Below are 144179 nucleotides of genomic sequence, written 5' to 3' on the forward strand. Positions count from 1 at the left end.
ATCCCAGCTTCAGTTGGACCAATAAGGGAACCTATTTTATTGCAGTGAGAATTGGAGCTAACGTTTTATTAGCTCGTTCTGAACACAACACGTTGGCCATCAACTTGTATTATTACTCAGGTGAGAACGTGCCCTTAGGACCCTCGTAACATGTTAATATCCTTTTTATACAATTTTGTATATTTGTTTTGATCGCTCGTAATGTTTTTAATAACGTCTAAAAGGGTTTTTAAGTTTTGCCGTTTTCATACTCCGTGCTTACGAAACTGATGCTTGTGGATCGTAAAAATAAAGTACATGCAAGACCTGCACAAAAGGAGATACAAATGTACTTAAACCCAGAATTGTTTAATATTTTGTAACATGAAAAAAACCTATTTCAAAAAATATATTTTAAATTTTCATAATACATATTTTTTAATTTACTCAAATATATTTCAGTTACTTATATGTTAAATATAATGGAAAATATAAGTACCCAACTTCTCATGTCACAATTTTAATCATAGTTTTATTTAATTATAATGATGATTAAATAAAAAAAAATATATTTAATATCCGTAGTGTGAACAATTCGCTGTTTGTCTATTGTTAATAATTTACTCATCAAATTATAACTATCATCCATCAAAATGTTATTTCATGATCTCTCTCCTGAAGTATATGTATGTGAAATAATTTTTAATCAATCTTACCTATCGGAGGAAGCTATATATGAACATAACATTTTCTCAACTGACGTCGGGACCATCAACCAAACATCTAAATTATCAAAATTACAATTTATATCATTGCGTGTGCATATGAATGTGGAACAAAAAAATATATTCAACGTATTAAAACTCAAATAAATAAGGTTTCATATTTTTGGACAATTATTGATGTTTAAACATCAATCTAAACTGTATATGTAACAAAATGGTTTTCTTATCCCTCCCCCTCATCTGATACCTTAATGTATAGAGGGTCAAGACCTGTAGAGTGAACGTCCCCTGTGTGCTTTCTTTCATCATCACGAATTGTAGGGGTGATTACCCAAACCATTACTATAAATTCGAGGGTATTTGATATAATTATCTCCAATTACTTCTATCACTCTCTTTGTACCTTAGATAAAAGTGTAAAATGTGACTCAAGTATGAAAGTGTGATTAGATTGAAGATATTTTCGCTTAACTTCTTTAATGTTTTGAGTGTCGGCTGTAAAGTTTATACAAAGTTAACATGCATATTATGAAAGTTTTTCTGAAAGCAAACAAATACACTTAATATTATTTTTTGACATGTCATCAAAGATGAAGAAGAACATGGAAGTCTGGGCATTTACGGGGCTGACGTCCGTCATAGGCTGGTTTAAGAGATCATTTTACACATGTGTAACATTCACCAATTCTACCCGTTATTGACAACCACACTACTCAAATTCTGGGATGTTCTATATATATGAACCAATATTGAAAAATGTTCTTGAATCACTAGAACTTCACTACACAACTATTGGTGAGATAAAAATAAGTTTTTTTAGCAGAAATTCTTTTATTAGTATGTGAGGTCCGCATCCTGGATTATAATCACATAATGAGAAACGCCACAATAAATCATTTTCATTTTTATTATTTAAGCTTATAATTTGACCAGATAATTTATTTACAACATTTTGAGTGTGTCCAAATACTTGTTCACAAAATGCCCAGATTTCCATGTTCTTCTTCATCTTTGATGAGATGTCAAAAAATAATATGAAAATTACTCCTGTAATTGGAGACAATCCAGATTTTGTAAACAAGCATTTGGACACACTCAAAATGTTGTAAATATACTTAATATTTTAAATAAGTTAACACAAATTGTTAAAATTACAGCTGGGAAGGGTGGAAAAACGCTGAAGATATAAATAGATAAAATATAACGGTTTTAAAAATATATAGGGTTTAGTAAGTTAAGTAAAAATATATAAATTAAGTAAATGAATGGAAATGTGTCGAATATAAAAACAACTGCCAAACATTGAAATAAGTACGATTTATAGTTTTATGTGTCTTTGTTTTTAATATAACTATTAGTTTTAAAATGTATGAAATTGCTTTTAATATACACTGACGAACAAGTATCAACAAATTACTGGTTCTAACTTCAAACTTTTAATGTACCATTCTAACGTTGTGTTACATCTTTAAGAGCTTAATGATATCTCAACATACGAGTAGATGAAAAAGATTTTAAGATGGGAACAAGAAATTCTAAATATTTACAGGGCGTAAGACTTGCATCAGTTGATTTAAGTGATAATTTGTATACAATGTGTAAAATTTACAATTTAACTCATAGTTAACAACCATATTGCTTAAAAGTCGTCTTACACAAAGGTTTTATATTTCCGATATTATTTACAGTGCTGTCGTTTTTCGTTTGAATTTTGAATTTTTAAACCATGTTGGCGTCGTGAATAAGTAGTAAAAAAAACATTATCTTAAGCAAAATTGCTTAAATAAAAAAAAAGTAATGTAATAAAACTGTCCAAAGGGCTGTTTTCTAAATATTTGATGAGCAAACTCACGAGAAATGTACCGTAGCGCGATGATGTCAAGAAGCGATATTCCTATACAAGAAGTCCCGTCAGAGTGAGGCGAGCGCATGAGTGGCCGGACTTGCGAGTGTGTCCGGGACATGTCCAGTTCGGGCATAATTAACGAAGCACAAATAGTCCCAAGTGCTAACCTCTGTAGCGATTATTTATTCAGGGAAATAGCAAACAAAAAGTCACACAGGCGCGCGTGACGCGTCGAGGCAAGAAAATTCGGGATGGGTGGCTCGAGTCGTAAGCGCACGCACGTAAATATGTATACGCCATAAGCGTATGGATATCATTAAGTATTCTACGAAGGTATGACGTAAAGAAAAAACATGGTCTAGTACCTACTGCTCTGTTTATAGTTTACATGGAATCTTCTGCCTTCTATCTAAAGCAATGTTTCTCAACGTAGGGGGCAATGCGCAAATCATTCATATTTTTTACATTATTTTTTTTCACCTTAACATAGATGAAGAAGAAGGAGATCTGGGCATAGGCTTGGTTAAGTAATCACTTTACACACGTGTAACAATCATCAATTCTACCCATGAGTGACAACCACATACTCAAATTTTTAAAAATTCTAGATATATTGATCAAACTCGTGTAACACAGTATGCGCGGGTGCACAATAGCCATCTATGGTGAGATAATGAAACGGACGGTCGTAAGAACTGCAAATGCCCAGACTTCCATATTCTTCTTTATCTTTGTTGAGATGTCAAAAAATAATGTAAAAATAACTCGTGATTGAAGACAATCCAGATTTGGAAACAAGTATTTGGACACACTCAAAATGTTGTTTATTAATATTTCTTACATTGTTGTCGAAAACGCATTTTCAAAAAAAAATGCAACTATTTTCGAGAATTTGATGGCAGCACCGTTCTGTTTATAATTTTCCGTATTATTATTTTGTGATAGACGGTAATACTTGCCCAAATGTCATTTTTTTCTATTGAATTGTAATGTAACATAATTTACATATTATTTATTAATTACATATTTCATTTTTTAATTGAAGCAATTCTATTTTTTCTTCAAAGTTTGTTAGGTAAAAAAAAATATTATTGGGGCCAGGGGAGCATGGTGATTTTTGAATCGCTGAAGTGGGGCATGCTACAAATAAGTTTGGGAAACACTGATCTACGTGTAAATTTTTACGAATAATATTTAAATAATATGCGTCACGCTCATGTATCTGTATGTGGAAAATACCCTACATTTTGAGAATATTGCTCGTCATTTACTTTTTTCACTTAAATAATCACTTATTTTAATATATTTCAGGAACTAAAAATAAATCAAACAAGTTATTCTGAGTTTAATGATAATTATCGATAATTGTATTGGTAATTGTAATGTAATTGAAAGTAGGAACAGATGAAGACCGGGAAAAGTTGGCATGATTAAGCATGTCAAATATTTAAAACGGTCAGGTCAGTATATGGGCAGATGCATTAGTGTGGAGAAAGCGATAGATGTTTGCAAAGATATAGTGGTGTGGCGTTCTATTCTCTCTGCCTATCCTTGCGGGGAAGCGGCATGATGGTAAGTTGGTTAGTTTGATAATTGTACTTATCCTTATTTGTTTTATCATTAAATTATCATATATAGGTTTTAAAATAATATTTCAAGTAGAGATGAAACGGCTAGTGATTTGGTCGGATACCGGATATCCAAGCGATCCAAGATGTGTGCATTTTGCGTGATTTCAAGTCAACATAGCACAGGACAAATACTGATGCTTTTTTAACTAATGAATTACAAATGATATTACTATTGAAATGCAAGTTGTTAGAACCATTTTGTAGAAATCGCAGATAATCGCCGAACTGAGGGTTTGGGTGGTAAATGACCTAAATTACTATTTAAAAACTGTTTCTTACATCAAAAGTTAGAAGCTTTCAAGTAGCGGTCAGTAAACACATCAGATTCTAGCAGTATTTGATTATTTGTATTTCGACCATTCATTTCAGTGTTTTAGTAGAAAAATAACAGGACCTACATCAAAAAATGTGTTCAATAATGTTTCTGAATTTACTTACATAGATGATTTATAACATAAGTGTGTTTAAGTACTTATGCACAAATCTGGGTTTTCCCCAATTTATAAATTAACAAGGAGTTATTTTTTATAAATTGAAAAAAATCTAATTTTAAAAAACATCTATAATTGGAGATACATAAAAAAAAATTCATCTCACCATAGATGTCTCTAGTGAAATTCTAGTGAATTCAAGCACTTTGTTCCTAATTTGAACAATATTTATATATAGAAGTTACAAGTATTTGAGTAGTGTGGTTGTTAATCATGGGTAGAATTGGTGAATGTTACACGTGTGTTAATTGAACATTTAAACCAGCCTTTGACGTCGTAAGCCCCGTAAATACCCAGACTTCCATATTCTTCTTCATCTTTCTTGAGATTTCAAAATAATAATACTTAGATGATAGTTTTGTATTAAATTAATAGGATGTAACTCGGCAAAGTACTCTGTGTATATCTCGGTGAAGTTTGCAATCGGTACCTGCTGCTTGCTTGGTAATCAGAAGATACTTCACTTGGAAGTTTGGTAATGAGTTTCTTGAAAGGTGCTCCACGGCACCCAATTTAGGGTATATCAAGACATGATGTTTGCGTTTAATACATTAAACAAGGTTGTCGAAACATATCGGCAACGGTAGATGAGGATATTTAAGAGAATTCTAAATTCTGAGTTAATCTAGACGAGGAACTCGGGGTATAGTGCTGTATCTTTATGACATCGATTTGTTTTTGTTGTTGTTGCTTTAACGCTCCTTAGTATTCATAATATAATTTTAGTGGTCTTAGCATTTAAGATACGTAATCAATAATTATACAAGCTTGTCGAATAATTATTTTAATTCAATATTTTAATTCAGAAATTGTACATACAAAACGTTTACCTTTCAATCGCTACAAAAAAAATATTTTGCAAAGTACTCAATTCAATTAATCATTATCATAATGATCGTTACTGTTTATTCCGCCTCTTTGTCTTAGTAGACCATTTGTGTGTGGTAAATGTACTGTCGTAAACATACCACATCATTTCTTGAATGTTTTTCGCAGATGCTTTGTGGCACATTTTATAAATTTTATAAAATAAAACAACTTTGTTTTAACCACTTTTTATTGCTAAGTTTTCGATAAGGGAAGGGTAATTAACTATGAGTATTTCAATATTTTAGAATTTAGTACATAAACCCTGATGATGAAAAGGTTCTTGTCGAAACCGGTTGGATAAAGTGTACCAATAAAAAGTAGTTAAAACAAAGTTGTTTTATTTTATAAACTTTATACCATATCGCGCTCTATGTATGTACATATGTACAGTATTGTATAATAATTTGACTCTCTATGTTGTTAATTCTTATATTATTATTTTTTAAATGAAAGTCACAGATGGAGTTAGAGTTATTAAATGAAATTATTTTTAAGGGCTATAAAAATAGCGTTAATATTTTTTAATCTTTTTTTTAATGTTGCAAGTTAAATTTTACTTTTTTAAAGGTGTCTCATCTTGATATAAAACATGTATCATTCTATTATGTATATTTATATCAAGTTGAGACACCTTTAAAATTGCCATCTCATCAGTAAGGTGAATAATCAAGTGTCTGCTATAATAAATAATATATTTTTTTTTTACATTTCAGGTTATTAATTTAATACAGTTGATTGTCCAAACATAATAAATAATATATCATTGTTAAATTTTTCACTATAAAAATTATACACTAACGTTTCTTTATATTTGACAGTTTTCGAATTTCCTTGAACAATGCAAACTTTTCTTCCGAGAACAATGAAGTATTCATGAAACGTCTTCGTAGATCGAACTTCTTTCCGAAGACTCCATAACAGACATTCATTTCATTTGGACAGCATTTGTGAGTAGAGAAGGCGTCACTATCCCACGCCTAGTGTGCTGCCCCTTAGTCGCGTGTCCCATGTCCTGTGTCTAGAGTCGCGTCTTCATGAAACGATAATACACAAACTGCATGACTTAATAATGTCCTACCTCCTGTATCAATCCATCCGGTCAGCGCGTGGGACTACGTATGGTAGCGGGCCTTCGTGTCAATTTACCTTTTTCGATGAAATCCTCCAGCCGAGATGAAATATTCATCTGGAACGGCTCACGTTTATGTTAAAGCGCACGTGAAGCGACACGTGACACTTCGGGTGACATCGATGATGCAATATGAAAGGCCGGACTGGAAACTGAAAACAGAACTCCTAACATAGAAAACTTATCCATACATTTGTATCATCACGCTATAATATGAAATAAATATTGTATTTCAATATTTCTTCACTTCTCAATTATATTTAAGGACAAACATCATACAATATATGTATTCTGGTATTGTTCTTACCATTATTATTATTTAGTGGATACAGGCTCTCAGCTCTGTAACAGTTTTTATATACCTTCGTGTCGTTGAAAGGATTTTAAATATATTTTATGCAATTTCCTTGTATTCATGGATTATAAGCAAAAGTAGCCAAAATCAAACATTTTCACTAACAAATTTGAGATTATAGCTTTTGATTTTAGTGATAAAGTAAGTTTCATTATATTTTAATACAAACATGTTATTTTTAAAATAATACGTAAAATTACTATAATTTTGGGAAAACATTCCTTCATACGTCATATTATTCGATCGACATACATCGACAACCAATTGAAATAGAATCAATAATTATGGTAATCAAGTAGTACAGATTACGAATATTTAATTATCATAAATAGAAATTACATACATTACTACAATAAATCGTTCTTTGAGTTATTCACACACTTGTTTATCTCTAATTGAACAAAATATTTTTTTTTAAAACTTACTCGTAACATTTAACTAAATGATTTTTTTAAACAACAGTTTTGACAATTACCTTGTTAGGGCATTATCAAACTACAGTAGCGAAACAATTTTGCAAATTTTATTTTCATTTTCATGTTATAAAAAATTAAATATACAACTTAGTAGACCCTAAAAATCAGTATAATTAATATGTGACTTTGTTTTAAAATCACTATATTTATAGTGATTTAAAATCACAAAGTTAGTGCTTCAAATATGAATTATACTTACTAAAAATCAATGCTCGATTTTAATATTAAAAACACAGAATTATTATTTTATTTGCATTTGCCATATCTAAATAAACATAATTTAGTGAAGACTTAGTGAGAAGAGAAGTATTAAGAAATGAATCCTCAGTTTATAAAATGAAGAAGTGGTGCGTGTTACCCTTGGACCAGCAGTCTCTAGCTCGAGAAGCACGGAACAGGTTGGTGCATATTTAATGGGACATTTTACCGCAGCAGGCAGAGGGCGGCGCGGGCCCCAGGGACCAGGCAGGGCCCCCGCAAGGGTTTATTATTTAGCCGTCATACCCGCAAGCCAAATTGAATTGGCGATAAAACTTTTCTAGCACGAACAGGGAAATAAGAATGATGATTGCGTCAGGACGTGTGCTTCGGACTAGTCGAGACTGAGGAATTATTCACGAAGGTAATATGCGAACTCACTAAGTGAGACTCTCTCTCTCCCAGAGTGAAGATATGTGGCATTATCATCAAGAAACATGACCATGGGATAAAATTCAGAAATCGTATACAAACGTTTAATCTGCATCCCAATATTACTAGTGAAGAAGTGCCCTTTGAGGTAATATTTTATGAAAATGGCGATATATAAATTATACTTTTTTTTTCATTACCATTCGTTATGGTGTATTCATTATATTGAAAGCTATCCCACCACATTCAGATCCAGATCTGATACATAAGCATCTAGGCTTCCTGACAGACTTTCACTTGCAAAGCTATTTTTTCAATGTAATAAGTTGCAAAATTTATAGAAAATACGAAACAAAATTGTGTGGTGATTTTATTGTGAATTTACATTTAAAAGCTTTTAATATTTTTAATTAATGTTTTACTTAGTAAATACCACTATTTCTTAAAATCTACTGTGACACGTGTTTCGATGCATTCCGCATCATTTTCAAACACCGTAATATTCCTGTCACTGCCAATCTAAATAAATACAAGTTTGTAAGACCACAACCAAATTTTTTAGAAGTGGCTCGTGTGCTACTCACTGTCACTCACGCTCATAAGTGTTTTTAAAGAGAGTGATACATTCATTATATCAAATTTGATAAAATCCACTTTTTATAAAAAAAATATTTAAAAAAAACTACTGTATTTAAAAAAAAACTTTTTTATCCAATATTTTATTTCACGTTTAGGTAATTATTATGTATATTTGGTAGGAAAATATGCATTTACAACGTTTGTACAATTATTTTCCTACGAAAAGGGTGGATTAAAAATAGAAATATACATAACTGATCTTCCGAAGTAAAGTATTATTTCCATACCTTTCTAGCAGATTCGGATAAGAATGTCTGCTTGTCACATTTGACAAGGCTGTCTCAGAAGGTAAATCCACCTCACCTTTAGGGTAGATTATAACACTTAAATTTGCTCAAAGAAAGAGAACAAAATCAATTTACATAATCGACTCGTTACGAATGTATGAGGCAGTATCAGTCTGGAGCAGCCGCGAGGGTCCCGCGATCTGTCGGGCATTAACAAGTGGCGGGAAGAGTGACAGCTATGCCGCCTGGCTGAGGACTGAAGGGATACCAAAATACTGGTATTCTTCCCTGATCTGACAGGGATCATCCTGGGAGCGGGAGATGTCACCTGTCGGGATGGTTACGAAATACGGAGAATTCTGGCTATGTGAATATTGGCTGTAAACTGAGCTATTTTGTTCATTTCATCATGAAAACTGACTCATAAGCGATTTTAAGGCCTAGTATTCTTGAAATAGCAACATGGTTTTCTTTAATACCAGGTAACATTTGACGTTCCTGATTATTTAATTTTTAAACACCGTTTTTCTATTGGAAAAATAAGTTTTTCTTCGAAATAAATAAATATATGGTTTTAAAAAGAAAACAGTTGTAATTTTTTTTTCAATACATATTCTAAAAAACAAAACAAAATTTAATATGTGATCTTAAAAAAATGAGCGTGACCCGACGACTGGCGCTGTGTGTCGCTGGAAACCAACTACGTTTATTATTGCGAGTTAGACCTTAAAGACAGTGAGATCAATGAGTTTCCTTGTAGATGAAATATAAAATGGAAATATTTTAAATTCAGGTTAGGATTTTGTTGTAGATAGCTTTACTATCGTACAGAAAGGTATGATTAATGGATAGTAGTGAGTGTAAGAAGACTTTATATAGGATAATAGTACCTATTTATTTATTTTGTTACTTATATAAAATGGTGGAGATTTTATTTGCTATTATGACATATTATATATTTTACAAATAAAAAATAAAATAAGCAGCTTTATCACGCTATTTAGAACCATTTTTATCTAACTATATCGGGTCACTCGTTGCTGTGACTAAGTCTGGTTAAATCTTTAATAAAGAAAATAGATAGCACACATTTTTAATAAGTTTTATTTCATAATGCTCGTGAGGTAATGAAAATACTAAAAATCTTTTAAACAACAATATTTAAAAACAATATTTAGTATTGCGCGTGCTGTAGTTATCTTCAACAGATGATGCTGCCATTGTGGTAATTTTTTACCAATTAATTATACATTAAAATAACTACGAATCGAATGGAATGATTTGTCAAAATGTGTACAGTTTTATACATACAGATTTTAATACATTTTTTTATTCGGTTTAAAATACGTTGTTATAATTCGAATTTTTACCAAAATAAAAATCATCACAAGACGGGCATTTTAATTTTTTTTTTCAAAGGACTGCCTATTTCTCAATAGAGATTATAATTTGTTGGCCAACATTATATATTTTAATACCTACCACGTACAAAGTACACTCGTATTTTTCTTACATAAATTTTCGCATGAATGCTTATAAATATTGCTGTATTTATCATAATACACAGCACCCTATTGCCGAGTGATACGAATTCATAGTATTTTCTTGAAGTTCTGTAAATTATCGTAAATATCTGCGTCTATTCATTTCGGCTGTAAGTCCCTCGCAAGCGGCTTATGTTGAGATTCGCTGGGGAAAATATCTTATAGGTAACGTTTAAAAAGAAAAAAGGTTTTTTTATCCGTTTTTACAAAGAAAACATGCTTCCGGTATTTGAAATAGTGAGAGAGAAACACCTGTCAATTTGTCATAGAGATATTTTGCACATAATTAATAAAATTCATTTCCCTCCTACATTTATTATTGCATTTTTTTCTTTCATTCTTTTTATTCTTTAAAAAAAGATAATAAATTTTGTTTTTATGATTTACACAAATATTTTAATTTCATACTATTTATCTGAGCCTAAGCGGCTCATTATTAGAATAAGTATCAAATAGTGGTAGAGTGGGTTCGAACCGAGAAACTCTGACTTAAGAGTCCGTGTCACTAACCGCGGGACCACAACCCGACATTTTTACATCTCAACATAGATAAATATGAACGTCTGGGTATTAAAAGGGCGTACGACAGGTCATAAGCTGGTTAAGTGATCACTTTACACACGTGCAACATCCACCATTTTACCCATGATTGACAACCACACTACTCAACTTTTAAATGTTGTAAACAGCTTTTATTTGACACCATTTACATGTGAGTTCTCGGCATCATCTATGGTTGAATTGAGTAAGTTTTATTTAGCAGAGACCTTCCAGACTTCCATACTCTTCTTCATCTATTTTGTGATGTCAATATAAATAACTCCCAAGTGGACAAACCCAGAAATGTGAACAAAGACGCTAAAAATATTGGTAATATGCATTATTATAAAAATAAACTAGCCAAGTTGATTTAGTGAGTATCTTCTGTTAATCAATTTTATTTATTTATATAAACCTACCTTATATGGCGATAAGCACATTATGCTATTCAACGTAAAAAAAAATATGATTTTCGAAATTAAATTCAGTAATAATGTATCCTCTAAATTCCCTCTCCTATGCTCTTGTCTTAATTACTGTTAAGTATTGTTATTGATCAATTTAAAAAGCATTGCTCTAAAAAAAATATTTAAAAAAAATTACTATCACGCTTATTTTAAAGTAAATTCTTACATTTTGAAAACAGGGAAATAATTAATTTGAATTTAATTCAAATAATTTAAACTGTAACAAGTATTGTGATGATTCCGTAATGTTTTAAATACATCGTTAAAATATACTCTCAAATTTTCGCTGTCGAGAATGTGAAATTGTAAAATGAAACAGGTTCATGAGAAAATTATTATTGCAAAACAGAAATTTTATTTAGCATTTTCATTTTTATCGAGTAAATGGAATAGCATTTCTCTTTTATTCATACTATTTTAAATTAAAGTAGTCTTGTAGTTAATAGAAAATATACATCTATTTACAGGTTGATTTGAAAGCTGCGTTGGATAAAGCGAGCTTTTTTACAATGGTCGCGAACAGCGAGGGTGTATTGTTTGTATTTTGAGGACGGGAGTAGACGGTTGAGGGCATTAAATGCTGCGCCGTATTAATTCCAAACATTTAGCTTTACTGAAAGGCTTGTTCAAGTGCCGAAGCTTTTCCAACGGCGAAACAAAAAGAATACGCAACAGTAATGGACAAGGTAATAATACTCGTATAAAATTTAAAAACATCACGCGTGGGGAATCGCCAGCGGAAGGTAGAAAATTTATCGCCTAATTTTATGTTTTTATAAGAATATTAATATGATACGCATCAACAATCGCAAAAAAAACAGTAAAACCTGTTCTTAAAATTTAGTTTTTAGAATAGATTTCATTAACTGATTCAACAATCACTTTTTGGAAAAATCTATCCATTTTTAATCAAAATTTAACTTAGTAAATACCACTATTTCTTAAATCTATTGTGACACTATTTCGATGCATTCCGAATCATTTTCAAACACCGTATTGTTTGAAAATGATGCGGAATGCATCGAAAAACGTGTCACAATAGATTTTAATGAATAGGGTATTTACTACGTAAAACTTTAATTAAAAATTGAGAATAAATCAATAGTTTGTCTTAGTGAGGAACGTGGAAATAAGGTACAAGACGCAACAAATATCGGGCACAACTGTCGCCAAGAAAAGACAATTCTATTAGCTACGCCGTGCAATTCGCATGCTTTCCGAAAGTCTTAATCATGTTCGACTCTTACAACGCATCGAGGTGTCCAAGACTGCTTACAACTTTTCTGAACTATATATAATTCCATCAAACAAAGGCAAATTCTAATAAATTGAATATCGATATCTACATATCAAAGGTATATGTATGTACTAAGTACCTAATTACCGACTTGCTTTAACGTTTCCCCAAAAAAAAATTAAGCATTTGGCTTATGATTTTTTTAAATCTATTATAGTTTTAAATTTAAGTTTTACTTCGTAAATACCCCTATTTCTTAAACCCTATTATAGCATTTAAATTGTAAATGGATCGATATTACCACAAAGTGACTGCACAATCAATTATTGAAACATTTTATAGTCTCTGCAATTTTGATGTAATTTCTTTCTATTGTGGTATCTGACGAAATTTTAATGGAATACTTATAACGCATTTTCAAATGAAATAAACCCCAATTTTATTAATACAAATTATAAATGTGAAGATTAAATTACAATGTTGAATGTTGACGATTTTAGCGTACATTGATACATCCCCTAAAGTGAATCAGGTGTAGCGTGAATAACGTGATGAAAACACCTTATTCTGTAGCTAGCAGCCAGCTACGGGGATGCGGTCGCGAAGCTCAGGTATCCAAATATGGGATTGTTGACACTGCTGCTGGCTTCTGCGAGGATCCCTTTACGATGGTCGCACACACCTTTAATCATTCAAAGTAAACAGGACGGTACTAGCCACTTGACCTCACTCCGCGCACCCTCAGAAATACACTCAAATATTACTGGCTCGTCTATTTGTTAGCGCAAATTAATGTTTACTGAAGGAAATTAGTAGGTACGGAAAACTATATGGACTACAAACACGGTCCGTTTCTTATTTGCAACCGGCTTGTTTGTGCATATTCAGTTAAAAGGGATTAGGTTACTTTGATACTGGCGGTTATTTGGGCCGGAGATTCTGCACTAACCCCGACCCGTCGGCGTCGGGTCCATTTCAGTTATATGAATATCTAACTCAATTATTGTGTACCTTCGCCCTATACTCTACACACCACGCATGGACACACCACCGGACACCCGAGAGCTTATGAATTATTTTGATTGAATTTCTAAAGAAGAATCGCTTTCTAATACCTACTTTGAAAGCTGATCAACGATAACTTTGTATCTACAAAATAATGGGGGATATGTATAACATTTTGAGTGTGTCCAAATACTTGTTAACAAATCTGTATTATCTCCAATTATAGCAGTTATTTATCATATTATTTTTTGACATCTCAACATAGATGAAGAAGAATATGGAAGTCTGGGCATTTACGGGACTTATGACCGTCATAAACTGGTTTAAGTGATCACTTGACACACTTGTAACATTCACCAATTCCACCCATGATTGACAACCACACTACACAAATTATTTGATGTTCTATGTCTATGATCCAATTTTGAAACATTGTACAAGAATCAATAGAATTTTCACCATTGACATCTATTGGTGAGTAATAAAATTTATTATTTTTATTATGAAGGCAGTAAGCAACGTTTAATACCGCGATCATTAAGTGTTATTTCCACCATTACAGAAGAGCGGGTAGAGTATTACGCTGTAAAGCCAACCCTTCTCTCCCTTGTAACTAATCCACGCAACACAAAAGCTCTCACCATTCTGTGTTCTTTGCAGACTCGTGAAAAATGGCCAGTTGGATTTCTACATAATGCCCAGCAAAATACTTTAATATTTGAAATCCAATGCGCAATTCGGGGGATTGTTTCCACTAAAGCAGCGAGTGAATTACAGCTCTTTTTAGGAGGAAACTCTTAGTTCTTTTCTGCTTTCACAGCCATGCAATACGCGATGACGGCACCGCCACCGGTACTAAGGGTGAATTTTTGGGTGCTTTCCCACTTCGTTTTACATTAAAAATAAATTTTTGCGTTAAAATAAATTAGAATAATGGAATATTATTTTTTGACATCTCATGAAAGATGAAGAAGAACAAGTATTTGGACACACTCAAAATGTTGTAGAATAATGGTGTCAAAAAAACATTTCTTGAATGTTTTCCGCAGATACTTTGTGGCATATTTTATAAACTTTATAAAATGAAATAGCTTTTATATAACCACTTTTTTATTAATATAATTTAACCTACCGGTTTCAACAAGAACCTTGTCATCATCAGGGTTTATATTAATTCAAAAACATTAAAAACATTAAAATACTCTCACCAAAAAACTTCCACACACTCCGTAAAATATAAACCCTGATGATGACAAGGTTATTGTTGAAACCGGTAGGTTAAATTATATTAATAAAAAAGTAGTTATAACAAAGTTATTTCATTTTATCAAGTTTAAAAAAAATTGTTTATTTAAAATACATTATATTTTAAAGGTACTTTTTTGTTTATTCTTAAACACTGGATTAAACCCCTGAAAGCAGCCTTGTAAGGTAATAGTTACCCCTATTAATGCTCGGACTTAAATATAAAATAATAACTGACCCTAGAAACTTAGTTTGTATACCAATGTTATTTTCAACAATGTTAGACAACAAAATGCCATCGCAAAGCAAAACAACTAGATACAAAGCAAAACAAATAGAATTAAGTCGTATTTTGATTGGAATTAATTACAAAAAATGATTAGATGTTTTTTTTAAATAGTTTTCTACAAATTTTAAATAACAAAAAAAAAAATACGAAATTAATTATCCATTAGTTGAAAATATAACACCAAAATCTTTGATTAGTATGGGTTTCAGGGGAAATTTAAGATTACGTAAAGTAGGTGTGATCATAAAACGAAACGTGTTGTTTTGTCGTCAGTGCGACGTGTTTGCCTATCACTGGAAATTATAATAGTTTGATTTTAGGTTAGTGTTCTTAGTAATATATTTATTGTTTCGGTATTCACTTTGTGGAAAGACATGATGAAATTGTAAAAGAAAAACACTTGTTTTTTTACCACTTGAGTTTATTTTATTATGACGACTAGTTTCGGAAGCTATGCTTCCATCTTCAGGTCTTAAATAAAGAGAGGTGTTAGTTAGGGGGAGGGGAGGTTAGTCAAGGGGGTGTGAAAATAAATAAAAAATGGAAAGCAAAGATGAAGAATTTTGAAACAATATATATTTTCTGAGTATCAATGAAGTGGAAACTGCGTCTCCAGGCACAGGCGCTACCAGGGAATCAGGAATAGAGAGGGCCTAGTATGTGTAGAATAGGTGGTCACACAGAGCCAGCAAGGCGGCAGCGCCTACCCCGACCGGTGTCCGGCGCCACCCTCCAGCGCTGTAGATACCTCCCAGCAGAGATCGCGCCGGGTATGTTTCATTTAGCCCCGTTAGGCGCCCGAATACTTTACGGTAATGCCGCGGAACTCTGCCCCGTTTTATATTATTAAATTCTTTTGTTTTCCGTCTGGAGTGGTCCCTCCACTTCCACTACTCCGTACTAAATTAAACGTAAAGCACCCCGGGTATATTTGATAATTAAACATTGCATACGGCCGCCCGAATACTTTTCGTCTGTTTTTCTATTTGTATTAAAAAATAAATAGACCGAAAAACATTCCAGCGTCGGCGGCTTTGGGAACGGCGCCGATATTACCTCCGCCCGCTGGAGAATAAATACGCGGGCGCCATACAAAAAGCAGGTATGTGAATCTTTTCTCTGCCCGCAACATTCAAAGGCTTTGCATATTTTCGCCATATTTGCTTTCTCATAAAAGGAAAATTTATCGAAGGTCTACTTAAAAGGAACCCGTATAAATGAACGGGACATTATTTTATTTTCCGAAGCATTTACATTTTGACCCTTTGATATTTTATTAAACCCTTTTGCCCACTGTTTACGAAATATAATGTTACCTTTATGTAAAAGCAAAAACAAACAATTCTTAAATGTATACTCCTTGACACAACATTTTAAACAATATATTAGATATAAAAAAACGATCCCATACCTTACAGTATTCTTTTGTTAACAAGTTTGAGAAGGCTAAAACATAGAACATCTAGGTAAACCGTTGTTATCAGATTTTTTATAAACTCGTGTCCTTAACATCAAACAAGAAGACAAAGATGGGATCAAGGAAACAGCAAAGTTGCAGAAACAAGTGGAAAATCGGACCGGGCGGTTTTTTCATCATGTCGCTCAAATCCCCTTTTATTTGGTGATGTTATCATTGAATTATTGGGGATCTACCGGAGTGTATTTGGAAGGGTGCGAACATTATTCTGAGGTTTGCAAAGTCCGTCCGTCCGCGTTCGTCCGCCTCCCAACTATCCGCGGTTTGAGCTCCGGGCTAAACAAATGTTTGCTCTACAAAGGTGGGGAGGAAAATCCTCTTTGAAGAACACGATTTCCACGGTAAACCCCTCACGAGCCGACGCACAAAGCAAAAATAACCTTAATGTTACTTCGGGTGTTTTAATATTACGATTTTCAGAGACGACCGAAACCTATTCATGTAAATACTACATTTAAAGGAAATAAGGTAATTTATTGTATAAACTCCGCGTTGTTGAGATCCCCTAGCACGTTTTCATTTTTGTGTATAAAATAAATTGTGTTCGACGGAAAGATTTAAAATCAAATATTTCTTTAGTAAGAAAATGGGGAAGCGAATAAAGCGCGAGTGATTCTCCGAACACGTATTTCAAAAAGCACCTATTCAGTCGTTTACTTATCCCATTAGATCCGTTTGGCGGGGGTAGGCACTAGGCACCTACCCTCACCGCACTAGTACTTGGCGACACTTTCCCTAGCTTAGCGGGAGAGAGAGGACAAAAAGTCTGGGAAGTACCGCTTCTTGCGGAGTTTGTAAGCTCTAGTGGTAAAAAAACTCACTAACGGGATCATCTCGGGCCGTTAGGCGACCGAATGTTGGCGGATTATTGTCTCAGGGGGACAAATAGCAGATTAATTCCGAACAAAGCTTGGAAACTAACGGACATGTTACACAGAGATTTCATCACAATTACATTTATATTTATATATATATATATATATATATATATATATATATATATATATATATATATATATATATATATATATATATATATATATATATATATATATATATATATATATATCTCACTGCGAGTTTTATTTTCATATAACAAAATTGTTACCTACCGACATCCGTAATATACAAATTTTTCACTTCAAATTGGATGTTGTATTGTATTTTATAAAAAAGTTATAATTTTTTTGAAAATATATTCAAAGTAGTATACCGACAGTACATATATCAGTACAGTATACGTCAGTACATATACAATATAACGTCCAATTCGTTTTTTTTAAATGTCCACTTTGAAGTGAAAAGCCTGTATAATATTTATTATATTAGTAGATATATTATAAAAATCGGTGTAACAAAAAATCTAGTTATTTGTGTTCGACAACCTAATGATCAATTAATAAAGGTGCCAGTACTATTTCTTAAATATTTCTTAAATAAACTAGTCCTTTATAAAATACCACGAAATATTTGTCATTATATGGACATGTACATTAAAAATATATTGTATCATTGTTAATAAATATTCGTGATAAACAGTACTAAACAGTACTTCTCTATCGTAAATTTCCTCAACATTTTGAGTGTGTCCAAATACTTGTTCACAAAATCTGGATTATCTCCAATTACAGGAGTTATTTTCATATTATTTTTTGACATCTCATCAAAGATGAAGAAGAATATGGAAGTCTGGGCATTTACGGGGCTTACTTATTATTTAAAATAATATGAAAATAACTCCTGTAATTGGAGATAATCCAGATTTTGTGAACAAGTATTTGGACACACTCAAAATGTTGTAAATAAATTATCTGGTCAAATTATAAGCTTAATAATAAAAATGAAAATGGTATTTTCTGGCGTTTCTCATGTGTGTGATTATAATCCAGGATTCGGATCTCACATACTAATATAAGAGTTTCTGCTTAGTAAAAAGCTTCTTTACATCTCACCAATAGATGTCTCTAGTGAAGTTCTAGTGATTCATGAACAAGGTTTCTAAATTGGTTCATATATATAGAACTTCCAAGAATTTGAGTATTGTGGTTGTCAATAATGGGTAGAATTGGTGAATGTTGCACGTGTGTAAAGTGATCACTCAAACCAGCCTATGACGGTCGTAAGCCCCGTAAATGCCCAGACTTCCATATTCTTCTTCATCTTTGATGAGATGTCAAAAAATAATATGAAAATAACTCCTGTAATTGGAGATAATCCAGATTTTGTGAACAAGTATTTGGACACACTCAAAATGTTGTAAATAAATTATCTGGTCAAATTATAAGCTTAATAATAAAAATGAAAATGGTATTTTCTGGCGTTTCTCATGTGTGTGATTATAATCCAGGATTCGGATCTCACATACTAATATAAGAGTTTCTGCTTAGTAAAAAGCTTCTTTACATCTCACCAATAGATGTCTCTAGTGAAGTTCTAGTGATTCATGAACAAGGTTTCTAAATTGGTTCATATATATAGAACTTCCAAGAATTTGAGTATTGTGGTTGTCAATAATGGGTAGAATTGGTGAATGTTGCACGTGTGTAAAGTGATCACTCAAACCAGCCTATGACGGTCGTAAGCCCCGTAAATGCCCAGACTTCCATATTCTTCTTCATCTTTGATGAGATGTCAAAAAATAATATGTAAATTTCCTCTATATATCGAGATATATAATATAGTTAATACTACATACAGATAATAAAGCTTCTGCTGTGTGTTTGGTACCTACTTCGCCTCTCTATTGTTTGTGGAAAATTGGATTAAATTCTATCGTCTATTATTATTGAAGATTCAAGCAGAGGCAGACGATGCGATTATATTACTGTACATTATGTCCGTTGTATTAACCACATTGTGCTTTGATAAGAGATTATATCATGCACTTTTCCTAATAAGAAAACGAGTATGAATACAGTTGTTTCTGCTTGTGATGTTTTAGAATTAAAACCTTAATATAAACCAACTAGTAGATTTATAGTATTTTGATATGAAACTCACCACTCACTCATCACGATATACATATTTATATATATATATTTATATATATATATATATATATATATATATATATATATATATATATATATATATATATATATTTATATATATATATATATACATAAATTTTTTTTTAAATACTAAATTAGTAGTGAGATGTGATTAATTTCTAAAAATGCTACAAATGGTGCTACCTATATTATTTAATAAAAATGATAAGGTTCATTTGCTCAAAAACTTATATCCCCTAAAGTAATTCACCGATTACTTTGAAACTTTTAAAGAATGTTGCATTCAAATACATACGTGTTTTTTTTAAAATAACTGATAATAGTTTGTTTGATTGAACACCTATAACGTTTTAACAGTCACTAAATCGAGCAGACACAAATCCCTCCAATAACGGGACGCGTAATGTTAGAGGGAAGATAAATCTCAAATACGTGTTCACACTGTCCTCGGATCATTTCCGAGGGAGGGAACCGTCACTATTATCTCCCGAAGGAAGGGTGTTTTATCTGTAAATAGTGCAAGTGTCCGAGTATTTGTTCACGGACCCTAATATATTACGGTATATTCAGGTTCCTGACGGCTACATCACATATCTGTTTTGTCAGGATAAACATCTTAGTTGTGTTAGCTTTAATAAATACGACGGTATCCTTGCTATGATGTCTGTCCTCGCATTATCTAAATCCATGTTAAAGTCTTTTCAAAATCAGATATAGTATCATACATATATTTATTTACTTTACATATATTTATGCACCCAATATACATATTTACAAATCAATATTAGTTGGGATACATAAGAATCTATTATGATTCAACAACATTTTGAGTGTGTCCAAATACTTGTTCACAAATCTGGATATTTTCTGGCGTTTCTCATGTATGCATTATAATCCAGAATTCAGACCTCACATACAAATAAAAAAATACTGATCAATAAAAATGCTTCTTCATCTCACCAATAGATGTCTCTTGTGAAAATTCTAGTATTTCTTGTACAATGTTTCGAAATTGAATCATATATATAGAACTTCCATGAATTTGAGTACTGTGGATGTCAATCATGGGTGAATGGTTTATGAATTAGTGAATGTAACAGTGTGTAAAGTGATCACTTAGACCAGCCTATGATGGTCATAAGCCCCGTAAATACCCAGACTTCCGTATTGTTCTTCATCTATGTTGAGATGTCAATTTTTTTATGAGAAAATATATTAATCTAGGTATATTATAGATACGAAAGAAATCCTACAAAAGTGCATGTATATGTACATTCTTTAAACTTTCAATACAATATGGACGTTCGATAATGGGCAGAACGGTAAACGTTCCACAAGTGTATAAGGTGATCTTAAGCCAGCCAAATGCCAGGTCTCAAGCAAGGGATATGTGGAAATAATCTGTTTTTATGGGAATACAATGCATTATATTTTCATGGCATTAAAACTTTATTTTATTACCAATAAGTTAAGTTTAATTTCAATTATTTATCATATTTTAGACTCATTTAGTTACAGAGTTCTGTGAGTGCTGCGGTCAATGCCGACGGCAACGCTACATAATGGCTACACGGACCGACGGCGGTCGAAGTTTTACTTAAAGTGTGCCTACAAATAATTATTTGTGATTAAAATACATTAAGTAATAGCAAAAAAGCAAGTTATTTGAGTACTTCAATATTTCGAGGTGTTACATATTATACTTAATAAATTTGTGGTTTAAAAAATAAAGTGCAGACTTTATATAGGTACTTAAGATTCTATATCATATTTTCTATATATACACACACACATAAACATATATATATATATATATATATATATATATATATATATATATATATATATATATATATATATATCATCAAACCCTTATCCGCACCCCAATGATGCATAGGGCACTGCATATAAACGCAGTGTTATCTTGATCGTTAACACATGAAGGAAAGGTGATCAGCCATCCGCTTCAGGTACCAGTCCAGGGTGATATTGAATAAATATTATAGTGAAAAAATCCTTTATATTTATTTGATATTTATATATACATATATATATATATATATATATATATATATATATATATATATATATATATATATATATATATATATATATATATATATATATATATATATATATATATATATATATATATATATATATATATAATATATATATATATATATATATATATATATATATATATATATATATATATATATATATATATATATATATATATATATATATCTATATTTTTTATTATTATTATTAACCTTGTTTATTATGAACGAGTTTTATAGATCATTAAGTGGATTTTTGTTTTTTTTAGCTAAAAAATATTTTATTTAAATCTGTGTTGGGAACATGAGGGATAATCTAATGTAGGCCAATCAGGAATTCCTCAGCATTTGCTCATTGTTGGGAGGAAACCACGTAAAACTCAGCCGGATCAGTGATCGGGCTGAGTTGTACTATGAGTTGGAGTATGAGTGCATACTACTTAAAAATACTACTTTATGACTATCGGTTCCGGAATAACCATTCCATCATTTGAACTGATTACAAAATGTTTTTTTTTTCCGAATTAGTGTTTTTAAGTGGTACGAATATTACACAATGTGAACGATGAATGATACGGAGAGTGTTTTATACCATTTGTTCACGATAAGCTTAAACTTTTAAGCACATATTTTAAAAAAATCTATTCTCTAACGTAGGAACTCGTATAGTTCGGAATTCCTTATGCGGGATGGTAGCTGTAGCGAGGACCTTGAGAGAAGCGGGTCCCCGGCCAATTAGGGCCCGACCAGAAGAGGGCCCGTACCCGCTCAGCCGGGCACAATTAAACATAATTGGACCCTCGGAGACAACCAACGTTGACATCTGAGACCTTTTGGCGGCACTTGCATTTTCCTTGTTAAACCTACTATGGGCCAGTACTCTTTGCTTCGTGGTTTTATATTAGAGACTTATATTTTATATCAAGAAGGTGCTCCCAGTTAACCAACAAAACATTACGGATTCAGCCCTTCAACGGTAAAACCTGCATATATTTTGTTTCTATTTTTGGAGTTATAGAGTTACTAAACTCTACAATATTTTTAATGTGTGTCCAAATACTTGTTCACAAATCTGGATTATCTCCAGTAAATTTATTTAATATTACCCTGGACTGGTTGGTACCTGACGCGGAGGACTTATCAACTTTCCTTTACGTGTTAACGATCAAGATAACACTGCGTTTATGTGATGCAGTGCACCATTGGGTGCGGATAAGGGTTAGAAGAAGAATATAATACACTATTTTATTTTATTTTTTTATTTAATATAATTACTTTTTTCATGCAATTTCTATACATTTCTACATAATACAATCTTATAATATTTTAGTTGCGCTGATCCTCTCCTTAAAACTGACTAAGCTCTTGTGCTTGGAGAGGGACTTTTTTCTTATTTTTTGTTGATAGTATCAAGTATATGTTGACAGGCACCGTGTCGTAGTCGCGGGTTCGATACCCGCCAATTGCAAAATAAATTCAAGAAATATTTAATTTCAATTGGTCTGGGTGTGGGGTCTGGGTACATATATATATATATATATATATATATATATATATATATATATATATATATATATATATATATATATATATATATATATATATATATATATATATATATATATATATATATATTTATATTTATATATATATATATATATATATATATATATATATATATATATATATATATATATATATATATTATATTATATATATATATATATATATATATATATATATATATATATATATATATATATATATATATATATATATATATATACATTTAATATTACTGTGGAACTATGTTTATCAATGGCAATCGCCTTCGTCCCTTTGCGCGGATTCTCTTCATAACAAAGCGCCTGCAATCCGTTCGGGTTTACAGTTAGTACAACACTCGGTTTTAAAGCTGTTAAGAAATGATTTACGCATAAACCGCGAGACGAACGGTGGCGGCGGTGGCACATTCACCCAAATAACAAATCACGACTCGTTTCTCCCGGCTCCGTGGCAAGTATTAAACCCAGTTGCGGCAAATTAAAACACTTTTCATTGCCGGTCGTAAAGCGCGCCACTTACAACTCTATACAATGCGTGCTCGGTGAAAAACGTCCCGAACAATAACTCGACAAAATCGAGAGTCGTCAGGCGAGGCTGGAAACACAGATTCCATTCAGTGCGCGGGAAACTCTCGTAAAGTTTCCCGCCATCTGCGCCCCCTTCTCGCCCCCCGGGCCCCGCAGCCGCATCCGGCCGCAGTAACGACTTCCTCATATGTCTAATAAAATTATTGTTCGCGCGGAGCAGGGCGAGGGTGGTTAATTGCTGACGATTTATACAAACCGGAATGTTCTCCATCATCTTCCAGGTGCGGTGACAGATCTCGGTAGATGGGAAGGGCGCGCGGGAGCGTGTCCGCACTAGGTACCTAACTACACAATTCTCATATTTATAATTAATTATTTTCAAGATCCTCAAGGGACTCAAAGATATTATTTATTTATTTATTTAAACTTCAAATATAGAAAATAAATAATTATATGGTGGGGCTTATTGCTAAAAAGGAATATCTTCCAACCAACCAAAAACAGACTTGTGATATTGGTCAAAACGCTTGATACCTTATATAGCTGTTTGCAATCAATCAGAGGGTAGATATGTAGTACTTGAACATAAAAAATAAAAAATAAATATAAATTATAATTTCATGACAATAAGGAAGGAAAAGGAAAAGGGGAGTTTAGGGAAGGAGGTAGAGGGAAAAACTAATTGATAAGATTTGAGGGAAAGTTGGGATTCTAATGATAGATAGTAATGTCTCATACGTTTCTTAAAAGTTATTAGAGAGGGTGCATTTTTTACAAGGAGAGGTAATTCATTCCATAGTCTGGCCACTTGGACAGAGAAGAAACTACTGAAGAATGATGTATTATGGCGAGGAATGGAAAGTGTTCTTTCTTGGCAAGAATGAAGTGATAGACCATTATCTGAGAGGTATATAATGTTTTCAGCAAGATATTATCAGTGTACAACTAACACAAGCTAGTGCGGGTATTCAAATCCTTATCCGCACCCCAATGGTGCATAGGGCACTGCATTATATAAACACAGTGTTATCTTGATCGCTAACACACGAAGGAAAGGGGATCAGCCCTCAGGGTAGTATTGAATAAATATTAGAGTGAAAAAATCACTTATATTTATTTGACCCCCCCTGGGAATCGAACCCGGGACCTCCAGAATGGTAGCCGACCGTGCTGACCATTACACTACGGAGGCGGACAAAAGTGCGGGTATACAACCCCGAATTCTCTATCCGTCTCCTTTCCTTAGTATCTTCTATTCTTTTTTCATTTCCTTTCCCATATAGCAGTAATGGGCTCCTAGCAGAAATGGGTTGGGTCGTAAAAGAACATCATGACTCAAAAATCTTCGGCAGTGGTTTGAAATACCGAAGGCAGCAACCCTCATCAGGCTGGCCCAGGATCGTTTATGGAGATGGTCGCCAACCTCCGATAGGAGTGGCATGAGAAGAAGAAAATAGCTGTAATATCCTTCATCATTCCTAACCCTTATACACCAACGTCCTATGCATCCCATCAAGCGTATCCTATTCCAATATCTACGAATCTAAAGCGCGGGGGTGATCGCTCTGCCTTCATATAACCACGATCGAGATAACACCGCATCGAACCAATGCAGTGATGCGCCACTTGGGTGATAGGGGTGAAAAGGAAGATTCTTTTTAATACAGATTAGTAGTAAGTAATCCAGGTTAGTAGTATTTTCATTATATTATGCAAATGACAAAAACATGACTGCTGAAAATAGTAAATTTTAGTCAACACATTTTTACTTCACTGTGCTATTCAGACATCTCCATCTGCAAGAAATAAAGGAACTTCATTATCCAATTTTTTTCTTTATCTTGAGTTTAGAAATCATTATCTTTATTTAAATTTATGTATGTAGAAGTCTATGTAGTATAAAAGTTAAGAAAAATTAAAATTCAGGTTCTCGGCAGAACCCACCAAAAGTGAGAATTAAATCGTTTTACAAATATGCGGCATTCGTGCCATAAATTATGTTCAGACGCCCGTCCGCGTAACTTATTCAGAAATTCTTCTGCAAGATGCTAATTTGTGTTTAACTCTCCCTAGATCGCGGGTCCGCACCTGTCTTAGTATCGCAGTTGTTACATTAAAATGAACGCGATTTGCGTATTTTCAGAAGCGTTGCTGACTTTCATAAATACGCCTCCCTCGAGCCAAACGATTCTCTTTCAGCGCCGAGTTATTACGGCTTTACTCACTTTTCCATTCATATTCGTCCTTCCTTCCTCGGGCACGTTCGGCTTGTAGCTCGCGGAGTAGGCGCCGCGATTTGCATACAGTTCCCGACTGTGACGGCCGTACCTACTCGCCTACAGGTAGGTACCCCTCACCTGGCCATTGTTGCCAACTTTCTGGATGGAATTACGAAGAACGGAGGCCTTTATGGCGGGAACGGGAGATGTTTCCAAGCGGCGCGCGAGGAATTAATTAGCGAATACAAATGTTAAATCGTACCTATTACCGCGGTAAATGTTTTGTCTATAACTTCGGGACTCGTTTCCCCCGGAATAAACTTCGGATGAATAATAGGTTTATTAAGCTTGTATATTCTGCTCGGTGCTATTAAAACGCATTTAAAACAGGTGTAGACTGGAAAATATGTATAGGTAGATACCTACAATATAACCAAATTATTATGTTACGCTTTCACGAAGCAAATGAGTGTGCAGAACCGAACTGAAATTAAAGCTAATGGATATTAATAATCTTAAGAAATTATTTTTAAAAATATGATGTGCTTACCGCATCAATAGTCATTTAACAAACGTAAGTAATTCTTATATGCTGACAATTATGATAAAATAGGATGAAAAAAATATATAAATATATATATATATATACGTACGTTTTAGAAGATGGATAGGTACCTATATATTGATAAACGTCCCTATAAGCTAGCGATCAAGGAGCGATTCTTCTGAATACACATCATGGATAAACAGTGATCGGGTAATGGAAGCAAAATGTACATACAAACCAAACATAAAATAGAGAATAAAGAAAGCAAGAAGGCACTGAAATTGAGAATCTTAAAATGTCAATTAATATTCGAGTGCTTTCATTGTAACAAAACTCCCGCGGCCTCCTTTCATTTCTGTAGATAATAATAATATGGGTTTATAATACGGATCGTTTAAAATTTGTGTAACTTGACGTGTCTAGTGTACCGCCGCACAAAAGAGAACGTCTGTCTCGTTTGCATACTAAATGATTGTGAAATATTGAATCATCCCCGTTAAACTTTGTTCCCACTCCAGCCAGGAGCCGGATGAAGGGAGTATTTGCGGGTTTTGTGTTTTATCAATTATTTTCAATAAAGTCTCCCGGAATTTTCTGTTTACCCACTGAAGGGAAAATGGGCTTTGTCAAAGTCGAAGATTCTAGACAATCAACGTCAGATCATTAATAATGTATCCTCGTCATGTATTATTTGAACAGAACCCGTTTAAATAATTGGACCATGTTATGCAGAAACCATCCAACTCACAATTTTGCAAGCTGAGACAATTACTAGAAAATAATTTCTAGAAAATAACTTCTATAATAATATTTTCTAGCGTTTCTCGTGTATGTGATTATAATCCAGGATTCGGACCTCACATGCAAATGCAAGAGTTTCTGCTCAATAAAAAGATCAATCTTTCATCTCACCATATATGTCTCTAGTGAAATTCTAGTGAATTCAAGCACTATGTTTCGTATTTGATTAGTGTGGTTATCAATCATGAGAGAATTGTGGTGAATATTACACATGTGTAAAGTGATCACTTTAAGCCATCCTATGGCGGTCGTAAACCCCGTTAATACCCAGACTTACATATTCTTCTTCATCTATGTTAAGATGTCAAAAAAAACAATTGTACTTGAATGTTTTCAGAATTAAAAATTATATAAAACATCACTATGTTAAATGGTAGAAAATAGGTTTGTTTTAAGATTACCATAAAGAAGCAATGTTTACTGTGTCATTCTTTTTTGTCAATAAGGGTACATTACAGGTACATTACATTACAGATACAGTTCGGTATTTCATTGGTTGAATGGATTGGTAAAACTAAAAAAATGATAGAATGAACACATCCAACCATCTTGGATAGTTTCAGCAAAATTATTTTTTCCTCTTCTAGTTCACGAACATATCCAAACCACATGGATTTTTTCTGCAATATTTTCATGTATGTAACCAATTTTAATGTGAAAAATGCACAAAGCTGTCAACCAACATGGATGTTCCTAACTTCGTTTTTCATGAATTTATTCATTGGATGTGGTTTAGAAAAAAGCTCTCCAAAAAATATTGTGTTGATCTTTTGAATCATGACTATAGCAAATTAAAAATTTACCATTGATGAAGTAGCATTTAAAAAAAAGTCATATTTTGCAGTCGGTTGGGTGGTTTCTGCATAACATGGTCCAATTGTAGTGTGCTTTTCAAGATGACTCATTTATTCGTTGGCTTTTATATCTCAAGCATGAAATATAAAAATTAAATATAAACTAATTTTCTATTATTTAAAAATATGTATTTATTCAGTAGAATTTAAAAAAAATGCTTTAAAAATGTAAACGTACTTGAAAGATTTTATTTTATATAAGTATACCAACTGAATAAAAATATTTTTCGTAATTACTTACGTTACAAATTTGAATGTAGGTACTCGAGATGGATACTTAAACATGCTTGTTAAGTTAATTTAACTTTTTTACTAAAAGAAAATATTTTTAATTCATCGAATTTCTTTATTAAATACGGGATTTTATAACTGAAAAGCACTACAAATAATATTTATAAATAACCATCAGCATGTAGATTTCAGGATTTTTTTATTACGTACTTATGCATAAACAGTTTTTCGTGGTTGTTCATTCAAATATTATAAAATAAAGTTATGAATTCATATATCGAATAAAATTATACCATATATCTGCTAAATATTAATAATTAACTGTACTTGACCACGCTTTGCTGTGGCTTAGTCTGGTTAAATAAAAAAGAAATAAAAGAGAAGCACACATTTCAAGCAATGAAAATATTGAAAATCTATGGGTTGTCCCATAGATTGTCAATGGAATCGAAAACATTGGAAATGCTAAATGACAGCAGCTGTCAAGAAGCATGCTTTCCGCCAAGAGTAGTGTTTATGAGTATTGCGTGTGTTCATGTTACGTTGGCGCTGCCATTGCGCTAAAAAAAACAATAAATTCACATTTCTTACCTATAACAAGTAAAAACTCAACAAAGGTATATAAAAACGCGCGTATTCGGATGCAACGTTGTGTCAAAATTACAAATTAATCTGTGAATTACTTTAGGAGATTTAAGATTTTGAACAATCAAACATTTACATATTTATATATGGTATTAACACGGGACTCTATAACACGAAACTCATACACATAACCTGTGTCCAATGACAGATGCCGTGGCGTAGCTGGATAGGCCTCCAACTGCAAAACGGGCGACGCCGGTTTGATTCCCTTGAAGTGAATTCAATAAATACTTATTTTAAATTGGTCGGGTTGTGTCCAATATATTTGCAAACAAGCCTCTAAAATAGAATCTTTACGGGTCAATCATTAAAATAAAAAGTTGTTCAAGCTATTATGAGTCAGATATGCAGCCCCGAGTGCCACAGCTGCCCTATTCTTACCTTCCCATATAGCAGTCGAGTCTGCGCCCTGAGCTTCTTCACTTTCGTCATCCGTATACTATCAAATATATTTCACTCCCATATGTAAGAATGTGCCATGCAGTACTTTTTTGTTTCATATAATTAATGATTGAGTTGTCAGTGTTGTTCCAATGTGGTGCCCTATGCACCGTTTTGATTTGGATATGGATCGAATTATTATTTTGAGTAGCATGTCAAAAATGTCAACTGCCAAACACTTATTTTTGTATCAACAGAGATGAAGCTTTTTTATGTACTAGGAATATAGAGAAGAAAAAAATAGATTTCATTAATTGATTTGGAAGTCACTTTGTGGTAATATCTAATCATTTTCAATTTAAGTTTTACTTGGTAAATACCACTTTTTCATAAAATCTATTGTGACATGTCGCTCACTCTTTTCAACGTCATATATCAAAAATCATCAATTTTCAGTTGTGCATGTTTTCGGAATGCCCAGAAAACGTACTATATCCCAACAAAAGCGGCATACTTTTAACATGATATTTACCCGCTACAAGGCAGAAAGTGTGTTGTTTTTGCATTTTGAAGAAAATGTATTGTTGAATTATTTTTTTATTATTCACTAAATATTTTTCAAATGGAGGAAAAACCATTTGAAAAATATTTAGTAAATTTAAAAAAAGAGGTTTTTACCTAAAAAGATCTGTTGCACAGTAAAAAGTTCAATAAGTGGCTTGATATTTATTTTTAATGCATTTTATTATATTCTTAAACTTTAAAAACGATCTCCTGAAAAATCAGTTTTTTTTATATATGACGTTGTTGAAAGGAGTGAGCGATGTGTTTCGATGCATTCCGCATCATTTTCAAACACAGTATGTGAAGCTAAATTTTTAAATTGTGTCCTTGGGATATTGAAGGATGAAGATGGGGTAGGAGCTGTTTCTTATTTTTATTTGTTATCTTCAGATTTAGATTTTAAGAAATAGTGGTAGTTATATATATGCAGCGTTTCCTGTGAGTCACAATTTTTATCTTATCCCACATATTTTAACACATTAACTACCAAAAGCCAACTAGTCGGGTTTTTGCTGCCAAAAGTAAACGAACACACACCGATTAGTCAGTTTTTCTACCCTGCATACTGGAAATAATGTACACAATTACGCAAATCACTGTATAGATTTAAAATTTGAACTATTCATGTAAAAAAAACTATGAACTAAAAATGAAATGAAATAAATAAGCACTATTATTTTTAAAAATGTAACATTTTGAACAGAATATATAAAATAAATACGAAATGTTTCTAGAATGAATCACAATGCGCCACTTTTTGCGCATAATTTCAACTGCCACTTGTTAAATCATAAATATTATTTTACGACCTCGAGTAAGGGCTATCGTAGAGTATTCATTGAAAAAATCATAATAATCGAAAGATTAATACAGAAATTATTAATGTTTTTGTTAGTATGTGCATTTTTTGCTAGTACACCCATACCTCGCTTTACGGCCTAGATACGTCCAAGAAACTTGGCCGCAAAGCGGAAAGCCGTATAAGGAATCAATTATTCTAATACAAATTCAATGGGATCGATTCCACATTTGTTAAATATGTAATATGGTTTATCATTCAACATGCATTTTCTCTTTTTATTTCATTTAAATTAAAAATATATACATAACAAGTACATACATTTGTACATAAAATAATAACAGACTCCAAAAACCAACAATAATCTATAAAAAAAAATTAAAACTTCATGTTAAATAAAATATGTGTATGTATACATACATTTTTTTTTTAAATGGCTTTAATCTGAAGACGATGAAGAAATGGTAACCTGCAAATCACTGTTGTCATCATTTTTCGAGAGGAAATAAAAAAGAGTGTGCATCGAGATTGCGCTTGTGCAAGATTGGCAACATGTAGATATATCGACATCGAAAAAAAAAATTGCCGTTATAGCGAAATATTTTAGGCTATAAATCAAAAACTTGCCTTAATTGAAGCGGGCCGTTCTAGCAAAATGACGTATAAAGAGCGGCCGTATAGCGAGGTATGGGTGTAGTACAAATTTGCATGGTATTTGAGGAAAGTCTATTAAAAAATTGTAAGTAAATAATGTAATTAAGTAATAAATGTTAATAAATGTAATAAAACCCTTATCCGCACCCCAATGGTGCATAGGGCACTACTTCATATGAACACAGTGTTATCTTGATCGTTTACACACGAAGGAAAGGTGATCAGCCGTCCGCTTCAGGTACCAGTCCAGGGTAATATTGAATAAATATTACAGTGAAAAAATCACTTATATTTATTTGACCCCCCTGGGAATCGAACCCGGGACCTCCAGAACGGTAGCCGAGCGTGCTGACCATTACACTACAGAGGCGGACAAATAAATAATAATGTTTAGAGTTTTTTAATGTATATGGTGAAGACGTTTTAAAATAAACAAAGATTTAAAAAAACATTTCTTTAATTTCATAATAATAAAGTTAATAACAGTCAATAAACATTATTTTAATATTTCATAAAATGTAGTATAAAAATATCAATTAAAAACATGATAACATTATTAATCTATAATAATTGTTCTGAAACACAATAAAATAATAATATCTAAAGACAAAATAAATATAAAGAGAACATTAATATATTCACTAATAAAAATAATACTGATTCACCCTCTTGTCACCGTTTACCAGTCAGGGCGGAAGGGTTGGAATGGACCTTGAAAAAGACAAAATAAAAACATTCTTGATTCCTTAAATTGTTAATTTTTAACAATTTTATTATAACTATCTTTCTATGAGACCCTAAAAGTCCAGCAAAATTATCCTCGTTTCATGAATTTTTTATTACAACTCCTTTCCAGATAACATTTCTTGTATATTTCTTCCATAATCCCATGAAATGTAAATATACAAGCTCTCTTCAAAAAGTGTTAGACCATAATTTTTATTGGCAAAACAAATAACGCTTTGAGGGCGGAGCTTAGATGGCTGTTTGTAGGTATACCTGGTGCTCATGCTCAAATTTTTTCACAACCACAGCGCGACTCAGCCGCTGCCACGCCGTTGAAGAGTCAGCATGTGTATGCTATTGTTGTCGAATTTTAGTTTTAACAAAATGACAGAAAAAGTTGAACATTATTACTGCATCCAATTTTGTTTGTCACTTGGGGATTCGCAAGTGGAAACCATACGGAAAATTAAAAAAAAAAGTGTTTGGGGACGAAGCAATGAGCAGCACACAGATAAAGGAGTGGTATAACCGCTTGAAAGATGGCCGCTCATCAGTGGAGAGTGAAGCACGATCCGGTAGGCTCTCAACATCCAAAAATGATGCTGTCATTGATCAAGTAAGGACCATGGTCATGCAAAATCGTCAAACAACGATCAGAGAACTTGCTGATGAAGTGAGCATTAGTGTTGGATCCATTCATTCCATTTTAATGGAAGATTTAACCCTCAGAAGGGAAAATTTGTGCTTAAGTTGCTGACAATTGAGCAGAAGCAACTTCGTGTTGAGATTGCACAGGACATGCTGGAGACTGTGATCAATGATCCCACTTTCTCAATACGCTCCTTGTGATTTCTGGCTTTTTCCCTAGCTATAAATGCCTTTGAAAGGGACCAGATTTCAGACCAGGGAAGACATCATGATCATTGCGACGGACCACCTGCATGCCATACCAAAAGAGTCTTTCCAGCCTTGCTTCCGGTAGTGACAGAATCGTTCAGAACGGAGAAGTGTGTAGCAGCTCAAGGGGACTACTTTGAACGGAATTAGTGTCATTTAATTGTATCTCAATAAATGTTGTTTTTATGAATAAAAGTCGGATACTTTTTGAATGGACATTGTATCTTTACTTACTTACTTTTAATATTGAGCGTGAACAGACATATGACCTCTGCGGTAGTCGCCCGGTGAACGAATTCAGTGTTTGCGAATATCCCCTTAAGGAATAGATTTGTAATAATAATTTCAAAACAAGTAAATAAGAATGAATACATACCTCATTTGGTACCTTTTCGAGTAATAATCCTGTTGTTGCAGAAGACAATGCATCTTCTCTTACAATCATTTGAGAGCTTGTTGTCGCCGACCCAATGTTCTTCATCATTTTTTCGGGCAGCCATCTGTGAATCACGGGAGAGAACAAATTTGGATCCAAGCTGAAAAATAGATCAATATTTTTAGAATTATAGCTAAAATCAAATTATCTTCGGTCAAATGAATGAGTCATTACTACATAACATAAATGGACAGTCGACTTACCTCTCTAATGGTTTTGTTTGTGTAAAGGCTGATACAATAATTCCAACTAATAGGGTGGTGCCTATTCCAATAGGAGCTATCCAGTGATAGGACAATTTGTAGAGGGGGAATATTCCTTCTGAATCAATCGGCTGAAAGAAAAAATATTTGAATAGATATTAACATACATCTTCATTGCCCCATTAAACTATATACAGTATCATCTTCACAATAAAGATGAAGTTCACTTTGAAAATGGCACTGCAATACTATTAAAACAATTAAAGCCAATACTGGAACATTTAATAAACAAGTCAACAATGATATTATACATATTTTTATGGTACATTAAATAAATACTTTATGGCATTCAGTATATTTTGAATTTATTCAATATGTATCACGCTGACCTGATACCGGAAGCGCAAGACTGATATAATTTAAAATCAAGATACTATTAAGTTAATACAATAGAGTGTATTATGCACCATTTGGTATGGATAAGGGATAGAAGAAGAAAAAAAATACGAAAAGTAAAGGATAATTCAAGCTGATGAAATTGTAAATATTAATATGAATAAATTATTGACATTTACATTTTAAAATAATTAGTTATCAATCGCTAGAACTCTATTGGGAATATTGAGAATGCACTCAATTACCTTTATACATACAAACATAATGCATAAACATAATATTATGTATGTATATTGAAAAATATAACATGCAAACCAACATTATTAATGAAATTAGTTTAATTTTATCACATTTGTATGGTGAATTATATTAACATTTAATCTAATTTAATTTCTGATAATATCTATTGTATTCTTGCCAGTGCCCTTTATTATAACCTAAAATATAATTTTTACCCACACAAAGGTCATGCCTTTGTGGTATCTTTCTTTGTATTAATATTTTATATTTTTTGTACTTGTAATTATAATGCAAAAGAATTTAAAATAAAGAAAAAAAAAAGACATCGACAAATATGTGAAAAATGAAACACTAAAATGAAAAACATAGAGCAATGACTGCATTACTAAACTAAAGACTATATTAAACTTACAGGAGCTATGTGCGAGGCGTTAAACCAAGCGTCGCAGCCAGTCACGTTGGGTAGATGGCGGTCGGGGGGCTGGAAGCCGCGCGCCGATGCGGTCTGGGAGCCCAGGGACACCCAGCCCCCGAGCAGCGCCCCGGACACGGCGCCCGCCAGCGCCCCCTTAGAGGACGCCCACGGCCACATCATCCCCAGGGTGAACACGCCAAACATGCTGCTGGCTGCGATGGAAGACAGCGACGTGGCTATCTGAAAATCATCACTTTATCAAATTAATTTCTACATACAGTGCAACCCCTATTTAACATGTTTTAAGGGACTGAAAAAAAAACTTTAATGGAGAGAAAATGTAAATACAGGGTATTGAAAAAAAAACATTTTACTTTTATTTATTGTTTGTGAAAATCATGTAGATGAGATTTTTTTCATGCAAAAACCTAACTAGAAGAAACGTATAAATTGGGAGGTTTGAAACATTTAAAATTGAATTTTTTTGTAAAAATTGTGATGACTTAAAAAATAAAACAAACGTAAACGATGATCGTGAATACTGTCAAAAAAAGATATGTTACTGATTGAGTAAAAAATTGAATCACATGATATTTACGACGTAAATTGGAAAAAAAAACCTAAATGCGGGTAATAAATATACGAAAATATATCGGGATTGAAATAATTACCCGCAATTGGCGAGAAAATATTAAATTCAGGGATGTAAAATCCGGGTATCACTGTATTTGGTCTCCCTTATCCTTTACACGGAACCAATGGTGTGTAAAACCTCTCCGTGCATACCAATATTTATTGTTAGGTGCACGGCATATATTTAAAATGTTAATATTCAATCTAAAAATTTAGGTTTTGTATAAACAAACTCATGCTGCAGGGTACAGCCTTTTCATTTGTATCTTACCACTCGATTTTAAAATTTCAATATCATATAAAAAAACTCACCTTTTCATTAATATCTTTCTACTCAAGAGTTTAAGGCACTGCATTAGAATGATGCAATATTGTTTTGATGACAAATTACAAAAAGGATTCAGGAGCCAGTCAAAGGTAACATATTTAAAAACATTACGAAGAGAAACTGCAATATGCGAGAGCAATGCGTGAATATCTTATCTAGTATCCCACATAAGTCAAATTGACTTATGTATGCAGTTTGATATAAAATTCTAATTCATAGACCCTGGCAAAAACTAAAGAGTTTCATTTATCAGTCAATTCTATAGATATAGAATATATCAATAGAATACAAGACATATTTTTTACCGCCTTTAACATATGTCCGCCTCCGTGGCGTAATGGTCAGCGTGTTTAGCTACCGCGCCGGAGGTCCCGGGTTCGATTCCCGGGGGGAGGTGAAAATAAATATAAGTGATTTAACACTGTAATATAACCATTAGGTGCGGATAAGGGTTATAAAAAAAAATAATAATAACATATAGTTTCTGTAAGAAGTATTGGCATATTACCACCAAAATATATGTTAATATTAATTAATCGGGAAACTCTCGTTTGATGGGCAAAAATGTTTTACAAGAAGATTCAATAAACCAAATCAAAATTTTAGACCATTTAAAACAAGGGTGGCCAACCCGCGGCCCGTGGGTGTCTTCTTGTGGCCCGCGGAGCATATCAAACATTTTTTAAAGTGTACATAAAACCACCAAAAGAACATTCCATCGTGCGTAGTTCGTATCATATCCATATAAGGAAGTGTCTCATTATCGTGACAATTTCTTTTATTCGTTTTAACAAACAATCACAACATTTTGAGATAGACTTTCAAACACACATTGATGCTGCTATTACCGACTGAGTAGAGTGATCCAAGAGTCTAAATACTTTGTAAAAGCTAGTTATGCACTACTATGTAAAAAATCGAACCAATATTCAGATTGTGAAATGGTTAAGGAATGTTTGGAGTGTCATTAAAATTATGTGTCCAGAAAAGAAAACTGATTTCTCAAAAATAAACCTGTCCCTAATTTAATAAAAATGATTGATTATTGCCTAACTCTATTTTAGTAAATATGTTTGAAAACATTTTTTAATATCGCCTTTTAAAAAACGGCCCGGCAGGAAATCTTATTTCTAAAATTTGGCACGGCTGCTGAAAAGGTTGGCCACCCATGGTTAGAAACATTCATTTGGTATTTTAAAATTCATGATTACTCCAGAAAAAAATTGTAGTTGTGGTAAAATCATTTATAAAAATTGCAATCGCATTTTTCACAAAACATTAAAGGAATAATGTAAGTAGGTACCAAATGTAATACATAATATATACAGTATCTACTCAATGAATTAGGGCCACGCAGAATTTCGCGCAATTTCTCAATTCAAACAGGAATAACTCAGAGAAAACCTTGAATAAAACAACCTTGAATTTTATTTACACATGAACACTTTATTACGCTTAAATTATGCATACACTTTCATATAAATATAGTTAGTATTTAGTATTTCCACCTTTGGCAGAAATAACTGCCTCAATTCTTTTTGGAATACTTAAAATGCACTGTTTTATCATGTTTTTTATTTCTTCGTCTTCTGACCAAATTTTTTGAATATTTTTTTTTAGACAGTCTACTGTCAGATTTGGAAATGAGTATACCTTATTTTTTAACATGCTCCATACGTTTTCTATAGGATTAAGGTCCGGAGAATTTCCAGGCCAGGGGAGCAAAGGCAGATTTTTGTTAGAAAAAAAATTATTATTGATTTAGCCCGGTGGCAAGGTGCCCCATCCTGCATGAAGGTGTATGGACCTTCTGTTGGGTCGAGTGTATGGTAGAAGGGCAATAAAATTCGTTCGAGGACCTGCTTATAGGAATTTTGGTTCATTGTTCCTTCCACGAAAAACAACGGCCCAGGTAAATTGTTAATAATACATGGCCATATCATTGTTGCAGGGGGTGTTTGATAACTTTTACCACACAGGCCTCATTGTAACGTTCCATTGGTGTTCTCCTGACGAATCGACGGCTCTCTGTCACGGCTTCTAACCGGCACTCATCACTAAAGATGACCTGAAAAATAATGAAAATTTAAGTTTAATTCAAATATATAAGTTTATTTACTAAAATGATATGTTGAAAATTACATTTAAATAAATACCTTTTTCCAATCATCTACCGAGTAATTTCGATGTAGCCTGGCCCATTTTAATCGATCCGCTTTCATTCGTGGTGTCAATTTTGGTACTTTTACAGGGCGCCTGCATTTCAGATTTACTTCGTAAAGACGTCGCCTCAGTGTTGATACCGATATATTTATACCCTCTTCTTCCAATTTTATTTTTAATGTTTTTGCTGATGCACTACGGTTTTCTAAGGCACTTTGAACGATTTTTCGATCAGTCCTCGGTGTTGTTTTTCTAATCCTACGACAGTTCTTTCGCCGATTGCTGGTGGCGGGTGACTGATTTTTTATTGATTTTGAAATTCTGTCCACTGTTTGACGAGAAACGTTTTCTTTTTTTGAAATTTCTCTATTAGATAGTATTCTTAATTTCAGTAGCACTATAACACTAGACTTTTTTTCCTCAGAAATGTCTTTACTTTTTCCCATTTTGTCCTTTTCAAAAAAAACACTTGTGTTTACAAAAAAAAATTATAATTTATGAACTAAAATTAAAAATTAAGTTTTTTTCACAAGACACGATAACTATATAACCTCTCTAAACAAAGCAACAACCAGAACTGAAGAAACTTCACTAATAAATGAGATAGGACTATTTTTTGAACTTTCAACTATCTGTCTACCTGTGCTAATTAGGGACCTTTCTCAGAAAAAGGGTTTGAAATTTTATAAAGGCTTAAATTATCCAGGTATATTTTACATATTATTGAAGGTAATATACATGATATTAGATGTCAATAGAAAACTTAAAGTATTTATGTAAAATAAATATAATAATCCAAAAGATTTCAGAGTATTCAAAAAAATAATGGGTGGCCCTAATTCATTGAGTAGATACTGTATTTATGTAATTTTATCATGAGTATGACAAAATGCTCCAAAACTAATTTATGACACTCAGTGCAGTTTTAGTATTTTAAATTTAAATAAAGTGCACAAACAAACTATGTATTCAAAATTTTAAATAGATTTTTTTCCAAGAGACATTTTTTTGTCCCAATTCAAAGAAGTAAATGATCACATAAATGAAAACATAGTTATCAGCCTTGCGCCCCAGATTTTGGGATAAAGAAGTTGAATACATTTGAAGGAATACAGGAAGTTCTGGATAAGAGACATTATCGCTCCATGAGAAACTAAATAATAGATAGGAAAAGAGAATAAAGCAATGACTAGATCACTCGGCTAGTAGCTTGTATAATTTAGACACTGAACGAGTCCCTCGATGAAAGAGTTGAAAAACTAACGAATAAAAGACACGTAAGAAAAAGAGGATGTTTGTATATTTAAGGAGGTATTTCAAAAAACCTACATTTAATACTCCGCTCAGCTTGTCCACCACAAAGAGCATTGCCATGGAGAATAGTCCCAGAGCAGTAGTGGTGGTTCGAGCTATGACAGTAGACATCTTGGGAGTGGGATTTTTCTTAAAATGTCCACGGACCAGATCTTCCAATACCACAGTTGCCGTTGAGTTTAACACCACTGACATGGAGCTATAACAAAAATGCATAAGAGTATATTAACACATTTCAGGTGGGTATTTTTTATTCCTGAGGACCGCTGGCGACAGGATTTGATAATTACGTACATATGGTTAAGACCTTAACAAAGAGATTGGTATATAATATTCATATAAAAAGATTGGATAATTCCTTCTTTTCAGTCTTTGAAATAAAACCAAACGCAGAGGGTAAAAATACCCTTCCCATCCTTAAGCATCAATTGACCGAACGGGTAGAAATACCTTCCCTGTCTGAAGTGTATTAATATATAATTATCCTAACCAATTTATTATAGAATAAGATTCAATGCACATTTTCCAAATATGTACAAGGTGATCCAAATTAAGTGTAGCATACTAAAGATGTTATAACTTTCTTATTTGTACATATTTGAATATTCATTTAAAAAATTAGACGATAAGAAATATCAATCTTTTATGAATTTGTGTTCATTGGATGATGTTTACTGTACTCCCGGACTCTCTTATATCAGGAGTGTACAACTTATGCAAGCTGGCAGCAGTATGGATATGTAACTGCGAGTACCCTAGCCATTTTTGCTTTCTTTCCTGAAGTGTCTACTATTCCTTGCACATCTCCTTTCCCTTATGACAGTAATGTCCTTCATCGTGAGTCCCTTCACTTACATCATCTGGATTCCATCCAACGTATTCAATCTAATGGCACCAATTAGTGCAATAATGAATTTGCCTGGCAATAATGTGTTAATAAACATTTAAACAAACTTAAAAAATAATAAAAAAATAAAAATTGACAGAGTACCAGACATAATACAAATTAGTAAACAAAGTGAATAAATTTAATTAATTTTAATTGATAAAATTACAACTTCTAGGACGCCCTTAAAAAAATTTAAGCCCTTAAAAAATTAAGTACAACTTTAACATCTGTTGACATGTCATATATCATTATTTTATTATTATGATTATATCTTGTGACATACAAATTTCCTGTTAATTTTTCAAACCATATTGGTTTTGGAATAATTTTATAAAAATAACACGTCTGTAGATAGATACCTAAGAGCCGCACCAAACACCCCGGCGATGAAGACGCCCAGGGCTCCCGGGAAGTTGTTGGAGATCAGGGCAACGTACGCCGGGAGCAGCTGGTCCACGGTCCGCAGCATCCCAGTGGCCAGGGGGTCGCAGGACCCCATCTTCTCATACATGAGCAGTCCCGTGAAACAGCAGAGAGAGATCATGAAAGCGGCACTCACTGAGAAGAGAAACACAGACCTATAAGGAGAGTGCCACGATATAAATATCAACTTCTGTAGTCTTTCTCTCATTAATATTCAATGAGAGGAATTAAACCTTGAAAGTCTATTTATTTTTAAATGTTTTCTATATCGCTCACTCCTTTCAAGAACGTCGTAAATCAAAAATCTTCAATTTTCAGTTGTGCATGTTTTCAGAATGCCCAGAAAATGTACTCCCAGCAAAAGAGGCATATTTTTAACTTAATATTTACCTGCTACAGGGCAGAAAATGTTATTTTTGCATTTTGAAGAAAAGGTATTGTTTAATTATTTTTTTAAATATACTTAATATTTTTCAAATGGAGAAAAAACCTTCAGGATTTACCTAAAAAGATCTGTTGCACAGTAAAAAGTTCAATAAGTGGCTTGATATTTATTTTTAATACATTATATTCTTTTTTAAACTTTAAAAATGTTCTGAAAAATTAAGTTTTTTGATTTTTGACTTTCTTGAAAGGAGTGAGCGATATGTTATTATTGTATTTAATTATTTAAGTTAAAATATATAAATGGTTTTATATAACAAATTTCATTCATTCCAAAAAGTAGTTTATGGTATTAAAAGTTTTGTTGTGTAAAATACACCAGAATGACACGTCACATTATACTTTTTCTATGAGTAAAATGTAAAATTATTCCTTCGTGGTTCACAGGTTGTGACAAAGAAGGAGAGCCTATGGTCGTAAGCCCTAACTAATTACCAAATAAGTTAGGAATAACCTTCCATTAACAAATCTTCAAAAGTTAAAGTGGGCAAACAATTTCCAAACAAGTATGATGCAGCAATAAATGTACCTAAGGTTTATTTTACTTGAAAATTAATTTGGATAGAGGACAACTTACGTAGCGGCTTTTCTGTAGGTGGGCAATGCCATGTAACGCTGAACCATGGTCATGTTGATAGCATTAAAGGCAGTCCAGTACATCGTAGCGCCAAACAGTATAGAGCCGACTGTATGTCTTCGGAAAGGATCGCTATCCCAACTGAAAACACCCAATATTATTTATACTAATGCCCCCCGGGAATACAGGTTAAAATATGTGTATATATCTGAAGATAAAATTTCAACATATACAGGGTGGTGCAAAATTAATCACCCTGTAGGAAGATGTTATAATTTTTGCAAATGGCATTGTACATCAATCATATCTGACATTTGTGAACTAGACAGCTGCAGAATACAAACGTATTGATAAAACGGGCACAAATGTGTATCAACGGCAGCCACTTGATGGATATCATCTTTTCTACTTAATAGAAAAAGTTCCAATAAAATAGTTCTAAATAAAGATTCCCATTACTTAATTTTTTTTTAAAGTAATTTCAAAACGAAATTGAATGATTAATTTACAACATTTTGAGTGTGTCCAAATACTTGTTCACAAAATCTGGATTATCTCCAATTACAGGAGTTATTTTCATATTATTATTATTATTATTATTATTATTATTATTTTTTTTTTTTTAATATAAGAGTTTCTGCTTAATAAAAAGCTTCTTTACATCTCACCAATAGATGTCTCTAGTGAAGTCCTAGTGATTCATGAACAAGGTTTCTAAATTGGTTCATATATATAGAACTTCCAAGAATTTGAGTAGTGTGGTTGTCAATAATGGGTAGAATTGGTGGATGTTACACGTGTGTAAAGTGATCACTCAAACCAGCCTATGACGGTCGTAAGCCCCGTAAATGCCCAGACTTCCATATTCTTCTTCATCTTGATGAGATGTCAAAAAAAAAAAATAAAAAAAATAAAAAAAATAATATGAATGATTAATATTGTGCCACCCTAAATTTGTTTGTATACTGCAGCTGTCTAATTAAAAAATATCAAATTTCAATGATGTACGACGCTATTTGCAAAAGTTATAACATCTTTCGATATGGTGATTAATTTTGTACCATCCTCTATAAGTTTTATACCAAAAAAAATTAAATTGCTAAACAAAAACCCACTAAACCAGAATAAAAACAATTCAAAACAATGAATGACACAAAAAATGTGTGAACAGTTGTTTAGTCCAGCTATGTTCCATTTCAAATAATGTTTTGTTTTAGAGTGTCAGGCACATATGGTGACCTTATGACACTTGAGTGCATCACCCTTTAACAATAAATAATGCCAAAGGTATGCGCCGATTGTCTTCGACCAGTTTACATGACTTTTTTACAAAGATGAAATATACATGTGTTTTTAATGCAGTTATTAGCGTGGATACAAGATGTTTCTATTATTAATGTATCGCTCACTTGCTGCAACAGTAGCGTACTTCACAACAACAACAAAAACTGTTAATGTGGAAGGAATAGTAATTTTGTATATTTTTTAACAAAAGTGATATATCATACATTTAAATATCTTTACATTAAAAGATTTATATTATCCACTGACACTTCGTGATGGAATTGCATTTTAATATATTATTAGATTAAATCCTATATTTTTAGCTTCTCCACTTTATTTTTATTTGACCAGCGACCGGGTTTCGTCGTTACGACATCATCAGTCTGATGATGTCGGTAACGACGAAACCCGGTCGCTGGTCAAATAAAAATAAAAGTGGAAAAGCTAAAAATATTGGTTTTAATCTAATAATATATTATCTCTACATTATTTTCCCTACTAATTTGTTATACCAGTTTTATAACACCTTCTGTCTAGTTTTTTTTAAATTTTTATTTATGTACATAATTTCAAATACCTCCTAAAAAGGTGAACATTTTGGATTTCGTTTGTGTTGGAACAGATGACCAATATATATTTGTCCACAAAACAAAGCTTGAAATTGAATTACAGTAAGGAGTTTAACAAATAGGAACATGAAAATATATAAATTAATTAGTAAATATTAAAATGATTTGTCTCACATAATTCCACATTAGATGAACAACAAAAAAGTACTTTCTGAAATTGTAAAAAAACGAAGGCAAAAATTGAGAGAATAACGAATCAAAGACATGTAACAAATAAAATACATTTTTCATTAATTGATTCAGCAGTCACTTTATAATAATATCTATCCATTTTGAATTTAAATTTCACTTGGTAAATACCACTATTTTTTACTGTAATTCGATGCATTCTGCATCATTTGTTTAAAATTGAAAATGTCTTTTTGAAAAAATCTAAAATGATTTTTTTTACTTTTTAGTACTTCAAACACAGAGACATTTCAGACAAGTTATTTGATATTCATGACAATTATAATGTAAAGTTACGTAAGTACATACTTCCACATCTCAAGACGGTTTCCCCTGCTAGCCGCTGAAAATACACTGCCAAATCCGCCGGCTGTCACAGTCCCAACTATGGCAAATGTCAGCACGGAAAAGAACATTATCGCTACTTGCCAAGTATCTGTCCATACAACGGCTTTCAATCCACCCTGGAATTGAAAAATCATATAAGATGAAGCCTATCATTATCCAATCCATAATATCTAGCATATTATAATAAATAATATTCGGAAATGTGTGAAAAGGTGAAGGAAATCTGCAATGATAGAGGAGTCTGATGATCTATTTTCTTTGTTTATGCCTACGAAGAAGCAGCATAATGGTGAGTAAGTTAGTTAAGAACCCTTGATATATCTGTGGACTACAGACCCTATAAGAAATAGAACCCAGTACTATCTCTTTTATGCTAGCTAAATATACAAACTACTAGACTACCAAAAGTTAAATCAGTAAAATTAGCAGTAGTGATTGGTCTTTTTCTTTTAACCCTTATCCGCACCCAATGGTGTCAAGGGCACTGCATTGTATGGACGCAGTGTTATCATGATTGTTAACACATGAAGACACTCCTGCGCTTCACTGGTTATCTTTTGTTATTTCTTTAATAAAAACAACCAGTCCAGGGTAATTTTAAATAAATATTAGAGTTATCACTAATATTTATTTTCACCCTCCCCCTAGGAATAAAACCCGAGACCTCCAGCACGGTAGGTATTCACAAAACAGACACAATATAAACTTGTTTCTGTATAGATTTCATATCTATATAGAAGCAGGTTAATATTTAAATATGTTTTTAATCATATTATGAATTTTGTTCATGTATTCAACAAGAACCCAATGCACATGTAAAAAGCTCTTACCAATACAGTGTAGAATATGCACAGCAAGCAAACAGAACAGCCGACTATGTAATGGTCGATTCCAGTCACTGTAAAAACATACCATATATATCAAATTTGTAAAAAAAACTATGTAATAAATATAAAATTTACCAAAATTTTACAACAAGCTTTATAAATAAATCGTTAAAATATTGATATTAAATATATTCATGAAATATGACAAATTGAACTAAGTTATTTAAGACTTTTTTAAATAAACGGCAATGCAGGATTACACATAAGTTTTTTTTTTTAAATCAACCTGATAGAACTCAGGATTTCACAGTTTGGTACATTTGTATGTACCGACATAGTATGTATATTAAAAGTCAGGTAAGTCATTTACTGATATAGAACACCTGTAAAGATAATAAGCGCCCTTGAGGTAGTATTTTATGAATATGATACTATATAAATGATCCAAAATGATAAATATTATTATTATTAGTATTTAAGTCATTGTAATTATACAAATTATGTATTTTAATTGTCTTACCTTGGTTAAATGCTAGAGCAGGTACGTAGACAACTAGTGGCAGAAACATGAACTGCAAATAATGCAAAATACGAAATTATATTATATTTTAGTGATAATTATTTTTTTCTTCACTTATCTAATTCTGGAGGACAAAAAAATCATTAATAATTTAGCATTTTATGTAAGCATTTTTTGATACTGATATTCCTGAAGGGACTTGTATACATTAGCAGTGTCAACTTACACAAGCTAGTACGAATACAAATATGCAACCCTATATGCCCTTTCTAATGCTGTAATTTACCATTTTCCAATTACTTTTCCCCCTCCATTCTATTCCTACTCTTTTTTCTATATATAGCAGTAATGTCCTACACTTCCTCCCAGCAAATGCTGAGAAGATCCTGATTGGCCCACACCAGATTATCCCTCCTGTTCCCACACAGATTTAAATAAAATATCTTTATTTAGTTAGAATAAATTTAAAATCCACTTGATGATCTATAAGCCTTGTACATAATAAGAAAGGTAAATAATAAATGCAATTACCATCTAAAAAAAAAGTCCTACATTCCCGAGCCAGGGACGGATCTAGCACCCAGTCATTTAATGATAAATATGGGAATATGGAATATTTCCCATCCCCTGTAACTATCAGTGTTATTTATAGAATAATTAATTAACACTATGTTGGTGCGTTATTCTGAGCCCTTTCGCATATAACTGTATTCCATGGCATATATTCCACTCCCAGAACCAAGAATCCGGACTGAAGGACTGACCACCTTGCTTTTAAGTAGTTAATGATCAGGTCAACAGTGCACCAATCCGATGCAGCATTGCATACAGTTGGGGATCAGAATAAAATGGTATTGTTAACAATTAAGATATTTATTTTTAAGAGGTGAAGAAAATGTACCATGCAACCGATATTTTTATGGTGGATGCAAACATACACGGTAGTCGATTTCAAATATCCACTCCATGGAAAACCTAATAATCACTATTTTAACTAATCAAACATGTTCCTGAGCAAACTCAAAAGCCCCAAACTCACAATCACATTTTCAAGTTACTAAGTACTTGAACTTTGATATGCTACTTGACCCCGGTACAAAAAAAAAATTAGATCTGTATTTGGTCTACAATAATGAATGTATCGACATGATTCATTGTTTCCCTGACAGGTGACACTTATTGTAACGATACATTCATTATTGTAGACCAAATACAGATTTAAATCATTGTTTTGTACCGGGCTCAAGTAACACATCAAAGTTCAAGTAGCCCCATTTTAAGGTACGGTAATTAATTGTTATAAAAAATTATTTACCTCATCAAAAAGGAACATTATAGATGCCAGTACTCTCAGAGAACTATCAAATCTCAATTCCAGGTACTGAAAACAAAACAAGTTGAAAAAATTAAATATTAAATAAAAAAATCAAATACACAGTGGGGTATTTGTACTCGGGAGGAATATCAAATTTGGTATACACTACTAAATGGGAATATTTTTGTATATAATAAAAACACAAATATTAAACAGATGTTTTGTGATTCTTTTTGTTTATATAAAATTCCTAAAAATCAATAATATTCACTAAAGTTGTGGTTCAGGCGTGCACATTACTCATTCGAATACACCATTGTTAATATTTTTAGTAATAAAAAAATCCTATATTATTTCGAGAAATAAAAATACTTTGTGTTCTGATCCACTCACATTTTTATTAACCAACTAGTTTCGGCAACAACCTGTTGCCCTCTTCAGGGTTTCATTTATTACTAAATATATATATAAAAAGAAACAGTGTACAAGTTGTTCGGTTTCAAAAGGGTAGGGGTGGGGGTAATGGTGTTTTAAGGAGGGGTAAGAGCAAGGAAGGGGATAACTCTGTTTAGGTTGGGTTTGATTTTATGGGGAAAAATATTAAAAATGGGACTTTGACTAACGTTTATTTGGTTGTTAATTATATTTAATTTTTGTTTAACCGCTTTTTTTATTTCTAACACCTCTAAATTATTAATTTGACTAGTTCTGTTATTACAATGCAAAATTTCTATCCCATCTTCAAAATTGAACGAATGATTATTAGATAAGATGTGGTCCGCGAATTCCGAAAAATTGTTATTATTAAGACATCTCATATGTTCATCGTACTTGAGGATTTACAATTTTTTATCTAACAAGTAATGTGTGACGTACATGATGTCATGATTCGTTTGTATTGGTGACATTTTAAATAAAGACTAATCTATATCCACTTTATTCTTTACAGATATCAATAAAATTAGTAATAATGGTCTTAAAATTTCATTACTAATATAAATGAAGTGATTTTAAGCCATGGCAATTAATAGGCAGTAAAAGCATTTAAATTATTAAACAAAAATTATACATTCAATTAAAACGGCCACATTTTGTATCTAAATGTTTTTAATGATGATTTATAATTAAAAGTTATTTAATTGGCATATTTCAAATTTGTATTCATTGGGAAAAAATTATACTTGTGGAAAATTTATCTTGCATTTTTAGTAACATGTTTTGACATAAAAATTAATCAACTATTTTGTTGTTAGCAATTGAATCCAATGACAGTGTAAAAATTAAACATAATATGCCCATCCAATCAAGTCGTGAATGAATGCCAACTCAACATACCACCATATATACATATATTGGTATGCAGTGACAATTCCTATGTTGAGCATCCAAAAATTGCATTTGGAAATCTATTTTCGAAATGTACTTGGAAAAATTCTCCAATCATACATATCGAAGTATGACTTAAGAGCTGTATTGTTTTTTTTTATTCCTAAACAAACTAAAATATACATTTTTAATGATGTCAAATTAGTGTTTAAATTTCGTTCGATATTTTATCACAAATGTTAAGTGATTTTTCAACATGGAAAATAGTTAGAATTTTTTTTAAATTTTTACCGTGGTCTTAACACCCGACTCAAATTTCTCGACAGCAAGGAATAATATAACTTCATATTCAATATTTAATTTGTAATTTATACAAATTCATCCGAGAACATTAGAGGTTGTTAAAATTAAATTTGAGAATAAGCTATCCTTGATTTCTCGGTTTGGATAGATGACTGCGTAGCTTAGTAGAAAACAGTACAGATTTCTGGGGCAGAATAGTAATTTTTCCCTGCGATGTGATAAATTCATACTGTCAATGAGTTTTCTTTGTTTGTTTGATAAATACATATAGATATTAAATAAACATATATGGCACAAGTGCCTTTTAAAAAATCATTTAAGCAAAAAAGGTACAAGATACAAAGTTGGTAATAGAATATAATATACATATGTGTATATAATATACATGCACATGCATTTATTCATAGTTTTAACATTTGTTGAACTTTTACATTGATCTTCATTCCTTTTGACTTTGTCCCTATATTTTTTGTGCCCATTGGATCAAACAATAGTAAGTCTAACATGTGGGGTACAGCGTACAGATGCAAAACCGCCATTTCCTACCATACTAGTAATAGCGAGGAAAAATGAAATTTAGATATTTTTACGTTTTATGATTTTTTTTAAATGATTTTTTTCATGATTGTTATGAAGAAACATTACTAGAGTTGCCATTAAGCCTGATACTTCGGGACATGTCATCATTATTGACAATAGTGACTCGACAACTCAGAAAATATGTAATTCAAATTACATTTTACACGAGTTGTGATAACAATTTGCGAAAAGCGATAAAATAAATTGGAGCTTTCATTTTTCTGGTTGTTGGACGAAAATGATCCCAGCGCATGACGGGCACTTTGGAAAATATGGTTAACCCATTGCAACACAAAGCCGGCGAATCGGCGGCCAAGGTCAGTTTGTCACTGACTCTTGTCAATGTTTGGTGGCTCTCCACATGCCAGAATGCTTTAAAGGGTATTACACTTCTCCAAAACTAACTGGGGATGAGCCATAATGATCTAGCTTACGAACAAACAAACAAAAATGATGCTTTTATGTTTTACCATTTTTATTTTGTGTGTAATTTAGTCTGTAGTAAAAAAATGTGTCAAAATTCAATAGTGTGTTGTATGAACAAAGTATGCCATCTTTATTGGTGGTGCAATGGGTTAACCTAATCTATAAACATATGCATTAGGAATTCCGAACTACAAGCTGGTAAAATGTTACATTACCTCATAAGATGACTGAAGTTTGAGATTAAAGTAGACCGGCAAGTACACAAAGGTCACGATGACGCCACTGATCATTATGGAGAATACCACAAGCCAATATTGTGTTCCAAAGAAGTATATCTCGGCGGGCGTCCCCAAGATGGTCACTCCGGATACGTAACTGCATCCACCACCATCCATATAGAAAGAACACACTTTATCAATCTATCAAAGTCAAAAGACAAATCTTTTAAAGTCAAATATATTAACAATATTTATGAAAGGGGAGTAAAGTTAAGTTTTAAGAAGGTCTCTAAAAATATCCAATTTTATGTATATACACTGTAATTATAGAAATGCATTTAAACTTTGACTAAATAAAAGTACTTTTGGAAGCTATTTTCTCACTATGTAGCTGTTATATTGCATGACAAATGATTGGTTACAATTATATTTTTTCAACACTACTTTCATACATTAATCTATGAAAATATATCTGCTTTTCATCGCTCATTAGGTGATTTCAAATTGTAAATAAAATACTTGCTTTTTACCAGTTGAGTTTTATATTTTTACAACTAATTTTGAAAGCTACAGATGCATCCATCTACGGGTTTAAATATAAATTATATTTACATTTAAACCCGAGAATGGAAGGAAGCATCTTTAGCTTCCGAAACTAGTCATAACAATATAATAATAACGTGGTAAAAACAAGTGTTTTATATATTTATAATTTAATCATGTCTCACCACAAAATGGATGCCGAAACAATAAATAACGTAAGGATGATTTCAACCTTTGGAGGTAACATTTTATACATATTTTAATTATTACAATGCGCTATAAAAATAGAAATTATATAGAAATATTCTCAAACATAGGTATATGTTGACAAATGAAGAAGTTAAGATAGTGGGTGTTGCCTCTGCCTACCTTCCTATGAGGGACATAGCGACCGGAAAAGTTTTCATCTTCCTGCTCCCCATGAGGTAGTCCTGCACGTCGTGGGACTTTAAGCGACTTCTGTATCCAAAGTATACGCCCGTCAGTGCCGAAAGGATCAGCATGACTGCAAACAGGATGTAGTCGAGTACCGTAAACTTGGCATGTTCCAGGAGCAGTCCCGATCTCATCCAACTCTCAATCATTGTTCAGAGGAACTTTAACTGCTTCGGTGTATATTCCTCACGGCAGCCCAAGCAATCTGGAAGGCATAATTATACTTTATTATTTAACATGTTGACTGCCACGGCGATTTTCAGAATTCCGGTCTAAAAACCCAACCATAAAAATATTCTTTTATAATTAAAATGTAACTTTCTTTTAAAATCAATATAAATATTTTATTATAGCTTAATTATAATGTCTACCGGTTGACTGATTAAAAGTGTTAATCAGTCTTGATAAAGAAGCGGTTAGCTTTGAAACCGGTAGACATTATAATTAAGTTATAATAAAAAAAGTACAGTGATTTTAAAACAAAATTACATTTTAATTATAACATGGAAAATCACAAAGTTAGAGCTTCAAATATAAATTATATTAATATTCTTTTAGTTCTAATATTGAATAAATTTTTTATAATTTTATTTTCTGTTCATTTATTAATAAATTTTCTGTTTATAAAAGCCAGTATTGATTTTTTGTTCTCTTCCCAGAGCCATTTATACATATTATACTGGGAATTTTATCGTTGCTGCATGAATATGTAACTAATCACAGTGCGAGATTACTCATAGTCGGCATCCTAGCAAAGAACGCAATATATGAGTTATTTTGTAGTTGGCAGTCAACGTGTTAACAGTTAAAATATATAAGTATATTATTTCGAGAAATAAAAATACTTTGTGTTCTGATCCACTCACATGTGAGTGGATCAGAACACAAAGTATTTTTATTTCTCGAAATAATATATCAATATGATCCACAAAGTTAATGCTTTCAATATTCAAAACAAAATATATAAGCATTGAACACAATTCAACTCTAAAAGATGCCCACATTTTTTTTATGATAATGACAATGTGGCAAGTGATTTTTTTGTTTTTATTTTTAGCAATTCATCCTGTGGGAGATGACGTCTGTAATAAATTTTATTTAAAAGGTGTAAATGTTTTACATATCTTACTGGGTGCGTAATACCTCCGGTGTTATGATTTTTATCTTCATATTCATGTACTTCACATTGGTACAAAGCATTCTATAAACTCCACAAAAAAAAAATTATATAATCTATTATTACTCTATAAAATTTAAATATTTGAGAAACATAACACCTCCTATGTGAAAATACTGTTGGGGTATATTTTACTAGGACTTAGTCCCTTAACAAACTGACTACCAAAAACCAAGTAGTCGGCTTTTTGCTGGCAACCGTAAACGACCAAAGTCGGTTTTTCTACCCTACGTACTGAAAATAATTCTTACAATTATGTACATCACTATATCGATTTCAAATTTGAATTATTTATTTAAAAAGGATATTAACTAAGAAAAAAATATAAGCATTATTATCTGTCGTAAATTTGAAGACAATATTTTTGCACTTGAAATTATAAGCAAAAAATTTTGTATTGTGATACATTCTAGATATATTTTGTATTTATTAAAAATATTGTCTTCAACGTGTAAAATTTTGACAAATAATAGTGCATATCTTTAATTTTTATTTTTTGTTGCTACTAAAAATCCCTTTTAAATAAAAAGTCCAAATTTTAAATCGACAAAGTGATATACATAATTGTGAGAATTATTTCCAGTACGTAGGGCAGAAAAACCGACTAATCGGTTTTTGGTCGTTTACAGTTGGCAGCAAAAAGCTGACTAGTCGGATTTTGGTAGTTAATATAATAAAAATAATGAATAATCAAATGATTGGTACAGAAATTATTAATGTATTTGTTAATTGTGTGCATTTTTCCTATTGGTACAAATATGCTTGGTTTTTAAGGTAAGTCTATCAGAAATTCGTTGGCAAATAAAGAGTTAAGAATTGCTAACTACAAATATAAGCAGCTTGGATAATCACTTGACCAGATATTCAAAGGATCCAGGCTCAAATCCCAATGAAGGCAATTATTTTTAAGTAAAATGAATCTTTATTTGAATAATGATATTGATCTCTTAATTAAAATTGTAAAATATTTTTTGTACCTTTTAATATGAAAATATGTATTTAATTTAAATATTTAGGGACATTTACAAAAATTTGTTATAATATTTAGTCCGAAACAGAAGAATAATGTATTTTTATGTTAGAGAGGAATAAACTAAAAAAGAAAAAAGATTTTATCATACATAGTAAGATAGAACAGTTGACTAAAGATACTAAAAATAAGTTTTAAAAATAATTTATCATTCCAATCACACAAGGTCTATAATATATACATAAAAGTACAAGAAGCGATAATATGATGCGATTAAAAAGCAATTATCCGAAATTAAATCACCTACTTAATTACTCATCAATTGCTAACAGTGTACTATAAGCAGTTTAAAAACAATCATGACTCGAATATATAAAAAAAATTAACCAAACTTATGACGAATTTAACTAATTGAAGAACTTAATCACTGGCAAGTTTACACTGGATAATACTAATGAAACTCATATTTATAATTTGAAAAGGTTGTTATTATTGGGATGTAGGGTATTATAAAAAAACTCTAAAGAAAAAAGTATTTACAGATAAAAAAAATAAGGAATAAACACCAAACCCTCAATTTAAAAACTTGTCTGCGCATAGTAAGAATGGGGAATTTTAAAGTGAAAGATACATCACAAAGACCCCGACCAATGGAAAGTTAACATTTCCTGAATTCATTTAGCAATTGGTGGGAGTCGAACTCGCGACGCCAGTTTCGCAGTCGGGCGTCTACTCATTTGCGCATCTGCCTGCCCATCAAACGAGAAACGCATAAGTGAAATACGAAAATAAATATCTACCCCCGAATAAAAACCCTACAAGAGAGGAAGACAGACAACCTGGATAAATTTATGATCACTGGGTAATGAATGATAGCGACAGATTGGAGTTTCATGAGACGGACATGTCACATGGCTGGAGCGTAGCTGCTGCCATCGAGAGATCGCGAGGTGTTGAGACAAGAGAATGGAGAATTGAGACTGGCTAGCTGTAGAAGCGGCTCGAAAGACCACGACTGACGCGCGACGCGCAGCAGCAAGTAAAGCGACTAAGATAAAGACCGGAGACCGGAAAATGGAGACTGGCTAGTTATAGAAGCAGCTCGAAAGACCAAGCCGACGCGCGACGCTCAGCAACGAGCAAAGCGACTAAGAGAAATATAAACGATGTACGATAAATTAAATCGTAGAATAAAATCCTCCGAATGAAAACTGATTACGACATATTTGATTACGAATTATATAATTCTTGACGATCGATTAACATAGATTTTATTAAAAAGTATCAACAAAACGACATTTGAAATAAAACCAAAAAAAAATACAATGCGGAAAAAGAATGAAACAAAAATCGTTTAGCGAAAAAAACATCAACGACTACCTACCCAATCAAAACTATTATATTGAATAATATTTCATATTAACTGCATTTAAGAGATTATAATAATTAATAAATAAAAAATAAAAAAACATTCTTACATTGTCACTGTCATCCTTTAAATCACAACCAGTAAGATATTATTTTTTCGCAAATGTTAACGATAAAAATACTACTATCTTAGTGTATGTAATCGCTAAAATCAATATCACACACGTTCATTTATGTCATATTATCATATCAATATGATAAACGGAAACTTACTACCAATAATAAATGTGTGTAGTAAGTACACTGGTATTTATGTTACGAGTGTGAGTACACATAGAAGGGGGCATGTTAGCTGTAGTTATGCATTTATGTATCTGATGGCAGAACACAGTGTACTAGTACAACCAACCTCATCATGATCGACTTTACGGTTACTTTGCAAATGGTATTTTAACTACCTTATAAATTGCACAAATTTGTGTAAAAAATATAACCTTTACGCTTTAAACGCCATGGGGGCACCGGTGACCTCGCGTGTGTGAGACCGCAGCCCCAGTGTACTCAATCAATAACTATTTTCAAAATTCATTAACTAACCCATCGTCAAATCAAAAAAATTAAATACGTAAACTAAATACATTATTAAAATACGCAAATTATCAAAAAGTTTTTTTTTTTGTGAATTTAAAAATTGACAAATTTTATTATTGGCGTTTAACGTGTTAAATAAAATTGGTTTGAATATTTTCTTTGTAAAATAAGATTATTTGTGTAAACTCGAAACCACTACCATATCCCATATAAATTTGTAGGATACAATTTATTGAAAAACAAGGTTCGTAAAAAAAATATACAATGTAAACAATATGTGTTGTAAAAATGGTACAAAATTGGAATATGCAAGTATGTAGTCGTATTGCTGTATTAAAAATAATATTATTTTTAAATTAAGGCCTAGCGTTTGTTAAATAGCAACTTAAATTACTTTAAACCCAGGTAACATTTGACGTAATTGAATTTTTTAAACAGCGTTTTTATATTGAAAAAAATTGTTTTTCTTCGAAATAAAAATATGGTTTTGAAAAGAAAAGAGTTATTGAAAGGTAATGAGTTATAAAAAAATTATAAAAATATTTTTTCCATACATATTCTAAAAAACAAAAGCAAAAAACAAACATGTATTCTAAAAAAAATGGGCGTGACCCGACGACCAGATCTATGCGTTGCCGGAAGCCAAATGAGTTTTGTTAATGCGAGTTTGGCCTTAAGCAGCGACTTTCTGACCTTTCTAGTAATGTTAGAGAACTTAATCTTATATTTGTTCTACTACACGCGCGAGAAAATAACTTTTACCTTGGCATTTGCCTACTAGTTTTGGGTCACCGCATGCAGTCAAAAGTCCAATATTCAAAAACCACCTCGTAAGTAGAAAAGGCCGGTTGTTATATTCTCCAAGCTGTACCGAAGGCTACTGACCGGTTGGAATGATTGGACTTCAATCTTTGCATGATAATGAATGACACTGAACTTGATATACATCTCGACTATTATACTATATCGACAGGCAGTTTGCGGATAGACCTGTACTGTACATTGTACGCTATACATCAGTAGCGACCGAATTGGAAGAAAAGAGGCCGATAGAATAGACAGGGGGGCTCTATCAATCATATCGCGCAGCAATAAAAAAAGATAACTCTGAAAACCGCCTAATTTCCCCCTCAAATATGACAGTTTTATTATGTTGGCACCTGTGGAGGGGCTTGATATGCCTACATATACATATACCGACAATAATGAAACTTTCCATGGATGGGAAATTCCAGAATTATCGAGTTCCCATTGCGTTTTCGCCAATTGTGATCAAGGCCCAGCATTCGTTAGGTCGCAACATAATTTTCTCTACATTCCAGGTAACATTTTACGTACCTAATTGATTTTTTTTTCTCAAAACACCGTTTTTGCATTTTTTTCGAAATAAATATATGGTTTTCAAAATAAAGAGTTATTGAAAGGGGAGGAGCTAAAAATATATACAAAATATTTTTTCTAAATACATATATTTAAAAAAAAAATATCCAATATACATTCTTTAAAAAAATCGTTTTTGCATTTTTTTCGAAATAAATATATGGTTTTGAAAATAAGAGTTATTGAAATGGAAGGAGCTAAAAATATATACAAATTATTTTTTGTAAATACATATATTCAAAAAAAATATATATCTAATATACATTCTTTAAAAAAATCGGGCCTGAGCAGACATACGATCCCTTCGGTGGTCTCCGGTGGAACGAATGTGACTTAACGCATGCTGGGCCTTAAGATCTTGAAAATAACAAGTAGAAAAGATACAGACAAGAAAAATAGAAAACTTCGAGAGTTAACATAGTCTAAAACGGGATCATTGCTGTCATTTATTGAGTAATTACGCATAGAGATGACACTTGATAAAAACCATCGAAATAAATATTTAATTAAGGTGTTGGAAGGAAGAGCGGGGAAGTTTTCTATTTTAGTCGGTCCTAGTAATAAGCTGTAAGTCAGACAGATGATTACAAGATAAAGTTGGAGACAAAAAGAGATATTACCAAACGTCCGGTGGCTCATCTATGCATATAATATTCTTCAATTTCAGCTAAGAAAGTCTATTCTACAATACTTCAAACTTTAAACGAAACTGACAAACATAACGTTATATAATTTCGGTTGAAACAATGAAAATAGTTTTTTTAATGACAAAATTTTAAAAAATATATTAAAAATCCATCTTATGTTCAGAATAACGCAAACGTTTTTTCACTTTATTAATGCCAAATGTGATTGCAAATGAAGTGTCAATATTTCGAATATATTTCGAAATAATTATTAGAACACGGTGAATTACTAAGTAGGGATATAATAAGTTGCAAGGGGCTTTACATACATAAAAGTACGCGTTTAAGCTGTGGAGAACGAAATGAAATATTTCCATACATGCAAATATTTGTACGCAAATATTGGATGTGATCTGCGAGTATCCATACTGCCCTCTTAAAAGAGTTCTACGTATATGTTGAGAGATCTACAAAAGTAAATAAGTATGCAGTTACATATCGCTCACTCCTTTCAAGAACGTCATAAATCAAAATACTTGATTTTTCAGGAGAACGTTTTTAAAGTTTAAATATATAATACAATGTATTAAAAATAAATATCAAGCCACTTATTGAACTTTTTACTATGCAACAGATCTTTTTAGGTAAAACCTGAAGGTTTTTTTCTCCATTCGAAAAATATTAAGTATTTAAAAAAAAATAATTAAACAATACATTTTCTTCAAAATGCAAAAACAACACTTTCTGCCCTGTAGCAGGTAAATATTAAGTTAAAAATATGCCTCTTTTGCTGGGAATGCCCATAAAATGTACGATTCCGGCGTTAATGTATGAGTTAAATCATATTATCACCATAGTACCTATAGTTGGGTGTTCACTCCGTAAGCGAAGATGAAGCGATTCGCGAATCTACAACTCCTTCAAATAAGACGCGAATTCGCTCGCTCCGTTGTGTACCTACATCGCCGTTGTTCGGATTTGTCGTATGCATTAGGACCCAATTGGAATTGATCCATATCCGCTGATCCGCTGATTCGCTGAACGTATCCACGAGGGACGATCGCGGATCGCTACTCGTTCGCGAACGTAGCGGTTACGCAGCAGATATTTCTTTTGAAATTCAACCATTGTGCGGCGTTTTTGAATCAGTGATGTGGTGTGCAGTACAAAAATGCACGTACAATGTTTGTACCTACATTGACATTCTCTGACAACAAGCTACGTAAAGATTGATATTATAGGTAAATATTTAACATTGTCTCTGACAACAAATCTCGTGTAGGGAAATTATTATACACAACTACCGACTAACGACTACCGGCATAATAGAATATTATTATAATACAATATTCTGTTTTGTACATTCCGTTGATACTCAGTCTGGAATTCATACAAATGAATTTTTTTTTAAAAATGGTCTGAATTCATTCACCTAAAATCAGGCGAAGTTATTTTTTGAAATACACAAACTATATATTTATTAAGACTGCAAACACGCAAAATTTTGTATTTTTAAAATATGATTCATCTTTATCTTTTACCATGTTCATACTGTACACATGGTAATAGGTAATAGAGATTTTTTAATAGATTTTATGGGCATTCCGAAAACATGCTCAACTGAAAATTGACGATTTTTGATTTATGACGTTCTTGAAAGGAGTGAGCGATATGTGGAGCTCTTCACCAAAACGTTACATTTTCATAATAAATAATTTTAAGTAATCAGGAATTCCAGCTTGTAAAATTGTTACGTTTTGGTGCAATTTAATGATTTCATATTGGTTTGACACAGGATTGGTCACGTTTTTTCAGACCTTTAATTAAGATTTCGATAGAATACAATAAACAGAACAGATTTGCATTTAAATGATTTTTTGTGCAATATTGGATATGTAACTTTTGGTGAGGACCTCCACATATATTATCACAAGATGACAAACGGGCATACTGTGGACTCGCTATATTATTATTATTCATACATTAAACTTGTTTTTTGAAGAAGAAACAAAACATCAACTAAAACATATAAAAGTTCATAAGCTGGTGTGTTTTAAGCGCTATAGTATAAATCAGGGACAGGTTTTGAAAATTAATAAAATAATTTACTATAAAAAAAAAATCTATTAAAAAATCTCTATTACCTATTACCATGTGTACAGTATGAACATGGTAAAAGATAAAGATGAATCATATTTTAAAAATACAAAATTTTGCGTGTTTGCAGTCTTAATAAATATATAGTTTGTGTATTTCAAAAAATAACTTCGCCTGATTTTAGGTGAATGAATTCAGACCATTTTTAAAAAAAAATTCATTTGTATGAATTCCAGACTGAGTATCAACGGAATGTACAAAACAGAATATTGTATTATAATAATATTCTATTATGCCGGTAGTCGTTAGTCGGTAGTTGTGTATAATAATTTCCCTACACGAGATTTGTTGTCAGAGACAATGTTAAATATTTACCTATAATATCAATCTTTACGTAGCTTGTTGTCAGAGAATGTCAATGTAGGTACAAACATTGTACGTGCATTTTTGTACTGCACACCACATCACTGATTCAAAAACGCCGCACAATGGTTGAATTTCAAAAGAAATATCTGCTGCGTAACCGCTACGTTCGCGAACGAGTAGCGATCCGCGATCGTCCCTCGTGGATACGTTCAGCGAATCAGCGGATCAGCGGATATGAATCAATTCCAATTGGGTCCTAATGCATACGACAAATCCGAACAACGGCGATGTAGGTACACAACGGAGCGAGCGAATTCGCGTCTTATTTGAAGGAGTTGTAGATTCGCGAATCGCTTCATCTTCGCTTACGGAGTGAACACCCAACTATAGGTACTATGGTGATAATATGATTTAACTCATACATTAACGCCGGAATCGTTGGAACGTAGAGTTCCCAGTCGAATCACCAGAGCAACTAACACCTTAGCGCTTCTCAAGAGTAGAACAAACTCTTAACAAAGTTCCTATATTTACCGTTCATCAAAATTGGTTAACGATGAATATGGAGATTTTGATATGTTCAACTCGACATTGTCAGCGCTGAGATCACTAAAATTGTAAGTCGACATTTATATCGTGGTGTGTCCCTCGTTTCGTACGATTAGTCTTTAACTTGAGCTTTGATCTTTCCATTTTCCCTTTTCCTCCCTCCAGGTATTTCCAAAAAAAACACAAATGTGGAATTTTGTAATTGGAATAGTACAAGTACTTAATTTGCAATACTCGTTTATGTGAATGACTTAATGTAATTATTCTGTAAATTTTACAAATAAAATAAAATAAATAAAAATTATCATTTATGTATTATTATAATAATACAAGTGCTATATGATTATTTGTGCGCGTACGTAGTGTAATCTTTAGCGTGTTTAGTGACCAAGCTGGAGATCCAAATAATTATTTCTGATTTTTTATTTATTTATTTTAACTTCATGTACGGAAAAATGTACATTGGAGGGCTTTTTGCTAAGAAGCATTATCTTCCAACCAACCAAAACGCACATTTTCACTCTTAAAGTTATTTAATATCACCCTGGACTGATATCTGAAGCGCGGGACTGATCACCTTGCCTTTAAGTAATTAACGATTAAGATAACACCGCGTCGATTTGATGCAGTCCCTCGTGCACCATTAGGTGTGGATAAGGGTTGAAAGAAAAAGAAGAATGCAGGAACATGATACATAATAGAAAATATATTTCAATAACAGAAAAAATATTGAACGCCTGGGTGATCCAATATCCAATGTATTAAGTGTGTAATATGACAATACATTAGAGTACACAATAATAATCGACTGAATGATAAATCAGATTTCATATTATAATCTTCATGTACTTGTTTATCTATTCTAAGTTCCTACTATTTATAATACAAAATACTGACTGAATAATAATTATATATGTCTAATGATAGTATACTATAAAAATCGTTTTAAAGTAGTTTAATGTAACTACGTACGTTCTGCTACACAATGTAAACACGCCTTCAAGTTTATTATTTCTTATAGAATGTATCATGATACTCATGCATATCATTTGTCCTTAAAAATCATTAATAAAAAGCAGTCTTTGCTATAGTCATTTCAATCGAATCGATAAATAACATATTTGTCTTATGTATATAACATTACATTACATAAACTGTGTAAAATCATAACATGCTTGGTAGTGTTTTATTAACTTTATAATTGCGAAGTAATAATGTAACTTTACTTAATAAAAATAACAGTCCGGCTTCTTCTGAGGAGTTTATCGTGGTTTTCTCCCAGCAATGAGCAAATGCTGAGAAATTCCTGATAGGCCTACACTAGATTATCCCTCCTGTTCCCAACACCTTTAAAGTTAGAAGCAACAAAGATCTTTAGACCTTTTATATAATAAGCAAGGTAAATAAAAAATGTAATTCCCATGTTTAAAAAAAAATACAGGAATAAAGAAATATGAAAGGTAAATTAAATCATTGAAAAGGAAGAGCAATGTTTTTTTTGCGGCCGTGAATATCGTTGGACCACACAGAATTATTACCTGACCACCGTGCGACAGTTACTAACAAGATTAACATATTCACACATACGTGGATAATGAATACCAACTGAGTGCGTCAATATTCAGTAATCCCGGTTGAAATACCAAGTGTCCGCCGCGATATTGTCACCAACACGTGAAACTGAATAACGAATACTGAACCGACCAATGTACCGCCCATTAATACTCCGATTATAAATTTTATGTCAATGCCAAAATTAATAAAACACGTTTTTTATGGGTAGTTTAATAACAACTATTAATTTCGCATTGTTATAATATCAAATCACAAACCACAATACAATTAAAACGTTGGCCTTCGATATTTACTCAATTATAAATTTTAGTTATGATTTCATAAAAATGGAACACAAAAAATGTATAAAAATCATCGGTGGTGGACATAAAACATTTCGCACACCCTCAAGAATGATGAAAAACATCTCTGAATTTTTGGGATTAAGATATTATTTATCAAATATGTATATTGTTATGCAAAGTCCGTTGAAAAAATTATGTGTTGCATATTACAGGATTTGTGGTTACTTTTAAATTTTCACTTTGTTTAATTCACAAGTAACATATTTATGGCACAATGGAAATACACACAGAATCAACTTTCAATCACGCATTTATTAATTCACTAAGTAATAAATTACCATCGATAATTTAGTAATATTTATTACACCAACAGTCGAATTCGTAAAATAGGTTTGACAATGAATATTCAATAAAACGAAAATTCATTAAATGCATCGTCGCGTCATCTCATCATTCGATAGTCAATTGATGTCAGCTGTTAATCTCTCATTTTTCAAGTCTTATTTTCATTTCGATGTATAACATTTTTTAAATCAAATTTCAGGTATTGAAAAAAGGTAAATAAATAACGCAATATTAATTACCATACTATTATCAGATGAATAAAGGAGTAAATTTTTATAATACAGCTCGCTTTCCGAGAGACAATATATGTAAACTCTATTATTTTTTAAATGGTGTGCGTAAAGTGAAGTATGTATGTACTGTCGAATCAACCAATAGAAAAGCAAATACATTAGAGACAATAAATTAATGTATGATTGCACATACACACGGATATAAACTATAATTGAACATCTCGATACATATAACTTATCATTATCAAATTCCATTTTAAAAAGACAAGCTCATTTATATTTTTAGCGCATCGAGTCAGAGTGGCACGCGCCGGGAATATATGTACAAGCGATGATATTCAATGGATGCGAATATCTGAATCTAAAATTGTTGGATTATTTTTCTATATAACAAACTGAATAATACATATTTAAAAAAAAAATATTATTATGACTAAATTAAAGGTACAAATCACATAGTGACTATGAACCAGAAAGGCCAGGTTTTGGCCTCGTCTCGACCCGGTTATGTATCGATTTATTTTGCACATACCTATTAGCATTTAGAATTCAACACCCATTGAAACAATAAATACATATTTGGAAAATCAAAAAAATTAGAACAGTACAGAACGATTCATTTTTGTGGCCGACGTAAAATATCTAGTTAACATTTTTATATATCGCTCACTCCTTTCAAGAACGTCATAAATCAAAAAACTTGATTTTTCAGTAGAACGTTTTTAAAGTTTAAAAATATAATACAATGTATTAAAAATAAATATCAAGCCACTTATTGAACTTTTTACTGTGCAACAGATCTTTTTACGTAAAACCTGAAGGTTTTTTCTCCATTTGAAAAATATTTAGTATATTTAAAAAAATAATTAAACAATACCTTTTCTTCAAAATGCAAAAACAACACTTTCTGCCCTGTAGCGGGTAAACATTAAGTTAAAAATATGCTTCTTTTGCTGGGATATAGTACATTTTGTGGGCATTCTGAAAACATGCACAACTGAAAATTGGCTAATTTTGATTTATGACGTTCTTGAAAGGAGTGAGCGATATGACATAAATCAAGCAAGTCATGTATGGTGGTACATACTTGAATACAGAATCAAGGTATAACATGGGGAGGATTGAAAGCCAGACTCGAGAAACGCCTGAAATATTACTATATATCCTTGGAAACCTAACTGTCCATAAAAACTTTCCACCTCTCTCCCCTCAACTACTTACAATACCTAATCCTTCTTTTGCCTCCCTTGTTTTCATCAACTTCCATGAATGTATTATTTTTAGATATCTCATCAAAGATGAAGAAGAATATGGAAGTCTGGGCATTTACCGGGCTGACGACCATCATAGGCTGGTTTCAGGGATCACTTTACACACGTGTAACATTCACCAATTCTACCCATTATTGACAATCACACTACTCAAATTCTTTGAAGTTCTTTATATATGAACCAATTTTGAAACATTATTCTTGAATCACTAGAACTTCACTAGAGACATCTATTGGTTAGATGAAAACAAGCTTTTTATACAGCAGAAACTATTTTATTAGTATGTGAGGTCCGAATCCTGGATTATAATGACATACATGAGAAACACCAGAAAATATCATTTTTATTTTTATTATTTTAGCTTTTAATTTGACCAGTTAACTTATTTACATTTTGAGTGTGTCCATGAATGTATTATATAATATAGTAATTAAATATTTATTCATTCAAACTGTGATTTTTATTTTTTTCGTTTATATAGGTGTTTTTTAAGTCCCCACTATCACTCTCATTATCATTAGTAAAGTCACTGAAATATCCCGTCATTTTCTTATTTTCTTAGAACTTTCACCGATTCTAATAGTTTTCCGTTTGAAATCGGGGGAAAAAAATATCGTGGGAACACAACATTTGTCAGCGTCAAACGTAATCTGACGTATAAAACGCGATCGCGCTTCTAGATAGTTCATTAGAAAATAAATACTAGAGGCGCTGTCGCGCGCTTCGGCGCGAAAAGGGTTAAATTGAATATCCGATAAAATCGATATAAGAAACCAGATGGTGTTCGGACCAAAGTCTCTTATGCGACATAGCGAGCTATAAATAATATACCATTACATCTATTACATATACACGTGTATTAGATATATGGACAGCTATTTTTTTTAGAAAAAAGCTTACACAGCGTCGAAAATACTGGCCGCGCAAACTTGAATGAATAATGTAAGTACACAAGTATGAGTAGGTACACATGACAATGTTTGCCGTTCTTAATTATTTACATTTAGTCGGTAAATCTCAATTTAAATTCGATATTTACCGACAAGGAAAACCACTTAATTCCGTTTACGGTAATATTATCTGAATTATAAATGAAATATCTGTTAATGATAATAATAAAATCAGATATTGAATACTAGATAAAACCGACTGATTTTTTTATCATTATAAATAAGTATATATATATAATACTATTATATAAGTATAATTCATTCAAGTACTACATTTACCTAGTATCTTTACATTATCTTTACATTACATACAATATTTAGTATTTGTTACCTTTGAAATCCTGATTTGGCTAAAAATCTTTTTACTCTAGTGAAAACTAGTTTTCACTACTATTATATTACTTAATAGTATTATATAAGTATAATTCATTTAAGTACTACATTTACCTAGTATCTTTACATTATCTTTACATTACATACACTATTTAGTATGTGTTACCTTTCAAATCCTAATTTGGCTAAAAATCTTTTTACTCTAGTGAAAACTAGTGTTAAAAGTGTCTCAGCTTAATATGAAGCGTCTATTGTTTTTATACGAAAGAAGATGAAATGTGAGCATCCCGGGCCTTCGACCTGGCTTGCTTAAGTGATCACTACATACACTTGTTTACACTGCAGAATAAGATAAAAGCAACCAATTCTGTCGTTGGGTCTGACATAGTCGTTAAACTAACTTGAGTTAAAAATTACGTACGACATTTTGGGTGTGTTCAAATACTTGTTAACAGATCTGGATTATCTCCAATTAGGGGTTATTTCTTATATTATTTTATTTTCAACATAGATGAAGAAGAATATGGAAGTCTGGCCATTTACTGAGCTTCTGACCGTCATAGTGGTTTAAGTGATCACTTTACAACACGTGTAACAATCACCAATTCTACCCATGATTGACAACCACACTACTCAAATTCTTGGAACTTGTATATACATATACATTATATGTATATAGAAGTTCCAAGAATATGAAGTGATTTTTTCACTCTAATATTTATTCAATATTACCCTGGACTGGTACCTGAAGTTGAGGGCTAACCACCTTTCCTTCGTGTGTTAACGATCAAGATAACACTGCGTTTATATGATACAGTGCCCTATGCACCATTGGGGTGCGATTAAGGGTTCGAATGAATATATATATTGTTCAAATTCAAAACATAGTCCTTGATTCACTAGAATTTCACTAGACAATTTTACATGTTAAGTAAAAATTATTATTTGGGTCCTTGTCCTTTATTTACGCTATTTTCAATTTAATTAATATTCAAATAATGAGAGAGTGTGGAATATCGCGCCACGGCTAAACAAACAAGAATCTATTCAAATTACACGGTAACTATGTGATCAAACCTAGAGTTTTATAATATTTTTCGAACGAGAGCAAATCAATCATGTGAGGATGACATAAATATGCATAGAAAAAAAACTCAATGTATTTTAAGCCTTCATTAATAGGTTTCAGAGGATGAAGAGCATACAGTCTCGAATTAAATTATTGAATGCATCAATTAAAGAAGAATTATATGAAAGTAAGTAGACTACCAATCAAGCTGCCACAAATCCTTTCCATATTTTTTTGTAATTTTTATAACGTGTTCAGACTTCCTTCTTCTATCGCTATAAATTTAGGACTCGTAGTGTAACGTAATTATATAATTATTTTTCGATTACCGAGGATTTTTCCGGAATTTTATTTACCTAATATTTACTACGGAATCGTCTCAACTACTGGCATATACATTTCCCATTATTTTCCACTCGCTCTAAGCGACCGGCTCATGGCCTAGGCCACCTAGGCATAGCGCTGGCAATGAATATACCAACCCTTATGTAGTATACTTAGCAAATCGTATTGAATTGAATTTTTTTATATTTAAATATTAGAAATACACATTTTTCTATTTTTACGAAAAACAAACCAATGTGATAATGTTATTTATAAATATTATAATTATTATATAAAAGCGAGGAGATTATGTAATTATTAATTTATTATTATAAAAACGTTCATGTGTTCGTCATGTTGAGATACATCTTAATGATACATGACATCTTAAATCGAAAGAAATTATTACAGAATATCAAAAGGAAATATTAATCATGTTAGCATTAAAAGTAACGGGGCGCTAAGTGAAGTAAGACTAAACATTAGTTATTTGTTATTAATGACAAAACTTTCACTTACCATGCGAGGAAACCAGTTAAAATGCATGTATCAGCAAAACGAAGCTTCTTGGGATTAAAGCAAAATAATTTTGTACACTATTTACGAAAGTAATCAATTAGGCGGACATGATAGAAGTTTACTAAGTACACAGTGTGAACGAAAAAATGACAACTTGAATTTCACAATCCGCGACACTGACAATAAAATGTAGCACCGAGTCACAAGTCAGTGTCAAAGTTCCCGCCATATATTATATTATGTGAACCGGTGGCAACACGCGCACTCTAGCGACAATTCACACAAACACTTACAAGTTGACCTACAATATTCTAGACCTTTTTAACAAACACATTTTGATAAACGTGAAGAAACAGTAAAGAAAATATGAATTATATTGCTTCACAACGTTTCCGTTATTTTTGTACTGTGAACATAAAAATAATAAGCAAATTTTGGTGATAAAATAAATAAAACTGAGGAAGAGTGACAGATGCGGAAGTTTTTCTGTTTCACCAAAATAATCCGTGCGCCGCCTTTTGACGGAATATTTAACTATACAGATGTTTACTTTACCGACATTGAAAGAATTTATCATAATTTCTTTACTAGTACTTACCTACCTACATATAAGTAAATATAATATACATAGTCAATTCGAACGATCCATGGTTTTTCTTTTTAAATGGATTTCGATGGATCTACAATATTATTTTGTATAAATTATGAGTCAATAACTTCCTTATATGTACCTAACAATTTAATAATTAAATACTTTCCATTATTAGACTTAATTATATAATAGAATTTGTCAAGTAGAAACCTTTAAAAATTTCAAAATAGGAGCTCTAATAAATTAATAAACAAAAAAAATTCATAGTAAAAATTATATTTTATTTGTCGTCCACTATAATTGAGCTATTCTTATATTTCATATAAAAATCACAACATCATTAAGTAAATATATGTGCTTTACTTTATAAACATGGATTCTAGTTCAAAATTACGTGTAATATCTGAAACATCAAGATCTTCTACTGCGCGTAAATTTCCTGAAGCAATAATTCCAGGTCTGAGATTGTTTTCAACGGGTGGTTTCAAAACTTTATTAGTTCAGTATAAATGAATGAACATTAATTGACTCGAATTTTATTACATGAAAATCAAAATCGAATAAAAATCTAAAAACTAAAAATTAACTGTCATTTTTAGACGTAATCCCCTCCCATTAAAAGGTGAAACAATATCGTCACTCAATTTTACTTTATTACAAAATTATACTGTAAGTTATGTAATCTTACAACAACAAAAAATTATGTAAATTAAGATCAAAATCAAATTAAAATCTAAATAACTAAAAATTTCACTGTCATTTTTATACGCAATCCCCTCCCCTTAAAAAGCGAAATAATATCGTCACAAAAGTATAATTGTGCATACTCTGAAACGTTTATAAACATATTACAAAATAATACTGTAAATTATATAATTTTACAACAGAAAATTGTGTAAATTAAGTTTTTTTGTATAACTCGTATTTTAGGGTACGAAGAAAGAATTCGATCGTTCGTCACATGGTCAACATTGCAAGAGTCATTCATTGAGCATCGCTCTAACTATGATAAAGGAAAATGCAACAAGCTTACCTTCTCCGAAGCACTGAGATCAAAAGTTAATAAATCCTCTTTATATAATTTTATGGGCGATTTTCACTGCAGAATTAAAACTGAGAATTTCCTAGAGCTTATGGATATGACCCTTTGGGATTTAGAGAGATTTGGTACCGACGAAGATGTATTTGAATATAATAAAGCAAATAATATAACAAATTCAGTCGAAAACATTATAAAAAAGTCAGCCAAAGAAAAAACGAAACTAGATTTTGATTGGCTAAAAAATCATGCCCAGGTTTTGCGCCTCTTGAACAACCAAGTAGGTGAATTTTATCTATTTAAGTATGAGTTAAAGTGTAATTTAAGTACAAGTTTTTTTATTCATTACTCCTACTTAATTATAAGAGTTATTTAAGATACCGCTATGATACTGCGTGGACACATTGGTTATATCTGTCCTACTAATACTAAAGTAGTTATCTTAAGTGGAAAATCGATTTCTGTTAAATCTATCATCAAAGTCAAAACGACCTATAATAGCTCCAGTCAAAAAAGTAACGTATTAATGATACGCACATTGCTCCAAAACCAATAAAATTGCGTAGTAGAAAGTGCGCCCTATATTGAAAAACACCGAATTATAGCGTGTTTGACCAAAAAGGATGACAGATATATTAGTAGTGTAATTTTATTTACGTTAAATAAATTTGTGAAACGTTTTTATTATTTGAATAGGTTACCTATGTGGATTCGTCACTTAAGCAATTTAAAGGAATTAAATTTTTGTACTTGGGTTTAAATTATTTAAAATATATTAATGGAAAGAATTTGTCGCCTGATTTGCAAATGTTAGAGCTGTATGGAAATTTTATTAGCGATATTTCGTCTATCACTCAGAATTCTCCGGAAAGTTTGTCTTATTTGGGATTAGGAAGAAATATGATTTCTAACGGTGAGTTGTAATAGTACCTTATATGCACATTTATTTTAATGATTCTCGACCAAATTATTTTACGTTCATTTCTATGTTTTCCCGATTTTCACATAGACAAAATCAATACCTTTTTCAGCTTGTGTAAATTAATATAATTTTCCAGATTTTTCGTCGCCCATCATTGATCATTATGCAACCTCTATTATGCACATACCATATGGAGAACTAAAATTTTGAAATTTATCAGAAAAATGTATACGAACATGTTCATTTACTTAACACTCTGATTTTTGTAGTCGAGTCGAAGCGCTTCATCCGTATTGGGATGCCGGCTCCATTAGAGGATTGAAATATAATTAATTTTCATTATTTTATTGCATTTAATAAGTTTAACCCTTTTTCAGAAAATAATGGTTTACATTCCCTACAAATGACCAACATTAGTGTTTTGGACCTATCCGACAACGATATATCTGATATATGCGAAGTTCTAACTATTTTGGCAAATGTGGAAACTCTATCATCCCTTTCACTAGATGGAAATCCTTGCTCGGTAATTCTTATTGTGTAGATACCTCCCAAATAGTGAAGCCAAAATTTTATTAAATTATTCCGTTTTTTTTCAATTCTTAGTTGTGTCCGATTTATAAAGATGTCGTGTTGAGTTACTTACCGAGACTTCTGTACTTGGATGGCATAGAAATCCTAGAAGATGATAAAAATTTGGATACAGATTTCATGGAAGGGATCGAGGATAGTGCTTTGACTAGAGGTATATTTATGTTCTCTTGCTATCGAGTGATGTCTCTACCTGTGCCTATTTTCGACAAGGTTAGATGCTCATTTATATAAACTTTAAATATTCAAATAATTATAAACTGTTTTCAATTTCAAGCGAAAATTCTAATAACTAACATGTTTTATTATTTCAGACTGTGACAAAGATGTACTATTTGGAAATACATGTTCCTTTACTGGATGATGTGTTAATAGAATTTATCAAATACAATAATGTTAGCTTTATGCATTTATCTGAAAACAAGACCACGTCTCCAAAACTCATTCAACTTAATTATGACAACAGTGAAGAAGAAATTTTATATGAAATAAAAGCTTCGAAATCACGTTCCATAAAATTGAGTAATAGTACGTTTGATTTCAACTATCATATTCAACCTTTGTCGATTATATCTGAAACCGAAATTATAAATAGCTTGATGTTACAGATTCCTTGGAAAAAAAATTTGAAGAACCGATACAAGTGTCTGAAAAGTGTTTATTTGACGACAAACATTTAGACGTAGCTGAGACAAATTCTCTACCTAAACCAATTTCAAACGCCAACATATTTATTTCTCCAACAATAGAACTTGAAGAACTATGTAATAAACCTAGAATTAAGACACCCAAACAGCCCTGGAAAACCCTAATGGAATTCGCCATTCCAAGCATCCAAATTCCTTGCGACGATTTGCGCCTTCTGAGAGATACATTTAGATCTAGAGTAACCGTCAAATTAATAAGCGTAACGGTAAAATAAATGTATTTAAAAAAACATAAATTACGTATTTCTTAAACAGTTTATTTAGTTCTTGCCCATGATATTTTTTTATGTTCGCAGATGAACCAATCGGAAATGAAAAATCCCTCGAAGAAAAAGAGTAATCTGGAAAAAAAAGAATCGAGAGTTTCCCATTCGAAAACCGGAACGTCAGTCTCAGATGACAATATAATTTCCAAAGATACTATTTCTGTTTTCCACTGTCATTTGCGTCCGCCAAAATGGAAAGAATCTTTTCTTGACTATCAGTGGGTAGAGAATAGAAAAATTAAAGAAACAGATGCCATAGACAATGTTGCAGATACTAATGATAAGAACGCAGATGACAATGACAAACATGCTAGTGGCAACAACGCAGCTCCTTGTGGCCAAGACGCTGGTACCAGCAGCAGAGATGCTTATGACAAAACCACAAACAAAAATGGTACTAATACCAATGATGCCGTTGCGACTGAAGGTCTCAAGGTAAAAATAATATTAATTTTTACGTATATTCAATAAAGAGCCATGATTTTTGTTGTTAAGCATATTTTAATTAATCAATTATTTAAAGGATCTGAAGTATCCTGATGATACTATTAAAGGAAAACCAGCGAAAGGCAAGAAAGAAGAAATAGTTATGGAGGAAATTTTGGAACTACCGGAAGATTTAACTGTTCATGTGGGTTTTGGTGTACTAAGAAGTGAAACAATATTAAATAATTGAATACTAAAAATGTTTGATTTCATACATGCAATTTTATTTTTCAACATTAACTTAACAACATTTATTACATTGGGTATATAAGAGTGATCCAAATTAAAAATTATATTTAATTTTGTTGATTTTTTCAACAATTTTGTTAATGTTGCATCATCAATATAAAAAGCACATTTCAGATGTCCTCGGTTATAATTTGGTTCATTATGGTAAGTATCAAACGGTTAGATTGGATAATACATTCATCACTTAGATATGTATATAACATTACAATACATAATAGTGAGCATTATCCACTTTATGGAGTGAATGAGATACGAATTGTACAACCACGGGAGCTCAGTTCACTTCTCGAATCTCACAAGTTTACACATAAATAATTAAAATGTTTATCTTATAACTTTAATGTGATTTAGTCTCAAAAAGTGTGATGGAAACAAATAAAAATGAAGAGACTCAAGTCCAGGTAAGAAAATATTAGAAGATTGAATTACCCACTTAAATATGATATGAGAAACATTTATTTTATGTAAATTTTAAGGGAAAAGATAAAAAATTGGAGAGAGGAAATTGGGCGTCGAAAACAGAATTCCTACTGTCTTCTCTTGGATATTGCATCGGGATTGGTAATGTGTGGCGCTTTCCCTACCTGTGCTATAGAAACGGCGGAGGTATGTCCTTTATATTTGCTTATTTATTTAATTTGACAACCATAGAAGAAGAAAATTAGAAAATACAAAAGATACAATTCTTAGGTGATTGCAGTTGAACTTGGAACCCTCATTTTTTTCTAATGCAGGCAAAATTTAAATCCTAAATATTTTATTGACTAAATACATACATATGTTTATTTTTCAATTTGAATACACCACTTGATGGTATCGGCAACACTCTTGAAAATAGCATTATAAACCCTAATTACTAAAAATACAAAAACATTTTTCCCCTTGGTATTTATGTAATCCGTATTGATTTTTTTAGGGGTAGTTAATAAACATTTTCAGTGTGTCCAAATACTTGTTCACAAAATCTGGATTATCTCCAATTACAGGAGTTATTTTCATATTATTTTTTGACATCTCATCAAAGATGAAGAAGAATATGGAAGTCTGGGCATTTACGGGGCATCTCACCAATAGATGTCTCTAGGGAAGTTCTAGTGATTCGAGAACAAGGTTTCTAAATTGGTTCATATATACAGAACTTCCAAGAATTTGAGTAGTGTGGTTGTCAATAATGGGTAGAATTGGTGAATGTTACACGTGTGTAAAGTGATAACTTAAACCAGCCTATGACGGTCGTCAGCCCCGTAAATGCCCAGACTTCCAAATACTTCTTCATCTTTGATGAGATGTAAAAAAGTAGTTAATAAACATTATTAAATCACATTTGGTTTTTTGTATGAAACTTAATAAAAAATAATTATTTTAATAATGTAAAAACATCACACATTATTCTTATCTAAATGAAAAGTTATTGTTTTTTCCAAATGAAAATTTTAATGTATTACCTTCATAGGAGCATTTTTGGTGCCATACTTACTGATGCTCTTCTTATGTGGATTACCACTTTACTACTTGGAGACGAGCATAGGTCAGTTCTCCAGCGTGGGTTGTATTACTATGTTCAGGATTTCCCCCCTATTTAAAGGTTCGTATTACAATCATAATCATTTTCCAACTCATTAGGTAGCTACCGCAAGTGATGTATGTTATGGCTTGAGTATTTATAAATGAATGGTGCTTTATAAATTTGCATGCGACCACAACAATTCGCTCACTGCTTTCAAGAACGTCATAAATAAAAAAATCGTCAATTTTCAGTTGTGCATGTTTTCGAATGCCCAGAAAATGTACTATATCCCAGCAAAAGCGACATATTTTAAACTTAATATTTACCCGCTACAAGGCAGAAAGTGTTGTTTTTGCATTTTGAAGAAAAGGTTATGTTTAATTATTTTTTAAGTATATTAAATATTTTTCAAATGGAGAAAAAACCATTTGAAAAATATTTAGTAAATTTAAAAAGTGGTTTTTACCTAAAAAGATCTGTTGCACAGTAAAAAGTTCAATAAGTGGCTTGATATTTATTTTTAATTCATTGTATTATATTTTTAAACGATCTCCTGAAAAATCAAGTTTTTTGATATATGACGTTGTTGAAAGGAGTGAGCGAATTATCACTTTAATCAATTTAATTTTTTCCTTATTTCCTATCTATGATTTTTAAATAGAAAAAAAAACTTTTATTTGTTTTACTTTTGCATTTACCGGCCATTTTTTGTTTTATAAGTGAAATATGTAAGTTACTATATTATCTATATGCACCTACGTATATGGGTGTAGGAATGCAATGAGCACCCAATACTTTGGCCTCATTTTAGGAAAAAAATAAGTTTTTGTAATTCTGAAATTAATCTCGTTGAAAGCATGTCTACTTATCTTGTAAAGGTGCATAACTGGCTCTCATACATTCTGAATTTACTCACATTTTACACGAGAAGAGAAGTGATTATACACTTCTTTGCTATAACATCTACACAAAGTAAATAAATAATTTTAAATACAACCCAAAATATTTTAGTATTATCAAATATCGTAAAAAATTTATAAAATTCTTTTTCCGAACAATTTTCAAAAAGTTTTTCGTAACAATATACCAACAATATCCAATTCCAATAAATAAGTTCGTAGCGTATACAATATAATGTATTTTCGCTTTTTTTTTTGAATTACCTAACGTCCAAGTGACTCTGAAATCTAGCTACGGCTTATGCAACACCGTTTATCATGTCCCTACCCAGGCTTCAACTTTAAAAGTTTCATAGCCTATGCCTACTTGTGAGTGGATTTACTCTTTATGTTTAAAGTTACTATAATTTCATGTAATTCATGAGTGAAAATTCTAGGCAAAAACACTCGCCCTATTTTCGCTTTAAATCTTCTTAAGACCTAAAATTAGCCGATCATGCGCTATGCATTAACTAAATTTCGGCTACTTCGCAATGCGTTACACATCTAAAATTATATTTCATATTACTGCCTTTTAGGAGCTGGATATGCAACTATACTAATCAATGTATTATGTGCTGCATACTACAGTCTTATTCTAACGTATCCTCTGATCTTTATTAAAAATTCTTTCGGTGAAACATTGCCTTGGGAAAACTGTGGGAATCCTTGGAACACGGAGGAATGCGTAAAAGTAAGTATTATGTACTTGACTTGTTCTTCTAGGGAACATTCCATAAAATATGAGACTTTGAAAGTGGCAATAACCATAATCAATAATAAAAAGTACAAATCTTTATTCGTGCAATACTTTGCAAGATTAATTCCTCAATCGATATTAGATTTATTAAATTATTTATTGTATGTGGCAGAGCTTTCGGAGAATTTATTTTACATTGATTCTAGCAAGATTTTATTTAAAGAATTATTATAACAGTTCCCAAAAGATACTCATAAAAAGTTTTTTTTTTTTTTCAATTATTTTTTGTTTTCAGATAACTGATCCTGACTTTATAATGGCAAATGTCTCAAGGGAACTAATCTCAGTTAAAACACCATCAGAAGAATATTTTCAGTAAGAAAAAGATCTTAAAATTCACTATCAAATATACATTAATTACAAGGTAGTTTTTCTGGATTTTTCGGACTAAAGCTCATTTTAAATGGCTATTGAATAAAGTTTCGTCAAGTCAATATGTCGTAAAATAACAACGATAGTTTTTTCACATTTATTTTATTTGACCAGTGCCCAGTACCGACATCATCAGATTGGTGAAAGGCTGGACAAAATTTTATGTTATATACACAATGCAGAGATTGAAAACCACGATTTTATTTTATTTTTCTGTCAATTTTTTTTAAATTATAATAATTTAACTATATGTAGTTATTATTTTATTATATAAAATGCAATTCCACCAAGAAATGTGCGTGAAAAACTTAAATCTAATTACTATGTCAAGACTAGCAAAATTTTACGTTTTCACTATAGTTTTAGGTTTAGAAAAATGAACTCGATGTCAGTTTAATAAATGGCCTGACAAAAACTCCAGAAAACTTATTTTGTAAACATTAAAAAAGGACTCAATGTTTTTATTTATTTATATATGGTGTATTTCTATGTGTCATTGTTGGTAAGTTGGTTTTTTTTATTACAGCAACGAGATATTGAGAGTATCTGAGAGTATAGACCATATTGGGTCCGTGGTGTGGCAGTTACTATTTGGCAATTTATTTGCCTGGATAGTGATGTTCGCTTGTATTGCGAAGGGGGTGAAGTCGGTCGGGAAGGTGGTGTATTTTACGGCCACTTTCCCATTCTTTGTCCTAGTCGTACTCTTTTTCCGTGGTATAACCCTCCCTGGGGCGATAGATGGAATCTACTTTTACATTTACCCACAGTGGCATCAGCTATTAAACCTAAGGGTAAGTTTATTAATAACAATTCAAATACCTTTTATAAATCTCAAATGGTCACGTGGAAAATTCATTTCTTTTTTATTTTTCTTTTAACCCTTATCCGCACCCAATGGTACATAGGGCACTGCATCGTAGCGACGCAGTGTATCTTGATCGTTAATTGTATGAAGGCGAGGGATCAGCTCTGCGCTTCTTGTACCAGTCCATGGTGATGTTAAATAAATATGAGAGTGAAAATCATCCTTATTTATTTTGACCCCTCCGGGAATCGAACCCAGGACCTCCAGCATGTTAGCCAAACGCACCTAACACTACACTACGGAGGTTGATAATGGTAATAATAATTAGGCACTCGTAAAATGCGAAGATTAGCAATTTTTAGTAGATCCTATGATACTGTGTTGCAAGATAATATAATACACACCAAATTTCATCAAATGAAGTCTTTCATATTTGTCGATGGTTGATAAATATGTATTTGTTGAATTAACATCAACATTGTGAAATAAAACTGAATTATAACTACAAATAAGGGTTTATTCTCCCCTGTCGATAAAAATCTTCTGTAGTTCTCGAAACTTACAGTGTACACTAATGTAACTCAAAAATGGTATTTTTCAAGTATTCTATTTATCAATGCTTATCAGACTTTGGCCCCTAGTGCATGTTGGTCCTCGGGTCGACTTAAATCGCATGTGATCAACATTTTACATGGTTATAATTGTGTGAATAGTGCTATGGTAATTAATGAATATTATTTCATGATAGTATTAAAATATATGATGTGTCATCAACTATGCTAAAAAAATATGCTATAAGGTAGTTTGTGCAATACGTATCATGTCACATTTGTTTTCATTGAAGGTTTGGGCCGACGCAGCAATCCAGATATTCTATTCTCTGGGCCCGGGCTGGGGAGGTATTGTCAACATGGCTAGCTACAATAAATTTAAGAATGACAATCTGTCGTGAGTATAATAATATTTAAAAACCTTTAAAATTAAAAATTAATAGTTTTCCCGGAATATAGAATAGATAAAAGAACAATTATGTAAGCAATGCATACGTTTAAAAATATAACTGGATTTTAAAGCCCTAAGCGCAATAATATAATTCAGTAAGCATTCGGCTGCGCTGAGAGCCGGACGGATATATATATATATAAATATATATATATATATATATATATATATATATATATATATATATATATATATATATATATATATATATATATATATATATATATATATATATATATATATATATATATATATATATATATATATATATATATATATATATATATATATATATATATATATATATATATATATATATATATATATATATATATATATATATATATATATATATATATATATATATATATATATATATATTTTTTTTTTTTTTATTAACTCCTCACCTTTCAAAAGCTGTTTTCTTTTCAAAACCAAATTTTTATTTCCAAGGAAAACTTGTTTTTAAAATACAAAAACGGTGTCTTAATCAAATATTACCTGGGTTTAAAGAACATTATGTTGGAAATTTAAAGAATACTGGGCCTTGATGAATCCCATCAAAATATACAAAAATTCAGGACGTCATTATTCTTTCAATTCATTAATGCGTTTTTATAATAATTAACACGTCTAAACGTTACGACGAAATGACTCCGATCAGTCCCCACCTTTAGGTTTCTTTCATCCACAATAACTTTTCCTAGGGATTCCTGCGTATTCTCAGTGATCGGGTTCATGGCTCACAAAACTGGACTAGCTATAGAAGATGTGGCTGCTGCAGGACCTTCTCTCGTGTTCGTGACATACCCCGCTGCCATCTCCATGCTGCCCTGGTCGAATCTCTGGTCCGTTCTCTTCTTTGCCATGCTGTTCTTCCTTGGAATCGACAGTTGCGTAAGTTTTTTTTAACAGTTTTAATTTGAATTTTAAGTAAGATTGTGTGGAAAGACAGATTGGTGTGGCGCTGTATTCTCTCTGCCTACCCCTGTGGAGAAGCGGCGTGACGGTTAGTAAGTTTGTTTTTAGTGAAAATAAAGGAATCAAGATTAAATATTTTTTAACAAAAAATACTAAATAAAAATTGCTGTAAGTGATGCTTTTGTAAATCGCTGAATTCACAATGATTGAGGTGTATGTAATAATAATTCAAAATAAATTTGATGTGAAAAACAAAATATACAATTCTAAGAGAAGATTATAACATGAATAATGAGAGTATTGAATTATTCGTTAATTATCCGAATTATTCCTGTTGTAAAAAAAAATGTGCGGCAGAACGTTGTATGATAGATGTTCGAATGGTTATACAAGGAGAGAATTATGGGCTGAGATAAGCATTATCGACAAAATTAAGAAAGATGTGTTGAGATGGTTTGGGTATGTGAATCGAATGAGTGAAGGGAGAAAAAATACTTAAACAAATTTATGAGGCGAATGTAGTTGGTAATAGAAGCAGAGGAAGACCGAGGTGCCATGATCAAGTATTTCAAATACTCGAATGCGGTCAGATAAGGAAACAGAATAAAATAAAGTCAGTGTGAATGTTGACGAACGAAAGATTGTGTGTAAAGACAGTGGCGTGATGGTTGGTTTGTTTAAAAAAATGCAAGCAAGAATTAATATTTTTTAAGAAAAAATACATTAAATGATTTAAGCAACTCATTGAAAGGCATCTAGCTTTAATTTTTTTTTGAATTACATTAAATTACAATAATAATATAATAATAAAACCCTTATCCGCACCCCAATGGTGCATAGGGCACTGCGTCATATAAACGCAGTGTTATCTTGATCGTTTACACATGAAGGAAAGGTGATCAGCCCTCCGCTTCAGGTACCAGTCCAGGGTTATATTACAATAATAGCATTAAATAACCATTCATATCTGATGATTTTTTTGGAAATACATCAAATTACAATAATAGCATTAAATAACCATTAATATCTGACGAATAGTCGGAATAATAAGTGAGCATAGCCGGTTTGAAGACTTATTTTAAGAATGTGTCTCATTTATTCTTTTAATAAGACTTCAAACCGAAATAAACACAGCCCGTGAACTTGAAATACAACACTAATAATACTCCTTTGTTTTCAGTTCGTTCAACTTGAGGCCATCATATCAGCGCTGATTGACGAACATCCCGCTCTTCTGAAATGGAAGACTACTGTTGCATTCCTCGGGTGCACGTTATTTTTTGGACTGTCAATTATTTGCACGACAAATGTAACTATTTGATTATTCAAACAGCAGAGCTAGAAATACACAAAAGTGCAGATAATAGATCAAAAACTAAGAGATGTATATCGTGGCAAAAAAAGCGTTAGCTCTAAAATCCCAGTTTGAATAATCCCTGTTATTTAATAGATTTATATTATGATATATATTATGATATATATTAATAGATTTATATTATGATATTACTGACACTTCGTGATGGAATTGCATTTTTAATTTTTATTAGATTAAAACCAATATTTTTAGCTTTTCCACTTTTTTTATTTGACCAGCGACCGGGTTTCGTCGTTACCGACATCATCAGACTGGTTATTTAAATAATAAAATAAAACCCTTATCCGCACCCCAATGGTGCAAAGGGCACTGCGTCATATGAACGCAGTGTTATCTTGATCGTTTACACATGAAGGAAAGGTGATCAGCCCTCCGCTTCAGGTACCAGTACAGGGTAATATTTAATAAATATTACAGTGAAAAAAGCTTTAATTAAAAAAAAAATTAAGCTTGAATAAAATACCCGCTATTAAACTTAAGGTTGAATTTACTTGCGAACCACAAAAATATGTAATTTCAAACTATTTAGAGTATTTTGCCAGCTTATAGAACATTGAAAACTTTATAACACTGCATCAATAGTCAAAATTACATATTTTCGAGTTAACGTTTTTTGCCAGTATACCCACGATATGATTTCCTCTTTTTTGTGCAGTATCAACCTTTCAATAACACAGACACAAAAAAAAACATTCAAAAATTCGTTATTTGACTCGATCGCACATGTCTAGTATTAATTCCATTTTTTAAAATGAATAATAACCCGCAAAGCCTTTAACTTTATGAGGTAGGTATATATTCATACTTGCTCAAGTAAATTCATACTTGCTGTGTAACCGGCCACACGTTGCTTCGGTTCAGTCTGGTTAAATGGGAAGGAAAGAAAATATAGAAAGCACTGACTTCTACATATATAAACATATAATTTCACAGTGCTTGTAAAGCAATAAAATATTAGAAAATAAAATATGGACCAATAATACAATAAAAAATATTGAAAATTTTAGATGACAACAGCTGTCAAGAAGACCGCTTTCCACCATGAGCAATGCTTAGTATTGCATGTGTTGCTGTTACTATTTACGCTAAACCCATGGCGCTACAATTGCGGTCCATAAAGCTGCTTTAACAAAACACGCGCATATTTGAATGCAACGTTGTGTCAAATTTCAAAGCAATCGGCGAATAATTCGGCGAAGCTTTGAGATTTTGAACAAACTAACATTTATATTTGTATTTATTTAGATTTCATATTCGCTCACTCTTTCAACATATATAAAAAAAACTTGATTTTTCAGGAGATCGTTTTTAAAGTTTAAAATTATAATAAAATGTATTAAAAATAAATATCAAGCCACTTATTGAACTTTTTACTATGCAACAGATATTTTTACGAAAAACCTGAATGTTTTTCTCCGTTTGAAAAATATTTAGTATATTTAAAAAAATTATTAAAAAATACCTTTTCTTCAAAATGCAAAAACAACACTTTCTGCCCTGTAGTGGGTAAATATTAAGTTAAAAGTATGCCGCTTTTGCTGAGATATAGTACATTTACTGGGCATTCCGAAAACATGCACAACTGAAAATTGACGATTTTTGATATATGACGTTGTTGAAAGGAGTGAGCGATATGTGATATTGTAAATAAAACACTTATTTTTTACCACTTGAACCTAACTTACCCCCCCCTTACTTAAAGTACAGATAATTATTTATCCTTATTAATGCTTTAGTTTATTTTCAAACCCGTGGATGAAAGTAGTAGTACCTATACAAAACTAGTCGTAGTATCCAAAACTAGTCGTTGAAAATAAATATAATACTAAAGTGGTAAAAAACATGTGTTATTTAAAATTTAATCAAAGTGAATGCCGAAAAAAAATCATATGTTTTTAATTTTAGGCTGGAATATACATAGTCCAACTGATGGATTGGTACAGCGGCTCTGTAGGAATTATATTGATATGTCTTATCGAGATCGTGATTATTGGATGGACATACGGATATAAGAACTTCGTTAGAGATATTCAGTTTATGAACGGTCACAGCGTCCATTGGGTCTGGAAAATTTGCTGGAAATATCTTACGCCTGCCATATTGATGGTAAGAAGTAAAATCCTAGACTTTAATTGTATAAATCAGCGGTCGGGGAACTTTTTTAACCATTACCCCAAGATATTTTTATGTAAGTCGATATTCCCCCTCCCCCCATTTGAAAAGAAGGGAATCAATGTATGTATGCTTAAAATGAAACTTATTTATTGAATTAATTTACACGAAAAAGAAAAAAAGTTACATGAAAATAGTAAGTATGTAATTGACAAACAAAATAAATTCACAACATTTTGAGTGTGTCCAAATACTTGTTCACAAAATCTGGATTATCTCCAATTACAGGAGTTATTTTCATATTATTTTTTGACATCTCATCAAAGATGAAAAAGAATAGTGATTCAAGAACAATGTTTAAAAATTGGTTCACATATATAGAACTTTCAAGAATTTGAGTAGTGTGGTTGTCAATAATGGGTAGAATTGGTGAATGTTACACGTGTGTAAAGTGATCACTTAAACCAGCCTGTCGGTCGTCAGCCCCGTAAATGCCAAGACTTTCATATTCTTCTTCATCTTTGATGAGATGTCAAAAAATAATATGAAACAAAATAAATTTTTGAAATTGGGTCAAACGAAAATTCAGGTTTTCAGGGTTCCTTTAAAGTTTTTGGAGTAATGATATTGCTTCAATTACTTAAAAAATTTGTCTTTTTGATGAAAGAGCAATTTGAATAGTCTTCGGCGTTTAATCGATTTCTGATTTGTTTAAATTTGTAAAAATACTAACTTGTTTATGAAATAGTAAACTAGAAAATTTTCCTTTTTACTTAAAAAAAATCATTATTACCCCCTTTGGGGTATTTTACCCCGGTTCTCTGACCGCTGGTATAAATCAATCGTTTACTAATATACATATGCAAACATCCTTCCTTACAATTCATTGTTAGTGCTGTTAATATTAATAATCACCGCTCAGTCTTAATATAGGTAACCTCATTCAAGAATTGAAATAAAGTACTAACAATTGCAAATAAGTAGTCCATTAGCCTATCCACAACACAACTTATTATGTATCTACTTTGTACGTATACTTTTATCTGCAAACTCCGTAATTTGGACCATAATTGCACTCAATAAATAATCAAATTGAGGATTTACCAAAATCCATGAAAAGTTGATTTTGCAAGGAATCAGAGTGATGAAAAGTAAAATTATCTATTAAGGGGATACACAAATATTTCATTCAGAAAGCAGCCGGCCCGTGAGGGGCCAGACGTGTCTCCACGCACATTTTTTAGAATTTAGATTGGAATTTGATATTTTTTTAGAAAATGTATTTTTTAAAAATATATTTTTTTAATTGTTTTTTAACTCCTTACCTATCAATAACTCTTTTCTTTTCAAAACTATATATTATATTTATTTCGAACTGAAACATATTTTTTCAATATAAAAACGATGTTTTATAAAAAAATGCAATTACATTAAATGTTACCTGGGTTTAAAGAAAATTAGGTTGCGAGCTTTTGATTACTGGGCCTTAACCAATAATTCTGGTAGATTGTTAAATTTATTCACCGTTCTACTCATGAGTTCCGAAATCTTAATAGTGTGAATAAAAATGGTGAATGGTGAAACCAGCCTTTGACAGGTAGTAACCCCTATAAATACCCAAATTCTATATTCTTCTTGATCTTTATTGAGATGTCAAAAATGTTAGTAAAAAGTATTATTATTATTCCATTCCATAGTATTGGACTCCTATATCCAATAATGTAGAGTGGAGGACCGATCGCCTTGCCTTCATATGTTCAACGATCAAGGTAGAACTAGGTCAGACTAAATCGATCTAATAAGGTGCGGTACGCGTCATTGGATTCGAATAGGTTTCAGAAGAAGAATCTTTTTTGTCACCAAAGCTCAAAGGCCAGATTTACATTAAGTCAGTTACTGGCTACAAACACAAGGCAAGTCAGTGCTGACTCGGTACTGTTATCATATTATTGAAAGCTGTCCCACCGCATTCCCAGATCTCATACAGAAGCATCTAGACTTCCTGACAGACCTTCTCTTGCAAAGCGTTTTTTTATGAACTAAGTTACGAAATTTTTAGAAAATGTGAAACAAAATTGTGTCGTGATTTTACTGTAAATTTACATTTAAAAGTTTCAATATCCCTGTCACTGCCAATCTAAATAAATAAAAGTTTGTAAAACCACCCCCCAATTTTCTAGAAGTGCCCCGGTGTTCTAGAAAATTCAGTTCAGTTCAGTTCGTCAGCTAGATCCGATTCCGACCTGACGTTGGGCGGCACACAGACGCCTCCACAACCCCGAGCAGCACAGCACAGCAGACAGACACGGAACAGTGCAAAGACATTTGTTATCGTATTAATTAATTTTCACGTCAGTACTGCGCTGTCGCGTCAGTGCTGACTTCCATATTCCCGGTGTAAACAGTATACGTGGTTGGTTGGTTCTCGGCGCCAGTTCTGACGTCAGTAACTGACTCAATGTAAACCCGGCCTAAAAAGTGTTTTGATAATTGCATGTATTATACCATTTCATGTGTAATTTCAGTTTATTTTCATCACAACTATCGTATGGAACGGTGAACTTGCGTACCTCGGGAAACCTTATCCATCTTGGAGTATTTATGTTGGCTGGACTTTGTGTCTGTCTTCCATCACTTGCATACCAGTTTACATGATTTATTATCTCGTCTTCTGTTCTGAAGGAAGTTTATTCGAGGTATGTTTACACGAAATATCGGTAAAAATAACATCTTGCACTAATTTTTTACCTCCAAATAATTGTTTTTTTTTTTAATATTTAAATGAAGTGTATTATTTATGTATATTTTAGCGTATCAAGAAGTCTCTTCAAGCGAGTGAGCTTTGGGGGCCAGCCGATAGAGGAACTGCAGAAGAGTGGAGAGCAATTAAATCACTACCAGTAGAAACGACTGTGGAATTAACGGCCATACAATAAATACTTCAGGGCTTGATTTTACGAAAAATAATATTTTTATCAACTAATATCTGATACCAATGTGATTTCAATATTTTTTGTTCATTTGGTAAACTCCCATTCATTTGTTTTTATAGTATAGACCCATTAATGTGAATATATATATATTTTCTTCAAAATACCTGTACCTTCTTTATTAGCGTGTAGAATAACAGAAAAAAAATACTGAAATTTAATTCGATATCTTTAAGAAAATCTTTTTTATTCAGTGAAAATATTACCCCTTAAAACTTACCAAAAACACCAAATACGTATACCCAATATGTAATATCCCCTCTTAAGTGGCCTGAACTAGCGACTTTAGTAAATAATTTTAGACTATAACCATATATATTTCCTTGTTTGTCTCAGATTAATATTCTTGGTGCTTAGTGAATAAAATTGATATCAAGTACTTACTCAAATATTGATGAAATATAGATATGTCTATTTTGAGAATGGTTTTGGAATAAAAACACACGAATCTCGTCAAACAAGTTTATTGGAACTCATAGCACTTACTGCAAGTGTGATTTCCCTTCATCTCCATGTTGGTATGGAAGACTGTTGGAACTATCCTTCCTGTTTAGTGTGTACCGGGGGCTGGCTCGAGATTGAGGTGGTGGCTGGCGTAGGGGGTGTTGCCGGGGAGGGGGGCAACGTGCACTGATCCACGGGTAGCAGCAACGTACCTGATTAAATAATAAAATTAAAACCCCATGGTAGACGACTCTCGGGCAGACTACCAAAGTTATGGGTCGATAGCTGGGAATCGACATCGCAGGAGGCTAATCCCTCTTAAAAACAGTCCACAAGGCCTACAACAAGATGAAGAAGAAGAAAACATGCATCATGTATGCAAGTACCCTTGTATGGAACCTTAAAATGAGCAGCGTGAACCAGCTGGAGGCATTTGAGATGTGGATGCGTCGAAGAATGCTTCGGATACCCTGAACGGACATGGTCAGTAATGCGAGAGTTCTCCAAAGAACAAAAGCGAATAGGGAACTAATATCAAATATTAAAAACCCGGAATGTGTCCTATTTTGAACATGTGGTCAGAGGGGAAAAGTACAAACTACTGCAACTGATCATCAACTTACCGTAAGATCGAGGGTAGAAGAAGAGAAAAGTCGGAAAAAGGCGGATCTCCTGGGTCCGTAATATTTGTACACGAGTGAACAGGATTACGGAGAGTCGACGAGCTGTTGCGGACTGCCCAAAATATAGACACTTTATCATAAGTGATTGTCAACGTCGGGGAGACCTGACACGACACGTAAAGAAGAAAATTCAAGTACGTGTGTCTAAAGTCTTCGATATGGCTGGAGGCAACGTTCTTATGATTGACCGATTAGACCCAGTGTCATGAAATTTATGGTTGGCTAAAATCTTCCTTTAGTTGTTTTAAGAACTGTTTATTGAAGAACACTTTTTTAAAATGATTTATTTGGCAGTCGCCCAGTGAAAGGATATTTCTGCCAGTGTCAAGCATTATTTTTATTTACAATAAAAATAATGCTAAAAAAATAATAGAAAATAATAATGACAATACAAAATTTCGAAGTCGTACAGGAGAAAGTGACCAACTACCAAAACGTAAAATGTTCAGGAGGCCCCATTTAAGTCAGTTTTGCCTGTTTTGCTGACAGAAAATAAACATCAATGCAGTTAGTCATTTTTAACAAATTAATATATTATACTTCCAAGTTTAATATCCTTTGGGATTTTTTCAGGGCAATATTAAGCTAGTAAGATATCAAATAGTCAATGACCACGGTTTTGTAAAAAAAATGCACTTGGTCATTTTCTCCTGTATGACTACGATTTCATAGTAAATGCGTGTAGCTTTATCATTTTAGAAATTATGCCCGCAATTCTAGAATTAGGTTCAGAAAGAAGGGTTATTGAAGAGCTTACCCTGGCTGAATGACTGGAGCGGGAGCCGCCAGTGCTATCGGGTGAGAGACGTAAGTCAGGGGTGCATGGGCCGCGTAGGCCAAGGGGGCGGGGTAGGCCAGCTTCAGGGCGGGGGCAGCATAGGCGGAGTAGGCGGAGTACGCCAAGGGGGCGCCGTAGGCGGCGGGATGGAGGGCTACGAGGCTGGCACGGCACACGGCAAACAGGCTCAACGCTACCAGGAGGAACTGCAAAACGCGTCATTGTCAATATATGTACTTTTCAAATACTAAAATTAGACAATTGTGTGGAACCATTTTTGAGTTTATTGATATTCAAATAGTTTCGGGTACTGAAGATACTAGATCTACATTAATTAACTCAAAAGTAGTTTTATTCAAGAGGTATTTTTTTATATCTAAATCATCATGTTATTCCACAAAGTGAATCTCAAAGCAATTTTTTTTTAACAAAAAAAAGAGAAAAAACTTATAAGAGTTAAAAGTACGTAATTGTAATGTAATTTTACAAAATTCATTACTAGCAAACAAAATAATAGCCAAACTTGATACTTTTAGCAAAAAAAAGTTTCAGTTGTATCTACTGGAATAAAACATGTATTCTTCAAGTACTTCGTATAAATTTACGCATTTTTCTTGACATTTGCATTTGTCTTATTTTACATTCTTTCAGATCATTTTATTTTGTATTTTTCTTCAAGTTGCTATAAAAGTTGTACATAATTGTATATTTTTCAAATGAACTAGTTATGCGTATGATTGAAAGACCTTTTTTTAAACATTTGTATTTGTTAAAAATAATACCAAATTACGTTTCTTACCTTCATCTTGGAACTCGTTGTGGACAAATCCTTTCAGACAACACAAACCAGTGTGATGGTCGCAATCTCACTCTGTGTCCTTATATACTAAGTAACCAGGAACGAGATTATCTGCTTGCTTGTTGCTGAACAAAACCTTACTCCGATGTGCATGGTAATTAACAATTCATCGTAAAATGAGGTTATTTTGAGACATGTTAATTTTTCAAAATAATATTTTAAATTGTAAATTCATTATTTACAGCCCTAGATTGAAAATCTTTTATGAAAACTACAAATATGCACATTAATCTTTATTTTATTTTTTGAAAAATACAAACATATTTGATGAAATCTTCAGTAAATTTTTAATTCAATTTGAAAACATACTGAATGTTTTTCAGGATGACGCACTAACCATGTATAGGTAATAATGTATTCGTAAGTTCAGAGTTTTTAAGAAATATTTTAGGATGAAAAAATGCTTAGTTATTCAAAAAAAACTTTTTAGTTTTATTTAAAAGATTAACTCCCATAACTAATTTTACAGACGAGTTACCACCATACTTAGTAAAAAAAACTATATTGTCATTTATTTAATCTTTTGGAGTTTTTTCAAATGATTATTTTCTAAATAATCAAATCACAAATATTAATAAACAATTAATCCTGAATTACCAAAAAATATTTTGAAATACGTATATACATAAGAAAAAAATAATTAAAATAATAAAAATTATTGTTCATTGTTATTCAATGTGAATGACAGGTGCCCTGGCGTAGTTGGGTAGACGCTCGACTGCGAAACTGGCGACGCGGATTCGATTCCCGCCAATTGTAAAATTAATTCGAGAAACATTTATTTTCAATTGGTCTGGGTATTTGTGATGTATTTTTCACATCTACCTTCCCTATCCTTACTATCCTACCTGCAGACAGGCATCTAAAATAGACGCTTTACAGATTATTCCTTTTTAAAAATAAAAATAAAACAGTTTTTAATAAAATGAGGATTTAAAGAAACATGATTAAGTTTCTAGCTTGTTAGTATACTTATTTTTTAATGTTGATGGAAACTCTTGCGAATTTTTTTTTACGTTTACCCTTTTGATCGCTGTTTATCCACTTTACATTTCTGGTTATTTATTTTATTTTTTTTGTAAATGAAGTGGACACTATTTGTGCGTGGATACAATAATATACATGAAATCTCCATATTGCGGATGCCTTTGAGATAAATGTAACACAAACTGAACCAAAAGTAGCTTAACCATTAACAAAATATTTATATTTATGTTTTACGATTTTAAATAAAATTTTATGAACATCTTTGACATGGAGGGAAATCTAACCACAGTTTTCATCACAAATTATTTACATTTTCAAAAAAATATTATTATCCATACATCTAATCCTGAAATTTAAATCTTTGATACATAATATGTAAAAAAATTGAATCAGCAGAAAATTTGGTCTTAAATGCCAGTCTCATGCATCTACAAAAAAGTAGTATAGTACGAAATAGATTTATACCTACTCGTATGTATATAAATCTGTTTATAATCATAGATATAGGATATTAAAATTTTGTTTAAATAAACTTTCCCCCATCAAAATAGTTTGTTGTTTAAATATAAATCATATTCAAAGTTTTAAATTTCAGGATTAGATGTATGGATAATAACATATTTTTGATAATTATAATAACTTGTGCTGAAATTGTGGTTATGTTGCTGGGCAAACATTTTATTGTTTGTTTCTTTGTTTTTTTATTAATAAAGTTTATTAAGTAAATTTATTATTATTAATAAAGTTAATACCACATAAGACCATACAAGTGGCATGTGTACCAAATATCAGCATTTAGGTTTTTTTTAAATGGACGATTGTCAATAACACCGTTTGACCAAAACATAAATTCAAGGTTTAATTTTTTTACAATTTATTCACCCCAAAATTTTATTTTCTTAGTATCTTGAAACGTTGACATTGAAATATATATGAAGTAGTTACACCTACAAATACGTCTAATTAGCTGTATAGGATTTTGACGATCGGTGTAATCATTAGAAATTTCGGTGCTTGAAAAATAATATCGTTTTGATTTTTCTTAGCACCTTGTGGTATTTGAATACAAAGAAGCAGCCGACCTTGAGACCAGTCGACCAGCCGACCACTGCCCGTGTTTGGGTGTGGTCTCCACCCGCCATCCTGCTGTACCTACTTAGCGCAGACTATCCGATACAGACCTCTGCACCGATACCAGTTGACATTTAGCGTGGTACTCGATAGTGAAACTCTTTTGGAAAAAAAGGTTTGATGAACAGGTTACCCCTTTGTTACTTGCTATTTTTATTGTGCTGCCTTAAAGTTCAAGAGAAATTACATGCAATCATTTATACACTGCATATTTCTACATTGCGAACGTTTATTTTACATTGGAAAATCACCATTATGTTTTGCATTCTGAAAACAAATATTTAATAAACATAAAATATTACAAATGATTCTCTTAATCATATTTTACGTTTTAAAATGAAAAAGTGAAAAACAAACAATTTATATTACCTAATTGAAGATCGATCGATTAATGCTCAATTTCGTATTTAAGGCTTTCACCGTAACTACTTAATGAGCTTTATTTTTACGATTTAGTCTTTCAAAATTCCTTAATCTAAATACATCAATTTTAATTTCGTCATCGAAGGGAATCAATTGTCTCTTAACCCATTTTTTCTATTTAAGGTGAAGACACTGCTGGTTTTCTTGCGTTTTGTTAGATAAACATTAGTATTTATATTATATTGTACCTAAGGATGTTTAGATACTCATATTCTCTTATTATACATAATAATTATATGAAATGGATTTAATGCAATTCAGCGCACAAACCATTAGGTAGGTACTGGAAAATATCTTGTCAGACTATGATGTAAATATTGAATCGAATTTCAAGATCATTTCATCAAGGTATGCAGTTATTTATGTAATAAATATTTGTGTAATTACATTTTAATGATAATAACATGCATACAACGCCCAAAATACTAGTTTACTTATTTGCATATTTCTGTAGGTTTATGTTTTCTAGCTAATACTATATCTTACGTTAATGATTTGATCAAATCATTTTTCTTGATTTTTTGGGCTTGGTTTGTTTGTTTTTGTTTCATTGTAATAAATGTTTAAAAAATATTTAAATACGAATACCAAAATAATAGATTTATAGCCAATATGTCAATTTTGATCATTTGCAGAGGGATTTGAAATTGCATTATTGCAACATCAATTCAAACGAATACTACCAGTAAAAACATTTTTAAAAAATGTTTGGTGAGATCATGGCATCATAGCACCGGTGCCATCACCGTTATTTTTTCCTTTTAAAATGTCCCATTACTTTGAATAAATAAAAGCACCTCGCTTGTCACATTATATGTGTCAAGCTTTCAATTATAATACTCTAGTCTTGTCCAAAATAGGACAAACTTATAATATATGATCACATGTCTTACAGGGGTCAATAAATAGTACTATCAATAAGATAAAGTTTAAAACAGGATTTCTTCTAAACTTACCATGTCATGAAATCACTTTTATTTTATTTCTTCTGTTAGCTTATATTACATTTAATACAACTAATTTTTCATACTTAATTTAACATCACATATATTTACATCTTCTTACAGAATATGTATTTAACATTTCTTTCAGACGCTTTTCTTTTTTCTTTTTTCTATTCTTCATACATTTTTAAACCCACATAATACATTTTTGCTATTGTGTTTTTTTAATGGCAGTCCTATTCTATCCTTATTTCTGTTTTTTTTTATTATTTTAAACAACTTTATTATTAAAATATGTAAGCATTCTATCCTTTAAAAAATGATAAAGAAAAATTAGCATTTTATATTTAAGTTTTTTATAGGTATTCAGTTATCGCATTTTTGTTATATTCTTATATCTATTTTTTAAACAGTATTCTTATAGTTTTATTAAGAAGTACATATTTAATTTTTTTTTTAATTCCTTTATTGGTTAAAAATAGTACCTACTGTGGAGCAGTAATCTATGTGCGAAATAATTATTGTTATATAAGAGTTCTGCAGTATTTCTGTCTTACGTATTCCTTAATACAATTACAAAGAATACTAATCCAAAAAAGTAAGAATTATTTCAAAATACTAATTATGTTATGTAAAGGATAAAGCGTGTATTTCTTACTGTCGCATTCAATTTTCAGGCGTCTCCGAGAGACTTGCGACTGCCACCCATTGTAGTTTTGAATCACTCACAGAACATGCAATAATCTATGTTTAGAAACGTAATAATATTCTAGTGAAGTGTCTGCAGCTTTGGATACCAGAGTAATGGCATCACGTCGGCAATACACCGATACCTCCATCAGAATATCCATTGGATGCACTATTTTGTATATTGTGGTGCATGCAACTTGGTTACAACTGCCAACTTGGCTATCGTGTCAAGGAAAGCTGCAGTAATTCTACCATCAGGTGTATTTACATGACACGTTGCGTGTTATTTTATATCGATTCATTTATCAAATATTTACTTCGTTTTTTGGCCATTGTTTAACATTAATAGGTGCCCAACACCTTCATACATTTTATTGATGGTGAGATTGTAGACGGAGTAGTTAGTAATATCTAGAATGATTATGAGGTTTTACTGAGGTAGTAATATCTAGAATGGTTTTGAGGTTTTACTGAGGTAGTAATATCTAGAATGGTTTTGAGGTTTTATTGTAATAACTCGTAAGTTTTTGTAAGTTTAGAAAGCAGAAAAACCGAATTATTAATTTCTTTTTTGTAAATGGCAAATGTATATATTTTCATTATTTAAAAAATGGAAACCTAAATAATTATAATAAATGCAACTATTGACAAAATTAATACTTGTATGTTGATCACTTAACTATGAGTTTTTTAATATTTTACATACAATTTTAAAACTTAATTTCTTTTTAAAGAAATTATTACATCCTACTTTAATATGTAACATAGTACTAAGTATTTACATATGTATAAATACTTCTTATTTCACATTCACATTTTTTATTATTCTTTATTTTTCTTGATTAACGACCGTAGCCAATTTGTACAAAATATATTACATGTTGTACCTATTCTTTATAATAAAATAACAAAAAATGAATAATAAATTTAGTTTAAATTATTTTTAAATAATTAAAACTAAATTAAATAATTTAACTCAGCATTTTCGATTCATTTGTTATTGTTGTAATGTCAGTAGTATCTACATATTTCAGTTTGTAAAATTAATACTTAATACCAAATTGATTTTAATCAGGTATATTACATATTTTTGTTCTGTTCTCTCTATGTTCTATTAAATTTTCTTTAAAACATTTTTTTGATAGTAGAATACTATCTTGAAATATAAGTACGTTCATAAAAAGGAATATTTATGGATGAAATAATCTAAATTATATCAATCTCATTTTTTGTAATAATTTTATATTCTATTTTAATGAAGTTTCTCGACAAATTGGAAGTTTTTCAGCCGAAATAATTGAGGGACGCTAGCTACGGCTCTAAATTCGTCAAATAATTAAGAATATTGGCGATACGATGACAAATTAGAACATCTAAAATATATTTGTCTTCTCTTCTTCTTCTTCATCTTGGTGTAGGTCTTATGGCCTGTTTTGAAGAGGGATTAGCCTCCTGCGACCCATCTCTTTGGTGGTCTGCCCGGAAGTCGGGTTGGCCGTACAGTGCGATGTGGGGGAGTCAGGATGGTTCCATTCTCCTCACATGCGCATACCATTGTCTCCTTCGTTCCCTTCCCCACCTAACGACATCTTCGATCTCGCATATTTCCCTGATCCTGGCGTTTCTTATTCTATCTCGAAGACAAATAAAAATAATCCCTGAAAATAAAATAAACATACTTCTTATTTATGTAGATAAAATGCATGAAATACCATGATAAATGTACCTATTGAAAATGTTTTCAAGTGTCTACAGGTAAAATACAATTTTGAAAATGGGGGCAATAAAGCAATTATTACACGTGAATAGGAGCGAAGCAAAATACATGGCATGTTTTGTCAATAAGCGCTCGAAACTGGCTACTCCTGCACTCGATCAAAGTTTCGAGTAAGAGATTAGCTACTTCACTTCCCACCATTCGTCACTCTTATCGACAAAGTTTTGCGCTTCAAGCGAAAACTTGGCTGCTAACGGCGTTTGTTGCATGAAACCCCCGGAATTAACACGACAGCCGGTATAAATAATACACAAATATTCCTCGAAGTCGTACAAGATAGCGATGAAGTCAGGTTAATAATGATTATTACCATGCACTGTGCAAGTGGAAACTCCGTCCATCTGAACCGCCTCATATCCATCACCTGACGGTTGTTTACTGCGAGCCAAGGGGGTTGCCATGACTAGTTCTGACTGTATCAGTACGTATACTACAAACTCACCCTTCCGATACGGTGACCATACAGTTCTCCAAATAACCGTCTTTCGAACACTCTACTAGCCACTAGATTTCGAAATTCTAAAGTCAAATAAAGTGGATTGATTTAAGCAGAAGTATTTTTTCTAAGTTCACCTTAGTGCATCTGCCGTATACTAAAATAACCCTTTCCGATGTTTGTGAGCATATACATATTATTGAACTAGGCCCTCGTAAGTTTGTGTGAGCCATCAATCATCACTGACGCATAAACATCAATAAATATTATTTTATTGGTAACTCTATACTACTTTCACCTTACTTAATCTATATCAACTGTTTTAATTTCCTCGTGAATGTGCCTGAAATAGAGCAATATTTACGGCTGGCTTTACAAAGAAGATGAAGATAACAGACATTAAAAAATCTCACAAATTACTAATAAGCTATTTCTTATTATATGAAACTACATAGTTTAAAAAATTACATATTGAATTAGATAAATTACAAAGTTTAGTGGCTTAAAAAAATATCCAACCAACCATTTGGTTATCAGTGGAGGAAAAAAAGTTTGAGAATGGTGAAATTGGTAAAATATGGCATAAAAGTTCAATCAGTCCATTTAGAAATTATTTTTGGATTCATTTTGCAACTGCCGGAAATTCACGAAGCCAGTTTTGTAGTCGAGCGTATATTCTTAAAGAAGTAATTTTACAAAAACTTTCTTAAATATTAAAAAGAATGGTCACCGCGTTCAAATGTATATGGTGTCATGTCAATGCACTAGCGGGCGTCGAGACGCCGGATAAAAGCCTTCGCCGTTTTGATAAGTGCCGTAAAAGGCTTTTCGACTGTTTAGAAAACGGTCGGGAGGATAATACTTCGTCCATGGTGATCAAAGTAAACAAAACTAAAATACGTGACCTACATTTCAGGATAAAAATTAACATAAGTGTTTGCATTTCTTTTTATCATTATTTTTCTTTGAAAAAACCTTAATATTTTTTACCCATCAAAAAACGAAATGAAGTCTTTTACTAAATCAAAAAATGTCAATAAAATGTCTAATTTTGAAAGAACATCGTCTACTGCAACTGATTCTGGATTCTGGACCACTATAGAGCTTCTGATGGGAAGAGAATGGAAAGACAAAAACGTAGAAAACGGAGAGGAAATGTTGGACGGTGATATTAAAAAAATAACAGGAATCGAAAGAAGACGGGGAAAGAGAGGACTAAAGAACGCAGGAATGAAAATTAATTCTATGTCTTCAGTCATTAAGCAGCTAGAAAATGAAGCTTCTTCAGCTTCTGAGATAAGGTAAGTTTTTTTTGACATTTTTTTTTGTTTATTTATATATTTTGAAACGTTCATGTTGAATTTAATGAAAAATATTTAATTTTTTTAGGGATTAAACTAAATTTTACACTTTAAACATTATTACTACCCGTTTATACCCGTTTATTTAACATATTAAGATACAATGTATCAAATGAAAATACTTGTTACTATAGTTTCACATTTATTTTTATATCTTACCACCGAACTTTTTCGCCGGGAATACATCTTAAAACGGTAAATGGTTTACACTAAGTAATTTATTTATCTGAAAAAACATAATATTAATAGTCCATTTGTTCGATTACAATAAATTTGAAAAAAAACAATGCTTCTTTAATACTCCTGAAATGACATATTCACCATTATATGTGGACAAGAGTTACAATTAGGATAAATCAGAAACATTCGTATTTATTTAGGCACTAATCAGATAATTCAGGAAAATGTTTCATTTTTCCCCACAAAACGTAATTAATTTAGACAATATTTTCAAGAGATTTTTATTTTTTTTCTAGTTTTAATTAGAAAGCTATTAAAAAACTATTAAAAGCTGTTTTTAATTTAAAAAATTATACCCTCTTCATAAGTACTTCAGCCAAAAAGAATAAACACTAAACGTACATATATTGGCTTTGAGTATTTTCTGGTAAAATGTCGAAGTAAATAATTTAATTTCCTATATTATTACTACGTATACCACCTTTAGTTTGAAGAAAATTAAATTCCCACCACCATTTATTAGAACGATACAAGTTTAATTTAGATAAGCATAGCTTAGCATGATACGATGATATTTAGTTTTCATCCAATTAGCATATTCATCAAATTAAAGAGCTTTTTCTTTTGTTGACGTATGGAGTTATAAAAAAGCCATATATGCATGGACTTATGTTACAACCCACGTGTACGTATACTGTTTATTATATTTACATATCGCTCACTCCTTTCAAGAACGTCATAAATCAAAAAACTTGATTTTTCAGGAGAACGTTTTTAAAGTTTAAAAATATAATACAATGTTTTTAAAATAGATATCTAGCCACGTAGTGAACTTTTTACTACGCAACAGATCTTTTAAGGTAAAACCAGAAGATTTTTTCTCCATTTGAAAAAAAATTAGTTTTATTTAAAAAAATAATTATATAATACCTTTTCTTCAAAATAAAAAAAAAAAAAACAACACTTTCTTCCCTGTAGCGAGTAAATATTAAGTTAAAAATATGCCTCTTTTTCTGGGATATAGTACATTTTCTGGACATTCCGAAAATATGCCCAACTGAAAATCTATGATTTTTGATTTATGACGTTCTTGAAAGGAGTGAGCGATATGTAAGTTAATAGATAATACAACGAAATGAGTACGAATGGATTTGTCCTTGACCATGGCAATAGAAATTTTAATTATCATCAATTAATCTTCCATTTCGAAAACCACATTTTGGGAATCAGCAGTAACTTAATGGATAATTTATTCGTACATTTAAATTCAACCAACCACTGCCAACATGTAATTTTGAATAATTCCTTTTAAATCATTTCAAATTATTGTTTTCGTAATAATTAAATTATGTTCAATCACGTGAAATAGGAATTTATCATTTACTAATTAATTACTAACGTCTTCAACTTGTTCCCGATGCTTTATAAAATGATACCGAGAAAAACTTGGCATGATCAAGTATTTCAAATACTTGAAAGTGAGTCAGGTCAGATGTCGGAATAATCGGCTTGTATGTATGAGAAATTGTATGGATTTGGATGAGGCGAAGTTGTGTGCAAAGACAGATTGGTGTGGAGTTCTGTTCTCTCTGCCTACCTCTGCGGGGAAGCGGCATGATGGTTCGTTAGTTTTTTTTTGGTTGGTTAAAATTATTAAATATTGTTGACTGTATTGAATTTCAAAATTGCAAAAAAAATGAGAGAAAAAAAAAATTCATTAATTGATTCAGCAGTCACTTTGTGGTAAAATCTCTCCATTTTTAATTTAACTTAGGAAATACCACTATTTCTTAAAATCTACTGAGACACGTGTTTCGATGCATTTCGCATCATTTTTAAACACCATATATATATATATAATGCGGAATGCATCGAAACACGTGTCACAGTAGATTTTAAAAAACAGTGGTATTTACTAAGTAAAACATTAATTTATAAAAAAAAACACATTGATGCCTTCTTGAAGTCGCCAGTATAAAAAAGTATGAACTTCCATTGAAAGTCATACTTTTACACCTCTTTGGGCGTCCTCAAAAATTTATACGAAGGCAGATAAATGCCGACAATGCACTACGATTGCTAATGTGTCACAAACATAATGTAAAAACATTAATAACCCGATGACCACTGAACGAAAAACATATTTTAATTTTTTTACATGACAGATCTCGAGACACAATGCGAATGTATAGTCAAGTAGTATTTTCAATTTGAGTTTATACTAAACACAAATTTATTTAAAAAATTGTTTCAATTCTAAGAAATTATATTTTGAATCCTGGGTGCCGCTAAATTGTTCATCTGTCTAATATTTTTTCTAAACCCACCATCCACCCGCAGAATCCCGTGGGAATCAATTCCACATAGAGATAAATATCCATTTTTTTCAAGAAATAAAAACTCTATGCAGATTAACGAGGCGGGAGGAGGATGTATGGACAGAGGCCGGCACTTCATCCCCACCCCTCACGATCCCCTTAATGGCTATTTTAAAAAATATAAAAATTCAGTATTTACAAAACATTTGAACAAAAATAAATACCTGAAACTAAAGTTACACAAAACATAAGTAAACTTTGTTTTAAAAAATAGAAGAAGTGCATAAATAAATATGAAAAATGCAAACAACATCGGTATGTAATATAACGAACATATTTATTTAGTGTCACAGACTTGTGTCCGCTCCGGCCACTGATACACCGATATCCCTAAATTATACAGTGTTTAAAAGCTTACTTGACCCGATGTACAAGTAGCTACGAACTGAAGATGTCTTTTGAAAATAGCATTTAAATTATGAGAATGCCGACCTATAAATACCGACTTTTGGGGAAATTAGGTTACTGGGATAATAATATGATTATACATAATCAACATTTTACTACTTTGACCTAACTGGATATTCGTTGATTCGAATGTGATTTATACCCTTCGTTCATTTTTATAGCGAATTTAGGATAATTTTGATGGCTCTATTCCCTGTTCCAGAAAACTGGTTGGAACTTTGGGATGGTTCGTGCAACAGAATTTAATGAATCGAAATTGTGTCGGGTTGTGGTCCCGTGGTTAGTGTCACTCTACCGCAATTTGATACCAATTTCTAATAATGAGCGGCTTAGGCTCACAGAAATAGTATGAAATGGAAGTATTTTTGTAGATAATAAAAACACAAATATTTCTCTTTTTTAAAGAAAAATTAAATTAAAAACAATTTTTTCTCATTCCCTATTCAGTATAAACAGATTTAGAGCCTCTAAGCTACAATGCGCTAGCGCACATTGGTCCCGATAAGCTTTAGGGTGACACTCACCAAAGTCCATTTTTGTAATCTGAGATATTGTTACTTCTTCGCCGAAAAAAAATAATGGGTGTTTTTTTGTATTATTTGATATTATTTGAGGTGTATTATCGTGGGTTTCAGAACTCTGGATACTTAAATATATATTGTATTTATTTTAATAGTTTATTTTATAATTTTGGCACGCTGGTGGATATTTTAGTCTTAATATTTTTTTTTCGTTAAAACATAAAATAATTGCACAATAAAAATTTTGTAATTAAAAACACTGGGAATGTCATATTATATTGTAAAATAAAACAAACAAATACTGTAGACAAAAGTTTTTTTTTTTACTTTTAAAAAAGTTAAACAACTAATTTTAATTTATTAACTTTATAAGTTCTTAACATTTTTTATGCAAACTACGTCTTAACGACATGCAAACCGTATTCCCATCTCTTAAACGCGTTCATCTCTGTAGATATATCAAAAATTCTTACAACTTTACGGTTTTTGCTAGTACTGAACGGTCGCACTACATAATTTACCAGACAGAAGGTCGTCATCCTTGCAACACAATAATTTGTGGTTTGTAAAATCTTGCAAACCAACTTTTTTCAGGATATCGTGACTTGGCACGTTATCTGCAGTATTGTTGTTTACTTGGAATAGTTTATCTCTTAAGTTTCCATGTGGAATGCCATCACGACAAAATATGATACATTACCATATACATATTATATCAGTGTTTCCTAACCTTATTTGTACCATGCCCCACTTTAACGAATCAAAATCTCCAGCCCCCCCCTATAACTTTTTTATTTACCACACAAATTCTGAAAAAATTAAATTGTTTCAAATAAAAAATGCACATATGCAATATATATTACTTTTATATTTTCATAAATAAATTATATGTATATTATGTTACATTGCAACTCGAAAGAAAATTAGTGCGGTCTTTGGGCTTGACTTGAGACGATATTCTTTCATACTCGTACTATTTATTCATTTTTACATGGGGTTATAAACTATAATTAAAATAAGTTTATAAGCTTTACAAAATGTGAACGAACGAACAAGTCAATCACACACATGCGAAGTACCCAACCACAATCTCAATTTTTTATTTATTTTGGGCTAGTACTTTTATCTATCACTAAAAGGAATATGGAAGAGTTCAAATAAAAAAAATATTAATGTGTTGCCATCATATTCTCCAAAAGTCAGAGTTGTAATTGTTTTTCTTTCGAAAATGGGTTTTTCGACAAGAATGTAAAAAATATTAACGATTTGGGCAATGTCCTCCAAGACATTCAAATTGCCCCCAAATGGGGCGTGCACCTCATGTTGGGAAACACTGTTATATCAACCCTTTCCCATCAAAATATCGTTAACGCTAAATAGGTAAAGATTGGTCCGTTTCAGTACATAAAAAATATTTTGGAGCGATCTAAGGACTAAGGCTCCTAAATGTAGATTTTTTCGATTTCATACATATATTTTATTTGCATATTTCGGTCAGATTCACTAAAATAAATCGATCTTTACCTTTAACTGGCAATAACGATTTTTTAAGGGAAAGGGTGGAATATGCATTGAAATATTTTAAAATAACTGTCTTAAAATTAATAGGTGCATGGTGGCTATTTGGCTCTGCTGAAAATATTTAATTTTGGTATCGTATACGTTTTGAATACAGATACAATGTTCATATTACCGGGTAAAAAAAGGAATTAAGCTTTCGAGCGAATGTAACTGCTAAAAAAGTTTATGTTTTGAAATAAAGATTCCAAGGTTTAGTAAGTAGTCAAAAAAAATTTCTAGGGAAGTTTTGCGACTGTAAATACATATTGTTTCGTAAGACGAATTGCATCTCTCTTCTATTGATTAATACGTTCACTAACTCGATTTTGAACATACATATCGTATTCATACAGGAGAAATTAACCATGTGTATTTTTTACAAAAACGTAATATTTGACTGTTTGATATCTTACTAGCTTAATCTTGCCCTGAAAAAAATCCCAAAGGATTTTAAACTTAATAAGTAAAATATATTGACTTGTTAAAAAAAGTGACTTAAATGGCCCTCCTGAACATTTTATGTTTTGTTAGTTGGTTACTTTCTCCTGTACGACTACGATATGTATGCATCTTTGGTAAACATATTTCTAATGAGCAACTGTATTTTTTGAGCTGCGATAGTATAGAAACGGAATTAAACTAAATTGTAATTATTTATATGTTTTTAATACCTAAAACTCTTTTATGATCTCCTGACGTATAAAATCCACAATTTACAAATAAACCAATCATGTTTTCTCCTTTTCTACTAATGTAAAATTTTATATATCCGATATTCGCAAGTAATAGGAAGAACATATTCCTAACTCCTAGTCTAAACTACCTCCTCGTAAAAGAGTTGTCTATGCGATAAAAGCTAATATTAAAGTTACATATTTCATGTAAAATTCCAGTCGTAAACTTGTTTTTTATTGTAAGGTCTACATCGTAAAGCTCCGACACACGCCTCATAAAATGGAAAGTTTCGATTATGGGTACGGCCATAATGGCAACGATTAGCGAAGTACTATCGCGCTATCCTTGTACTGTCAGGCAGGTGGTACGTCTCTTACTTGCTTCACAAATTATTATATCCACCCTAGGTGACTAAGGCGACGACCGTGACCCTTCCCGGCAAGATTCACACGAGCTAAACCACTTGACAAATAAACTTGCGCGCAAGTGATATTTGAATTGACAATTATTTAAACTTTAAATAATTTGACATCTGAACAAAGATAAAGAAGAGTATGGTAGTCTGGGCATATTACGGGGCTTACGGCCGTCATAGGCTGGTTTAAATGATCACTTGACACACGTGTCACAGTCACCAATTCTACCCATGATTGTCTTAAAAATAATTTCTAATTGTAAATAATTCAGATTTGTGAACAAGTATTTGGACACACTCAAGATGTTGTTAAATATTTATACTTTAATTAAAATTAGGTTTCCGTAAACTGGAGTCGATTTTTAGTCCCGTAAAAATCATCTTCAGTAGCTTATATCTACATTAAAGATTTTGTTATTTCGTTTCATAAGCTTCTAAAATTTATGTAGGCATATGCATTTTATTTACAGAGACACAAACATGAGCGTATTCAAATGCAATATTGTGTTAAAATTTCAAATCAATCGTTAAATATGATTCAATTTAAAATATTTAACAAACAACCTTAAAAGAAAAAAATGGCCCGTGAAGGATTCGAACCTTCAACCTCCAATGCGAAAGAATCAGTTTGGTGCTCTAACCCATTGAGCTAACGGACCTGTTCGCTGAACGCCAAAAAAGTAAATAACATTTATTTTTAACGTATAATACTCTGAAAACGCAGAAAGCGATTATATGAATTGATAAAAAAATGATTGATTAAAAAATCTTTGCATTCAAATCTCATTTATATATCTGTGATAGGTGTATTTACCTGGGATAGATAAAAAAAAATACCTTATAGTTATCTGTTAATCGTGCATCAATATACGCAAAAAAACGACATCTGCTTTAACATCGCATAGTCAATGTTTAAAATTGAATTGTCATTTCGTAGATTTTTAATATTTTCATAAATTCACAATTATCATACAACAACAAAAAATCCGTGGGCACTAAATTTTTGTTTTCAGTTGCTAATGTTTCAGATAAATCAATTTATTTATGTATTTCACAACGTAATTCTATTTAGTTTTCACTAATGCTTCTAATTTAGTTTTCACGTTTGTCAGTTGAGACAATTGTGAATGTATCATATAAAACATTTAACAAAATACAAACAAACATTTTACGTGTGTCATTGTTACCCAATATAAATTATTTTGATATAAAAAATTCATGGATCTATAGTTTAAATATATATGGTTGTCTTTTGAAGAGTTAATTTCTTACAGCATCATAAAAAAATCTGGATCTCACATAAATAATGTATTTTGTTTCTTTTTTATACACTTAATTATTGATGATAAAAATGTATTTGAATGTACTCTACCGAATACCGGAAAAATATTTGCCGTTGATTTAATATTACGCGCAAACTGTCCGTGACTTGTACGAAGTATCCGTATATCCGCAAGTCGCTTGATCAAGTAAACGAGGCTTCGTTATTGACTTCCATGAAAACGCTCCGAGTCACGAATGTTCATATAATAAACATCTATAATATACATATTATACATATGTGGCGTACGGGGCTGTTAGACAGATAATGTGGGGTGACGAGTGACACAATTCGGATACATTTTGGCATCAAGCTTTTGATTTGATTTCTAGGAAAAATAGTGTGTAAGGACAAACATGTCCGATTGTATATTTTAATATATGGTACTAGAAAACAACAACAACAAAAAACTTTAAATAAATTATAAATCCTTTACACTAAAAAAGTTGTTTTTTTAGGTCAAATATATTACAATGTTAATAATACACCAAGAACTGTTTTTTTTTCCCTTCGAATGTAGTTCAAGTATTTATATAAAATCACATTTAATTTATTAAATTGGTTAAGTGAATGATGAATGTTCAACGTTAAGTCTTCAAATTGAACTTAAAAACCAATAACTTTATTTCGAGTATTTGTTGCAGCCTCATTGGTTTTGGGCATATAATTTTAATTAATTATGTTTCAAGAGATATCAATATTTAGACATGACAAATAAGTATATTTATGCATATGTTATTTAATGTATCACCACTAATAAAATAAGCATGTGTCATGTTCTAACGTTTATATCGTATTTAGGACAATGTTCATACTACATCTGAATATTTTCTCTTAATAAATAAAATAAAAGTAAAATAAATAAACAAAAAAAGCTTTAAATAAAAAACAAATTGTTGTTTTATAATAACTTTTATTATCTTATAAACCATTATAATATACATGCAAAAAAGTTTCCAATTGGTTACAAATGTTTAAAATTCAAAGGAAATTACTTGTAGTAATTTTATTTCTTATAATTTATCTGCGATAAATTTGTGCTAATCAGATAAACGTAATTTTAAATGTACTGTCAAATTTAAGTCGCAATTTTCATTTGTGAATATAATTCTACAAATGACATCGTCACGTTTTTGGTTAACTTTAAATTGAATAACATTTCCCACGCGAACTGGATATAAATTATAAAAGTTTAAAGCCTGAAAGTCCTTAGTGACAAAGCGCGGTGTGAGTGACAGTGGAAGTTTGGGGCGTCGCGACGCGGCGCTCACTATCCACTATATAGCTAAAGTTTTCAGCTATTTCAGTAGCTACAGTTATCGGCGCCCCTTTACCGCCGCTGCATGGTGTTCGGTGTATTGTGTATGGTGAATGGTGGAAGGTGGAAGGTATACCTTTCGACGCATGAGCTGGGGCTCATTTAAAATACATTCAGGTTAAATTTTTTCTCTCATTTAATATATTTTCGTTTTTTTACTCATTTTATTTTAGTTATTTTAAATGTTGATGTGACATATTTACGTTCCACGCAGTCAAGGTACATATTGCATGTATTAAACTGTTTATACCATACAATTATGTAGATTCATGTAAATTTAATTGTAACTATGGAAAAGTGTGATTACAAGTTTTACGTTTATATTTTTGTTTACATATTTACTAATGTAATCTTCGCTTTAAAAATATGAACCATGCCGTTATTTTCTCTAAAATAAATAAATGTTTATTTGCAAATTAATATTGTTTAACTAAAAAATTATTATAAATTTTTGAAGCAACTTACATCATTCAAATTACCTAATTTTAACGACAAAATAAAATCTACTAAAAAGATAATTGAGTTTTATCAACTATTTATGGTGGTGAAACGCTGTTTACAAAATCACTAATAATCCTCTTAAGCCAACAATTAAGAAAGCGCTGTGAACAAAATTTGAATATCCTAATTAGGATAATTAATCATTTTTGAAAATCAAACTTCACTTCTAAATTATGAAAATAGCCTCGAAAATAAATCATGAATATCGAATGTTTACACGAAGTCGAAATCGTTCACATCAGATTGACATACTGGAAGACAACATTGAAGTTTTATAAGTTAATAAGATTACAATAATTTACCTTTATAAGTTTAAAAACAAACTACATCTATTCGATATTTTTTATTTCACTCCCAATTTTATAAATAAAATATTAATTTGAAAGATATTATTTAAATGATTTTGTCTCCTTGTCTCCTTGTCTCCTGGATTTCATTTTAATTTAAAAGATTTTTTCCTATTCCAGAGGTGTGTGGAATTTCTGCCAACGAGGGATGGCCTCGGGACAAGAACGGGAGAACCTTCAAAGGCTACAGCAGAGGAGTTCAGACGAGAAGCTTGATGCTCAACAGCGCCGTATAAAAGCCAGGGAGGTGGGAAATCACATTTATTTAATTTTCTCATTAGTGAGAATGCATTGAAATTATAATATTTTCGAGACAGAAACCTACACCTTCTCCATACTACAAAAGTTGACATTCATACTTTTAACCAAGCTTTTTTAAAAGCAAAAAGGTCCTGGAACTCATTTCATGTTGAGCTTTTTACTAAAACAAATTATATTCAAATATAATTTAAATCAAATTTAAAGCAAGTTTTCCTATCATTTTGACGAATTATATAAATAAATATTCCAAATACTGGAATGCTGTTCCACCACGTTACAAAGGAAAAAAGCCCCACTATTAACTATACGAGTATATAAAGCTAATTCGTTTCAATATTTCACAATAATTACGTATTCAAATTAAATCAACTTTCTTAAACTGATTTCGGCTTGAAAATTTGTTTACCATTAAGCAGCACTCTATCAATATTGAAAAAATATATAGGATACATGACTTTAACATAATATTATTTAAAGCATATTTTATTCTTTTAAATTATCATAACGTGTCGGGTTGTTGTCCTATAGTTAGTGTAGTGGACTCTTGAGTCAGAGCTTTTGGGTTCGAACCCACACTACCATATTTTTATTTTTAATAATGAGCCGCTTAAGCTCATGTAAATAGTACGAAATTAAAGTATTTTTGGAAACAATAAAAAGTCAAATATTTATCTTATAAATAAAAAGAAATTATGTACTGACATTTACCTTTATTGTACTCATTTATTGTATAATTATTAACGTTTATAGTAATTCATGTTTCGTGATGACTGTAAGTTTGTCGTGTCAAAGAAGAAGAGTAAAATATTTTAAAATGTTATTCAAATTTAACATCATAAATCAATGTTCCAATTGAACGATTGCGATTTTAACATTTTGCCAAATCATGTTTTCAATTTTATTTGTTTCGCAACAAAATGATTCGTGATCTACAAAAATATAATAATTAATAAGTTAAAAGCCGACAGCATGTAATACTTGTTTCATTGTTAGTATGTATTTGTTTAGAAGTAATTAAGTGGGCGTTAACCTTTGACCTTTTATCATATTGAAATCATTCGTTTTACGTGCGAGTCTATGGTGGTTTCAGATTAAGGAGGTTTTCGAAATTAATCTACAAAATAATTTAGTTATATAAATAAAACATATTATTTTTTTACTTCTCAACATAGATCAAGAACAGTATAGAAGTCTGGGAATTCACGGTTAATCTTATGTCGGTCGTAAGCCCCGTAAATGCCCAGACTTGTTGAAATATTGTTCTTTATCTATGTTGAAATGTCAAAAAATAATATAAAAAATAACTCCTAATTGGAGATAATCCAGATTAATGAACAAGTATTTGGACACACTAAAATGTTGTATATTATATATATATATATATATATATATATATATATATATATATATATATATATATATATATATATATATATATATATATATATATATATATATATATATATATATATATATATATATATATATATATATATATATATATTTATATTTACATATATATTTATATATATATATATATATATATATATATATATATATATATATATATATATATATAAATATATATATATATATATATATATATATATATATATATATATATATATATATATATATATATATATATATATATATATATATATGTTTATTTTTTTTAAGTTTTTATTTATTTACATATTGGTATTACATATGTTGAAAGTATGTTTTACTACTACTACTGATCCTTGTCCTACCTAATAGTGCATAGGATACTACATAAAATTGAAGCAATTTAGGTTGATCGTTAATTATTTTAAGGCAAGATGAGTAATTTTGAGCTTTAGGTTCTAATCTAGGAGTGATTTTTTTTTACTTCCCTGGGAAACGAAAATGAGACCTGCAGCATATAAGCCAAACTCACTAACCACTACGCTATGGAGACGGACGAAATAGTATTCATTATGATATTATTATATCCCTTTTCACCCACAGCATTAAAATTATAATACAATTTAATTTTTATAATAGCAATATTTTACCAATACTACATGTACAATACATTTTTTTTAAATATAAAAATACTGCAGCTATTAATATAAAAGCAGTACATTGATGAAAATATAAATTTGTAGCTAATTTTAAATTATTTTTCAAATTAATTAAAAGTGAAATCTCGCGTCTAGAACAACGAAAAAATACTAATTTAACATTCTTAAAATTATTAAAATTATGAAACAATAAAAAACCAATATGTGTGTATTTCTCTTTCATTTTATTTAATACATACCTATATTGCGTTTATATACCCAATTCTATCGATTTACATAAAACTTTATGATATAAAGTATTTTTCTGTATTTACCCATAAAAAGTGATAAAAACCATGTATCATTCCATAATATTATAGCTCAGGCTAGAACTGTCTATTTTGCAGTGTAATAAACATGAAAAATAAGGTGAAATACTTACAGCTCTCGCGTGTGGGGCGCCTATTTCCATAGATAAATCGCAGTCAGACCGATTCAACCAACCAACCCGGGTTCCCTTCATACAAAGAGATAGCAATATTAAATATAAGACCTTTGTTCAATATGACGACAAAACATTCGAATCTTCCAATATTCCATTATAACTTTTATCACCAAAGTTTGATTAATATTTTTCAAAATTGAGAATAATATCGATTTACTTGAAAACTAATTTATCTTTCATATTTGGTTTTCAAACTACAATAAAAAAGGTATTTTTTCCGATTAAGGGTTATGAGCTTATAGCCTCATAATGTTTGGATAAATCTACTTATATATCAGTGCTGAGCCTTGTTTCATCTAATAAGGAAACTTTTGATAACCTTTAAAATTTTGATAAATATTCGTCTGTATTTCTCACTGCAGATAAGAAACACAAACGCCTATAAGCAAACTGCCTACAAATTCTAAAAGTTTGATATGTGTTTCTTTGCATGATTACGCTACGATTGATCTTCTAGGTTTCCCAAATATCTGTATTCATCAAAATACACGATAATTTTGACATTGTTAAATATTTTATAAATGCAAACAGTTCTAACAAATTATATTATTTTGATTTATTTATTAAATTTTAAAATGAAACACTGACTTAAGAGTCTACTAAATTGTGTTTCATTGTTTAAAACACATAAAAATAAAAATTGTGTCAATTGTTTATGGCCTTGTTATTGCATTTTCAAACTAATGTCTTGAAAATGCCATAACAATGTGAAACAGATGTCACAAATTTTATTTTACGTGTTTTAACAATAAAATGCAATTTAGTGGACTCTAAATATCAGCGTTTGATTTTTACATTTAAAATATAAATCAAAATAATACATTTATGTATATAATTTGTTAGTGCTTTTAATATGTTTAAAATATTTTACACTGTCGAAATTATCGTATATTTTAATGAATACAGATATTTTCAAATCCTGGAAAATCAATCGTAGCGTAATTATGCAAACAAACACCTACGCTAAGTAAAAATTATGTATTTTTAATTCATGTTTTACTTAGTAAATACCACTATTTCTTAAAATCTACTGTGACACGTGTTTCGATGCATTCCGCATCATTTTCAAACACCGGTAGATTTTAAGAAATAGTGGTTTTTACCACAGAGTGACTGCCGAATCAATTAATGAAATTAAAAATTATGTCACTAATTTTTTTTAGATATATTATATATTTAAAAAAAACAACCTTTTATTTTCTCTCATTTTGATGATTCGCATAATACTTTTCATGGTTCGTTTCTTATTCCGAGGTAAAACGTTTATGATGGAAAAAGTTTTCTTAATAAAACGACAATCAACTATAAAAGATATAACGTGCCTTTAAAGCAATTTGTCTTGTGAATCCATTTTCTTTCAGCTTTATGCGCTATTTGTTTTTATTTTGCCTGAATTTTACTTTGGTACCTACTGTTTTCGTGCAGAAACTGGAATTGCTTTCATTTTTACGAAAAGGTCATCGATGAATATACATTTATTTTAATACAGTGTCCTATGCACCCATAGGGCACATCGTCAGGTGAGGTTGAGGGTCAGATGAATGAGAGGAAAATATATGATATATTTTTGTTTGTTAAGAGATACTAGCATTATCAGGTATATCAAAAGGGATAGGGTCAGGAGTCGAAATAATCGGCGGGTATGTATGAGGAGACGCATGAATGCGGAAGGGGCGAATAATGTTTTCAAAGACAGAGTACTGCGGCGCTCTATTCTCTCTGTCTACTCCTGCGGTGAAGCGGCGTGATGGTTAGTTAGTCAGTTAGTAAGAATAAGAGAGGTCGTTTTTCTTAACATTATGTATATAAATCTGTTTTTTTTATACTTTTTCTAATTAAAAAAATATTCGTCCAAACATCCGAATATTGATTGTTCACCTCTACGCCTAAGATAGAGCTTTTTTATATCGAACGATTAACTTAACTTTTTTTCTATGATAATTCATCATATTATTCTTTACAGCATGATAATTCTTTGACAGTTACTTGGACATTATTTACTGAAGATTATTTAAAAGATAACGACTTTATATTTTAACTTGCCTCTCTTTAAACGGATTAATCAGTTAAATTTTTATACGAATATTTCATAGATATATTATGTAAAATTTTGAATTTGTATGCGGTAGAAAATATTGAGTTGTGTTTTTGTGTGGCAATTAATTTTACATTTGCATCAATCTGAAATTCGGCTATGAACAATAATCGGGTTGTGGTCCCGTGGTTAGTGTAATGTCTTAAGTCCGTTAGATCATAGATTTCCAACGATGGCGATAGGAGACTACTATACGATCTAGGAGATAAAATGGAGGACTGGGAAGTGGACAGTATATTTTAATTACCCTCTGTCTCTACGAAAGAAATTTTGTCAATTTTCCTTCCAACCGTCGCAAAAAAATGGCAGGAAGGAGAACAGGCCTCTAAGACCTACGAAATAGTATTAAATTGAAATATATGTATCTACAACAAATGTGCATAAATAAGAATGCTCTTTTCTGTTATAATTTATATGTAATAACTTCTCTCTTGTAGATATGTTTATTTAACTATATGAGTATATTTGGAGCCAAAGTATGGTAGAGTAGAGAGGCTGAACTGCACTACTTTATCTTTGTTTCATGCAATATGTCTTTGAAAACACTAATAAATATGTAAAAATCTCTTATGTGTAAATTTACCTTGTATTTATAAGTAGGGTACAAAAAAAATAGAATACAAATATTTACTCACAACATTTTGAGTGTGTCCTTACAAACTTGTTTACAAATTTGGGTTTCCTCCACTTAGTAGTTATTTTTACATGTAAATAATATTTTTACATGTGAATAAAAATAACTGGTCAAATCATGAGCTAAATAAAAAAAATCATGATTTCTGGCGTTTCCCAGTATGTAAAAATAATCCGGGGTTTGGATCTTGCATACAAATAAAAGGGTCTCTACAAAAAAAAGCTTTCTCAAATCAACATAGATGACTGTTGTGAACTCATATCCACTGTGTCATAAGATTGATCATATATTCAGGAGTTTTTTATTTGTGTGATTGACAATCACGGGTAGAATGGTAAATGTTGCACGTATGTTGAGTGATCACATAACTAGCTTATACATTACAGGTCATTAGCCCTGTAAATACCCAGACAAATATATTTATCATCGTCTTTAATAAGATGTCAAAAATGTACAAATAGTTAACTATTATTTATATTACCAAAAAAAAACGTTTTTTAAACGTTTAAGTAAACAGTTAACAATTTTCGTCTTTTGATACGTTTAGATTCATGTTACTGGCAAATTTTCTATTAAAAAAGGAAGCATTAACAAATAAGATATGATTCGGAGAACCAGTTTTTACTGTTTTCTTTTGAATACCATTAAATTCATTGCTTTGAAGCCATGTGTAAAATATTCGCGTGAACGTTACCGCCACATCTTCCGTCCTATTTTCGCAACCATCAATAATTTTGATAACTATCTATAAGGGGAGCATGAAAATGTCAAGCATTGTGACATATTGTCTCGTGACATTAGGGGAATCGAAGAACGAAGGTCGACAGACATGCACTAAACATGTTCCCAACATATCATTCCTATTCATACTAATATGTTGTCCTCCTTCATTCAGCCTTATAGCTTATAGGACAATTCTTAAAACAAGCTTAACGATTGATTTTTAACTTACTGAAAAAACTAGACTTAATGTTAACGTAACCGATACACATTCACGAGATCAGCTCTCATTTTGCGTCTCATACTATTTTTCTTTTCCTCTAATATTAGTTACAAATCGTAAAACGTTCAAAAAATAGTAACATATGGATGATCACACTTTTTTTAAAATAATAAGTAGAATTTGATTGTTTTTTACAAAAAGTTGACATTTTGATGTTACCATATATGATATGGGATATACAGAACCATGTACCATTTTTATCAAGTAAACGCTTTTTTTTAAAAAGAATTATATGAATGATGAGCAAATTGTGTAATTCGTTAAGTTTATCGAAACTTTCATAACAATTGTTGATAAATTTGGATATAATTCTATATAAATTATATGGATATATAAATTTATAAATGATATGGGATATACAGAACCATAAACCATTTTTATCAAGTAAATCCTTTTTGAAAAAAAGAATAATATTTAATCAGCAAATTGTGCTATTCGTTAAATTTATCGAAACTTTCATAAAAATTGTTTATAAAACTCACGATAAATTTAAAGAATCGCTATTTGAAATTTTATGTATATGGGATACCGTTTGACGTTTATTTACTTGGGTAAATTCATATTTTAAATGGAGTAGGATAGATTTCATTCAGCTGGTGAGAAGCCGTGGTTTTATTGTTTAGATTTTTCGTTATAAATTTAACAGGATCACAGAATACTGCCAGTAAAACTGTATGTCGATGTTTTATTACCTTCAAACAAAATGTGTATATGTTACCCACATACTTTAGTTAAACATGGAATAGAACAGTGTATTTTAAGAAATATTTCATATTTAAAAATAAATTGTGATATTTTTTGTTTTAATCGAATTAATGGTAGATGTAATTAACTGTTCATAAGGATTTCGTAGATAAAAACCTATGTAGAGGGGAACATTGAACATTTTATTTTTAGGGAAATTTACTTCACATAGAAAAAATATAACGTTAGGTTTAAGTAAAATTTATTTCTCATATAAATAAAATTTTATTTTATTTATATACCAAATAATATTAATACGTATTTACGGGAGTATAACTACTGGAATGATACATACTATAAGAATTCTTTCATCAAAAATTTTAAATATTTCAAACACTTACGTCTAAACCGGATAAACACATTTATTAGACAAAACCTTTCGTGATGGTTTGCACATCATTATTTTGACATTAAAATCACGAGAAAGTAGTGGATTTTGTTTCTAGAAAGGCATTTTTAAAGGAAAGATTTTTGGATTTCAGGTGGAGGAAATGGATCGCCTAAAGAAATTGATATTAAGTGGAAGATCACCCCTGGATAACTGTCCTCCCGAGATGAGGTCACATCCCGTCTTCGTGTTCTGGAGGGTAGTGAACAAGGAAGTCGATAAGATGAATAAGGTAATGACAATCGTATATTATACACAGGTACCATATTAAAGGTAAGTGTTCCTGAGAACTCGTTTTTTTATAACTGTTATATTGGTGGCAAATTATGATACTATATCCCTTGCTAACAGGATTATACTTTGCGGATATATGCAAACAATTTCTAAAGTAAACAATATCTTGAATATAAAAAAAAATAAACAAAAAAAAACCTATTTCTCGCGGTAGGGAGTAGGAATGAATTTCGAAAAATGTTGTCTATTAATAAACTTTATAGTACACATTACAAGAATTTTTTTATACCTCAAAATCAAAAGAAAAATATCGTATGATTTTTTTTCATTTCCGAAATATCATAACTGAAGACTAGAACTTTCTTGGAAATTAAAATATCTCGCAGGTACAAAATCTGCGTTCATTTTATACTCAATTTTTCGTATTATCAAAATAATAGTAGCATAACCCTTGAATATAAAGGGCAACATAATGAATTAAAAATTGAGATTCGGGGTTCGAACCCACTCTACCACAATTTGATATCTATTTTTGATAATGAGCCACATAGACTCACGAAAAGAGTTTGGATTTAAAATATTTGTGCGTATAATAAAAAACACAAATATTTTTATATAAATTTCTGTGAGTGATGTCTAAACTATATACATTGTTATTAAAACGGTACCAACAGGCTCGGGTGGACGCATACTACAAGAAGTACCGCAGAAATCGAAGGGGAACTCGCAAGAATAGTCAGAGGGACCCTCCCGGCACGGAGGAGGCTAGTCTAGTGAGCCTCGAGGGGGCTCACGACCCCCTCAACTCTTCCAGGACAGGTGACCCCGCCACAGGGACATCCCCCCGGGAGCAAAGCCCCTTTTTATCTCCTGTCACTAAAATCAATGAGAAATATGAAGATGAAGGGGTCAAACAACTCAGGAACTTGAATGTACGTATGGCATATAAATGTGATATACTGTTTATTTATAAGGTTTGTTTTAGTGGCCAATAGATATCTACGCTCAAGCAAATTAATTGCTTTTTTATTTAAATAACATTTGGTCCATAAAATACCTACTTACATTCGTCTGCTAACCATCTTGTTCTCAGTCTGCAAATCAACAAAACTCTACAAAGACATTTGATTGCTTATTTAAAATATCTTTCCATCGCGAAGCAAATATTGAATGTATCATTCAAAGAATGAGCCTACTTGGCATATGGCCAATAACCACTTATAATATCGCAAATATTTAAATGATTTTTCGTATTAAACGTCCAAAACATGATAGCATGGATACCTACGCCGAAACTATAACATCGGTATTTTAGAATGACTAAAAATATTCTTAAACAAATATTTAGTATACACTGAGTGCGCACTTTTCGCATTTCTGTACGGGTTTTTATGTTTTAGTGCCCAAATCGTTTTACAATTTGTTATTTTATGATTGCAGACCGTAGAGGAACTTTACCAGATGGCGGATAAGATAATCGGAGTCCCAAAACCCGATGTTCCATCATAATACCACCAAAACTGAACAGAAATATCTGCCTTCGAGATTCATTTTGATAATAAAAATCACATTTATCTAAAATACTCCATATTACATAGAAAATATGTTACTACTTAAATTCATGCTTCATATGCTACTTAAATTCAATGGAAGCATAATTTTTATAAATTGTTAATGTCAAATAAAAAAACTGTACCCTATATGCTCATAAAACACAGATATCATTTAATTGTATATGTGTGATAAATAATTGTATTGAAATAAAAATATATGTACATTATTTTCAAGCAAAAAATAAAATTAAAATATTACTTGTACATTATTGACATTATTTAATATGTGCACCAAAAGCGTTGTAATCGAAATTGAAAATTGAAAAAATATTCACAATTTTTTTATCCTTTATAATTCTGTGGACACATTTATAATAATTAATTTTATTTTTAATAAAAAAATCATACTTTGTTTTAAAATCACTATAAATATTTTATTACAACTTATTATGTCTACCAAGCACTTCTTGTAAAGAAGCGGTTAGCTTCGAAACCGGTAGACATTATAATTAAGTTATAATAAAATATTTATAGTGATTTTAAAACAAAGTTACATTTTAATTATAAAATGGATAATCACAAAGTTAGTGCCTCAAATGTAAATTATAAAAAAATCATAATGATATAATTATTGAATGACTAAAAGCAATTTTTATAAGGTAAAATAAAACTTTATTTCTGATAATCTAAGTTGGTTGGTGTATACGAATGTAGGTAATTGATCAAAATTATTGGAGTTTCATAAATTATTGCTTTCTGAGTTCCAAGTCTGTCCATTGATTGGTTTATAGTTTACTGAGTCCTTTTCTGCTGAGTTCAGCTTTGATTAAACCGGACGGTTTATCTACCGGTTGAAAGACCTCAATGTTACTGTTACCGGAAGATAAACGAGTCGGGAACTTGGAGAAATCTACATTGAAGTAGTGCTTGTTCGGCATGACCATAGAAATTCTGCTTATCTGTAAAATAATAAAAAAAACACAGTATGTAGATAGTATGACACCAACGTTCATTACACTGAACAACAATTTAAAACTAACTAACTAACTAACCATCACGCCACTTCCCCGCAGGAGTAGGCAGAGAGAATAGAACGCCACACCATTCTGTCTTTGCAAACACTCTTCGCCTCTTCCACGTTCAGGCATCTTCTCATACATCCTTTTTTTATGCATACATTTATTTTATAACTGGCATGAAAATACCTGATCTTTATGCACTTTGAATAGCTGAATTCAAAAACGAAAGCAAAAAAAATGTAGCACTTCAGATTTTTTAGCTATGGATATATTTAATTCTGATATTGACTAAAGTTTATCTTATTATTTATTTATAAATATATATAAACATATAATGCTATCGTATTCAATATCAATAAGTTAATATATTTCCACTGTTAATCCATAATTATCAATACTTTTTTTAATCCCTTAGACCTTAGACTAAAACATATCTAGATACCAACCACTATTACGGTTTCAACGTATGTGTTCCATACAAACAAAATGACTGTAACATCAAAACTTGACGTGATACAAGCTTGTCACCATATAGACTTTGGACATTTATTGGAAAAAAATTACCATCCTTACCTTTCGATAACTCTCTTCTTTTCAAATCCGTATATGGTATGTATTTGGAACAAAAACTTAATATTTAAACTAACTAACAGTCACGCCGCTTCCCCGCAGGGGTAGACAGAGAGAATTGAACGCCACACCACTCTGTCTTTGCAAACATTCTTCGCCTCTTCCACTTTCATGCATCTCCTCATACATAACCGCCGATTGTTTCGACTCCTAACCTGACCGCTTTCAAGTATTTGGATTACCTAATCGTGCCAAGTTTTTCTCGGTCTTCCTCTGCTCCTCTTTCCAATTACATTCACCTCATAAATTTGTTTTACCGTTCTTTCCTCACTCATTCGTTCTACATGTCCAAACCATCTCAACACACCTTTTTATATTTTATCGATAATGCTTTGCATTAAAAACAGTGTCGTCTATCCAGGAACCCAGGTTCCGAATCTCGAGGACCGCCCAGCTTCCCAGCTGCGGCCGTCACATCATCGCACCACAACGATCGCTAGTCTACCAGCTAGTTGTCGTCAAGTGAAAAATCTGTGTAGGACTTGAGTTATGCAATTCAATTCTTTTAAAAATTCAATTATTTAAAATGTTACCTAGGTTTAAAGAAAATTAAGTTGCAATTTATCGTATATTGGGCGCTTAAATCCATAAAATAAATTAACATGTTATACACTTACTTGGCTGACGCTATCAAGCACCAACTGTTCTGCCTGGTAGAGCGTGTTCTGCACAGAGGGCGATGGAACACCAGTCAACGCGTTACCAGAAAACTTCTCCATAATGGCTTCCTTCACCCTAGCCCAGGAAGCATCGAAGTCCACTCCGCTGTGGGAGCTGTAGTCCCATTCGGCGTCCACTACCGTGCTGAATATCCTGTCGCTGGCTTCCGGAAGTGTAGTGTAGTCGTCCCTTAAGAAATTTTCAAACGACGATTGGGTGGTCTTCAACACGCGAAGGCCGGTTAGAGACGAAGTGATTTTGCAAGGACCTACAAAAAACTGGTTTAGTTATCGAACTTAAAATAGCAGAAAAAAATACAATGAAATCGGGTTGGTATTGTAAAATAGATTAGTTTTTTTACTAGTCGTAAATAAATTTTCATATTCGTATTAATATTCAGAATATTTTTTATTTGGTTGAAAAATAAAGTTGTGAATAAAAATATTGGTCATAATAAAATAATCATAAATATTTTTATATTATAATTCGCATTAATATCTGACGCGATAATTTAGATATTTAAATTATTACGCAATTCAAATTGAAAAAAAATAGTTATCTAAATGTATTCGGGTAATTGAAATGGATAACTTGAAATTGAAGTATATTAATTGATATTAGTAATGTTAGTAAATAACCACTCACCGACTACTTCTGTCTACCGGTTTCGAGACGTACCCGTCTCTTCGTCAGGACATACACTACAATTTAACAATCATGCGAACAACACTACACCACACCCACTTAGTACTATTCACATACACTATCACTACACATGCAAAACATGCAGAGCGAGTTGTTAGTCCCACCATGTTTTGCATGTGTAGTGATAGTGTATGTGAATAGTACTAAGTGGGTGTGGTGTAGTGTTGTTCGCATGATTGTTAAATTGTAGTGTATGTCCTGACGAAGAGACGGGTACGTCTCGAAACCGGTAGACAGAAGTAGTCGGTGAGTGGTTATTTACTAACATTACTAATATCAATTAAAATGTTTGACCACAAAGTAAATGCTTTGAATATAAATAATGAAGTATATTATCTTGTTATTCAAATCAAATAATAAAATATAGAAACGATCAGATAAAATCTACATCTTTCATCGATAGTGATATATGTTATTTATATGTAGGTAACAAATACATAATAACAAGCATGGGTAGGATTTCATCAAATTTACTAATCGGTATATGTGTGTTTTTTTTGTCAATTATGACATATGTTAATAACATTAATAAATGTGTCCCGTTTTAAATTTGGCAAACAATATTTTATTCATGCGCGTGCAGAGAATAATATTGACTTACCATTTCGCTTTTGGTAAACGTTGGCTGACCTGCAAGCGATTGGGGCGAAAACGAAAGCGTGATTATGACTGTCGTTTCCTTTCTTAATCCTCTCCCAAGGATACTCATCTACTTTGATGTTTACTTCAATCACATGGTCGTACGTGTCTAGGAAGTGTTTACACATCAGCATTCCAAACTCTTCCGGGGTGGAAATGCCGTACTTTTTGGCGAGAATATAAACTGTATTCTTTTGGGTATCTGTCGCCACGATATCTCTATTATCTCCGACTATGTAATCGGATTGGCTATTTAATTTAAGTGTCGTGTTGACTTCGAATTCCTTAATGGTGTGCTTAATTCCTTCCTTCCTCACATGAAGTATTTTCACGTAACTCTTCCCATACCCTCGATCACTTATGACGTATTTATTTTCACTCAGCATCTTGCGATTCTTGGTTTTTTCCGGAGATTCTGGAAAATTCTCAAAAGACTTAATATACTACGATTAATTAACATATTTAAATACCTCAGTACATTTTTAAATGTTTCACATACCTAAAAACATATTGAATTCTAAAAATTCACGTAAAAGTAACAAATTAGGTATCAATGACAGTCACAAGATGCCTATAGAAGCTCTTTTCAAATAAACTTACTTTTTGAAGGTCAAAAATCAACTGAATATTTTTTATCTATTCATAACCTGTTTCGCATTTGAGTACGTTTTTTATCAGTTGTTCATTTACAAATACACTTTAAAAGAACGTAATTATATTCGTATAATATCAGTTGTTTAAATAAGTCAAATGCCTTACGGATACGTAATTAATATCGGCAATACTTAAAATATACATTTATCAAATCAAAATATCGATTTGAGATAAAAGATAGCGATATTTTGTAAGTACTCGTATTATTATTAAAATTACATTTAACTTTTATAAAACGTTTACTGCGTTGAATGAAAATGACGAGGCGATATATTAATGCATCAGCAAAGTTTAAGTGAAGAGTTCTTTTGCATTCAATATTAAACTAAATACATTAATTAATTAATTATGGATTGCATAAAGTAATTTAATTTAATTTAATTACTATAACTATATATATATATATATATATATATATATATATATATATATATATATATATCATTGTGGGGGTATACTATAATGGACTACTTTATAATGTTGTTAATATATTATACGAGTACAAATAATGCGCAATCTGTTTATAATCTGGAAAGGCGAAGATCTCCGACCTTTTACAAAAAGGAACTTGATCAATTTAACCACCAACTTTTATGCACCTACAAATCAATCTTATATAGATCGTAGGTCGAATGAGGTTTACTGTAGGCTGTAGCACTTATAAAATGTCCACAAAGCAAAATATTATGATATCAGCATTTTCATCATATAAATATGAATTTATGGTATAATAAGAAAACTGATTTCATAAGTAAATAATTCGATTCTTTTTCAAAACTTAAATACGAAAAAAGTATGAAGCATACAAAACTTTGATGTGTTAACTTCCTACGTACCTATATAACGTTTAACGTTCATTAATTTGAGCTCTCTTAGAAATCGAACCCGAGTCCTCAACCATGGTAGCTAACAGCCCTAATCACTACACTATGGAGGACACAAAATATAAATTAGCTTTGAAAACACATTACGCGCCACAATGTCAACAATGTGATGCCCGTAATATTCAATTATTCGCATGATATTGAGAAAGTTACTCTACCGCGCAAAACCAAACATAAAAATGATGTTTATTTTTGTTTACGTGATAAAATTACACGAGTTAACGTTATTTTTCCTGCTATTATAGCTTACGTGACGAAAGCAACGCCTTGAGATTGTTGATTAACAAGAACTAGTCGACGTCTAACATCAATTGATTATAATATATATACTTGTATTTACAAAAATGCGTACTAACCGGAATGCAACAGACGTCTGCTTTCTATGACGAACACAGTTGGACTGTGATTGAAATTAAACCTATATACTATATGGTATATAGTTCCAAGACATTCAGTTCGTTATCTTGGGAGAAGTCAAGCGATAAACACAATTTACCGTAATTTTAAATATTCAACACTTCATCAGACAATCAACAAGGATAGCAATAGACTTGATCGTGGGTGATCTTGAGCGTGCATTCCCACTAAGACTTCTTTTGCTGTTCGATTTTTATTTACTATTATTATACTACTACAGTAATTGCACTTCGTCTATCTCGGTTTATGATCGGTTGCCAGTTACAACCATGTTCGCACAAATATCATGGACGTAATTACCAAGAGTCGTATTATTTATATTTTTAAAATTTAAAGCATTTACTTTGTGGTTAGTCAGTCTTACTTTTTTTTACTAAATGTTGGTTTATAACTACTCACCGAGATTTTTGACTACCGGTTTCGAGAGGTACCCCTCTCTTCGTCAGGATAATCACTACAACGGTATGTTACACAACAAATAGTACTAAACGTCATTACCATAGCACAACTACACAAAATAATAATCACATGCGAATTTTGGTCGACCCAAGAACCAACAAAGGATTGCAGAACAACATGCACTTTATCCCAAGGTCTGACATGCACTAAGAATGTTAGTCAAAAATACGTCGGATTTAAATAGGTTAAAAGGATTGGGCGGCATTTAAATTGGGTATTGACAAATCTTGCTTGATCAATGTTGAATCAAATAGTGGATTGAAAGGAAAATTAATTTGGTTATTAATTAAAGATCCTAGTATCTAGTATCTTAGTATCTACTAAGAGTTTGTTTGTGGTCGCGGACCCCACTCGTCACTCTTCCACAACTTGATGTATTTGTATACGCGAATAGTCACTTAGGCTTTTCAGATAATATAATTGAGTATAAATATTTGAGTACATCATTGTGATATTTTTTTCATAATTAATAAGTAAGCACATTAAATCCAAAACAAACTAGAGAAAAACACTCAATATAGTGAGAAATGTAGGAATACAATTAAAAATATATAGATTTAATAATAATTTATAGTTCCTTACTTACATACTCATATAAGTGGGCGATAACAAAACAAAATAAATTTAGCGCAATAGCGCTTAGTTAAATATTAACCTTAACATTAGAGTTCTTCGACAAACTTATATGTAAAATAACTAACAATGGATCTGAAATAATATTATGCATTTATATACATTTTTGAGTACTCAGAAATCGAATGAATGATTGAAAAAAAAATAATGCATCAACACTACAATGTTTAATATGCCACGCTTGCGTATGACAGCCTATGTGTAATTTACGGCTAAGAAAAAGCTCTATTATTACTAGTACAGTGCCCTTTTTACCACTGTCAGGACAAGACGAGTATTTTTTTTTTTAATCAAATTTAAGAATTAAAATATTTATAAATTGACGTTCTCTTGAATTTAAAAATATATATACACATATTTATATATATATATATATATATATATATATATATATATATATATATATATATATATATATATATATATATATATATATATATATATATATATATATATATATATATATATATATATATATATATATATATTATATATGTGTGTGTGTGCATAAATATATAAAACAAATGTCGTTTGCTTTTTTCTGACGACACAATTATTAAAGCTTTCTGTAATGTAATGTTTTATAAAAATACATAAACCTGCCCTCACCCCTTTACGATAAGTGACAGTTCCTAAATTGATGACTGAGATATTGATCCCTTACCTGAAGATTTCACCTTCACCCGTTGACCAGATAAAATATTTTCAGAGAGCGGAATAGTGTAATGATTGCAACACAGCTCGCTGGAAAAGCTCCGCACGTATAGGCAGAGTGTGCGCGCGCAGCCGCTCAGTTCTGTAAAGTTCCGGACGTCGCGACGCCCGCGTGTTCCGCGGAAAGCTATCGCCCAGTACAAACGTCATATTCGGTAGTGAAAATAGCTCGCTATGCGTTTATAATTACGAAAATACTAACGCTCATCCCTGTGATATATTATTCCGTATAAGATAAATTATTCGATATCTAATTCAAATGATTGGACGCAGGAAAGGAAGGTTCACAAATGACATTCGAGGATACCGAGATTATGTGACGTCAGGCCGTCGCCGTGGAGACCGTTAGTTGTTTTCCCAGATTTTTATTTTTATAAATTTTATTTATTGACTTAACGAGACTTTCGTGTTCACCCTGGTACCAAGAAATATCTTACAATCCATCACGTGTAAAAATTGCTTCACAAAATTTTAATTCTTATATGCCAAATATTGGTTTACCATATTGTCTGATAGTAACCAATAATATAATCACACTACAGTATATGATTTATCATCAATGAAATTAATTTTGATATCCTGTTTATACAAGAACGTTCTCGATTTTTTAATACATAACCGTTTTATTTGTCTTCATCGTGGTAAATAATGATATTTATTATATCGTGTTAATTTATTATTTCAAGATTAAATTTAATAACACTAAAAACATACTTTATTTTTTAAAAATTATAAAAGTATTTATTTTTATCATATTTACTAAATGGATGGTCGCTGGGCGTGGACGTGTTTATATTACTAAAGTTCTCTCCCCCTAACCACCCTTTCATTCATTCCCATTGACTTTCGTAAAATGTACTCACAGAATATTAAAAAGTGCTACCTACGCATGTTTTCATTATTTCACATTTGCGCGTATTCACAATTACCTTTTAAAATTGACCGTGTAACGAAAAGTCTTTTCAGAATAACGATATTACGCCTAGAATCCTCATCTAGTTAAAATTTTCATTGTTTTTTTTTTTAAAGAGAAATATTTGTGTTTTTATTATTTTCACAAATATTTCAATTTCATACTATTTCCGTAAGCCTAAGCGGCTCATTATTAGAAATAGTTATCGAATTGCGGTAGAGGGGTTCGAACCGATAAACTCTGACTTAAGAGTCCGCGACACTAACCACGGGACCACAACCCGACACAACATAAAATCAAATCTCTAAGAAAAAAATCACTGACGATTAACACATATGTTTCAGATACCGATAGCGAACGTAATCTTCATTCGTTATGTTTAACGAGATATCCAATAATAATTTATATCGCTACCAATATTTTATGAATTATCTCTAGTGTATTTATTTGGTCGATTAACGATATGCATGAAAAAATCTCAATTTTTTGAAATTTAACCTTACGGATTTTACTAAATTTAATTGTTAACCTTGTGTTAAATATATGTATCTAAGGTGATGATTTGGTCAATCGTAAAAAAAAATCAATTCAATTATTGTTAGGATAGTAGAAGTATCATTTATCTATTTATTAACCCTTTTATCATTCTAATGCAAAAATAAAATTGTATTATCTCAGAACATCGAACATTTACAGACATCACAGAAGACATACAAAATGACAGTACATGCAACATGTGAAATATTGCTATCGGTTGTCTATAGACTGACAGATCGCGGATGCGTTAGAAAGAATTTCGAAAAAGAATGGTTAAAAATCAGTTGTTAAACATTATTAAAAAATACATAGGTACTAGAAAATGGTGGTCTATTTTTTTAATGCTAAAGAATCCTTTGCTGGACATTTGGTCAAATATCTAGCAAAGGATTCTTTAATTGAAATTATGTAATATTTTTAAAGGATAACTATTATAACCGGAAAAAAATCGTTAATAAAAAGTATATATGAATATTCCAATGAAGGTGCAATTTATAAATACAGTTATAGTACGTTTACATTTTTTGCAGTTGAAATTAAAGAAGAACCGGAAGTGGTCGTAAATGAAGTGAATTTGAACAACACTGAAGAAATATTTTTACAGGGTTTACTTGATAGCCCTAAGCATCAGAGAATAAAGGTAAAGTATCTACTGCCATTAAAAATAAAATAAACAAAAAAGCGTTTTTTCTAAAAAAAAGTTTATGGTGTGATTAATTTTAGAAGAATGTTCTATCATACTAAAGTGGAGGGTTTTTTAGTAGTATCGTTTGTTGAGTAAGTACTTGCCTCTTCAAAATAGGCACATTGTTTTCTATTTTCAAATTAAATTATTTAGAGTAAAATTATATAAATTATCTGATTACGATATTTAATTTTCATGTTTCTTTTTTAAAATATTGTTAGAATTAACCAGGCGTGATTCGTATAAATGTTTTATTATTATCATACCAATGCACAATAAAAAGGAATTGAGTTATTACTTGAATACACCTGCCTTGAAGCAGGTTATCAACATCGCCACGTTTATATTTAGTGTGGTTTCGGTGGCAACACTTATTTTACCTGATCTGTATAGGGATGTTCGGTTCGGATTATTCAACTTAGTCGACAAAATATTAAAAATCGATAATTGGCGTAAAAGTATTTTTTCTGTATTTATACAGTATTTAAATCAAAAATTAAATAAATGCAGTCTCGTTTATATAAATTTACTTAATTGAGTTTGACTTTAATTTTTGAATGAAAGTAAATCAAATGTTTATACAATTTAACCCATAATAAAACTTTACTTTTTTACTAATTGTTTATGTTTATTACCAAATGATAGGATTTTACTTCGAAACCTTTAATTTAATGCAATAAAACTTTTTCGCTTGCATTAAAATTTTATATCGATTACTCGTTCACAAGTAGTATGCCCATCCCTAAAGTGTGCGTGTAGTGGGTGTGCCACTTGTTTGTCAACGTTTGTTCGTGGCTCGGAGTCGTGTAGTGTTTTTGTAAATCGATAACATAAAACTTGTGTAATTCTTAGTTGTTTTATTAGAAAACTTCTGCTTTTAAGGTGTCAGTTCTATTTCTATTACATGTATCATTTACAATAATTAGAATCTTTGAAATATTTACATTAAAGTGTCACGCCCAATCCGAGTGGAATGTTCTAATTAGATTGTTTGTTCAACGGATTACTTTTTTTTCTTCCAGAATTCTGATTACGAGTTGGACGCCCCACCGCCAATAAAACCGTGTTCTTTGGGCAACGTCCAAATAATAAAAAAGTTAAGTGAATACAGAGGTAACAACATCCGAACTATCGAACAAGCCGAACTTGCGATATTACTGTCAAAGCCGCATTTTAAGGTAACATTATCACCTGTCCTTCCCTTTGTTAGCATCAAATTAAAGTTTCTTTAAAAATATTGTCTTCCTTTAAGTATTTACATAGTTGAAAATAAGTTTATCAGCCCTTTGCAATGTCTCACTATTTATGATTCATTTGTATCCTTGATATTTAAATTTATGATATTACCAAGCATAATTCTATCGAACATACTTATTATTTTATTCACTGAGTACAGTTTGAATTTGTTCTAACCACAAAATGTGTAATCAAGGTGACAAACATACTGTGCCTCCTCAATATTACTTATAACACATATAAGTAAACTCATTCATATTTGTAATAACCCGAGCGAAATTTTACTAACACGGCTTTTACTAATTTTACTACTATGACGAAATTTTACTAATTCGAAAGGGACACTAAATTACATTTAAAAAAATGCATTTTTAGTATGTTGCAGAATTATTGTTACTGTATTAGATTGTTTATATGCATATAATAAGTTTTTTGACATTTTTCTTCTTAGCACATTGTTGTCGGGTGGTTTTTTCATCAACCCTGACCCTAATTAGGGTCATATCCTAATCACAACTAACCGCAAACCCACTATCTCACTCTCCACTCTCTCACGCTCCACCAAAAATAATCAAATACGCTTATGAGCGTCACCCGCTCTCTACCAACAATATGTAAAAGACGCTTTTAAGCATTTTCCGCAAACAATGTGTTAATGAAAATGTCCATTTGGTAACAAAATTAATAGTGCGTTGTTTTTCAGGCATTAGTTGATGCTCATGATCAAGTTGGTGCCCTCTGGGTGTCTCGTTTACTAAGTGTAGCTTGTTCGGAGGACATAATTGACAACTCTGTGTTTGTTGGCGACGACGGCGAAATGCCAGCCAAAGACGCAATCAAGATAGTCGGTGTGAGGAAGAACCCTGATCAACCTCTCGGTCTAACTGTGAGTACTCTCAACTGATTTTTTTTGTCATTAAAATCATTGGGTTTTTTTTCATAAGATTTCTCGATAACAATATTATTTACAATGTACCAGACAATTTTTTAAACAATAAACCTATTTCTGACCCTTTGCGAGTCAGAGGCTCTCAGCATAAGATGTCGCCGGATTTTTTTTGTTGCTAGGACATTCTATTGAATATTTTTACAAATATATTTTGTATTGAATGTAATTTATCAATAAATATTATCTCGACACATTCTGCAAACATTGCAAAAATAGGTAGCCAGTGATATTGACTTCAAAATGCTAAACGCGCCGTATAATGTATTCGTGTGCGTAGGGCGAGTAGGGACAATTTGACGTATTATGAACGTTTCTGCTGTTGCGGGTATACTTTTTTATACCCGAACGTACGGGATACGGCTTGTTGTATTTGGCGATAATCTAGTGGACGTATTATGTACGTTCGTATGAGTAAGGCAGCATACATACAATAGAATCTTTGAAAACAATTATATTGTTATGGCGTAGTATAATAAATACAGTAAGAGGAGTAAAAATAATTACTTCCTGAAAGTGGAAATGTAACATAAAAATGGTGCGTATTGTGTTTTTTTTTATATTTATTTTACAATATATGATAAATTTAATTTAAAAAAATGAGCAATAGCTGTGGAGTGACCCAATTGAAGCTCATGTAATTTATTATGACCACCTGTATTGGGGTCAGCTTTACCTCTGAATAAATAAACTGTGGGCAGATAGATGAGTAAATGTGAGGCAACTGCTAAATGAGTTTAATTGCTAAGTTCAATGACAATATATTTTCTTTTGAGTGAGTTCATTTAGTAGATATTTTACGCTTAACATATTAACATCGAATCACTATATTTTTTACTATATACGTTATGATATACATATATATATAAAATATATATTACAGTTGAACTAAATAAAAATAAAAATTAATATAAAAACAGTTTCAACTGCTACTTCTAGCTACTACCTGTTTTTTTCAACAACAAAAAACGATACACTATTGTTCCTCCTTCAATTTAGTTAGGAATCCGAAAATTATTTCAATTGAAAAGTTCTCAAGAACACCTATGTTGCGTTAGTGTCTTACTTTCAAAGTGTTTTTTACTTGACTTAAAAAATGTTGTAATGATGAAATTCATTATATAAATACACACATTTATGTTTTTGCTGTCAATCTTTTGACTATAATTGTGGGAACTCCGTTTAGTTCATGCAATGCAGGACTATTATTTCCTTTTCATTGTAATATGATTTAAATTTCATGTAAAATTATCACAACGAACACAGTATATAACTTGATTCTAAAAGGTGTTCATAATAAAGTTAACAAAGGTATATAAATATTATATATATATATATATATATATATATATATATATATATATATATATATATATATATATATATATAAATATATGTGTGTGTGTGTAAAGAAAGTACTTAACTATTATGTATTTAATCAGTAACAGTAAGAAAGTTCTTTGTTTTTTCAAAGCAAAACAGTTGAGTTAAATATCATTTTAACTTGAGAATAAAAGTATTACATATAATGTATGTGACTAAGCTTCTAAACGCATGGTTTACGACAATATGTTATTACTTCCCATGTAAAACTATTTCTGTGATAAACAAAATTATTACAAAAAATTAACTTTTATATACAAAAATACAGATAACAATATAAATTACAACATTAATATTGGTATTTTAAAAGAATATCAAGAAAAATTTACCTATATGTATCGTATTTCAGTTTATGTAGTGCATATCACTGATTCATTAGCGCATTGCAAATCTTAACATAACCCAAGTCCTAATAAAATTAATCTGTTCCATGCTACATGTGTTGTGCTTACAAACATTTCAAGGGTCTATTCATCTCCCTGACGTGTGTACAGCAAGATCCAGAATAATTTAATCAACCATGTTTATCCATGGTAAATAAAGCAATATGCAGTACTCGTAGCCTTCAAACCATGTTTGCTACAAGACCTTAGTAAATAATACTGATTAATCTAAATAAACACTTGTGAATATCATTTAATATTGTAGTTTAATCCTATCTATGTTTAATCTTAAGGGTGTCTTTTTTAAAAAGCATTTAATTGCAAAAGTAATGAAATGTTTGATTATTCAATTTATTTATTTTAGCCACATAGTACCAAAATTAATTTTTCCATATTTTAACCAGGTATCTATTTGGCATTTATCGGTTGACGAGCCTTTAAATTTCATTTTTATATTCATCCACTGTCAATCTATTTTACTTATTTTTCACTGCAGACTGTACACTGCATTTACCTCTTATAACTTAATATATTTTCGCTTTAGAAATTTAAAGGCTAAATAATGATTTTCAGAAATAGGTCCATAAAGTGGTAGGATCTCGGTCTTCTGCCATGAAGCCTGTAGTCAAAATCTCACATGGAGCATTATATAATAGACAGGTGCCATGCCATAATAGGGTGAATGTTTGACTGTAAATCTGGCAACGTGAATTCTGTTTCTATCATGTTTGTATCCAGGTTAGGTTGGGTGTTTCATCCATGCTAACCTGTAGACCAAAGTTCGCTCGTTGAACAGTTTGGGTTATGTTCAGGTGACTGAGGATGAGCACGGGCAGCTGGTGGTAGCTCGCGTGCTGGCGGGTGGGGCCGTGGCGCAGCAGGGGCTGCTGGCTCCCGGGGACGTGGTGCTGGAAGTCAACGGCTCCGTGGTGAGCTCCGCCGAGCAGCTGCGTGCCGAGTGCGCCCGCTCCTCCAACCACATCACGCTCAAGGTTGGCCCCAACAACCGCCTCAGCCCCAACAATAACGCCGTCAGGAATCTCAAGGTACAATCTACTTTATTTATCAGAAAATTCATGCATTATGATTTTTTTTATTTCATACATTATGATTTTTTACTATTTTGTTTACTGTCAGTTATCTTTTACTATATACATTGCGCTTTGGTTACCTCCGCTAGTTAATTATGCCCAAGATCACAAATCATATAATTTGAGGGCCTGATGTCTTGCTTCTAACAGAGATCAGGCTTATGTGCGTATGATCTAGTATTTAAATTTCTCCCATGCAGAATTATGAGAGTGACTAATGATGATAAATGGAGGTACCAAAATTTACAAGTTGGATGGCCAAAAAGTCAAATCCATTACGGTTAGGTATCGGAGTAATTAAAAATTATTTAGAATGGAGACTTACCCTAACTAGTCAATGTAATTTTGAAAAAATAGAATGACTCAATTATTTATAAAAAATTAAATTAGAAAATATCTAACTTTATACATGAGAGAAATATATTAGAGAGAGTTGAACATATTAGTAAATTCGATGTTTTTTCAATTATTAACAATAGCTTTTTTTATTAATTCCAGTGCTATATGCGAACAATGTTCGATTACAATCCGGTCGATGATACACTGCTGCCGTGTAAAGAAATAGGTCTACCTTTCAAACGAGGTGACATATTACAGGTAGATTTGAATATCTTGTTAAATATATATAATTTAATACCTTGTTTTTTACCCTTTGTATTAAAATATATATTTGTCAAAATGTCTTTTTAGATTACGGATAGGAAAGATCCGAACTGGTGGCAAGCCTGCAATGTAGAAGCGCCAGATGTTGTCGGGTTGGTTCCTTCACCCGAATTAGAAGAAAGAAGAAAAGCATATGTTCCTCCCGAGGCTGATTTTGTTCACAAGATCAGCATATGTGGAACTTGGGTACAATAAATTTTACTTTATTTTATGTATTAAACTATTCATGTAAACTATGATTAAACTATAGCTCGTGTATTAAACTATTCATTTTTATTTCAGATTTCAAAGAAAAAACGCAAATTTGTTTATGAATCACGAAGTGCAAGTGATTTCGATAACGCCGATTTAGTTTTGTACGAGGAAGTAGCTCGAATGCCACCGTTTAATAGGAAAACTCTGGTTCTTATCGGGTGTCAAGGTGTCGGAAGAAGGACTCTCAAGAATCGTCTTATCAACAGCGATCCGTCAAAATTCGCCGCTATCGTACCGCGTAAATAAAAAAAGCAAAAGTTTTTCATGATATATTTCAATTTAAAAAAAAATTTATTCTATAAAATAGTTTTAAATTTTCTTTATAGATACATCGCGTCCTCCACGACCGCTAGAAGAAAATGGTGTGTCATATTGGTTTTCTGAACGAGAGGAATTGGAAAAGAACATCAGAAATTGTGCTTTCCTAGAGTATGGTGAACATAATGGTCATCTTTATGGAACTCATTTTGATTCTATCCGCTCTATAATCCAACAAGGTATGTGGGCACCCTATCTATTTCAGATTGAAAGTTCTTTTTAAACATAGAAAGGTAATAGATACCATATATATACAAAGAAATAAAAACAGTAAAAACATTATCAAATTATATTTCTTTTCAAATTATATTTCTTTTCAAATTATATTTCTTTTCAAATTATATTTCTTTTCAAATTATATTTCTTTTCAAATTATATTATTTTAATAGAAACATAAATGTTACTGCTTACTGAATCTTTATAATATTCTTTCAGGTAAAATGTGCGTACTGGATTGTTCTCCAGCATCGTTAAAGCTTCTCCATAACTCTCGCGAGTTCCTTCCGTATGTGGTGTTTATAGCATCTCCGGGAATGGACCAGCTAAGGAATCTTAATCTTTCTTCGAACCGTAACTTGCAGGTATGTCTTATTGTAGTATATAAAGTATCTTTGTAATAATAATTTTGCATGGAAAACAATTTTTTGTGTGCCATTTTGTTGTGTATGTATTACCATTATTAGTGAAATACATATGTACGTACCTCTTCAACAATTTCAACATTTATTTTGTGTTGATTAAATTTACAGTCCAAATTCGTATTATCCTTTTGAATAGTGATTTATAATTTTTAAGTAAATATGAAGTTTATATTTCCATATGACTTCACATATTTTTTATTGGATTTATAATAAACTGTTGATTATATAGAAGGATTTGGTAAATATTGGAAATATACATTTCATATTCTCCTGTACTTATTTTTAAATGGAAACATGTAAATTGTTTGAATTTTTCCCAATTGATTTATGATTTTTCATCTATATTCTAATTGTATGTAACAATTTTGACCACCGTGCATGAAGTGCCATATTCAATTCTCAGTCAGATAAAAACAATTTTTTAAATAAATTAAATGCGAAGGAATAATCTTTATAATAGTGAGGTAATTTTGAATTTAAAAGATAAACCTGATCCTCATCATTATTTCACTATTATTATTTAATTGACAGATGTTTTTGTGTGTAGCCTCAACGAGACAATAAGAGATTTATTCATGTTTACTCATATAATATAACTATACCTTTTTTTAGATAGATTTGTTTTTACATTTTATTAATTATATATATTACAGCTCTTTAGGCATAGCCTGTGTTGAGCCGAAATACTTACATGTTAACAAGATGCCATAATAATGTGATGATATACTTGATGTCTCAAAGATCCATAAGGATTTGTCTTATTTGACCCTGCGAATTGACATGATTGTTTGTTTTTATTAAACTTTAAAAATAAATATTACACACATTTTAAATGTAAACTAGCTCACAGACTGGTGAAAATGTGATATGGCTTTAACCAATGTGTATGTCTCGGTAATGCTTTTAGTGTTTACCATTCCTAGATGTTTAATTCGGCTGTTTATTTTACCGTGCTACTAAAGAAATATTTATTTTGTTTAAGCATGTTTGTTCATTTTTTTTGTTCATTTTGCATGTTATTTTGTTTTACCAGTTTGACAGGCAGAGTTCCATCCGATTCAGCTCTAGAAGGGCTCGTACTCTGGAGTCTTTGGCCTCTCTGTATGAGGTAGGTCTTTCAACTATTTGTGTTTTACTATTTTATAGATATGCTTTTACATTTATTAAAATTTACTTCTATTATTATTGAGCTATATTAGAGAATTAGAAAGCCTGTGGTTATCCTTGATTTTGAATATGTATATACATATCTAGTTATCTACATAAACATATAGGTACATAATTCAAATTGTTTGTGCTCTAAAGATTCTAAGAATGCCAATATGTATTTATTTCTGTTTTGTATGAAGTTTATGAGTTACTATTGTAATAAAATTAATTGCTAGTTGTTTTCACAGAAACGCATCACGATATTATCGATGCATTTCATCGAAAACACAAAAAGCTAATTTTTACTATGGATATAAAGAAATGGAAAATGTACTTTATTGAGATCCCTAAATAATTCATATACATATATTTGCAGCTTTACTAGAGCATTTTGTTTTTTCCGAGTAAATTGTAATATGATTTTTTACGCTCATTAGGAAGATGACTTGAGAACAACTCTGGAGGAGAGTGCGTGTTTGCAGAGAACTTACGAGAAGTACATAGATCTTGTGATCGTTAACCACGACTTTGACACCACCTTCCGAAAAGTCGTTGAAGCTTTAGAAACACTTTCCACTAACCATCAATGGGTTCCCGTTAATTGGACTTATTGAGTTATTATCACATATTGATATTCATCTACAAATTCAATTTGCAACTTTTAAGAAACTTGCAAATTTGCCATGTTCATTAGATATAAAGTACTTTATAATAATACCATTTTTTTATTATCAAAATAAGTAACTTTGACAGTTAAAGAATTCACCTAGTTAATGCTGCCGTCTTTCTGAATATTTAACACCATAAATAATTCAAATTTATATTCGTAGCTATTGCGTAGTTTAATAATACAATAATTTTGAAAGGTGAATAAGTATTATTGATGTTATTTGTATGAAAAAACCTCATTAATGGAGTCTGAATCCTAGATAAATTATTAATTATAATAATTCTCATGAAGGTTTATTAACTTTTTAGAAACCCTATATTAATAATATAAATGTGTAAACATTTGAAATAAAAAAAACTTTTATTCAGAACAATATAAAATGGCATAGTAAAATAAAACTGATTTGTGCTTTTTCATTTTATGGTTATTGCCAATTTCTGTATAATTTAATATAATTCATAATGCAAATGTTTCAAAAGGTAAGTATGCACTTTAATATAAAAAAATATGTATGTATGTGATTGGGAAATTGTTTGTCCATGTTTAAAATATTTTTAAAACTATGGCTGCTTTGAAAATTTTAAATTATGCAAAATGAGCTTTTGTCTCGTCTTAGTACATTTCTCTCAATAGACTTCATTCGTTTTTTCTATACATTTCAATGTATGTTACTGATTGATATTACACAATAATAATACAAATTATGTTACTCAATTATCTATTGTCTTTTTTAAACATAAGACTTCTATTTCTAGGATATTTTTATTATATGTAGTATGGTCTCTACTAAACTATGACTAAGAAAACTTAAGTATATAATTTCCTTTACTTAATTCCATCCGTCCAGCAAATAGTTATAAGTATAATATAATTATTTGTTTCACTCTAGTTGTATTGTTAAGAGATATACATAATATAACATATATGTATGTAGATAAAATATTATTGGGCATTTTTATTGTGTTGATAATTTTTTAGTATATAAAATATTTTCTACTCTGTTGGCCTAAACTTTTCTTACTATAATAATTTTCTAGCCTTTGGATCATGCATTACATTTTTAATATTTTATTCAAATCATATATAAATTTTATATCTAGCAAATCCAATATTTTTTCATAAATTGTCATACACATTTTTTTGTAAAATGGACTTTTTGTGAATGTTAATAGATTTATATAAATTAATTATTGATGACTGTTACAATTTTTACACAGCGAAACTTGTTTTAAATAACAATATAATGTCAAATTATATAGTAGTCAAATTTGTTAAGTTGTTAAGTGAATTTATATATACATCATAGTTAAGAAGTGTTTTTTACCTTTGTTACTTTGAATATTCTTGTATTAGGATACAAATTATAATTTTACCGAATCTCATTTTTATTATTACATTTCTTTCGTAATACAATAAAAAAAATCGCTACGCAGTTGTTTTTATTATTTATTATCCTTAAACACCAGTTTTCTATCGCACAAATACTGTAAAGTTTTTAATAATATATCACATTATTGATGTTTAGAAGTTGACCCCTTTGGATTCTTTGGTGGAGTTTTAAAAATACCCGGATCTATGTGATTTAATGGAGCGTCGTTCATGCATCCATTTGGTCGTTTCCCATCGCCAGAGTCTTCTAGTAAATGTGGAGCCAACAACAGAAATAGTTGCTTCGGGGAAAAAAAACAATGAAAAATTATGAAATAAAAGTCAGAACATAAATTATTATTCATTACAACCAAACATATCGCTCACTCCTTTCAACAACGTCATACGTATATCAAAAAGCTTGATTTTTCAGGAGATCGTTTTTAAAGTTTAAAAATATAATGCAATGTATTAAAAATAAATACCAAGCCTTTGAACATTTGAACTTTTTATTGAACTTTTTACTGCGGAACAGACGGCTGTCCAAATTTAAAACACAGTAAGGGACATTTTTTTGTAGTAGGTTTTTTTGCATTTTTGGACTAAGTAGAGTCTACTTAGTCCATAAATGCAAAAAAAAACCTACTACAAAAAATGTCCCTTACTGTGTTTTAAATTTGGACAGCCGAGATCTTTTTAGGTGAAACCTGAATTTTTTTTCTCCGTTTGAAAAATATAGTATTTTTAAAAAATAATTAAACAATACTTTTTATTAAAAATGCAAAAACAACACTTTCTGCCCTGTAGCAGGTAAATATTAAGTTATAAATATGCCACTTTTGCTGGGATATAGTACATTTTCTGGGCATTCCGAAAACATGCACAACTGAAAATTGAAGATTTTTTATATATGACGTTGAAAGGAGTTATTTTCGATAATATCTAAAAAGTAGACTTCTGTCTGTATAGTGAAAACAAGAAATGTATAATGAAGACAAGAAAATGTGTTTAAACATTGTCTTATAATCATTACTTAGTATATTGTAATATTACATTTAAAATGAGTATGTTATTAATCCACATAACATACCTCAGTCCACGGTACAACGCCAGATTTAGAGAATACGGCTTGCCACCCCGGAATGCCCTGGTGAACTAAAGCCATCCGGAAATAGTAAACAAATGAGTCCGCCAACCAAGTCCAACTGCCCTCATTATCCAATAACCAAATCGACCAATGATTGTCGATATGAATCAAGCAAGCCTGGTCATAATAATAATTACATATATTAAAAATAAACAATTACGTTGTAATGAAATAATTTAGTACCTACATATTGTGAGTATGGGCGTTTGTGCACTACACGGAATTATACCGTCCGGCACGTCAATTAGTGTTTTAAAACGATGATTGGCTTGTGCTTTTGTCCATCTTTCTTCGGATCAGTGCTCTTGATCGGTGCATGAACACGTTGCGCATAAATTCAATCACGGTAAACTGTCGTAGTCGCTTTCATTTTTCAAAACCGGACTGCCGGATGGTAAAATTACGAGTAGTGCACAAACGCCATATATATATTTATTTATTATTGTTGTAAAATAAAAATTAAATAAAACAGATCTCTATTGGAGAATTTGCAATTGCACAGAGCGGTTTACATTCATTATCAAATACTCTTAGCAATCCTTACTTGTTTTTTTTTACTACTTTTTTGTAAATTAATTACTTAATTGATTTACACAATGATTTTAAAAAGGGTTTCACATTAGTCATACTGTTGAGTGTGTTAATTTATGTTTTAGAAATTGCGCCATATATAGTCAACATCGGAGTTGGAGTATTAAATACAATGTCGGGCTACATTTCACATAGGAGTGCTAAGGGTTAATATCCACCGGGTCTAATGGTTTCTCTAACTATACCATTTAAACATAGTTCATAAAAATGAAAGTAAATCACGGCCATTCAAATAGTGATGCAGTTAGTTGATTAAAATAACCAGATTGTCTAGGAGTGTTCCAGATTTTGAGTTGTTCCACATTGAACCACATCCCAGAAAGTATGTCGCATTTGGGTGGCTGGGTGTCCTAGTTTTGTATCGGTCAGGACATCCTACTTCATTTTTTTTTTAATTTTGTCGACAAATTTTTCAACCATATTTATTTAGTTAGTGGCCCGCATTCCATCATAACACATCTGGTCACTTTATACTTAACTGTAATAATGGATATAAAATAATGATTCATTAAACGTTTGAAACCAGGTGTCCTTACCTTTCCTTTTCCTTTGCAATCATCAATTTCAAATATTTTACTCTTTGGTCCAATAGCTGGTTTTTTATCACCATTATTTGTTTTATTATTTGCTTGATCAAGTAATTCCTTCAATCCTGGACTGAGCGTTAGATCACTGAGTGAATTTACATTTATCATTCCAACAGGTAAAATATCTTCCTCTAAAATACAAATAAGCATGTTCATTTGTTCATTCTTTTGTAAGTCAACAAGATAATATTTGATAAAAATTTGTTTCCTGTTCTTTCGGCAGTAATCCTGGAGATAGGATTCAAAATACACATCTTGGACTCGTAGACCCTACTGGACTAAGCATTTAAATACATTTTTAAAATTACATAAATTATGTAAATACATTACGAGAATATTGGTAACTCCATTTTAACTTAAATCCATCAGTCGATAAATAAAAATTACGGATGTCTTCTGGGAGAACCACCGAATGTCGCTGTTCCCAAGATGTTAAAACTCCTCGATCTACGGGCATTTTACGCTCAACAGTAATTTTTGATATTCGTGGATTAACTTCTGAAAATAAGTCCCATCAATGTATTTCACAAAACCAGCATATAAAGGTGGAGACTAACCGGAGCATTTCGTCGTAACGTAACACGTTACGATGCGAGCATTCAGGCAGTCAGTACACTGAGCCGAGCGCTCCATCCATAGTTTCGGATGCTCTCTGATGCTGCCACGAGCGATGTTACGATGAAATTCTCCGGTCAGTCTCCACCTTAAGACGCCTTCTTATATATCAGAATCTAACATTTTTTTATGTAGATATGTCAGAGATGGTTAGTGATAATGTAGATAAGAATGGTTGTGCGTAACCATATTTATAGCACAAGATTATATGAACAGTCACTTAATACTATTCTTTTTATATATTTATTTTACAAAATTAATGGATTTTGTAGTGAGTTTTTTAAAAGCCTACAAGTACATCATCAAATAAATTTTAAGTGTATTTTGATTTACCCAACAGTTTGATAACACCCAGAATTAAATTTTCATAAAAGGAATCTTCAGAGACAACATCCACACAAAATGTCATTGTAAGTCAAATAATGCAAAGACTTGTAAAAAAACTAAATGAAACATTTTAATTTATTGATATAGCAAACAAATCGCTACCATGGCAACGAGCAAATATTTATAACTGTAAGTAAAACGAAAGTTTTCAGTGTTTACAGATCTGTAAAAAAAAACCTAAAATACAGAATAAAAAAATAAAACAAAAATTTCACAGGATTTAGGTAACAACTAGAACGGTGCATTTTTTTTTTAAATTTCAATATGCTTTACAGACCGGGACAAACTTCTCATAAAGAATAGACCTATTGATGTAATGATGATGCTTAGTGACCGCCTCCACAGTGTAACGGTTTACTTGATTGTTCTGGGAATTTGATCCCCAAAGAGATCAAAATAAATATAAATGATTTTTCGCAATAATAATTATTTAATACCACCCTATGTTGTGCTCAGATCGCAGGATCGATCATCATGTAATTAAAAATCAACAGAAGATAACACTGCTCCAATATGGTGCACTACCCTATCTACCTTTGGGAGCATAAAGGTTTTTTTTTAATTCAATGTATTTAGATTATATGTAGTCTGTTCACAGTTATTTTACCTCAATTTTTTTATTATTTTTATTATTTACACTGCCAAATAAATAATAATAATAATAAACTAGAGGTAAAATAACTGTGAACAGAGTGTACATATTTTTTTTAATAGATACAAACCTGCCATAATCACCGCCCACCTCTGGACAAATGTAATTAAAATAAAGTATTGTATTTTTTCATGATTTTTTTATTTAAAGGGAATATGTAAGTTGATACAAAGTAAGATAAATAAAAAAAGATACACTCTTAAAATCAACAACATTTATGTGAAATACAACATCTATGAATTACATTTCATTAAAAGAGCTGAGCCTACTCCAAGGAGTAACTGAACTCGGTGAACATCAATTTGGTGTTAAGATACATACAGAAGTTACAACTACAATAAAAGGACATCACAAAATATTTTAAAAGAACATGTCAATAATCTTACGATATATTTTCTATTGATTTACTACACATTATGAAATATTCTAAATAGCATTTTCTAAGAACTCTTTAAAGTATGCAAATGTCACATTAAAAATATCCATATGTATGTAACGAAAAAATTACACCAATTACATTAAATAATTATGACATGATTTATTTTAACAAACATGTACCTTCTTTTATTCCTCACACCACATCCACGTATAAATTCCAATTTCAACAGCCTTCATTGCAGTCATTCTATAAATACTAAGTAAAAGTAGTAACAATGAAATATTTATACTATAAAAATATAAATTGCGAGACAATCTGGAATAGAATGATTTCAATCAGCACAGGAATAAATACATACGTATGGTTGTATATGGCGAATATGTATTATTGAACCTTAAACATTTGTTGAACATTTTGTATACAAAAGAATTCACAATGCGTAGAAAATATTAAATTCATGAATAGCAATACATTTACGTTGAAAATTTTATCTAAGTCAGTAATCGTAACACATAATTATATGTAGTTATATTCTTCATAATTCTAACTATACATACATACGACACAAATATTAACTCGATTATAATTAAAGAACTCAGTTGAAAAGCCTACATTCTAGCGAAAAGGAAGCCAATGCTGGTGACTGTTTAAACATTTTGGAATACATCTTTTATTATCAGATATCGTATTATTGTGATTCACATTCATTTTTTGTAAAATATGATGGATTTTGCTGCAAACTTTATATCTAATATAAATTATTATTATCACAGATATGAAAATGTCTGTCATATTTAAGGATCACAAAAATTTTATGTTAGTTTCTAGAGAGAATTATTTTATTTAAAAAAGACAAAGTGGTGATCGTGGATGTATGCATAACAATGAAATTTCTGTGAAAATTATTAGTTAAGACAGTAAATTACTTTATAAAAAGATATCTCGGATGATAACATTATCAAATATTTAATCATGTCTTAGAAATCATATTGAATACGCCATTTGGCAATGCTCCACATTGTTTATTAAGGTATTAATATGTATATTAATATTTCAGTCTCCATAGGAACAATAGCTTCTTCTGATCAAGATACATCTTTGTGCCACCCACACAACTTCACATTTTTAGTTGAATATTAATTTTAATGTTTACTGAGCTGAAGAAATTTGATAAAAAAAGATATTAATATTTAAAATAGTGTACGTAGCAAACTATTTTGTAGTAACCATATTATTACAAATACTTTAAAAATCGACTATTTATACAACAATAATTATTGAACAATAATAAATTAATCTTCACCATAATGTAACTTTTACTGAAATGCCTTATGAAATACATGTGTATGAACATCTAAAGAGAAAAATATATTTAAATATCTTATGATATATTTTGTGGTGAAGGATTGACATCATTGGGCGAGGGCGTCGGATGATGCTTCTTCCTGCTGACATGGCCAGAGCAGTTATCACATTCATCAGCTGAATCATCGGTATCCGAGTCTCCGATTTCTTTTTTCTTTTCATATATGCAACAACCTGGAAATCACAATACTTTAAGTACTAGACCTTATATCATGGGTGGCCAGCATTTTCTGTAGCCGGGCCAGATTTTAGAAATGAGATATCCTACCAGGCCGTAAAACAAAATTTATTTTATTATTCAAAGCAAACAAGATCAACATGAATCATTGCATATCAGGCATTTTGGCTTTGTTTTAAATTCCACGAAAAAATTGTTTATAGTCCATTTGTCTTAAAAACTTCTCAGTTCTTCTGTTACTCTTCTCACTTTTAGTCCAACGTCTTTACTACTTGACGCCATTATGGGTCTTGAAATTGTCAGGATAGTGAAATACTCCCATATATGGGATATGATACGAACTACTAACGATGGAATGTTCTTTTGGTGGTTTTGTGTACACTAAAAGAAAAAATGTGTGATTTGCTCCGGGGGCACAAGTAGACACCCGGCGGGCCGCGGGCCGCGGGTTGGCCACCCTTGCCTAATATGTTCAATGAAATCAACACATTTTTGTCAGGTGGGTTCGCACTCTAATTAATTGGTGCCAGTGATGGGACATTCTTAAGGTATTTTCCAAAGTTGATAATCATATCTTCTGAAGTATTTAATCTTTTTTGGTGAAAGATTATGTGTTGTATCTGATGGTGTGTGGCAAAAACACCCAAATTTAATAGGGTTAACTTTTTATTTGAGCCTTAAATGTTTATTACACTGTTGATGGTCTGATTACCTTGCATACCTGGCCCTATATTGTGTAATGTTTGCTAATACAAATTATCAACTAGAAACATTACTTTTGATCTGGTATTTCGCGTCTATATTTGAATTCGTATTCATGTGTGTCCCCCAAACAACCAACAACACAAAGAAAAAAAATGTATTTCTGTTTTCCGCTTACTATGCACAATTAAGTAAAAATGTAATTATACATTCCCCGATAACCATGTGTTAACACAGCTGAATGTAGTTTGTTGTAAGTTACCTAGTAGATAGTTTATTCTCTTGCCAATAGGAAAATTATAATAATATTTCTTAATGCAGTAGTAAACCAGCAGGTTGTGCAATTAAATTTGGGGACTTACATTTGCTCTTCTTTTTGTTCATATTCTCGTTATCCACTGTGTCATTGGTCCATTCAACTTTCTTGTCAGTCCGAGGTCTGCGCAGCTTCAATACTGCCACAGGGGGAGGTTGAGCACCCTAAAACAAATATAATAATTATGTATTTACATTGACAAATTACATTCAGGTTGAAAAGCTCTCAGCGGAGAACGAATGCCAAATGCTAAAAATGCAATATTCTCTTTATAATCTGACATTTTATAATCCAACATACTGTCAATGTAACCATCTGAAGCGCACTGTACTTTTTTATAAAAATTAATAATTTATCAATAAAAAAAAATTAGGTTGTGGTTGAATTTTATTTTTTAAACATCATTGCTGGAATTTATCTGCTTTTTGTACAAGAGTAAATTATTATCATGTAATATCAAGCTATCAACCTTCCCCTCCCGGTGATATGTATTTACTACAACTTGACTTTAAAAATGAGCTTATCAATTTAAAATATAATAGATACGGGCTCAGAATTTTTGTATTCCTCCGTAATACTTTTATGTGTTACATAAAAGTATTATAATATAAAGTTATTCATTTGCAGCAACGGAAATAAATAAATGGTAAAAAAAAATGGGGGATAGAATCACCAGCACACAAACGTTTCTCAGAGTATGCGTGCGTGCCACACTTTATGTACACGCGCACGGTTACTTGCGATGTATTTTTTTTCACTTTTTTAGGTATTAACCAGAGCTAACATTACAAAATTTATACATTTCAACTTCAACTATACTCGATAAAAACAACATTTAGGAATATTTACATTTTTCCCGTTTGTAAATCACGTTTTCATATGGTGTACAAAATACATATCACCGGTGCACGCGGTTTTTAGCACCGTAAGGGAAGGGTTAATTATTATTAATCTAATGATATTAATTCAGAAACTGGTCTTCATAAGATAATGTTTTAAGAGATTTTACACTAGGTGAAATTTTAATAATTATGAGATTTTTCACGGTATCCTCTTCATTGCACTAGAATCACTTTATGTTACAAATAATTCATTCTTCCGTTGATTGTGCCTGTACTATTATAATTGTAGAGGCGTCGGGAGCCGGAGGTACATAAACGACAGTTAAACTTTATTTTTGCAAAATGGTAATATGAAATAAGACTATGTATGATCAATGTGATAATTTTATATATATATATATATATATATATATATATATATATATATACACATATATATACATATATATATATATATATATATATATATATATATATATATATATATATATATATATATATATATATATATATATATATATATATATATATATATATATATATATATATATATATATATATATATATATATATATATGCAATTCATTTTTGTTTTTCTAGATAACTACTGAAAATTCTACATCTTTAAATCTTATATTTAGAAGATCAGAAAAATTATCATATGGTATATTTAAAAAATGATTATGAAGGGAAATAATAACATAAAACATTTTGTTATAAACATAAACTTTATTTCACAATGTGAATTTATTTGATTACAAACAAATACAGAAAAAATATGATATAATATATTAAAACATTTATCAATCTTAAAATAGCGTGTACCGCTAGCATAGACTTAATCCTTCATACTTCAAATGATAGCTCCATTAAATTTTAAAGATTCAATTTCTTTATCGGTATATCCCAAAAATTGGGAGAGGATTTGTGTAGTGTGTTCACCCAGTAAAGGAGGGCGCGATCTGATATAATTACCCCCACTACTAAACTTGACCGGCGGTCCAACCATCTTTATCTTACCCACGGTGGGATGATCTAGCTCCTTGACTAATTCAAGATGTTGGACCTGTTGGTCTGTAAACACTTCGTCCACGTTATTGACTGGTCCAAATGGAAAAGGAGAGCCTTCTAATATACTCAACCAGTCTTTGGTATTTTTAGTGAGGAAAATATTCTGTAAAATTTCAATTAAATCTTTTCTATTTTCAACTCTCTTCGCATTAGTAGAATACTTTTCATCGCTAGAAATATATTTGATATTCAGGACTTCACACAGAGCTTCAAATTGTTTATTGGACCCGGTACCGATAATCAAATGCCCATTATTTGTTCTAAAGGCTTGATAAGGAACGATACTTTCGTGAGCAGTTCCCCGTCTGATGGCTACGCGTCCACAGTTCAAGTAGTTTGATCCCAGATTGATCAAGCTAGCCACCTGCGTGGCGAGAAGGTTACAGTCTATCTTCTGCCCTCGACCAGTCTTCTGGCGAAGTAGGAGGGCAGCCATAATGGAGCCGTAGGCGTGGAGTCCGGTAGCCATATCCGTCATCGGCACTCCCACCTTAGCGGGCTCCCCCCCCTCACTTCCGGTAATACTGAGAAGCCCCCCATATCCGGCAGCTATAACATCGTATCTAGAATGTACCTCAATTTATATTACCGGTTAAGGATGTACATATAAAATAACAAAAGGACCCGATGATAAAAAGTTGTACCCTGGTTTAGAAGCGTAAGGACCATCTGAACCATATCCTGTCACTGAACAATATATGAGGTGAGGAGCCAAACTCGCTAATTTGTCATATCCGAGACCGTACTTATCAAGTTTACCGGGAACATAATTTTCAATCAAAATATCGCTTTTCTGTGCCAAATCGTAAATTACTGACGCTCCTAGAAATAAATGACAAGAATACTGAATACTTAAATAAGATATATGAAAAATATATATTATCTCGCATTTCAACATTCTTTTGGTACATTGTTATCTTCTGACCCTAATTTAAATTTAATGGTGCATAGGGGACCGTATCAGGATACAGGAGTGAATTATATTTTATGAAATACAGATGACGTAATTTTATAAGCCAGATGACATTAAGACAGATAACGTAAGGACATTACTGCCGTATGGGAAAGGAAATACGGATGAACATTTGTTGGAAAAGAAGAATAGAAGCAATGTTCAGTGTATTCAGAGTTGTATATTAGCTGGTGTAAGTCGCACTGCTAATGTATACGAGTTCACTGAGGATAAATATTGTTTTACAATTCCCCAATTCACTTGCATACACAGAGATAATTTTGACCAATTATGGTCATGGCTTTTCCATTAATGACCTCTCTTTTTCCAATAGCTGAAGAGTTCCTCTTGTATAATTTCCGATGCTTCCTCCTGACATATTTGTAGTTACTATATTGTAAAATGAAACATACCTTCTGAGTAATGTTTTGAATTGAGTTAAACCAAATATAATCTTCTGCTAGAACCACAGGAGAAGAAATTATTAACCAAGTAAAAGATGAAAGTAGGTCATTGATCATAATGGTTTGATTACATTGAAAAATAACATTTGGATATAAATGGATGAGTATGAATGTACATTTCTTGCAATTGAATATTTCATTTACCTGATGATGTTTTTATATCAACACATATACTTTTTTTGTTCCTATTTAAAGACGAAAAATAGCAAGTCTCAGTACTGTCACTAATATACGGAGGTCCCCATTTACGAGCCTCATCTCCTCCGAGAGGATGTTCCACTTTGATAATGTCAGCTCCTAGATCCCCTAACATCATTGTGCAGTAAGGACCAGCTACAATTCTGGTCATATCAATTACAGTAATG

General features: G+C 31.4%; 10 protein-coding genes across 17 annotated transcripts in view; 4 read left to right on the forward strand and 6 right to left on the reverse strand.

The window, feature by feature from the left end:
• Window positions 1-32108: 32108 nt before the first annotated feature.
• LOC148302961 (sodium-coupled monocarboxylate transporter 1-like) lies at window positions 32109-67201 on the reverse strand. Of its 2 annotated transcripts, none has more exons than XM_088270753.1 (14): window positions 66697-67201; window positions 50604-50874; window positions 49689-49848; window positions 46840-46905; window positions 45525-45576; window positions 45008-45075; window positions 44139-44293; window positions 41749-41889; window positions 40664-40882; window positions 39431-39614; window positions 34975-35217; window positions 33927-34057; window positions 33664-33823; window positions 32109-32375 (listed from the first exon to the last, which is right to left on the reverse strand). In XM_088270753.1, exons 2-14 carry the CDS (start codon window positions 50816-50818, stop codon window positions 32337-32339), a joined length of 1833 nt encoding a protein of 610 aa, XP_088126879.1. In that variant the 5' UTR covers window positions 50819-50874; window positions 66697-67201; the 3' UTR covers window positions 32109-32336. The 2 variants fall into 2 exon arrangements, with proteins under 2 accessions (XP_088126879.1, XP_088126880.1); XM_088270754.1 differs by lacking the exon at window positions 66697-67201 and adding an exon at window positions 56776-56997.
• A 321-nt stretch (window positions 67202-67522) lies between these two features.
• On the forward strand, window positions 67523-71489 carry LOC148302962 (uncharacterized). The gene is made up of 9 exons (XM_088270751.1): window positions 67523-67745; window positions 68219-68607; window positions 69024-69240; window positions 69627-69775; window positions 69856-70053; window positions 70155-70368; window positions 70449-70753; window positions 70844-71248; window positions 71337-71489. Exons 1-9 carry the CDS (start codon window positions 67661-67663, stop codon window positions 71487-71489), a joined length of 2115 nt encoding a protein of 704 aa, XP_088126877.1. The 5' UTR covers window positions 67523-67660.
• Window positions 71490-71785: 296 nt separating this feature from the next.
• LOC148302963 (sodium- and chloride-dependent glycine transporter 1-like) lies at window positions 71786-84411 on the forward strand. Its single transcript, XM_088270750.1, has 12 exons — window positions 71786-71949; window positions 72025-72154; window positions 73002-73133; window positions 74533-74687; window positions 74989-75068; window positions 75652-75919; window positions 76778-76878; window positions 77613-77832; window positions 79037-79165; window positions 81137-81337; window positions 83869-84039; window positions 84154-84411. Exons 1-12 carry the CDS (start codon window positions 71914-71916, stop codon window positions 84277-84279), a joined length of 1749 nt encoding a protein of 582 aa, XP_088126876.1. The 5' UTR covers window positions 71786-71913; the 3' UTR covers window positions 84280-84411.
• Window positions 84412-84781: 370 nt separating this feature from the next.
• Window positions 84782-87162, reverse strand: LOC148302964 (uncharacterized). Its single transcript, XM_088270768.1, has 3 exons — window positions 87038-87162; window positions 86218-86444; window positions 84782-84989 (listed from the first exon to the last, which is right to left on the reverse strand). The coding sequence occupies exons 1-3, from the start codon at window positions 87041-87043 to the stop codon at window positions 84884-84886; spliced, it is 339 nt and encodes a 112-aa protein (XP_088126894.1). The 5' UTR covers window positions 87044-87162; the 3' UTR covers window positions 84782-84883.
• A 7196-nt stretch (window positions 87163-94358) lies between these two features.
• Window positions 94359-114547, forward strand: LOC148302965 (uncharacterized). 2 transcript variants are annotated; one of them, XM_088270775.1, is made up of 5 exons: window positions 94359-94786; window positions 104591-104717; window positions 112222-112359; window positions 113036-113293; window positions 113802-114547. In XM_088270775.1, exons 1-5 carry the CDS (start codon window positions 94491-94493, stop codon window positions 113868-113870), a joined length of 888 nt encoding a protein of 295 aa, XP_088126901.1. In that variant the 5' UTR covers window positions 94359-94490; the 3' UTR covers window positions 113871-114547. The 2 variants fall into 2 exon arrangements, with proteins under 2 accessions (XP_088126901.1, XP_088126902.1); XM_088270776.1 differs by lacking the exon at window positions 94359-94786 and adding an exon at window positions 103258-103739.
• A 151-nt stretch (window positions 114548-114698) lies between these two features.
• Window positions 114699-120124, reverse strand: Uro (Urate oxidase). Of its 4 annotated transcripts, none has more exons than XM_088270774.1 (4): window positions 119922-120124; window positions 117530-117982; window positions 116181-116491; window positions 114699-114873 (listed from the first exon to the last, which is right to left on the reverse strand). In XM_088270774.1, the coding sequence occupies exons 2-4, from the start codon at window positions 117951-117953 to the stop codon at window positions 114700-114702; spliced, it is 909 nt and encodes a 302-aa protein (XP_088126900.1). In that variant the 5' UTR covers window positions 117954-117982; window positions 119922-120124; the 3' UTR covers window position 114699. The 4 variants fall into 4 exon arrangements, with proteins under 4 accessions (XP_088126900.1, XP_088126899.1, XP_088126897.1 ...); XM_088270773.1 differs by lacking the exon at window positions 119922-120124 and adding an exon at window positions 119462-119507; XM_088270771.1 differs by lacking the exon at window positions 119922-120124 and adding an exon at window positions 119058-119401.
• A 1282-nt stretch (window positions 120125-121406) lies between these two features.
• On the forward strand, window positions 121407-133630 carry vari (MAGUK p55 subfamily member vari). Of its 2 annotated transcripts, XM_088270769.1 has the most exons (12): window positions 121407-121672; window positions 123309-123418; window positions 124486-124641; window positions 125403-125585; window positions 128224-128457; window positions 129001-129099; window positions 129193-129351; window positions 129448-129658; window positions 129747-129917; window positions 130174-130319; window positions 131413-131487; window positions 131966-133630. In XM_088270769.1, the coding sequence occupies exons 1-12, from the start codon at window positions 121588-121590 to the stop codon at window positions 132140-132142; spliced, it is 1806 nt and encodes a 601-aa protein (XP_088126895.1). In that variant the 5' UTR covers window positions 121407-121587; the 3' UTR covers window positions 132143-133630. The 2 variants fall into 2 exon arrangements, with proteins under 2 accessions (XP_088126895.1, XP_088126896.1); XM_088270770.1 differs by lacking the exons at window positions 121407-121672; window positions 123309-123418 and adding an exon at window positions 124187-124345.
• A 79-nt stretch (window positions 133631-133709) lies between these two features.
• Window positions 133710-137002, reverse strand: LOC148302968 (tubulin polyglutamylase complex subunit 2). Its single transcript, XM_088270777.1, has 5 exons — window positions 136840-137002; window positions 136222-136389; window positions 135841-136022; window positions 134657-134830; window positions 133710-133868 (listed from the first exon to the last, which is right to left on the reverse strand). Exons 1-5 carry the CDS (start codon window positions 136913-136915, stop codon window positions 133710-133712), a joined length of 759 nt encoding a protein of 252 aa, XP_088126903.1. The 5' UTR covers window positions 136916-137002.
• Window positions 137003-137664: 662 nt separating this feature from the next.
• The window catches only part of LOC148302969 (E3 ubiquitin-protein ligase PPP1R11-like), a 7156-nt gene continuing 641 nt past the window's right edge, over window positions 137665-144179 (reverse strand). The window contains exons 2-3 of the mRNA XM_088270738.1: window positions 140532-140649; window positions 137665-139463 (exon numbers count right to left, since the gene is read on the reverse strand). Coding sequence (XP_088126864.1) covers window positions 139306-139463; window positions 140532-140649 — 276 coding nt within the window. The 3' untranslated portion in view covers window positions 137665-139305. The remainder of the gene's footprint in view (window positions 139464-140531; window positions 140650-144179) is intronic.
• The window catches only part of LOC148302970 (succinyl-CoA:glutarate CoA-transferase), a 2364-nt gene continuing 221 nt past the window's right edge, over window positions 142037-144179 (reverse strand). Inside the window, exons 1-3 of one of the 2 annotated variants that reach the window (XM_088270736.1) lie at window positions 143959-144179; window positions 143043-143220; window positions 142037-142961 (exon numbers count right to left, since the gene is read on the reverse strand). The exon at window positions 143959-144179 is cut by the window's right edge and continues 221 nt beyond it. In XM_088270736.1, coding sequence (XP_088126862.1) covers window positions 142181-142961; window positions 143043-143220; window positions 143959-144179 — 1180 coding nt within the window. In that variant the 3' untranslated portion in view covers window positions 142037-142180. Of the gene's footprint in view, window positions 142962-143042; window positions 143808-143958 lie in introns of both variants that reach the window. The other variant, XM_088270737.1, reaches the window with a different exon arrangement.

Source organism: Brachycentrus maculatus, unplaced genomic scaffold (assembly GCF_059751285.1).
Source record: "Brachycentrus maculatus isolate JH-2025_06_01 unplaced genomic scaffold, ASM5975128v1 h1tg000395l, whole genome shotgun sequence".
NCBI lineage: Eukaryota > Metazoa > Arthropoda > Insecta > Trichoptera > Brachycentridae > Brachycentrus > Brachycentrus maculatus.

Bases quoted from the DNA above. Each gene is read 5' to 3' on its own strand.
- LOC148302961 (XM_088270753.1), bottom strand. From the start codon at position 50,818: ATGATTGAGAGTTGGATGAGATCGGGACTGCTCCTGGAACATGCCAAG. The intron at 49,849-50,603 runs GTAGGCAGAGGC...TGGTGGATGCAG, and splicing joins GCTATGTCCCTCATAGGAAG to TTACGTATCCGGAGTGACCA. The intron at 33,824-33,926 runs GTAAGTCGACTG...TCTATTTTTCAG, and splicing joins CAAACAAAACCATTAGAGAG to CTTGGATCCAAATTTGTTCT.
- LOC148302962 (XM_088270751.1), top strand. From the start codon at position 67,661: ATGGATTCTAGTTCAAAATTACGTGTAATATCTGAAACATCAAGATCT. The intron at 68,608-69,023 runs GTAGGTGAATTT...TTATTTGAATAG, and splicing joins TGCGCCTCTTGAACAACCAA to GTTACCTATGTGGATTCGTC. The intron at 70,754-70,843 runs GTAAAATAAATG...TTATGTTCGCAG, and splicing joins TCAAATTAATAAGCGTAACG to ATGAACCAATCGGAAATGAA.
- LOC148302963 (XM_088270750.1), top strand. From the start codon at position 71,914: ATGGAAACAAATAAAAATGAAGAGACTCAAGTCCAG. The intron at 71,950-72,024 runs GTAAGAAAATAT...GTAAATTTTAAG, and splicing joins ATGAAGAGACTCAAGTCCAG to GGAAAAGATAAAAAATTGGA. The intron at 72,155-73,001 runs GTATGTCCTTTA...TTACCTTCATAG, and splicing joins GTGCTATAGAAACGGCGGAG to GAGCATTTTTGGTGCCATAC.
- LOC148302964 (XM_088270768.1), bottom strand. The intron at 84,990-86,217 runs GTAAGCTCTTCA...TTATTTAATCAG, and splicing joins GCTCCAGTCATTCAGCCAGG to GTACGTTGCTGCTACCCGTG.
- LOC148302965 (XM_088270775.1), top strand. From the start codon at position 94,491: ATGAAGTCTTTTACTAAATCAAAAAATGTCAATAAAATGTCTAATTTT. The intron at 112,360-113,035 runs GTAATGACAATC...CGGTACCAACAG, and splicing joins AAGTCGATAAGATGAATAAG to GCTCGGGTGGACGCATACTA. The intron at 113,294-113,801 runs GTACGTATGGCA...TTATGATTGCAG, and splicing joins AACAACTCAGGAACTTGAAT to ACCGTAGAGGAACTTTACCA.
- Uro (XM_088270771.1), bottom strand. From the start codon at position 119,079: ATGAACGTTAAACGTTATATAG. The intron at 116,492-117,529 runs GTAAGTCAATAT...AGTTTTTTGTAG, and splicing joins CGTTTACCAAAAGCGAAATG to GTCCTTGCAAAATCACTTCG. The intron at 114,874-116,180 runs GTAAGTGTATAA...ATTATTTTACAG, and splicing joins TGCTTGATAGCGTCAGCCAA to ATAAGCAGAATTTCTATGGT.
- vari (XM_088270769.1), top strand. From the start codon at position 121,588: ATGATTGGACGCAGGAAAGGAAGGTTCACAAATGACATTCGAGGATAC. The intron at 123,419-124,485 runs GTAAAGTATCTA...TTTTTCTTCCAG, and splicing joins CTAAGCATCAGAGAATAAAG to AATTCTGATTACGAGTTGGA. The intron at 129,352-129,447 runs GTACAATAAATT...TTTTTATTTCAG, and splicing joins TCAGCATATGTGGAACTTGG to ATTTCAAAGAAAAAACGCAA.
- LOC148302968 (XM_088270777.1), bottom strand. From the start codon at position 136,915: ATGACATTTTGTGTGGATGTTGTCTCTGAAGATTCCTTTTATGAAAAT. The intron at 136,023-136,221 runs GTAATGTATTTA...TTTGTATTTTAG, and splicing joins ATGGAGTTACCAATATTCTC to AGGAAGATATTTTACCTGTT. The intron at 134,831-135,840 runs GTAAGGACACCT...TATTATGACCAG, and splicing joins ATTGCAAAGGAAAAGGAAAG to GCTTGCTTGATTCATATCGA.